Source organism: Salvia miltiorrhiza, chromosome 7 (genome assembly GCF_028751815.1).
Source record: "Salvia miltiorrhiza cultivar Shanhuang (shh) chromosome 7, IMPLAD_Smil_shh, whole genome shotgun sequence".
Taxonomy (NCBI): domain Eukaryota; kingdom Viridiplantae; phylum Streptophyta; class Magnoliopsida; order Lamiales; family Lamiaceae; genus Salvia; species Salvia miltiorrhiza.
In genome coordinates, this window is record NC_080393.1 from 4668739 (window position 1) to 4789264 (window position 120526).

Below are 120526 nucleotides of genomic sequence, written 5' to 3' on the forward strand. Positions count from 1 at the left end.
TAGAAAACTTCCCTGAATATCGGCATTGCAAAGCTGAATCTTCGTGAGAGGCGTTGAAGAGGTTTGTGGCCTTGGGTAGAGTAAATAAGGCGGCGCTGGGTAGGGCAGCGAAGTGAGTGACTTCGCTGGTCAGGACAGAGGAGAGGGTGGCTTCTCTGGACAGAGCAGCGAAGTGAGCGGCTTTGCTGAAACACGAAAACCTCCAGAAACCTGACAGAGAAACAAAAGCCCCAAACAAAACAAAGAAACAAAAAGAAACAAAACAAAACACAACGAAACTAAAAGGAAGGAAAACAAAACAAAGAAAAATAGTTGGGTTACCTCCCAACAAGTGCTTAATTTAACGTCTAGAGCTCGACGATACCTCAAAAACTCATGGAGGTCGGAAACAACATTCTAACCATCGGAAGGCTTTTCTACTCTTGGGTGCCCTCTCCACCAAAACACTTCTCTTGGCTCGGACATCCTCCACCAGCATTGCCCCCTTCTCATTCTTATTCCGAAAAATTCGGAATTTCACTTTCTTCTTCTTGGGGGTATGGGTTTTCAAAGACCCCCCATCATGCTCCAAAAACAAACACATCTCAAAAGTCAGAACTTCTTTTGGTTTTGGAGTTTTTTCCTTGGCTTCATACTTGGGCAGCTCATTTTTCGCAACCTCTTCATCCTCCGAATTTGCTAGAAAACTGTCAGCCAAATTAATCACTTCGTTCTGGGGAACTTCCTTTGGTGGAGGTTTCTTGAAGATCACCGTTTCCCCATAGGCTCCCAATATCATCGTCCCCATTTGCATATCTAGCTTTGCTCCACATGTGGCAAGGAAAGGTCTCCCTAACAGCAAAGGCATCTTTGGATCCTCCGGAATATCCAACACTACAAAGTCGACTGGGAAGAAAAAATCACTCACCTTCACAAGCACATCTTCCGCAACTCCTAGAGGTTTAGAGCAAGACTTATCAATCAGTTGAATTGTCTTGTCGGTTGGCTTCAAATCCCCCAGCTGCAACTTCCTATATACTTTAAGAGGCATGACATTTATGCTTGCTCCGGTGTCACACAGCACTTTCTCAAACAATGACTTCCCAATCTTCACAGGAATATTGAAACTGCCCGGATCTTCTCTCTTTGGAGGCAGCTGATACTCCTTCACTGCGAGCACCTCCTCAATTTCATTGAATGCACGCTTCTTTTCCATCACAGCCTTCACAATTTGCACCTCATTTGGCTTGTTTCTCAAGATCTCCACGGAAGGAATATTCACAGCCAACTTCTTAAATGTCTCCAAAAAATTGGAGCTTTGCTCATCTAATCTTGGTTTTGCCAGGTGATTCGGGAAAGGCGCCACATGCTTGTACTCTGGCCTGGGAAATGTGGGATTAGGGATGGGCTCCTTAACTGCAGAAGAACTCGACACCTTAGAAATTGGTGGCGAATCGCATACAATCGTCTCCAAATCATCCTCCTCAAAAATCTCGACACCTTTTTCCTTGCCATTCCGCTGCTCTGGAGGATTCCTCTGCTCTGAGTGATTTCGCTGTTCTGGAACCCGCTTCTCTGGAACCCTCTGCTCTGGATCCCGCTGCTCTTGATTCCTCTGCTCTGGATCCTCAACTAGATTATCAACCACCCGGATGGAATGACATTGCTGATTTTGCTGAGGCTGCTGATGTTGGCTCTTCGGATTGAACTGAGTGTTGCTAGGAAGTTGGCCTGGCTTGTTCTGCGCAGCTGCTTGGTTGGCCATCTGACCAACTTGAGTCTCCAACATCTGCACCTGCTTAGACAATGCTGAAAAATTTTACTCCATGTTGGAAATTTTGGTCCCCATGTTTGCCGAGTTTGCCTCCATCCCGGTCACCTTCACCAACACTTGCTTCATCATCTCCTCTAGTGAATCCTTCTTCGGCTCATTGATGACTCCTCCATTAGACACAGAAAACCCAGGTGGAGGCTGCACAGCATTGTTGGGATTTGAATAGGAAAAATTTGGATGATTCCTATTATTGGGATGATACGGTGGATTTCCACCCTGATGTCCCTGATAGTTTGGTCTATTGAATTGGTACTGCTGCTGGACAAAATTAGCATCTTCAAACTGTGTTACATCGGATAAAATCGGCTGCTGAGGAATTTTAGCTAGCAATGCTTTTCTCTCCAACTCATACTGCTTTTGAAGAGCTTCATATTTCTCTTTAAAATTATTTCTCTCCTCATTCACAGCTGCAATTCTTCTCGTGGAACTTCTGTCATTCGGCCATTGATAACTGTTGGAGGCCATCTCTTCTATCACACGATATGCCTCCTTTGTGTTTCTATGGAGAAGACATCCACCTGCAGTGGCATCCACCATACTTTTTGTCAGACCAGTCAAACCATTATAAAAGTGAATGATTTGCTGATCCTCCGTGAAACCATGTTGTGGACAGTTCCTGAGCAGCTCACGAAATCTTTCCCAGGCATCATGAATGATCTCATCTCCTAGCTGGGAAAAGTGAGAAATCTCCGCAATGATTTTCTGAGCTTTAGAGTCAGGAAAGTATTTTGCTAGGAAAGCTCTACACAAATCCTCCCATCCAGTAATAGCACCTCTGTCCAGACTCTTGAACCACTCCTTCGCTCTGTCCCTGAGAGAGAATCCAAACATCTTCATTCTGATGGCATCAGGTGGCACTCCATTCTGCTTAATAGTGTCGCAGATATCTAGGAACTGGGTAATGTGAGCATGCGGATTTTCAGAAGCCGCTCCACTAAACTGCTCAGCTTGCACCATGTTTATCAATCCCGGCTTCAGCTCGAATGTGTTGGCTTGCACAGTTGGTCCCCATTTGCCTCCTTGAAATTGATCAACTCGAGGCTGATACATGTGATTCAGTGGTGGCTCTGGTGGAGGAGCCCGGTTGCGCTCTCTTTCTTCATCTAGTTGCCTCTGAAGGTTTGTCACGACTTCCACAAGAGTTTGAAGGTCCATGTTATTCTCTGCCATTGCTAGCTTTTTCTTTTCGCGGTTGTCTCTTTTGTATTGCTTTTCGATTTCCAAGTTCAAAGGCACTAGATGTTCCTTTCCTTTGGATCTCGTGATCATACACGCCTGAGACAACAAACAAAAACAGAAATTTTAAAAACTAAAAATAAAATAAAATTAAAACTTATAACGCCTGAAATAATGCTTAAGTCTAATCAGAAATATTAAAGTAAATTCTAAATAATCCCCGGCAACGGCGCCAAAAAGTTGATCACTAAATTATTAGCAACAAATTACCGCAACTAACACGGTGTAATTGTAGCACAAATTAAGTAACCGAGTATCGTATCCACAGGGACTATTATGACGAATCACTCTAAGTAATCCTAATTAAACTCTAGTAATATTCAGGCAAACGAAAGAATGAAGGTTTAATTAACTTAAACTAAAACGCAATTAACAATAATTAAAAGATCGTAGGAAAAATCAAATATGAAAGACAACTGATCCTAGGGTAGTAAATTCATTAATTAAATCTACGCAATAAATCTATTAACCCTATGTACCAGTTTAATCCAGTTATGATGAGAGATCACTTAAGTAATCAATTACTCTCGCTAGAGCAGCAACGATCGTAGATTAGTAAATTCTCTATCTCCGTTAGGTCTCAAGAAAATATACTAACTCCCAATAGCTCCTAAGAATAGCTCCCTATGATCCACCTATCTCCGCTAGGTCTCAAGGTTAAAATCATATCATACATTCCTGAATCCGCTAAACAGTTATCTCCGCTAGGTCTCAAACCGAATAGCTAAACATGCAAACTATTGATCAGATAATTCACAAGAATTAAGTACCAGGAATTATGAATCATAAACTGGAAGGCACAAAAGTATTAACAAATAAATCACATAAATTCAATCAACTATTTACAAACCCTAGAATCAGTTAAAGGAAACTAGCCAGACATGCTAAAGTAAAACATAAACATAAATAAATAGAATGCAATTATAAAAACTGAATTGTATAAAAACTAAAATAAAAACTGAAGTAGCGACTTGAATCTTCAATCTTGATCCAAGCCTTGAAAACTAGAAAGCAATAAAATTCTAAAGCTAAAAACTAAAGTATGAATACTAAGGTTTTCGGGTGTCTGCCGTCTGATGATGTCCTTTAGGTCAAAAGAGGACCTATTTATAAGCTTCAAACTTCCTTCGGATCACCATGGAAAGTTGCCATGCAAAGTATACTTCTAATGGAAATAGAATTCCAAAGGTAATAGAATCGTGTGAAATAAGGCAACTCTCCAGCTGGACGCTCGCTCCGTAAAATCTCCTACTCTTGCCGAATTCGCGGCTCTCGCCAGAGGATAGAGTGATATCTCTGGTACTTCATCAGCGGAATGGGTCGCCAGCGGAACGGATGATCTCTCTGGAATTGAGGACTTGACTTCTCTGGCAGCGGGGGAAGCGACTCCTCTGACTTCGCCAGAGAAATGGTCTCGCCTCTGGCATTGATATTTCTGGCCTCGCGACTCCTCTGGCTAGAGACTCCTCTGGCGAGTTGATTTCTCTGACGAGACTTCTCTGCATTCCGCGGATTTCTCTGGACTGGCTTTTGACTTCGCTGATCTGGGCTTTGACTTCTCTGGTCTTCCAGAGGAATGATGATTTCGCTGCTCTGCAGACCAAAACACCTAAAAATCGCGAAAATCATCCAAAATTGCATTCTTTCATCTGGTAAGCCTAAATCTCCTGCAAAGCATAGAATACACCATAAAACGCACCAAATTCCAGAAGATTATCCTAAAACACGCACATACAAACCCCTAAAAATAGTGTAAATTAAGCATAAATCAGTTCTCCTTAATGATCTTTGGATCCTCGATCCAGCAACCCCCAACATCAAGCCCTGCAATTTCATTCTTCTTTCTTCTCCCAACAATTGCTTTGTGATAAAAACTAGTATTCAGATCGCCCTCCTTGACCCATTTGACTTTTGCCTTTTGTTGGAGAAGACTACATTTTTCTTTGGATTTAAGGAAAATCTTTGCTCGTAATTCATTTCTCCTGATTGTCTCACTCTCCTCAAGACCAAAGGTGTCATCAAAAATGTCCAGCTCCTGAAGTTCATCCTTAAGATCTGTCAAGCCGTGCTCAATGTTGCCATAAATCCTCATATTCCACTCTTTCAACGCACTCTTCACCAATTTCAATTTCTCTTTGAACACAAAGCAACCCCATCCTTCAATCTTAGCTTCATCCCAAGATTTCCTTACCAACGCGCAAAAATCTGGGTGGGAGAGCCAAGAATTAAGGAACCTAAAAGGTTTGGGTCCCCAGTTCTTGGTTTTTGTAGTCAGGAAGATCGGACAATGGTCCGACACTGATCTCTGAAGCCCCTTTCCGACTGTGTCCGGCCATTCCTGCATCCATTTCTCGTTGACCATAAATCTGTCTAGTTTGCTCTTGCATCCTCCACCAGGTTGATACCACGTAAACTTTCTTCCCTGTGTTCTGATTTCCAGCAGATTACTTTGCCTAATAAAAGCGTCAAAAGACCTTGCATCTGCTTGATTAAAGACAACACCTTTCCCCCGAATCACGCACTGCGTTGAAGTCGCCAAGAAAACACAGGCACGAGTCTTTGTTTTGAAGAGCAATAAGCTGTAATGTATCCCACAAAGATTCCTTTTCGGTGGTTCCCATGGGCGCATACACATTAACAAAACAACAATGCAGGTCTCCTTGTAGCCAAATCCCATTAACAATAACAGCCCCCGTCACGTTCCATTTACTAGTTGCCACAAACTTATCCTTGTTCCAGACCGATAGTATTCCACCCGATCTGCCTTCTGACTCCCTCACAGCCCAATCAAAATTACTCATCCCCCACCACTTATCACACATTGGGGAACAGAAAATTTCCATTTTGGTTTCCTGAACAAAACAAAAATCTAAAGCATTTTTCCTAACCAATTCTCCGATATCACTCTGTTTAATGGAACTCCCCAAGCCTCTAATGTTGTAAGATAAAATATTCATTAATAACCTGTTTCAATATCACCCACGACCTTCGGATCTCCTGCCTTCGCTCTTTGCTCCTTTAATTGCTCGATCATGAACGCGTCTTGGTGATTGCTCGATAAACCCAACTTCTTGGCAAAGAGCCATGTTCTTGTATCTTCATCTCTGTCCGACTTCTCCCAATCCGCCTCAGTAGATCGCGAACCGCTTCCATTCTTGCCCATCTCACCCTCTGATTCAATATCAGCAATGAAATTGCCCCAAACTTGATGCTGATTTTCGGTGGCTTTTGATTTATGAATTTTCTTCCTCGAAACTCCTCCTCGTCTGTTCGCCGTTCCTTTCTTATAAACAACCCCCGCAGTGAGAGAATCTGATACCCTCGAGGGATCGCACTCCTCCCCCTCAAGTTCATTTTGAAATTCCTTCTCTTTCTCGTTTCTACTCCCTTCGCTGATCTCTCTACCTCTACTCTCTGGCTCATTTGAAGGTGATTCATCAGTCCCTTTGGAGGAAACCATCTGGACTTGGCTTCCTTTATCTGTGCCAGAGTAATGTGGGAACGGGCCATTAGTTTCCACAACCTTCCTCTCAAGTTCTGAGACGCCGTTTTTTTGAGTAACCGAATCATTTCCTTCACCGTCCTCTGTTTCCGACTCGACGATGGAAGCCTTCGCCGGAGACTGTGAGATATCTAGTAAAGAACATTCTGAGTCAGCATCTTCGTCCAAAGACCACTCCTCCTCCTCCGGGGAAACGAAATTATCGGGCATTTCTTCCACCCGGATTTGGAACGAAGCACCGTCGATTTTACATTTCATGATGTTTCCAATAGAGTTGAACCCAGTAGACATCTGTATATAAGCCACGTCCAGCCTCTCTTTCGTTCTTGTTTTTTCTTCAATTTTCAGAAGCAACCCGAACCTCGCGCTTGCCGTACTGAAGAAACGGGAATTCCAAACATGTAGCGGGACTCCGGTCCATTTAGTCCAGACAACTCTTTGATAGTTGATATCCACAGATTTCCAAGGCCTCCACCACTGCAACCAGAAGTCTCTCCATTCGTTGAGCTTATTGAGATTTTCCTCGGTCGTCTGCTCGTTGCTGCTTTGGATTAGGACCATGTTGCCACCGAGGGAGTTCAACTTAAAACAACCTGCGCATTCACTATTTATTTCCTCTCGAACTTCCTCCCAGAGAAACTCAGATTTAATGTAACCTGTAAAAGCCCCATTAAGCCAAACCAGGTCTTCTTCCGTCGTCTGGAACTGTAAGGTTTCGTCATCAAGTTCTTTACCATCTTTAGCACCTGTAAGAGCTTCCTTAAACGATACACCTGCGTGTCTGTTATACACCTTCATGGTGCATTGCTGGATCTGTTTCAACTTTTTTTCTTTGACGCTATTCTGCTCATTCCTTCTCTTCTCATCATCCATTTCGAATTTAGGCTTATAAACTCTAACCTTATAACTGCCAATCCAAAGTTTGTTCAGGTCCTCCAGTAAAGTCTCAGACCTCTCCACCTTTTCAAATCGAACAAAGCCGAACGGTCTTCCCCAAAGATCTCTCTTCCTTGGGCAGTATACATCCACCGTCTTCGCAACCGTCTCGAACTTACGTCTTAGAAAATCAATGATGCAATCCTCTGGGATGTTGTTAAAGAAAAAGGTTGTAGTGCCTTCACGTTCATTCGAACTCCAATCTCTCCTTCCATTCAAACTGCTCCGGTTCCAGCTTCTTGCTGGTTTTCTCTCGACATGTTTGGGACCAATCCCTCTTCTTCTCACCTCTCTCCACTCTCTCTAGGCTCCATTGTAGAGTTTATCACCGTTTTTAGGAAGTAATCAACTACAACGAGCAATACATCAATCAAACAAAAACAAACTGTAAGGTAAGCTCTGTCCTTAACTTTGCTAATTTCAATTCAAATCTACTCCATTCGTTTCAACATGGCACCTTCAATTCATTTCATTTATTATACAATACGTTCACCCCCAAGAACAACCCATCTGCTTGAAAACTTTCAAGGTAATTTGCTATCTCAATTGCTCAATTCAATTCGCATCCATATCAACTGAACATCACCCGAGATAAGGAAGTAGAACTTAGCTTTAAAAGAGGAAGGACTGACTGCCCGTTCGGTTGGGACAAAGCGACGTGACAGCAGCGACGATTGGTCGTGGGTGAGCGGCACGGCGCGGTGGGCGTGGCCGGCAGGTGCTTCTGGGCGGCGGATCTGTGGGCGAGGGCGGTCCGGCAGAGACCTCAGGGCTGCGGATCTGCTGGCTGCTGCTGTGAAGGCTCAATAAGCGCACTGCTGCTGGACTGATGAAGCTGTAGAATCCGTCTGTTGCAGACTTGCAACGCTGCTGACGGAGGAGGCGGATCTGTGCGGCCCGGGCGTCTGCGATGAGACCGACGACGACTGGTCGCGGGTGAGCGGCACAGCGCGATGGGGCGTGGCCGGCAATGGCTTCTATGCGGTGGATCTGTGGGCGACGGCGGGCCGGCAAAGACCTCTGGGCGGCGGATCTGCTGGCTGCGATTATGCCATACTTCCTAATGACAATAGCTTTATTTTTCTAACAACTGTATTTTGGATTCAGTCGGTTTTTGTTTCTTGTTCATGCATTTATTGCTTTGGGGGGGGGGTGTTGTATTTATACGAAGCTGAAGATGAGAAAATGATTGAATGATTTGGGTGAAGATCGTTTGCTGATAATGAAGCTGTAGAATCCGTCTGCTGCAGACTTGCAACGCTGCTGACGGAGGAGGCGGATCTGTGCGGCCCGGGCGTCTGCGATGAGACCGACGACGACTGGTCGCGGGTGAGCGGCACAACGCGATGGGGCGTGGCCGGCAATGGCTTCTATGCGGTGAAAAACGACGCACTAAAGTTTGAATGATTTGTTGTAAAAAATACTAAACTACTATGTGCAATATGTGTTGATTTAGCGATAGATGATTAATGCTTAAGATATGTGTAATTTGTGTAATTTTTAAAATTTCTACGCCTATATAGAATTAAATGTGTCAGAAATTTTAAATTTGACGGAATTTCAAAAGATTTAAAATTTATGTATTGAATGATAAAAAAAGTAGTATTAATTAAAAATCAAAATTTGAATCTACTTCGTATATTTACCAACAACTAACCTATATTAAAAAATAAAATAAAAAACTAACCTAAATTAAAATATATTCTTGAGAGGACATCCAAAAACCATTATATTTCAAAGTTAAGAAACACGGATTATTGTGCTTATGCATGTGTTATAAGACAATAATTAAGAGATGCTCGTAAATCTAATGGATCACTATGAGAACTTATAAGTTATGTGTGTTTAAACAAATTTTTAAAGTACGTATATGCATTTCTGTTAATTCGTAACTTTCATAAAGTTCGTGACAAGAAACTAAAGATTCAAAGATTTAAGCTTGATATACACTGATTCCACTTATGACTTTATATAACTTTCCTCATGAGATGGAGAAACACTACTTTTTATTTGTCTTTATCTTTTCAAATATATTATATCGATATAAAACTTTTTAAATATTAAATTCATCTTAATTGTCATCATGCCTTATTTGGGTGTTTTCATTTTCAATAATTTAAGATAGTTGCTAAGATCCTTCAAAAAAAAAAACGATATTTGCTATGATGGCAGCGGGCCTTTTTTTCCACGCATGCGGGCCTCTTTTGTGGCCACATTATGGTAGTGGTTGTCAGCCCATTTTTGGGATCCATAATTGTAGTCGTGTTAGATGTTTACCTCTCTTTTTCCTTTTCTTATCTCGAAAGAAGGAAGATGATGGATTGAACCTAGATATTTCTATTGATACAGCTAGGGGTGAGCATCGGTCGGTTCGGCCCACTGACCGACCGATCGATCCGAAAAAATTTCAGTCGATCGATTGATACAATAAATACGAACCGGCCAAAAACTGATCGGCCAATATTCAGTTTTCGCCCGACCGAACCGAACCGGCCGAATTTGTGCAGGTGGAAGTTGAGGATGTGGCGTGGCTGTTGGCGCCGCTGCTGTGCAGCCTGTGCTGCTGCGGGATTTGGAGTCTTGGAGTGGATGGCTGCTACGACCGGTTGAGTCGCCGGGTGGTGGTTGTCCGAACGGAGAGGAGAATGAAAGATATTATGGACTAGATTAGGATATATTTGATATATTCTAATACTAAGTAAGACAGTTCAAGTGTGAATTCCTTAGTCGTAATTGTTGACTCAAGTGTGAATTCCTTAGTCGTAATTGTTGACTAAGGAAGACAAGACAATTTAGAATTGTCTTCTTCGCTTATAAATAAGGGAGCTTGGTCTTACGAATGAAAATATACGAAAACATTAGAAGCTTTTGCTTGTGAAACACCTAGAGAGTACTATGGTTTCAATCGGAGATTTCCTAGCTGTCGAAGATTGAAACATGCACTGGGAATTGTTCCTGCATCGAATCGACATACACGTGGATACCTCTAGTGGTGGATTCAATTCGCAGGAATCGAGATGCACGTTTACTACACAACGAGTAAGTTAATTTTATTGTTGTGTACGTTTGTAATCTCTACACATGAATCAATTGTAAATCTAGATCTAATCCTTAACTGTTATTTCCGCTGCGTATCATTGGATGATGTCAAGGATATTCAACAGTGGTATCAGAGCCCGGGGCTCGATTTACAATTGTGATTGTGTTCTAATTGTTTATGGGTTAAGAATATGTGATTTTAGAAATTTGAAACTGGAAATTGAAATCGCAAGTTTTGGAAATTTGGGATTAAGGAATTTCGAAACCATTTTCTGAAATTGGGATATCTTTGCTGGGCCATTCGCCGGATCCAAGCCGACCACCTTGATGAACGAGGTGGCGACGGTGGCTCGGGGGCTCGCCGGTGAGCAGCGCCCGACCACCTGCCGCTGGTTGCGTCGTGGCTTAGAGCCGACGTCCGCTGCACTCTTTAACAGACCCGCCAACTCGGTCTTGGAGCCCGGCGATGGTGGAGGTCTTGCGTGCTGGAGGCGGCGGATCCGGGGCTGTGAACGGCGACGAGGAGCTTCGAGCTCCTGCCGGAATGGCCGAGAAAAGGTGAGGACGCAAGAGGCGTCGCACCGGTGGTGGTCTCGCGCGGCGGACCTGCGCGCTCGCGGCGAGAGCGCTGCTTCTTCCTCCGCTGAAGACGCCTCTCTCCGACGCAGCTTCGACCCGCGACCGGCGTGGACGCGCGACGTCTGATGGCGTCGTTGCTTCGCGCGCGGTGGCGTCGGGCTGACAGGCGAAAGGCGGCAGGCCGGCAGCGGGGCTCCGGGCGTGGCTGACGGGATTTGGAGGGAGGCGGCAGCTGCTGCACTTCTTCTTCAAACCCTTGCTACAGAACCGGGTATGGGCACTGGGCTGGGCGGCTGGGCCTAGTTCACTTGCTGGGCCGCGAGTCCTTGGGCCTTGGAGGCTGGGCTTATGATTTTTTTTAATGTAAAGGCCCCTTTTGTGGGCTGAAACTATTTAAAAAAAAAAATCTGTTATTAATTTAGAATTAATAATATTAATCCCAATTTCAGAATTAAGTTTATTAATTAGATTAATAAATCTTGATTACTATTATTTTAGAAATAATAATAATCATTGTGTGTTTATATTAATTTGGAATTAATATAAATTAATTAGGTTAATGAATTTTATTTAGTATTATTATTTTGAAATAATAATATTGAATGTATATTTATATTAATTTGGAATTGATATAAATTGACTAATTCATTAATTTGATTTATAAATCATGAATTATTATTATTTTTGAAATAATAATAATTGATGAGTTTTTATATTAATTTTGAATTAATATATGAAATTATTATTTTTGAAATAATAATGTTGTATTAATTTGGAATTAATACAAATTGATTAACCCATATTTTAATTGGAGAATAAAATTTTAATTGGATTAAGGAATTTTATTCGTAGAGATTCTATGTTGTTTTGTGATAAGCATGCTATTTGATTTTATGCTTATTTTAACTATAGTAGTTAGAGACCGCTTTTATGCTTGGGTAGGCGGCACCCAGTATATGTAGTCCGCGTTACTATGTATGGGTAGGCGGCACCCAATACGTGTGGTCCGCATTTCGTATGCCTGGGTAGGCGGCACCCAGTAATTGTGTTGCTATTTAATATTGGATATTAAATATAAGCAATTAGTATCACATGTTAAATCCCCATTAAATATAAGTCTTTGTGAAAGCACAAAACGCGTCGTCCATCATAATTGTCTGAGCAACCCATCCTTTTCGATCAAGAGTATTTACATAAAATTGTATGCTCTAATCTACAAGGCCAAGGCTCATTCATAGGTTGGCACCGTGTGATGGGGTTGACTTACTTAAATCATTTTGGAACGCAAAGCGACCAAGAATAATTTAAGGACGCAGATTAATTGGATTAATCAACCAAGAATTGCAAAATTGTTGTTGCAATTGGCTTAGAGGCCTACTAAGTGATATTATTGTAGTCATCAGCAAAGCAGAGGCTGCATAATATTGACTTGGATCTTGGACCACTAAGATTTATATTGATTATAAATCCGTATTTTATGTTGGGGGCATAAGATATGTTAAAATTAGTGGGAGCTAATCAAAACAAAATGCCTTGTTTGATTAGTAAAATAAATGTGACTTTTTGATTTGATTCCTTTTACTGCTTTCTTTTATCTCTGTTTTATCTGCAACTGTTTTGTTATGTTTGTTGGATACGGTAAATTGACTAGGTCAAACTTTCTGGATTGACCGCGTAATTTGCGTTTGGTGCTAAGGCTAGACAGGATTGATTATGTCTTGGAGAAATCAATCCACATCATCCTTAATGTGACTTTAGAAACTTTCAAAATGTTTGACATTGAAAGTTATAAGAAACATATGGATGATGTAACTTCTGCTAAATGTGTCATGTTTGTGTCAATGAGTTTAGAACTACATAAACAACATGATCACATGTTACGATTGAGATGTTGATGCACCTGAAGAGTGTTAATGCTTTAGAAGCTAAGACCATAAAGTATGAGATACTCATGGATCTCTTCAGGATTAATCTACATGGAGTAGACAAGGTCTCTATGGATGTCTTGAAAAAGATTGAGTTAATTGAGAGGATGGCCACGATTGGAACGAGACTATTCGATATTTGTCTCAATCAACTTAATCTTGCAGTAATGATCTGTCTCATTTGTGAACTTCATAGTGAATTCAAAATGAACAATAGGACAGTGACACTGCCATGAGTTTCATGACATGTTAAGAACGATTTTGAATCGTCTTCCACTAAGGACAAATAAGTTCTTATGATTAATGATTCTGCCAATTCTAACCCAAAAAGGAAAGAAAAGGTAAAAGAAGGATCTAAGAACTAAATTTTGCATCCTAAGGTGGAAACCAAAAGAAGCAGAAGTTACCCAAAGATAAAATACTTTTTGTCAAGAAAATGACACTGGAATGGATACTGCTTGATGTTCAAAACATTGGATGTTTTGATAGCAGAATTTGGTATATTTTTCATTGAGGTGAACATGTAACAACTCATACTCCTGGGTATTAGATACGAGTTATAGTTCACACATTTTTAAAATGTGTGTTGTCTAACTAAAAACAGGAGAGTGGGACCAAGGAAATTTGACTTACGCATTTGTTTTGAGCAATAGTTGCTGCTAAATGCATAATGTCTTATGGATTTGATCTATCTCTGGGTTTGTGGACATGTTAGATTGTTATTTTGTTCTTGGAATTACGAGGAATATAATTTACATTCTCGTGTTAGACATTGAAGTTTTTCTATCCATTTTACTTATAGAATTTATTCTACTTTGCTTAATGGAGATGAAAATATTTCACTTGAGAATACTTTATATTTGCTCAATGCGAACAAAATATCCTCAGTGTGTAAAATAAACCATCACAAGCAATGCGAATAGTCCGACTTAACTTTGGCATGTAGGCTTGATCACTTAATGAGAAATGATTAACAAGATCGAGAAAGTTAGACTATCTCACACTTTTGACTTAAAGTCTTAAAGTGCTTGTGAAATCACATCTCAAGGTTAAAATGACCAGCGAGCCACTTTCTAGGAAAAGAATACAAGCTAAAGAAGTACTTGAGTTGATTCACATAGTGATATGTGGACCATTTCTAACTCAAGCACAAAGTGGATATTCGTACTTCACAACTTTCACAGACGATTTCTTAAGGTATAGAAATGTGTATCTTATGAAACACAAATCAGAAACTTTGAGAAATCTATGGAGTTTAAGTTAGAAGTCAAGAAACAACTTGGAGAAGTATTTAATCTCTAAGATTAGATCGAGAAAGAAATACTTAAGCCATGTGTTCGTCGATTGCTTGAAGTCATATGGAATCCATCCACAATGGACTCCTCTAGGGATACCTTATCTGAGTTGGGTATCCGAAAGGAGAAATCGAACATCATTAGATATGATTCGATCCATAATGAGCTTCTCAAAACTTTCAGTGTATCTTTGGGACCATGCCTTGTTTATTATTGCTTATATTCTGAACCAAGTTCCACTTGAATTAGTTGAGTAAATATCATATGATTGTGGTATTGAAGTTTTACACATGTGTGAACCTTGGGTTACACTACATATGTAGAGAAAATGCTCACTGATTAGTTGGAATCAAAAGTGAGAAGTGTTACTTTGTGAGATATCCGAAGAAAACACGAGAATACTACTATTTTCTTTGAAAATATAAGTTCTCAGTTTTAGGATTGCGATGTTTCTTGAAAAGACTTGGTCTATAGAGAACAAGATCGTTATGACTTAGATCTTGACAAGATTTGAGAGCCACAAAGTCAACATTGAGGAAGAAAACTTGTTAGATGGTCTAAACAAGGATTTAGTGGGAGCTGTTCATGATCTTATTGGTACTGATGCACTACTTAGAGCGTCAGACACATCCAATAAGAGCAGTATTGAAGATTATGCAGAAATGCAAGATTCTTCAATATGGGGGGAGATGTGACATTGGATGTCGAAGATTCTTCATCATGATATAACATACCAACTTCCTCAAGTTCAGAATCACGAAGAGCCTGCACAAATGCAAAACTCAGCGTTGTACATAAGTTCTAAAGAACGTAAACCAACTAAAGAATGTATCTATTGATCTAGGATCAAGATGATAAAGAATTTGGAATTGGTGATGAACTTAGAACCTATGCGAAACTATGATAGTCATAGGTTCCATGATGGTCATATATTCTTAGAAGTGGCAAAAGCCATAAAATCTAAAATGGATTGGTTAGACCTTAACTGAGTCATCATCTGGGGTAATATCCATTTGATGCTAATGACAATGTGCAAACCTGCAAGGCGAGGTTAGTGGCAAAAGGTTATATAATCACTGTGAGAGCATTGATTATGATGAAATCTTTTCACTAATTGCTAAAGTCAAGTCCATTGAGATTTTGCTTGTTGATATGAACTAAAACAAGCTTCTAGAATATGGAACAAATGTTTTGACAAAGAAATCAAATCGTTTGATTTTGGTCAAAAGCAAATAAAGTATTGTGTTTATAGGAAACACAAGAATGAGAACACAATTTTCATCATCATTTATGTATGACATATTGAAAATGAAAATTATTGTACTCATGATGCAATCCATGAAAGACTAGTTGTAAATTTCCTTCATGGTGAAGGATTTGAGTAAAGCCTATTATATCCTTGGGATCAAGATCTATTGAGTTTGAGCTAATAGATTGTTAGGCTATCAAAATCCACTTACATAGGCAAGATGTTAAGGCGATACTCCATGAATAAGTTCGAAAGGACATCTACCGATGGAATATAGCATCTATTTGTAAAGAAAGGATTGTCCTTCTAATGACAATGAGATTTAACGCACAAAGGATGATCCTAACGCTAGGGCAATAGGATGGTCATGAATGTCATGATTTTCACTACACAAGGTGTAGTCTGTGTGCTTAACATCATTGACAGATTTTAAGAGATATTAGAAACAAAAGATTATGTTAGATCAAGTTCCCACATAAGAGGACATAGCTAATCCTTTTGACCAGTTGTTATGCATTATGAATCATAACAAGCACTTTGAGTGTTTGGGCATTGAATATCTTTGAGACTGGCTTTAGTCAGTGGGAGTAAAAAGTAATATGTCTAGAAATAATCTGTGTTGAGACTTATTACTTGATCACATTTATGACATTTGATGTCACTAATGGCATTATGCATTTATTTGATTGAATACTTTGATTATTTGTTTTCATTCAATTAAATGTTTCCATGAGTTTATATTGTTGCTAATTTAGTGGGAGGTTAGCAATAGAGTATAACTCTTAAAGAGCCCCAACTAAGGATCATCAAGATTGGGATATTGATGATATGTTATAAGTTGGCATGCGATCTGTATCACATTCTTAGAGAATATAGTTGTTCCCACGACTATGAGATATTAGATACTCGTGATAGATGCATGGATACTTTAGAGAGTATTGGCATACCCAACCAATATATCATTTGTTTTGGTGTCTATGATTATTGGTGTGTGGAGTTTGTGACAGTCCTTTGACTTGAGGGCAATGCTTATCTTACTTATTGAATGGTATACTTTGACCAAGTACAATGCTTGCACTCCAACCGAAGGGGTAGATACGGCTTGTGTTGGGTATATCGGGATATAAGAGAAGGTGGTAGTTGTGCCAAGATAGGATTCATTCCTCGATTTACATTTCGAGAAGAACACTCAGTTTCTCTATATTACTTGACCGTTAAGTCACTGGCCAGTGCAATTGATATGTTCGAACTTTAAAAGTTGAACATGATCGATGGAGGTCATTTAATAAAGATGAGATAAATTGATAGAGCTATTAGAAAGACACAATGGCAAATTCTAGGCTCTATCGAGTGGTTCGTGAATGAAAGGATGTTACTATATCTTCGCATAAAGGTTTTGTTTACAGAATCCACGTAAACGTTCTTCATATATCGAGTTCGCTACACAACGCAGTCTAGGAGTTTTGTGTAGACTTTAATTTGATTATCGTCGATAATGGAGGCCTAAAGGGTCACACTTTATGTGTATTGTTGATTCGCTTAAGAGTGCAAAGTTAGTGCTTGGTGTTTAATCTAATGCTAGTCCAAGTGGGAGATTGAAAGATATTATGGACTAGATTAGGATATATTTGATATATTCTAATACTAAGTAAGACAGTTCAAGTGTGAATTCCTTAGTCGTAATTGTTGACTCAAGTGTGAATTCCTTAGTCGTAATTGTTGACTAAGGAAGACAAGACAATTTAGAATTGTCTTCTTCGCTTATAAATAAGGGAGCTTGGTCTTACGAATGAAAATATACGAAAACATTAGAAGCTTTTGCTTGTGAAACACCTAGAGAGTACTATGGTTTCAATCGGAGATTTCCTAGCTGTCGAAGATTGAAACATGCACTGGGAATTGTTCCTGCATCGAATCGACATACACGTGGATACCTCTAGTGGTGGATTCAATTCGCAGGAATCGAGATGCACGTTTACTACACAACGAGTAAGTTAATTTTATTGTTGTGTACGTTTGTAATCTCTACACATGAATCAATTGTAAATCTAGATCTAATCCTTGACTGTTATTTCCGCTGCGTATCATTGGATGATGTCAAGGATATCCAACAGAGAATTGAGGGGAGAAGGCGAAAGAGAGTTGGAGAGTGGAGAGCGGTGCAGGACTTGGTCAGATGGCTTGCGGGCTACGGGATTTGGACGGCGGTCCGGCGGGTGGCTTGCGAACGGCGGACAACGGGATTTGGATGGCGAAAGAGAGTGAGACGAGTTGGAGAGACTGGAGAGGAGAGCGACGCTCAGGAGCAGGAGAGTTAGGGGGGATTTGAAAATTAGGGTTAGCAGTTAGGGGGGGAATATTATTAAATTAATTATATATTCGGTCGGTTCGGTTTTCGACCGACCAAAATCGGAAAAATCAAACCGGCCGATCAAACCGAATTTTTCTACAAAAATGGGCCGAACCGACCGAAAGCTATGAAAAAACCGACCGAAAACCGATCGGTTCGGCCATTTTTCGATCGATTTTTTCGGCCAATTCGGTTTTTGCTCACCCCTAGATACAGCAGGGGCATTTAATTCGATAAATGAGATAGATAAAATTAATATGATTAAAGGATGATTTAATAATTTATTAAAGAATTATTAGAGTGTGAGTCGAATTATTTATTGTGAATCGAATCAAATAAATTAAATACTTAATTAAATTAAATTATTTTTATCAATCATATTTTATTTCAAATCAAATGACTCGTAAAATATTCATCGCTTAAATTATCCTGAAAATAAACACTTTTTTCAGTGTTTGAAAAAATAACATTAAGTGAACGCAACAGTGATACTTTTTACACCGAGGAGAGGTGGCGGTGCAATTGTGTTTGAGTGTTTTAGGAATGCGCCAGAGGTCAATCGTGTCTATGTTTGAGTGTTTTAGGGAGCAGAAATTACTCCCTCTGTCCCAGAAGAATGTGTACTCTTTTTTATTTTATAACGTCCACAAGAGTGTACATTTTTCTTTTTTAGACTCTTTCTTTTACTAATAAAAATGATCTATTTCTTCCACTAACAACACGTTCACCTAATATTTATTAAAACTCGTGCCACCAACAATTATACACGCTCTTATGGGACGGAGGAAGTATTATTTAGGGATTTACCAATTTAGGAATTAGAATAAATAATCTAATTAAGATTTAGAAATTATTTGGTTTTAAAAAAAGATTTAGAAATTATTTAGATTTTAAATCATTGGTAAATATTAAATTAAATTAATAAAGAGTATTTTAATATGAGTTATTTTTGCCACGACCACGTATTGAGTTGAGTAGGATCCACGTCAGATTGTGCCTCGCCGTAAAAATTCGTTGTGTGCATAATAAAAGAAAAGTACAAAGATTATATATTTATAGGCAGATTTTAAAATGAAGTGTAAAATTAAAAAATAGAAAATATTCGAGAATTTACCTGCCGAAACCCCTTTTACATATATTTTCCAATCATCTATTAAAGTCAATGCCCTCTAAACTACATCATATTTTTAGTGAATAAAGAGTGTAGTAATTAATAAATTGATAATTTCACAAAAAAAAATAAAATTAAAGCTATTTCTAACACTAGATGCAACAATTTTTCTGATGCAGCGAGTGGTCTTCAAATGTCCTCTTCAAAGGTGCTCACAATACTCTTCTCTTTTCTCCGGAAAAGCAGAAATTTTCAATAACAAAATCAACGATTGAAAAAAACGAAGAAATAGCCAAAAAAAAAAACCTATACGCTATCCTTTATTTCTTGTGGCGGCGCATCAATACCGCCACCGCCATGGGCGACAAAACACTCAATCGACGGCGACAGCAACCCGAACCTGCCGCCGCCGATGAAAAGTTCGAATCTTGGGCCCAGCTAGCGTGGGCCCACTTGGAAGACGTACGGAATTCGCCTTCACCGCCGCTAATCCAGTGCATCACAAACTTCGTCTCCATGGATTTGGTCGCCAACGTCCTGCTCTCCGCCGGCGCGTCGCCGGCGATGATACACTGCGTCGAAGAGATCCCTGACTTCACGCCCAAGGTCCACGCGCTCTACATCAACGTCGGAACCCTCACGCCGGCCTGGCTGCCGGCGATGAAGATGGCCGCGGCCGTCGCCAATGAGGCCAAACGGCCGTGGGTGCTGGACCCGGTGGCCGCCGGAGCTTCCGGTTTCCGGTTAAGGGCGTGTTTGGACCTGCTGACGCTGAGGCCGAGTGTTGTTAGGGGCAATGGGTCTGAGATTTTGGCGCTTTTTAAGGGCTCTGTTGATGCAAATTCTAAGGTAATATAACAGTATGACTTTGAAAAACACAAACTTTATTTCTTCTAGTATGTTTTTATACTACATTTGTGTAATTCACGTGAACAAGATTGATCTTAAATTGTGATAATGTTTGTTGCATTTCGTCTTCTTGATCACTGCTCCACATTTTTTGATTAATTTGATCTTTTATGAGATCTTTGTTTATGTAACATTGGTAAGTTTTGGTTTAGCTATACTTCTATGCCTGTGATCATTAATAAGTAATTTAAAGGATTTTTGTGCAAAAAAAGAAACAATGGTTTTGAATCTTTTGATCATTCATACTATGGTTTTGCATGTGAGCTTTTTAAATATACAAACTTCCAATTGTTCTGTTTCTTTATGCAATTGTCAATTGACTCTTAAATTATAATACTGAAATGGATGCTCTAAATTCTACATAGCTCAAATTTCAGATGTGCTAAACAATATAATTGGATATCTACGTTACTTCAGCTTGTCATGATGACGTTAATTTATCACTTTAGCTAGTCACGATAATATTAATTCGCTCAAAATTGACAACTATATGAAAAATCAAACAATTAAAAGTTTCTATATTTGGAAGCAGAGTTTTTAGTTCATGTATCTAGGCGCAACTTTCCCTTTATTCAAATCCGACTCTTAGCACTGCAGAATTTGTTTTTCCATGCTGTAAGATTAGTGCCTCAAGCCTTAGTTTTTTGGGACTAAAATTCCATCAATCAATCAGAAAATCTGCAGTATATACATTGTGGAAAAAGTTTATAAATAAATTGCAGATATCTTCACAAAGCCTCTTAAGTAATCAGCTCTTCATCATGACTATAATTTCTAGAAATCTTTCCAACTTTTTTCATCATAATCTGCAGGGGGTGGACAGCACACACGAATCAATGGACGCCGTAGATGCAGCGAGGTCCCTGGCTCGAGCCTGTGGGTGCGTAGTAGCGGTGTCTGGGGCCGTGGACATAGTCACGGATGGAGAGCGCGTCGTCGGAGCTAGAAACGGGGTTCCTATGCTGCAGAAGATCACAGCAACGGGATGCGCGGTGACGGCCCTCATTGCTGCATTCGTAGCAGTGAATCCATCACAGCCGTTTGAAGCCACCGCTGCTGCATTGTCCGTGTTTGGCGTCGCTGGCGAAGTGGGCACAGGCTCGGCTGGAGGGCCGGGCTCGTTGCGGGTGCACTTGATCGACGCGCTTCACGGCCTGGATCGAGCTGTTGTTCTTCAAAGAGTGAACATCGGCGACGTTTCATGATCGGTATCTTAGGAAGGAAAGCTCATAAAATGAGGCATTGTATATTATTGATGTTATAATAAAGCCTCTACGTTTTACGTCCCCAAAGCGACACCAAACGGTGCGAACACCTGTTTGCGAACAATGAGTTCTACGGTTTTAATTAAATATTAAAAGATCGTTTAAGCTTTTCTTGAGAGTATGGCTTGGGTTACTTATCTTAAAAAAGCAAGTGCATCTTACATTCTTTAATCGATAAATATATTTCGGCTAATCTATCCCACTAGCTATAACAAGTTACATAATTTTGAAGTATTTTGGACAAATCTTTTTTGAATATAACATACCACAAATTCTTTATTTATTATTATTATTATTATTATTATTATTATTATTATTACTTTTTCAATTTATTCACAATTTTATTATACGTGTCCCCATCTCAAATCCTTATTTTTTATTTAAAAATTGATTTCTTTGTCCACTCACAAACATTTATTAAAACATGTATCAAACTCTTTTGTGCACTATTTTAGAACAGATAAATTGAAGTAATATATTTGTACTAGAAGACAAGAGAGAAGAATGTACCCTTATCAATTGTTATTTAATTTTTGTTATCTTTTCTTTTATGCATATTCATTATTTTGCAATAAGTATAGTATATTATTTGATAGTTAAAAATTTTCGCTAGTAACATGAGGCTTGATAATTATTATATGTGTCACAAAAATTAATATTTGTTATATGGTATAAATTATAACTAGGAGTCACTAATAGTTACATTTTCAAATGTCACTAATTTTTATAACACAAATATTAGATATCTAGCCTTATATCACGGGTAGAAACTTTTATTATGGCCATAATTTAGGGAAGAAGGATTTCTGAAAGGTGGATCGCTCCGGTGTAAATCGGAACAAGAGTGGCTCGAAATGTTTTCCTTTGTCAACAGGATTATGTTACAGATGTGGTTGTGCTTTTGTTTTTTTTGTAGCTTTCTCAGGAAATGGAAGCTATGGAAATAGATCATGTCATGAAAGTGATTAAGCTGTGTAGATGGCATGAAACGTGGTGTAATTAATGTTATTTTAATTGGTAATCTATTATTTAAAAAAAATTATTAATTCATTATTTTTATTAGACAATTTATTTATAAGCCTTCTCAATAGTTATAGATATAAAGTATTCTTTGTAGATTTGAGTGACAAATAAATGTATATCAAAATAGATTTATGTTTTATAAATATAATAATAAATATATACTTTGACATGGATAAAATAGGCAATCCACAAGTTGTGCCTTAGACTACCTCAGGCTCTTTTTCTATTAGTATAGATAGAAAAATAAAGAAATGAGAAACAATATACTATATATTTGCATGTGTGTATATATAAAGTTCCAACATACACATATATATAGCTACATTACATTGTGTATCAAAATTCATACTCCCAACATATTTATCTACACTTGCTCTGTAGTCTCCTCTTCATGGTTCATTACTTTGGTTTGCTTCAACGTTGGAAATATCAGCTTCCACACTGCCCATTTTCCACAATTTTTCATCCATCATCATTCATCACAAACAAAATAGAGAGAGAAAGAGAGAGGGAGAGAGCACATACTGTATATTGTGGCTGCAAACCACTCGTTCACAATCTTCACCCATGTACTAGCCCACCCCACATCAATACTCCATCTGTATTTTCTTACACAATTGTGTTAGGAAACACATCAACACACACACACACACATATGTATAGGGAATGATTCAAATAAAACTTTTTTATTGTGAGAATTGCAAGACCTATGCACTGAATGTACAAGGTAACTGCACTGAACTCTACACTCAACGAATATCGCAAATTACTTGTAAGTTTAGTGCAGAGTTCTCACTATATGAAGGTTTTTATTTAAGCCACGCCCATATATATAAACCAAATACAGAAAGAAACTAACTAGTCCACTTACTTTCTTGTCAAGCTCCCCAAATTCCAACTTATGAATAGCATTGCAAAATACATCGCCCCCAACGAGAACACGAGGTGGAAGAATCCATACCCGTATGGAAGATCATCTTCTTCCTGATGAGCTTCATCCTTACGGAACTGCATCATCACAGGAGACGACGTGCCTGTTAGTATCTCATTGGCCATTTTTATCAACTCATGGCCTCAGCTTTGGCACTTTTTTTTCTTCTTTTTGCGTATTTAATAGGTTAGGACAATTTTTCAAAGTTCGGGCTATAAGTTGATTATACCTGGAATGATTCTGAGTCGATCCCCGTTGAAAATGTGGCAATCACAATTGCACATAGAGCAATGACAAATCCCTGTAAGAAACAGCACAAGGCAAACAGAGAAATTATAAGCAAATTAGAGTGAAATGATCTTCTCGTTCAAATTGATTTACACGAAACGAAGTAGAAATGCAACTAGGATGAATCAGATTAGTGTGTTAGATCTTACAACTATTGTAGGCCAACCAATATGTCCACTTTCTTCCTGATGGCTGCATTTCTCAGTGCCAGGCTCACTGCATCCGAACGTGACAAATGGAGATCGATGATTCTGTTGTTTCTCAAAGCATATTTTTCACGAAAAATGAGAGATGTGAGATTTATCTTACCTTCTTATAGCAGTCCAGCAGAGGAAAACAATGTAAGAAGCCATAATCCCTGAAGACAGCAAGCCTCTGTTCACCTGTCTTAACCATGACAACGAGTCGTATATCACTACATATTTCGTCTAAATATGTAGTAACAAATGTATGCATTGTTGGTTAAATGATAAATGTGTTGCGCGTGAAAAATATTTTTAGTGCAAAGTCGTACCTTAGAATGCAACGATATGACCATCATCACTATGAGCAGAACTCCGGTCCATGTGATGAAGAATATGTTGAGAGTGCACGACATCTTTGAGGCGTAGAGCACGTACATCACAGCGATCCCACAGACAGACGCGATGTAGAATACTGTTGACATGAATAGCCCAATGGAACAGCTGCTGCAGACAGTAAGGAAAATTGTATTTGCATTAGATCCAATTTTGGTATGTTCAGAGATACCAAAAAAGCATAAGTATAGCTATAATATCATTGTCTTTTCTTGAATAATCATAGCCTTGGATATTTATGCAGAAATTCGACGTAGTTTCTCAGAGGATTTTCTTGCTCCGTTCTTCGACAGATAAGATGAAATATATCAGAATGTAGTTAGGTTTAAGGAAGGTATATGTTGTACCTAGATTTCTTTTTGTCGTCGGACATCCAATAGTTGTTCCACCAGGTGATAAATTCAATCACACTAATGAGCTGGAGAATTAAAAAAATCCTGCAACATGTGAGTTACATCAAATATTGATGCATATTAATATAACAGAATGCAGAATCTAAATCAGATTTGATAGATATATAAATATGATGAATGATTTTCTCAGAAACAAGACATTGGTTTGGATTCAATATTTTGGTAAAAGGTTTTACAGAATACAAATAAGTAATCTTCAAGATCTCAATGTTCTATATTCTATATTGATAAAATGAGAGGAAGATTACCCTGCACCAACACGAGCGAGTTCACCTGCAAAACATAGCCAACCCAAGCTTCTTAAATAAAAGAAATATGAAAAAACTATTTCAACTCTGCTCTCTCTCACAATGTTACATACCGTATAGTTGAATATAGTCCGAGGGAATGAAGAAGGGAATCACGAAGGAGATAAGCAGCATAACGGACTTCAAACCCCACCATCCGGAGTGCCATGCTGCTCGTACTTGATACAATTTGCTGGTGTTACATGTCGTCAGAAACATTAGGAAGAAGAATATCTAGATTCATATATGTCAAGGAAGATCATTCCTTACATCCGATGTTTAGATGCCTTTCATAATAAAAAAACAAAATCTTCTTCGATCATTAAGTAGAAATGTTGTAGTCCTAAAAATGATCAAGTATAGAGAATTTAGAGATGTCAAAGAAATTGACGAGGAGCGTGTAAGGATACGAAGCATCCTAAACTGACACGAAGCACTCCCATTGTATGGTAACATTCTCTTTCCTGCGCCCCGCATGCTCTTGAGTCTACAATACGAATATTTAGAAAATAACTCAATAATTAATCAATATGCAGAGCTCAGATATATATAGATATATAAGATCAATATATTTCAAGAGTGAAAAGTTAGTGGGAATTCAATAGGCCATATACAACTCCATCCCATTATTTCAAATTGGAAACTAATAGCTAAATGTTTGGAAATCCAGTATGCTTGTATAAATTTCTTCAATTCCAGCTCATATTCAATAATCAGATACAAGAAGTAAAGCAAAGTAAGTTTTCAACATATTCAAAAGACAAGTAATCTCAATCAATCTGATGCTTTCATTAAACCAATATTGCTCAAACAGACTTCCTATTCCACATCAATGTAAACTCGAAAGTACTAATTATCTTAGCATTCACCCAAAAGCCTCTGCCACGAAAGCAGAACAACGAGTGCAACAGAGAGGCAACGAAACACACAGCACAAACAAGAGGAAAAACATCCATTTGAGCAAATGTTGCATACTTTCTCTCCTGCACAATGTGAAAACGAAAGCAAATGCAAAACTTACAAGGCAGCATAGGCAAAATCCTTTCACCATAATCCCTGAAGAGCCAAGCTATAATATTCGTCAATAGAAACACGACACCGTAAGCATAACGAGCCCTCAAAGACTTCTTCTTCCGGGCAGAGCACTTAACATCCTTCTGCCCTGCACCGGGCAGTTCTTGGCCACGGGAGCCTCCATTCTCCCTCGATGAGGTCCCTGTCGTTGCAGGCTCGACACTCCGGCCATTCTCATTCATCCTAATCGAGGAAAACTAATCGCTCCTGCTAAACATGATATGGAACACTACTGATCAGCTGAGTTCCACATCTTACTATAATCTAAGTAAAACACTTTTCACTAAATTTCAAGCCATTATATTGATCATTCATTCATTCTTCTTAAATATGTTACAAATAATGGTGGAATTTTGCCACTAGCAAGATTCCTTCTTATAGCCAACCAATCATCCAGCAAGAAAAGTATATATCTGTGAAATGTACGTTATTCTCAAGCAAGGAATAAGTTGATTCAAGTAAATCTTTTCCTCTCAATTAAAATATTACAATTAATATTAAATTAAAGAATTAATTAATAAAATACAGTAAACTTGCAGGCTTTGAAGGAGTAATCAAGAATTAAACCCTTTTCAAGACTTCCAAGATTTAGCAATGTGCAATAACTTGTGCGTAAAAATAATAGTTAAATTACTCAATACATTTTCAAAAAAGACGAATTTCTGTTGGCCTAAGATTTGAAAATGTCAGCATCCGACATTCTTGAAAAGAAAGAAAATCGTAAATTTTTGTGAAACAATAAAAATAAACCAAACCCAAATAAGAAAATCTAATTCAAGAAGCAGAGCAACACAAAATGTGGTAGGAAATTAATCATGCATAATAGAAACTCTATAAATTCTTGAAATGAAACGAACCCTTTTTCTTTCCCTCTCACTCTTGGTGATGGAGAGACAAGCTTCTTCAAACTTCCCTTCTCTCTCTGTAGGAGAGAGAATTCACACACACACAGTCACTTCATCAAGAAAAGGCTATAAATAAGCTGCTAGAAACTCACTTTTTTGTTCTTTAGCAAGAGAAAAAGAGAGAGGGGGAAAAAACTAAGCCCCAGAAAAATGAATCATATTAACAACCCACTTTTGTCACATGCATAATAAGCTTTTTCGATTTGTTTATTTATAATTTGCGAATTAATAATGCAGACTTCAAAAGTCAGCAGCAACGAGTGTGTATGCGGCAGTAGCACTTTGGAGTTAGTGCCTCTTCTTGCATATGTCTATTCGCTCTGATTCTTTGTTTGTCGCTCGGGAATTTCTTCCCATCCACTCACAAACAGACCTAGGATTTTTAAAATCAAGGAACCAAATTATTTTTTCTATTCAAAAATAAATTTAAACGAATGAAATTACATTTTGTATAATCTAAATGTAAGTAATTAAAAAAAAATCACGAAGAATATCTGATCGTGCTCGAAACTTGGCTCTGTCCCTGCATTCACCTTTATTATAAAAGGAACATCAAAATGTTGGATACACTGTGTTACCGTACAACCGGGTTGACCCGTATCCATAATAATATTATTTATATGGCGTTAGCTCGTGAACATATTCGTCAAGTGATTCAGCTTGAAAAATATAAATTATTAGTATATACAACTTATATTTATCCACTAAATTAATAATAATTGTATTAAATCTCTAATTAATTTTATTTGTCATAAAAAATAATTAATGTATTTATTATTTTAAATAAAATAATTTATTTTTAAAAAAATAATCAATATTTTGAATAAATATAAATTTAAAGCTCGTATAGGCTCGATTAGGCTCGTGAGCCGCTCGCGAGCCTCAAAGTATTCGGTAAGTAAAGTTCGGGATTTGATTTGATACTAAACAACCAAACTTGAGCACACCACTATTCGGTTCGACTCGGTTCGATTACACCCCTAATATTAAGGTGTTAAAGACAATATTCCATAGTTATTAAGTGGGTATAATTCGAGCTTTATCCATTATTTTTAGGTAATTTTTTAGATATTGTAATTAACATTTATATCTATATCTATCTAAAGAAAAAAGGTGTGGTTTTATAAAATTTGGCTTATTTGTTTCACTCCATCCGTCCTCGAAAAATGAGGCACTTTCTCTTTTAGTACATAAGTTCACATCTTTTTCTTATCTCTTTATTTATATTTTTTATTTACAAAAAAAAACACATTTAATTCAATCTCAATTACTCATTTAATACAATAATAAAATCTTTTATTCACTACATCAAAATTACCACTCATTTTATTAAAATCTGTGCTAAAAAATGTGCCTTATTCTTCGTGAACAGATGGAGTATATGTATTGTGCATTAGTGGTATATGACACAACATGTATAACAAATATAAATTATCCATTAAAACTTAAGTTGGTTTTATAAATATTAATTGAGTTTGCCTAATTTACAATATTGTGTGCCTGATAATTAAATATTCATAAATAATCTACTTTGAATTTATCCGGAAAGACTATTATGAGATTAATTTTACTCGATCCGTATGAATTATTTCTTCTTCATCTCTTGACGACGATGAAATGAATTATCCAATACTTGAGATCTTCTATCTTAACTTTTGGTGTTCTATTTGTGTAGAACTTTTATTTTTATTTTATTTAAAAAAAAAGTTTCACTTTTTTTCAATTCAAATTTCTTGTGTTATAGTCAATTTTGTAAAAAATAATAATGGTTTTTTTAGTTAATAATTATTTATTAGGCTTGATGAGAGGCCAACACATTTTATTTTGCCTTTCAACATCCTCTTAAGTTCACAAGGCCAACACATTTTATTTTGCCTTCCTCAACATGCCTCTTAAGTTCACGAAAGGCTTTATTTGGGAATACATTTGAGGAAAAAATATGTAAATTTTGAATTTACAGTAATAAAAAAATTATATAAAATAGTGTAGAAGATAACTTTCTTTTATAATATCTACTACTAAAAAAAAAAAAAAAAAGCGGCCTTCAAATTTTCATGAAATTTCCTTTACATGAAAAGCTTCCTACTGATTAAATCCCCATATATATTTTCATTTTCCAATTATTCCCCATTTTACTTGAAAAACTCGAAAAAATTTTGTCAGATGCGCTATCCATAGCAACTTTAAATTAATAAAATTTACAAATTATATCTATTTCTTTTAATTAGCATATGCTTTTCTTGAAATTCTTCAGCACGTAATATTAACGATTGTAAATATTAAATACATGTGATTTGGCAGCTCACGAACTATCACTTTTATATATTATCTTTTCTTTTTCTTTTTCTTCTTTTATTACTTTTTTGTTCTTGATCTTGTACAAATTGTTTGTGGAGAATGATCGAAGCTGAAAGTGATTCAGAGCTCAAGGGTGAAGCACGCTGTTGATTTGTGGAGTATTTGGCTTGTCACCTAGCTACTGCTTCAAGAATTTATTTATATTAGTAATAATTAAGCAAATTAATTAATTACTGGTGGCTGATAATATAAGGTGCAAAAAAAGAATATGAACTTGGAGACAGATACAAATATAAAGGCTAATGCTCTTTCAAACTAATTAATCTTTGATTCGTTTTGGTGCATGTATACATCACGTAAACACATGCATGATCAAAAGAAAAATAGGTGATTTGATTGGGATTCAATAAAAAAAATTATCATAAGCAAAACTTAGTATTGAAATCTCACTATTGACACCGCCTTCGAAGAAAACAAGATAATGACAATAGGGAATTAATTAAGGTAGTTATTGGATGCCATTGTAATTTCAGCCAAATTAATGTCATTAATTATTGCTAGTTGAAGTGAGAAATTAATGTCATTGTAACTAGCTGAACTTGTATAATCATTTAATATAGTGATCATTTAAGTTGTGTAGATATTGTAGACGTCCACATCAACATTAATTTAGGATCAATTGACAATAGTATAAAAAATAGAATAATTATCCTTGAAAAAAAATATGAAAGCCTGTATTTCAAATACTCCCTCCGTCCACGAAAGAACTTCATATCTTTCTTTTTTGGATTGTCCACAAAAGAACTCCCCTATTTTTGGACTATACCCCACCACTTATAATAACTCTTACTTTCACTTTTTCACAACTCTCAATGTTAATTATACTCCCTCCGTCCACTAAGTGTTGGCCTAGTTAGTTGAGTGGAGAAAGGGACCCACAATTTATTAAAGTCAATGCAATTAGGCCACAATTTATTAAAGGGACCCCTAATTTTGATTAAAATATGAATATAAACTTACCAAAAATAGATAGGATATAATTGATGGACGGACCAAAAAGACAAGTAGACCAACAATTAGTGGACGGAGGGAGTAATACTTTTTCACCACTCCCAATACACTCAATAACTTTTTCTCCACTTTTAATACACTCAATAATATTTTTCTTAAAACGCGTGTCACTCCCTCTTAGGAAGTTCTCTTGTGGACGGAGGGAGTAATTAAGATTCTCGTATCAGCGCGAGGGGAAACTTATATTAATATAATATTCTTTAATTTGTGTAAAAATAATATTTTGTCTTTGTGAGTCTCAAATTGTGCCTGGTTGCTAATAATGAAGAGAACCTCCTCCTTTTTCTTGCAATGAGATGCCACTTAAAAAAATAGAGATCATAGGCATGTAGAAATTCAATGATTTTATTTTATTTTTTCCTTTTTAATATAATAAATTCAATGATCATCTACTTTAACTTTTCAAACTACAAATGATAATTACCACATAAAAGTTAGCATTTTCCCGACATTTCCCCACATAAAGTGTGTGTACCTAGCTCAAATTATTCATATGTTCATTAAAAACTAATCTTAGTACGTAGTAAAATATTTAATCCAATTTTACTATATATTATCAATAAACAATTGATAATGACCTTTGGCATGAAAAAAAAAAAAGGAAAAAAGAAAAGATGCAACGTCTTGTTATATATGACAAGAAATGTTATAATGTTGTGTCTGAGTCTGAGTGTAATATATTGAATATGATCGCACACCGTCTGACAAATCAAGATCATTTAGAAAGTTCAATACAAAAAGATAACGATATAAAATTGAGTTGATATGACAATATATTTTCAATTATGTAAATTTAAATTGACACTTGCATCAACTTTTCAACTAGAATTGTCATAAGTAGTCCGACTCAGATAGGTAAATCTCCGAAATATTGGATCAACTCAGCTTGACCTGAAAATTTTATGTATATATAAAGGTATTTTTCACTACAAAAAAAGTTTTCACTAGTGACATGAAGTTTGTAGCTATTACATGTGTCATAAAAATTAGTACTCCCTCCGTCCCACTAAAAGTGGCCACATTTTCATTTTGGTTTGTCCCACTAAAAGTGGCCACTTTCCTAAAATGAAAATATTTAGTATTTAATTAAGTCTAATTAATCAATTTAATTAAATTTCTAATTAAACTTAAACCCTCATTAACTTAACAAACACACACACAAAACACACACATTCATCTTCTCTCTCTCTACTTCAACGTGGCACAGCAAACTCCCCCCCCCCACACAGCCCCTCCCCCGCCCTTCTCTCTTCTTCTCCGGCGAGAAGCGGACGACACCAACGCCGGCGTCGGTCGCCGCCCCCGACCTCCCTCTCCCTGGCCTCTGCTCTCTCTCCCTCGCCCGTCGGTCGCCGCCCCCGACCTCCCTCTCCCTGGCCTCTGCTCTCCCCCCTCTGCTCTCCCTCTCGCCACCGTCGCTTCTCGCCCTTCCGGCCGACGCCGCTTCTCGCCCCTTTGGCCGCCGCTGCCTCTCGCCCCTTTGGCCAATGCCGCTTCTCGCCCCTTTCTTCTCACCGTGCGATTTTGGGGGCTAGGGCTGCGATCGAAGTCAATTGCAGAAATTCCAGGCACGGCGCCGCCGCCTCCTTCGGTACACCGGCAATTCTTGCCACGACCCTTTCGAGTTTCCGCCCTATTGAGGCCTGGGTCCGCGATTTGGGGGTGGGTGAAGGAGTATCAATTGGTTTGTCTCTTTCATTGTTTGGTATTTGGCTGAAAATCGAAGCCTGGTTCTGGTGATGAAGGTGATGCGATGATGCGAAGTATGGTTTGGTTTTTGGTTGAAAATCGAAGCTTTTTTTTTGTTTTTGATTGAAAATCGAAGCCTTCTTTCAGTTTTTGGCTGAAAATCGAAGCCTGGTTTTGATGGGCACCAAAGCTCGACTGCTGTTGGTTCACCTGTGAAGGTGAGGGGTGACCGGCGACGGCGTCGTTGCAAAGTTGGTGGGGATTAAAATTTGAATTAAGTATGACAGAAAAGTCAAATTGTAGGGGCTACACTAAATAAACACTAACTATACATTTCTTAATCTCCGTGCCGAAAAGAATGTGGCCGGAAATAATGGGACGGAGGGAGTAGTATAATTTGATAGTGTAGCTAATCACTATCTTACAAATATTATTCAACTATACATTTTAAGTTCATCTCTCTTCAATTTTCTCACTCTACAAAAATTTTATCTCTCTAGCTAACATATAATTATCCAAACACTTTAACAACATATAAACTTTTGAGGAACTATATATATCTTATAAGCTTTTGAAATTAATATATCGTAAATTACTGGATTTTATAAGTTCTTTAAAATAAATTTAGGCAAACGCCCTCTACCAGACCCTATTTTAACCTTTGGCTCGATTGACTCGATGAGAGCTAGCCATGTTTATTCAAATCAATCCTTTTTTTTTTGAGGTTAATTGCTTATAATTCGATTTTGTATAGAAATTTCATAATATATAGCGTATTAATTCCTTAATTATTGACTCAGTCTGATTTTGCTACCAATTAGGGCTTCGATAATTTTTTTGATAACATAGCCAATTGAATAATTGAAATTATTCGTAAGAAACGACATCGCTTCCGCCAATTGATTGTCGCGTGCAAACGATTATGTCACGTTAATTATTCGGCTACCTGTGTCAAATAGTAAATTTGATCGAATTTCTGATTGATAGCAAAATAAAATTAAATTAACAATTTAATAATTACCACTTCATACTTTAAAACTTGTATGTAAAATCATAATTAAAAAAAAAAGTTAATAATTTATGAGTAATTAACCCCCTTTTTTTAGAATAACCCCCTTTTTTTGTAGTAATAATATAAGTGTGTCTGTGAAGCAACGCAGACAAGGAAAAGCAAGACAAAATCGGTTAGGTTGGGGCCCTTTGACTTTGAGTAGGTGACACTGTTACCTTAAACAAATTGTCTCAACATTTTTTAATACATAAATTTTTGGTCGTTTTGATATTAGGAATTTCATTTACTGACCGTTACAGGAGTGTGAGGTGCACGAGGCTACGCTCCTGCTTCTCAATTAATTTGTTTTTGTTAGAAAAACCTCACTTATTTTTAATAATCATAAATAAATTATTATAGCTTGAATTTTATTTTTATGATAACTTTCAAATTTATGTAGCCTCCTGCTTCTCAATTAATTTGTTTTTGTTAGAAAAACCTCACTTATTTTTAATAATCATAAATAAATTATTATAGCTTGAATTTTATTTTTATGATAACTTTCAAATTTATCTCCCTTGTTTAATTAATAGTCTGCTTTTGTAACGTTGAAAGTTAATTAATTTAGCATTGAATGATTAAATATGAATGAAGTTTGTGTATCTATTGAAAAGAATAACACTCTGGGTATCTATTGAAAAGAATGACAATGTTATCAAATCAGCTTCTGATTCAATTGATCGAAAATTTTGACTTAAATGAACTATAGATATACGTATAAGTTGTATTATAATATTTGTCTTCGGACTAAAAAGTTATCATGAGGTCAAAATTCGAGCTAAAATTTAACAATTATCCTAAAAAAGAGGTTCAGATGAAATTAAACAATTTCGGTGCAAGGAGCTCAATTTAGAAAGTATTACTAATTTTTTTTCTATTGACTATGAATCTATCACTGAGGTAAATCTCTTCGTAGTTTAGTGCTCGTTTGGTTCAAGTAGAGAAATGGAAAGGGAATGAAATCAGATAAAGGAGTGCAATGGTAACAATAATCATTACTTTTATTGAGTGTTTGGTTTAACAATGGAAATGAATCATTAGTAAGGGATTCACTTTCTTTTGTTTCCCCTCTATTTTGAGGGGTAACAAATTGGGTGATTGAGTTACCCTCAAGTAAGGGTAATGATTATCTCATTACCCAAACCAAACAATAAGTAATGGATTCAATTACTTGATTCCCTTTCCAACCTCTAAAAACACTCAACCAAACGTGGTCTTAATCGGCAAGAGCGGTGATAAATTAGGGATTTCCCTTTTCATTAGGGGCTATTACAAACGATACTAATGAAGATTAATTAACTAACAATTAAGGCTCATTGCCTCCCGGCCCACAATATGCTATGTGTTGTTCTCGGCCAATTTGTTGAATCAATAATTTATCACAAATACTCATGTACAAACGGTTACACCGTGCAATTAGTTTTCAGTATGACACTACTTTATTCGGAAAATGACACTTAAATATTTCCAAATGACATTACTTCAACATACAAATGACACTTGAAAATCTTCAAGTGTCATTTGTATGTTGAAATAATGTCATTCTGAAACCAGTTGCACGGTGCAATCAGTTGCACGGGAGAGTGCCTCATAATTTGTCTATGTAACTTAAAATTATAGTAACGAAGGATCTTAGTGAATAGATGAAAATACTTTTTCAAAAGATGTTTTCATGTCATGAAAATATGTGCAATTAGGAAAAAAGATTAAAGTTGTTAGGAAAAAGTAAGTCCGGATTAATGATTTGATTGCATGTGGTCCGAGTAAGTGTAGAAGGCTTCACGCTTTGTTTTTAACCTTTTCTTGACCAAATAGTTGGGGCTTTTATTATATGCTAATAATATATTTAAATTTTTTACCCTTTCTCTTTCTCCTATCACTCTTTGTCTTCACACTACTTTCCTTGTTATGATTTAGATCTTGTCCATCCTTATAATTGATGTCGGGTAAATTATAGCTATAATGGATGGTGCATTTCACCATTTATATAACAAATGTTTGCTATTGTGCACAACTTCATCATGTCTATTTTCTTTTTGTCCTCGAGCCATTTTTGCAATGATGTAATTTAATTGATAAAAAGTAAAATACTTCATATATATCTCTCGAAATATATTGGACATCTATCTTCGCATTAATATATTATATATAGAACTATCAAATTATTGGATCAAATTGAAAAAAATCAATTACATCTAAAACATGGCTAAACCTGACCTAAAATTGAATTTTTCGACCAATCAAGGGATGATCGTCAGGCTCAGAGCCAACGGGACAAATAGAAAATTCGGTCTGAGCTCGAATTATGTTAGGTTTAAAATTGTGGTGTATAGCGAGGATTTCTAATAAAAACTAAAGTTATTATGAAAAATGAGAACCAAATTTCATAAATACATAGTAACATAATTCTTGTTGCATTTTACAACAGTTGTATTTGCATTCTTATATCTCATCTTCATACAGTATTATATATGTACGATTACAACAACTTACTTTTTATATAATATTGAAAGATGATAAATGTAAAAATGCAAATACACAGTTGTTATAAAATGCAACAAAAATTATGTTATTGTGCATTTATAAAATTTGGTTCTCATTTTTCTCAATAACTTTGATTTTTGTGTTAACTGAACCCTTTGTGTTTATATATATATAAGTGAATGGAGGTGCACCGACTAGATTGCATTTGATTAAGAATAACCTAATAAGTTGTTAGGTTTTATCTAAAATTGGGTTTTGGTATGTATCTTGTGAAAGTAAATTTATGCGATATAAAGTTCTAGGGGAATCGAAATGGATTTGGTGAGAGTTGGCAAGAATTCTTGTAACTTTGTAAGGCAGCTAATCATATCATGGACTGCTTCTCCAAAAAATCATATCATAGACACCACATTATCACATGCATTCTACTTGCTTCTTTTGTGCTTTTGCACTCCCATCAACAATTATATTAGTCCACGATATTGGGTTTATGCTCAATTATTTCAACTCCAAATTGTCCATAATGGATAACATATATCGAGTACTTAATTTTATCTTTATTATTAGATTTTTTTTAATTTATTTTAAGTATGAATCAAGTAAGTTAGCTCAAATTATAAAAATTATCAAGGCATTTCAAAGTTTCAATTTATCTAATTAATAAACTACTTTCATCAATTTAAGTCAATCATCCATAATAAATGTCCCCTTAAAAAAATACTTGGAATGATGAAATGACGCCTTTTCAAAAATATTAGAACCATTGTTTCTAAAAAAAAAACATATTAGACCTTTCAATTATTCCAAAAGGACTGCTGAATTGTCATGTTTTTTTTTTGTTTGGAGGACATATATATTAGTTAAAATCTTGAAAGTTTGAAGGTTTAAATATTTCTTTTAAAATATAGAAAAGGAACTACACCCTTATTAGTCATCTACAATAAAAGTTGTTATTTCAAATATCATTAAGTAGGGGTGTTACTAAGCAAAAAGCTTGTACATTTTTTTCAATTGAAGAATGGAGGATTGAGATTCATACTTAACAAGATAGGACATTCTTAGCAAAGAAATAAAGCTATAAATAATATTTGGAAAGAAAAATAAAATAAAATGAACTAGTCGTTTGGGTTATAAGATATTTCCGAGATATGTGAATTGCGATATTGGGCCTCAAACTCTGCAGCCCACTGCTTAAAAAAAACACCATTGAGCTTTGTACCGTACGAATATGAATATCTAAACAATATTACAATTATTACAATCACAGCTTATTTATTTGGAGTATTTTTTTTATTATTATTATTTGGAGCCACTAAACAGTCATCAGTCAATCACAGGGAGTTAACCGTTTATCCGTCCGGGGTAGTTATGTCTTTTCACTTTTCACGCAATTGTATATATGAGGGCTCATATTCCTTTCCGTCTGGCGGGAAGATTCGTTAGGGCTCTACAAGATTTCTTCAATTTTCTCTGAAATTGCGCCAAATTTCTCACTCATGCAATGTCTATCAGCGAGGAATTCCAAGCTAGTAAGTCTAGTTTCGTCTCTAGATTATTGAATTTCTGTTTTGTCGTGTCGGAACCCTAGTTCGTCAGAGTGACCTAATTTCATTGAAATTGTCATTTGAATCAACTGCGTTTGATTTGTTTGGAGACAGAAACCTGTTAATCTGGAGGCCTTTCTCCTTTTTAAAACGTTTCTTTTCAATTAAATGGGGGAGCTGAAGTCTTACAGTTTTCATCTGTTTCTTAGCCATTCTTTTTTTATGTGAGAAGTGAAGTTGTGACCTTTTACTGCTGTAACTAGTTTTATGAGAAGAATTTACTTTCCCTTGTATTGGATTATGCTGATGCTTCTTCTTTGTTGTTTTGTTTTTGAATAGATATTGAAGCCTTACCCAATATATTACAAAGGAAATATGCGCTGTTAAGAGATTTGGATAAGAGCTTACAAGGTAATGTGTCACTAGAAAAATTATCCATGTTGTTTGTTCGTCATTTGTGTTTCTTGAAGATTGTCTCTGTCGACACAGGGTAAACTGTTTAAGTCAGTGTCGTATAAAGTGAAACGTTTAGCTCCTACAAGTCTAAATTGTATCATCTAAACTTTAGGAATGTTGAAGGTTTATAATGTTTCACCACAATCCTCTTTTACTGCATGCTTGATTCCCATATTGAAAGCCTTTTCAACCTGCCTGCTAGATTTTGGTGGAGATATGAACTGGGTTCTTTTCTTCTCAGCATTTCTGGATTTTCAAATTTGTGTGCTTGTTGTCAGAAAAACATCCATCGAAAAACATGTTGATAATCTATATCTATCAATTCATGGTAATCATGCTTTCTTGTCTCAATCATTTCATGTATCTCACTTTAACAAACAGAAATCCAGAAGCAAAACGAACAGCGCTGTGAGCAAGAAATAGATGATATGAAGCGTGGTATAAAATCCGGTACCATCACTCCCAATTCTTCCCTTCTCAAATTTACAGATGATGCTGTAGATGAGCAAAAACATGCCATAAGGATTGCCGATGAGAAAGTAGCATTGGCGACTCAGGCTTATGATTTGGTACTTATCAAACACTGCCTAATTTGTGTTGTGATTTGGTGTGATACTTGCTTTGTTTTTGAATTTTTATACCAATATCCTTATCTTTTCCCTGATTGTAGCTAATCACACTTTAATCTTCTGTCCAGGAATATACTTATTACTAAATTTCCTGGATGTGTTTCTGCATTATCTCTTTTTATTATTTTGAGTTTAAGAATGGGGACATATGCATAGATAAACAGGGCTGCTAAGAATTTCTAGTTTTTTTAGTTTTAGCAGATGTTCCTGGCCTTTGGTTTCAAACATTCTGTATAAACATGCTTTCTCTAGTGCAAAGTTGTAAGTTGATCCCTTTTTTCACAATAATCTAGTACTTACTCAAAGGGTTGCAACTAATAGACTAGGGTGTCAAAAACAAGGATGAACTGGATATGGAGAACATCATAAATCCATGATATAGTGGTAAAATAGAATTTGCCGAACACAAATGGGATAGCTTGGCTTGCATGTAGTGTAAAGCTTTTCTGGCTTAAACCATGCATATAACAAAGTTGACTTAACGATTTATTTTTCCTTTGGAAAAGGTAGACACTCACATTCAACAGCTTGATCAATATTTGAAGAAATTTGATGAGGATCTTCGGCGTGGTATTTATCTAGTTGCTCTAATATCACTCTTTATCTGAATGTGGCTCAGTTGCAGAGTGCCCATCTGCCACTGTGTACAATGATTTTATATCATGTTTCTCACAGTTTCTGTATCTTTTGGTCTGAAATAGCTGAAAGGGAGGCCATGGCTGCAACTCCTCCAGCTCATGATAACAATGTCAAAGCTGGAAGGTCCGGTGAAACTAGCAATAGAGGGCGGAAGAAGTAAATCCTTACTCTGGACCCTTCTAGTTTCAAATATTTTCTTTGAAATAGAATTCTTGTGCAATTGTCTAGAACTTTGCATGATTGTTTATGTTTCAGATTAACAACCTGATTCATTGCCCTCGTAAATGGTACTTTTACCTGAAGAGCTGGGGTTGTGTTGAAAAATATATCTTGTGCGAGTTGTAAATTTAAAACCTAAATCATCTCCAACTCCCGCCCAGAAGAGCAAATGGAGAAACTGTGAGCTGGCAATGAGGCAGTATGTGATAGTCCTTATTGGCTTGTGTGTTTTAGAATTTAGGTTCGAACTCAGTTTTCAAAAATATCTTAGATTCTCTTCACATGTCAGCAGCAGAAATGTATGAAATTACACTAATCAGCAGGTATTGATTGTGATGACAACAGCATTGTGTACCGGATATGGTTATTTCTCTTCCTTGAAGACCAGTCTATCTGTTGATTGAAAGAACTCTAGTTCTCTTATGGAAATATCTGAGCCTTATGAATGCAAGTAGATGAGCTTTGCATTGAGTAAATATAATCTTTCTGTGCAGGACACGCCTTGCAACAGCAAATGCAGCTGCCTCCTCAGCCTCTGCAACTGGTGCAACAACTGCAGCAAATACAAGCATGGAATTAGATCTGCCTGTTGATCCGAACGAGCCCACGTATTGTTTCTGCAACCAAGTGAGCTATGGCGAAATGGTTGCATGTGACAATCCCGATGTAAGTAAACAACCCCCTCCCTCCCGGCTTCTTTTCCCTCGGTTATCCCACCTTTTGACTCTGAGATGACAAAATTTGCTGCTTTGTTATGCAGTGCAAGATAGAATGGTTCCATTATGGCTGTGTTGGCCTTAAAGAACAGCCAAAAGGCAAATGGTATTGTTCAGATTGTGTTGGGAGCCAAAGGCGTAGGAAAACGAGATAACGCACTCTGAACTGCTCTGCCAACTAATGTTTCCTATGTTACTGAAACTCTCACATTTCTAACTTTTTCTACAAGGTCACGACTGGATTTGTGGAGTAATGAATGCAACTTTGCGACAGAAATGTAAAGGGTTGGATATTGCCTCCTCTTGATATCTTGTTGTCACAAGTTCATGCTATATAGGCACCCATTGACAACTTAATCTCTTTCTGTGTGTTTAAATGAAACTCTGATATTATATTTCTAAGGGAAGAGTTGAGTTGTGCAGCTGTATAACTTGTTGATCAATAAACAATGAGAATGGTGGAAATATCAAGATTAGGTCTATTCATATCACTTTTACACCAAGTTTAATGTTTGGTTGGATTTTATTATCTTTGTTAGATTAGATGTTTCTCAATTAAGAGAAACTAGTGAGCGAGGATAATGCAATAACGCACCCAAACATTATGGTATTTCTCCTGTTTGTAATGATGAAAGAATCATGGTACAAATCCCAATTCCCAATTTCCTCATCCCCATCTCAAAAGTTTATTATATTTTTTAAGTTCATTTTTATGTTATAAATGGATAGGTTCTATACTTATGTTCAATATCTGGCATTACTGTTTGTATTAACAAACTAGTAATTTTATTGTGTTTTCGAGACAAACAGCCTATGTAATTAAAATTAACCATTTTAAAAGAAACATAGGATGAAAATTGCGTTCGAAAAATTTGTTCTTCATTATCTATTCCAGCGGATACCAGAAAGATTAAAGGCCGACTTCTCATCTGCAAATAAATAAACTTAAAACAATTAAATTCAAATCTCTCTATAACCTCATTAGCCAAAATCAAATGGGTTGCAAGATCTATAACTACAATGCCACAAGAATAGCAGTCACTATAAAAGTCATAAATAATTTCTTGAGAGTGAAAAATGTGAATGATAAAAGTGGCGGAGAGATAAATAATTACTGGACCAATCCCAAAACCATTACACAGAGTCTAACCCTAACAAGCCAACTCGCCCTATCATTACATCCCGCTTCAAAATAACACAAACTCTCTTTTATTTTTTTTCCTTCTATTTCAACAATTTGTCAGCAATCAGTCACCTCAGTAGTCCATGCCTCCCATTCCTCCCATGCCGCCGCCGCCCATAGGTGGTCCGGCCTTCTCTTCCGTCGGTTGCTCCACCACAATTGCCTCCGTCGTCGTCATCAGTGAAGACACACTGCAAACACACAAAACTCCATCAGCTTCAGCTTCATGAGTGAGAGAGAGAGAGAGAGAGACACACACACGCAGAGACAGAGAGAGAGAGAGAGAGATGCTTACCTAGCAGCATCAACAAGGGCAGTTCTAATGACCTTCAATGGGTCGATGATTCCAGCTTTAACCATATCCACATATTCACCTGTTTGCCACACAATTTATACATACATACATTTTTAGGCTTCAAAGCAGAAAACAGCATATAATCTAATCTATCTTGAAAAGAACCGTATATACCTTTAGCTGCATCATATCCAAGGTCAGGATTTTCTGATTCCAACAATTTGCCAACCACAACGGCACCCTCCACACCAGCATTTGCTGCAATAGTGAAAACTGGCGTCTGCATTTACAAAAGTAGTACATCAGCTCAAGCAGGCACAAGAGGCCGAGATATCCGGCGCTCATTGCTATGTGTAATTAACATAATGGAGCATATATTTATCAAAATCAAACCTTCAAAGCATTTTGAATAATTTGGACACCAATTTTCTGATCGAAGTTGGCTGTTGGCAGCTTCTCCAGTTCTTTGGCGGCGTAGAGGAGAGCAACACCTCCACCTACAATATAAGAACTATCTCAGCATCTCTTTCCTTGATGATTCGGCCAGAAATTGCAAAAACAACATGAACCAGAAAACATACCGGGCACAATCCCTTCCTCAACAGCTGCTTTTGTGGCATTGAGAGCATCAGTCACTCTATCTTTCTTCTCACCAACTTCTGCTTCGCTCGCTCCTCCAATCTGAAAGAGAAAGGGATTTAAGATTAATCATATTCATCCCACTTACCAAAACTTTTATGACACTGTAGGCAAAGGCAACCTTTAGCACAGCTACACCACCAGATAGCTTGGCAAGCCTTTCTTGCAACTTCTCCTTGTCGTAATCAGAAGTGCTCAATTCAACTGCTGACCTGATCTGCATAATGGAATATATAACCGCACAAACACAGGTAAAAGAAAAGTTTATCGAAAAATAATGATAAAAAGTTGAGAATAGCTCAAGAGCAGTGCCAACAGAATAACACAAACCTGCTCACATCTCTCTTCAATGGATTTCTTCTCACCAGATCCATCAAGTATAACAGTATCATCCTTAGATATGGTGACCTGGGAAAGAGAAAAACATGATCAGCTAAACTTGATAAATGCAAGCGCATTAAGATGACTAGAAATCAAGCAAAGCAGAACTAACCTTCTTGCACGATCCCAGCATATCCAGCTCCACATCATCCAAATTCATTCCAAGCTCCTCTGTAATGACCTGTGCCACATGAATTTAATTTAATTACAAAATTGCAACACTGAAAAATATAGATTAAAAGAACATTACAGCACGAGACATACTTGGCCCCCAGTTAAAACAGCAAGATCCTGCAAGCCTGATTTCCTGTTTTCACCGAACCCAGGAGCTTTGATGGCACAGACCTTGATTCCAGCTCTAAGCTTGTTAAGGATAAGAGTGGCAAGTGCATCGCTTTCAACATCCTCTGCAACTATCAGAAGAGGCCTTTGCCTCTGCACAGATATGACAATACAGATTCATCAGCTCAACAATAACATAGGGCCTTTACCAACTTTAAAGTTTAGGGTTAAATAAGAAACCAACCTTCAAGGCCAATTCAAGGACTTTAACTATGGCATTTATGCTAGAGATTTTCTTCTCGTGGATAAGGATTAGAGGGTCATCCAATTCCTATCAATAGGAAGAGTCAAGTGATAAATAATTTAAGTAGACGGGTAAATAAATTCCCTCCAGCTAGCAGGCAATTATTTCCGAAAAACCTCTTTTGGGTATTATAACACTTACACATTTCTGAGTCTTCTGATTTGTGATGAAGTATGGGGAGATATAGCCTCGGTCCAGCTTCATGCCCTCAACTACTTCCAACTCATTGAACAATGTCTTCCCATCCTACAACACCAACAAGCAACCACATCTATTCAATAAGTATTGCTATACATCGATACAAAAACAATAAGCACAGAGAAAGCAGCCCATACTTGAAAGGCAAAAAAGCTATATGGTTGCTAACAAGAATTATCTCTATAATATTATTTGTCTCTTTCATCAAGGAAACCATAAATGATCAGAAAGCATGCAAGGTCAACTTGATGGTCACAACTTCTATGAACAAATAAATGATTTCCTGCAGAGTGCTAATCTCTTAGTTTCAATTCATTCTACTAACCACAAATTATTAAATTAATCAAGAATAGTCGATAATAGAGCACGTACTTGAATTGTGATCACACCCTCCTTTCCAACTTTTTCCATAGCCTTTGCGATCAGCTCACCAATCTCCCTTTCTCCATTAGCAGAAATAGTTCCAACCTACAAAACGTGCAATGGAACTATAAGGCTTGCAAGCAAAAGAGCAGAAATTGTGCACAAATATACCACTATTCAATTTCTTCACATTCCATCACTGATGGCACCGGTCTGCTGTATAAAAAACTCATTATCAATACTAGTCAAGGAAAAAAATAGCAAACAACAGAAACCTGAGCAATCTCCTCTGATGTGCTAATCATCCTTGCCCTGCTTTTCAAGTTTGTAACCACAGCATCAACAGCCATGCTGATGCCGCGTCTTAGATCCATGGCGTTCATGCCAGCTGCCACCGACTTGCACCCTTCGGCGAATATTGCACGGGTAAGGACAGTAGCACAAGTTGTACCTGAAAAACACAACTGTTAGGACGTTCCATTTAAACAATGCAAAACCAAAAAAGAAGAAGAAGACCAATGTCATGAGCTTACCATCACCAGCAACATCATTAGTAGCATTTGCCACCTGCTTAACAAGGCTTGCACCAATATTCTTAACTTTGTCCTTAAATTCAATGCTCTTCGCGACAGTGACACCATCCTTTGTCACTTTGGGGGCACCCCAACTTTGCTCAATCACTACATTACGCCCCTACACCAAACAACCCGACATTGAGCTTCTCAAGAACTGAATCAATAAAACCAAACTAGAAAATTGCACCAGAAATAAATAACAAAATAAAGCCAACAAATTTAAACGAAAACATTGCTATAGCTAGCAATAAACTACACATCACACGATCTGCAGCCACTTACAATTAGAAATGACTTAAAAGGAGACAAATGAAATTGCAATAAAAGGCATACCTTAGGACCCATGGTGACTTTAACAGCATCAGCAAGCTCTTCAACACCCTTAAGCATCAAAGCCCTAGCCTCAACTCCAAATCTAATATCTTTAGCAGCATAATTTCTACTCCATCCCAATCTACCACCAATCTGCACAGGACCCACAGAAATAAATCAATTATACAGCCCGACGTAAATAACCCCAACTCAAAATCAGATTGAATTTTATTTTATTTTTAGAAAAACATCTTGTTACCTGTTGGCTGCTGTTCCTCGCAACCCTGCACAATTAAAACAATAACCAAAAGATGAGTTATAACAATCAAACCACATGGCAACAGAAACATTAATGCAGTTATGGTTCATGATTGATTCATTTTTACCTGGCTTTGGAGGCGAGATTTGCTGCAAATCGATACATATTTTGACGCAGTGAGTAGCGCAACAAAGCAAACAAATTGAATTGTTGAGTTGAGAGGGTTTACTGCGTGTAGAGAGAGAGAGTTGAGAGAGCTGGTGCGTATTGTGTGTGCTTTAAATGAAAACTGAGAAGAGTCTAGAAGATATAGGAAGGTTGCATCTTCTAGGGTTTATGCGACGGCTCCCTCTCACTTAAAGGGTTTAAGCTTCTTCCTTCATGTATCTACCTTTTTTTTTTCTTTACTATTATTGCTTTTGCTTGTGTATTTTATTGTATTCTTTTTAACGTTTCTGCCCTTTCTTTGTTTTATTTAAATTTAGGTCAATATATGAATGTAAATATTTTTAGAAATAGCTTGAAATTCATAAAAGCCAAATGGCATAATTTAACTTGTAATTAATTATTATTATTATTTACTACACCAACGTAATTTTAAATAAAATTGTATACATATGACAGTTATTAGCCTTGGTGCTGATTTTGTGGCCGCTGAAATCATAGAGATCGCTATCATAATCCTGCCGCATAAACAAAAACTACAGATATCTTATTGGTATTTCAAATCTATCTATTTTCAATGAAATATTGCAATAATTTGTATTTTAATGGGTATGTTTATGTTTATTGTCTTGTGTAACAAGAAATCAAATATAATCTTGCTAAAACTTCTTCAATCATAATTATGTAAATTTTACCATTAGACTATCTTTACTTCCAACCCAAACGACCCATTGTACAAATAAGACAAAAGACTTGATAAAAATAAATAATAAAATAATTTATTAGTCTCGTCTATATTATTGATCTTTTGTGTAGATTTAAGATTTGAATTAGCTCTAAGTTGATGTGATTTTATTATTATTATTATTTACTACACCAACGTAATTTAAAAAAAAAAATGTATACATATGACAGTCATTAGCCTTGGTGCTGATTTTGTGGCCGCTGAAATCATAGAGATCGCTATCATAATCCTGCCGCATAAACAAAAACTACAGATATCTTATTGGTATTTCAAATCTATCTATTTTCAATTAAATATTGCAATAATTTGTATTTTAATGGGTATGTTTATGTTTATTGTCTTGTGTAACAAGAAATCAAATATAACCTTGCTAAAACTTCTTCAATCGTAATTATGTAAATTTTACCATTAGACTATCTTTACTTCCAACCCAAACGACCCATTGTACAAATAAGACAAAAGACTTGATAAAAATAAATAATAAAATAATTTATTAGTCTCGTCTATATTATTGATCTTTTGTGTAGATTTAAGATTTGAATTAGCTCTAAGTTGATGTGATTTTTTTATATAAATTATATAAGTAAATAAAGAAATTTAAAAATCGCGTGACGGAAGACTCGAACCCAGAACCTTATCCAGATGCATTTGGTTTGACACTTGTTAAGAATATTTGCTCACTTTGTTCCTTTTATTTCTTAACTGCTGCCCAAAAACGAGTGATGGTACGCTTCAAAGAGTTGAAAAGGGTGACAGCCTCATTCATAGCTCATTTCCTTGACTTCCTATTCTTCAAGTTTTGAAACAGATATTGAACAATGTGATTTCTTTCTATAGTTGGTGATTTCTTTTGAAATAGATTTTTACTCACTATATTGGTGATTTCTTTTGTGTTGAACTTTTTCTTTTGTGTTGAACTCTTTCTTTTGAAAAAGTTGTGTCAACTTTTTATATATATATATATAAATTACATAAGTAAATAAAGAAATTTAAAGACCGCGCAACGGAAGACTCGAACTTGAGACCTTATCTAGGTGCATTTGCTTTAGCACTTGTTAAGAATATTTGCTCACTTTGTTCCTTTTGTTTTTTAACTGTAGCCCAAAGACGAGTGACGGTACGCTTCGAAGAGTTGAAAATGATGACAGCCTCATTTATAGCTCATTTCTTTGGCTTCCCATTCTTGAAGTTTTGAATTAGATATTGAACAATGCGATTTTTTTCTAGAGTTGGTGATTTTTTATCACTGTGATTTTTTATCACTGTGCTGGTGATTTCTTTTGAAACAGATTTTTACTCACTATGTTGGTGATTTCTTTTGTGTTGAACTTTTTCTTTTGAAAAAGTTGTGTGAACTTTTTTTTATATATAAATGACATAAGTAAATAAAAAAATTTAAAGACCGCACAACGGAAGACTCGAACCTAAGACCTTATCTAGGTGCACTAGTTGTGCCCCCGCGCTATGCGCGGAATCATACATATTATTTCTTAAAGCACTCTCTCGTCTAACCGGTTGCACCGTGCAACTGATTTCTGAATGACACTATTTCAACATAGAAATGTCACTTGGAGATCTTCAAGTGTCATTTGTATGTTGAAGTAGTGTCATTCGAAAATGGTCAAATATCATTTTTCGAATGAAGTAGTGTCATTTTGAAAATCAGTTGTACGGTGCAACCGATTACACATGAGTATTTGTATTATTTCTTCCAATCATACATATTATTTCTTATGTTTTAATAATTTTTTTTTTGAAAAATGAAAAATTATCACATAACAAACATCCTTACTCAACTTATCATTCATATTAAATGTTATTATGGCCCAACAAATAATTATCTTTCTTTTCACTTAAAAAAATATTTTTATTTTCTCTACAACTTTTTCGACAAAAATACCTTCAAAAAAACATATTTTCTCACTCATATTTTACTATAAACTATTAGTTTCTTAGCATCCGTGCTCAATCTTTGTGACCTATAATTTGTATTTAGTCACATTTACAATATATCTTTTATGATAATTTAATTTTCATGAAAAATAATTATATTTTTTGAGGAATAATTATAAATCTTATATAGAGAATAATAAATTTGGTTGCATACGTACAAATTTCAATGAAAAACCATTATTGGACTTTTTCATTCTATATTTATGTCGTGTGTGTTATTGGAAAAGGTATATAAATATTCTTTATGCACACATATTTTTTTATTATAAGAAAAAAATCATATTATATAGTTGATTTCATATTTGTTAATCATATAACAAAAATATGACACATTACTGATAATTTATCCCTCAAAACCTAATTACTTTTAAAATAAAACATTTGTACGATTATTTAGGTTAAAAGAAAATGAATTAAGAGTATTAACTTATAACTAATTTCTACAATGTCTTTTGTTCAAAAGTAACTTATCATTTGCATTGGAAATACGAAGAAATTTGCATTGGAGACGTGAAAAGATAGATATTTATTGGAAATAGGAAGAGCACCTAAAAAATTGAACAACTTTCTTAAAAAATATATTAATAAAAAATAGGCATACATTTTGGCGGGAAAATTTAGATCCACAACTTTCCTTTAGTATAGTATATAGATATAGATTTGGTTTAGCACTTGTTAAGAATATTTGCTCACTTTGTTCCTTTTGTTTTTTAAATGTAGCCCAAAGACGAGTGACGGTACACTTCGAAGAGTTGAAAATGATGACAGCCTCATTCATAGCTTATTTCTTTGGCTTCCTATTCTTCAAGTTTTGAAACAAATATTAAACTATGCGATTTTTTCCTAGAGTTGGTGATCTTTGATCACCATGCTGGTGATTTCTTTTGAAACATATTTTTGCTCTCTATGTTGGTGATTTCTTTTGTGTTAAAGTGTTGTTTAAAATGTAGAGTTCACCAAAATAGACTTATTTTTCTTTTTTGCAGATATCCCAAAATATAGGTCGATTTTAATAAAAGGTGGTGCATTTTTAAATTATTTACAAATATATCTCTACTTAATTCTTTGATTAATTCTAGAATTAATGTATTGTCAAATACTCCTTCTGTCCCAACTTTTAGTATCCAACTTTCCTTTTGTAGTCTTTCCACATTTTAGTATCAATTTCTATTTTTAGTAAAAGTAGGTGGGACCCTTGCTCCACTTTAATTATTTTAACACTCACATAAAAAGTGAGACTCCTATTCCACTCACAACACACTCAACCACTTTATTAAAATTTGTGCCACTCTCAAATAGATACTAAAAGTTGTGATGAATGGAGTAATAAATATGGGCATATTAGGAAGTTACTTGTATATTTTTTTTTTCAGTGATTTTTTTAATCCTTGTACATAATTCAATCAACCTATATAACTGGGACGAATGAAGTATTTTGAAAAAATTATGAGTTGTATAATATATATCAAAGAGTAGAAGTTCTAAAAAAACTTCTTTGCTAATATGCATAAAAAAAGTTTTAGAATTTTTTTTTCTTAGTAGAAACCTAAAATAAAAATAAATGGATATTTTGATGGACATTTTAAATAGCTATAGATGATCGTTGATAAAAAAAAAACATGTTAACTGAGATATTGGTCATTGATTTGACTCACATACAACTATAAGAAGTCACATTTATTTCAATAATTATAGTATTAGTGAGATCTATCTTATATAAGTTAAAAAAATTATGAATGTTATCTTTTAAGTTATGAAAATATTACTAATTTTATTATAGTTGTATAAAATTAAAAAAAAAATATTAAACTTTAAAAAGTATGGATTACTTGTACTTTTAAATAATTTAGTTAAATAACTATTACGTGGAGTGATTGGGCGTATTTATACGCATTTATTTGGAAGATTTTGGTATGATTTATGTGCTGAATTTGTGTTAAATATCATCTTTTGGAATGAATTATAGTCTTATGTGAATTTTGATGGTATTTGATAGGTTTTGAAGAAAAGACTTGGTTTTGAGAAGAGTTTTGAAATATTAAGCTACGAAGAATGAAGACTTCCCAAAACATCTACTGAGCAGGTCAAGCTGAAATTGGAGCCGAGTTTAAATTTGAGAGAAATTGGGCTGCACTTTTTGTGGGCTATGCAGCGCCACTTTTTGTTTAAGTTAATTAGTTTTGGTTAGTTAATTTTGATTTATTATTTTGTGGGCTATGCAGCGCCACTTTTTGTTTAAGTTAATTAGTTTTGGTTAGTTAATTTTGATTTATTATTTTGTGGGCTATGCAGCGCCACTTTTTGTTTAAGTTAATTAGTTTTGGTTAGTTAATTTGCTAGTGGGCCCATGCGCCACTTTTCTCTTATTTCTTTAGTTAATTAGATTAGGTGTTTTGGATTAAAAGGCTTTCACGCCACTTTAGTTAGTAGGAGATTAGGTTAGTTTTATTTATTTCCTTAGTTATATATATTAGAAGTCAGACGAATTTTGGGGATTACAACAGATCAGCCGCAATTTTAAGAAACACATTCCAGACGACAATTTTTGGAGCAATTAATCAAGTTTTTTTCGGTTCTTCATTCTTTGCAATTATTTATTTAATTTATTTGTTTTATTTGATTATATTTTTTAGCTAAATTCGTTTATTTCGGCATCGATTAGGGAAGCACTAACGAAAATTGTTCTGTGATATCTAATTGTTCTTATACATTATTTTATGCTTGCATCTGCGATCCTCCATGTTTAATGATATTAATTGTTTTAATCCATTAGATAGTTGCAAATATTTATTGGGTTAGAATTAATTATATAGCCAATTGAACCGGCCATCCGTAATTGTGGTTTAGGTTTGATTAGTGGTAAATTGACACATCAGGGTTAAGGGAAAAGCAGTCTTAATTCAATAATCCTGCGTAAGAGTTTATTGGTTTTGAATCGGGTTTCTCTAGATATTAATGTTGTCGGCTCATTAAACCTATAGAGCGTCTCTTACGGTTGTCAGTCGATTAGGGTAGTAATTAGTGAAGCGTCTTCCTAATTACCGAATAATTAAGGAGAAATAAGATCACGTCAGAAGCGTCTTCGGTGGTTATAACTGGTTTGCTTGCATGAATTAAAGTTATATTTGCATCAATGATCATAATAATTAAGCTAGGGTGGACTTAATTGATTGGTGGAATTCTTTATTAATTGTTGGAGTTTTCTATTTATTTATTTAGGATTAGAACCTTTGCAATTCTTTTGGATTTTATTTATTTATTTCTATTTTAGTATTTTCATATTTTCCCCATAAATTTCGTTTTTGTTGAGTTTCTTTGCAGGTTGGCTTTTAGGAGAATTCTCGCCGATCCCTTGGGAGACGATCTTGCTTACTGCTGCTGTCTGCGCAGTGTGGACATACCGGCTGACTGCCGGATATTTTTGGTGTAAAACGACGCACCATGGAGCAAAACTAGTTTATACTGAAACATTAATAAAAGATCAAATCACATGTCATCATCTCCTCCTCTAAATCTCTCTCCCTCCAATACCAATATGTCCAGCGACATAGTTCGCCGTCGACCAAACAGAAAATCAGCCGAGGCATTTCACCATCGATGAAATAAAAAATTATCCGGAGAATTTAACCGCCGACGAAACTGGAAGCTGGCGTGGAAGACTTTGAGGAACACACTGGTTGAACTCAAAGGGAAACCGATTGGCGCTTGTGAAGATGATATCGGGTAAATTTGTATTAAGAATGTTAGGTTTCGTACTGAATTTTTGAAAGTAATCTGCAATTGTACTTGTTTTGTACGTCTTTCATCGGCCTTGGAAATTTTTTTGTTACTAATTCATTGTAGAAGAATCTTAAAGATTTTAGGGGTTGGTCAAAGGATTGTGAAAATGATTAATATTATCCTGTATATAAAAAATGCCAATGCATGCGAACCACAATCTTCCAATATTTTGTAGCAAATATTTTCCGCACGCCCGTGTGCAAGGCTGAATGAGAGGGAGAGAAGAGAGAAGTGTGTGTGTGCGTGGCACATGCTGTAGAGTGTAGGTATTTAGGGTTTGGGTCTGTGGAGTGTTAGGTCGAGTTTGGACTTGGGTTTGAGAAGATAGATGGGTTAGAGTTTTAAGATTTGCATTGGGTTATTTATATGTCTGTGAACCGGCAATTCGGCCCGAAGATTAACCGCCAGTTCTTGGATCGATGGATAATTGAAACATAACCAACCCACTTTTTGGACAATTTTGGTTTCGGAATCACGGTTCTGAGCCAGACTCGGTGATCGACGGCCGGTCTAGGGTCAGAATGTTTCAGTTAATTTGAACAACTCTAGATTTTGAAACGGTGAAATTTGAGAACACTACGTATGATGAAGTTATTTTTTTAGGATGTGTTCTCTTTGATTAATAAATTTATCATGAGAAAAAAAAATGAATACAAATATTTTTTCCTTTAAAATGTGTTTTTTCCCTCAATTTCTACGAAAGAGAATTTCACTATTTCACATTCCTTATTTTCACTCCAAGAAGAGATAATATTATTCTATTTTTGGTGTGATAAAAATATATATCCTTGAGGTGAAAAAGATGAATGAGAAATGGTGAAATTCTCATTTATAAAAAATAAAAGAAAATAAAGACGAAATTTAAAGGGATAATATTTTGTTATCCCTTTTTTATCATGATAAATTCATCAAACAAGAAGAATACACTCTTATTATATAATGATAATATAAGATTTCTTTAATTAATCCACTATTGAAGTTGAAAATGTCAAATTTGAATAAAATCACACACGATTAATCCCCATACGCTAGAAAGCGCTGTCTACATAGCGGTTTGAATTAAAAACCGTAGGAACTGGATACAGTAGAGGAATATAGGCACAGTCCTCTCTTTACCCCATTTTTTATCTGCAATCAAATTTCGCAGCTCTCTGAAATCTGGGTGGAATTACTGCAAAAATCCCTGACACAAAAAATTAGAGAAAATGACGGAGGCGGTGATCAGGAACAAGGCCGGGATGGCCAGCGTCAAGGACATGCCCGTTTTGCAGGACGGTCCGCCGCCTGGCGGCTTCGCCCCGGTCCGGTTCGCGCGGAGGATCCCTAACTCTGGGCCGAGCGCCATGGCGATTTTCCTCACTACCTTCGGAGTCTTCTCCTGGGGCATGTATCAGGTCGGAAAAGGCAACAAGATCCGCAGGTAAAAGTTTCCGTATTTTTTTGTTTTTGATAAATCGAATGACTTTGATATGCGAGCGGAAATGCTAGATTTTGATTGCTGTTATTATTATTTTTTTTTTGTCATTCGTCGTCAAGATTGTTTAGGAGTACTATCATATTTGTTGGAATTTGTGTCTAGGGATTATTAGCGTTGTCTGATGATTTGTGTGTTCCGTTTGGTATTCAATTGGGGTAATTGTGAAATTTTAGTGCATTTTTTTTAATAATTTGTGTAATATTTTTGGTGACTGGTGGACCATTTCTGAGAGTAGTTTTTTTGTTTAATGTGATGGAGAGTGTAATGTTTATAATTATAAGGATATGCGGCCTTTGCTGTATCTAAACCATATATACCAGTCACTCGTTTCAGTATAAAGAAAGTTAGAAACCATTTATGAATTGTATGAACATGTATATCATTTGCCCTACTAATGTCTGTTATTTTGGTCTGCAAAGATTGGATTATGATAAAGTGATTTATTTGTGCATCGTATGATGCCGTCGGCACCATGTGTCATGTGCTATGGAGCCGTTGTTTTATTGACATAGTTGTTAGCTTAGGATTTGTCAAGTCATTCTAGTATCATTAAGAGCTAAGTTATGTCTCATTCTTCTCAACATATATCGCTGATGATCAGCTGGAATGACTGATATTCAGAGGGACAAATATTCAACTTTGGAAGAACTTCAGTGCTCTGCTTCAGTCTATGAGAAAATTAGTTGTCTAGGTTTATAAAACAACTGCCCTTGTACTTTTAATTTTATGCATAATAAATCCATAGGTATTGGATGCTTATAAGCTTCCCCTTTGCACTTGCTACCAAATGTCCTACATGTATCTGTAGCTGTATAACCTTATCATGTGATGCTAAGCACATATTAGCTTCCTCTCTTTCACCATACACCCTTGGCATTCTCTACAGATATGTTTATGCAGATTCAACCTTTTGAAGGCACTTTTAGTGACAGAATCTTTTATATCCAAAGCACATATTCCAAAAATCAATAATCACAATTCATGGTCTTTTACGTTGACAAGAGAATGTAATGTGACATGTCAGAAATTGTTATTCTTTTCTAGAAGATTTTTGCCTTTTGGTGGTGGTGTTGCTCAACAGGAGTTGTTGAGAGCAATCACTCACCTATGAATGGCACCTAAACATATGAAAGATAACCAATTCTCTTGCATGTAAACATGTAATGTATCTTTTGATTCATTTTAAAGCTCTGCGCCCCTCCCCCCTTGCGGTTTGAATTCTATTTACATGTGGTTTGTCTATGTCATTTCGAGTTTCATACTTGAGCATGGCAGCCTCACATTTTTGTTTCTTCCTGAAAATTGATTTTGCCCATCGGCCCCATCCTAAATCAGCAATCTAGAGCTTTAAAAAGGAGCTCCCATATTATGATAAGTCGAGGCTCTCTTTACAAGGAAGTAAAAATGTATTCATAACTGTATAAGTGGATCTTATAACTCTCCCATCTTTCCTAAAACCCTGAACTCTCCTATCTCTCAGAAGGTATTAGTTCTAGAAAATCACTGTCGATTTGATCTATCGTGTCTTATCGATGTGAGCCTGACGAGTAAGGCTGAGTCTACTAGCAGTATTATTCTTTTGAAGATGCTAGTCTGATACTTTTTTTTGAAAAAATAATGTTTTAATTTGAGTCCATAGCCTGTCCCCTTCCCGAACCAAAAATATATGGAGGTGAAGAAGCGTTTCAACATACGATTTGATCAGGTTTTGTAGTGATTAAGTTTGTAGGGAAGACTAGAATAATTGACAATGGCTGAGTATTCTATGGTCTTTTCACAGCTACAGTATTATCAATAACTATTCTGTATGATTATTTGATTCTTCAAATACAAGGATAAATTATATTTTAATATTACAAACTAGTTCATTTAATTTGGTTGAATGCTGGAATCCTAAAAACTGATCAGCAAGTTTCTTACTGAATAGGGCTATAAAAGAAGAAAAGTATGCTGCCCGAAGGGCAATTTTACCTATACTTCAAGCTGAAGAGGATGAAAGGTGATTTCTTCAGTTTGCTTCGGCCATTGTTGTTGTACTGTTCCTAACTTTGTTAGCCCGTAAGTTTCTAATTACACATTGTCCATTCCCTTCAGGTTTGTCAAAGAATGGAAGAAGTATCTCGATGAAGAGGCAAGAATCATGAAAGACGTTCCAGGCTGGAAAGTGGGCGAAAGCGTTTACCACTCCGGAAAATGGATGCCTCCAGCGAGTGGAGAGCTACGTCCCGACATCTGGTAATTTTGTAGTTGTCTGGTTGCAATTCTGGCTGATGGGGTTCGGCAAAAAACATTTTGCTTATCAAGCATGCTTCACAACTATGCTTGCTTCATTTTGTTGAATAAAGATGATGCTGAAAAGTATGTTCCCATTGCGTCTATACCTGTTTCGTAGTACTTGTTGTCAACATGAAACATTCCGTCGCGTTCTGATGTTGAAATGGTTCGTTCAACTCTTCCATTTTCATCAAACTTATAAAGCATGACAGAAAAATATTGAGAATCACACTTTTTTTAGTTACTATTGAGAATCTCTTTGAGCATGAGATAATGCATACCTGCAGCACAAAATAGGTGTTGGGACGAAATATTTGATGTATAACTAACATCGACTTGAAACATAAGATTGGAATACATTTGGTTTTGCTGATGAAAAAATTCGAAGAAAGATTGTTTAAATTTTTTGACAACAAAGTATACCATCTTCGGAGTCCAAGCAAGTTATCCCAAATCCCAAAATTGATAAGTGTAATTTGAAATCTGTATAAAAGATTATGATTGTTATTCATGCTCAACCTTTTTGTTACTCCAAGTTGGATCTTGTAATGCGTAATTTTACAGCAAATTCTATTGTCTTTATGGGGAATTGCTATATTTCGAGGACAATAAATATACCAAAATTTAGTTATGGATATTGGTAATTATTTTTTATATATCTAAAATCACACAATTCTCGTGAATTTCCGAAAACAAAATTCGTTGTCATTGTCCTCGACAGATGAAAATAATCTGGAGATGCAATATAAGATGTACAAATAATTATGCAATTTGTGGATCCGACTTGCTATTATCTTTAGGGATAATAGGCTGTAAATTTCAAGACTCTAGTTAAATTCTGTTTCTGCACACCATAAAAATATTCTGTTTATAAATAACTATACTTGACTTTGATTTTGCTTTCTAAAGTTTTAGGGTTTTTTAATGGGGAAATTCTCTCAGGATTAATTTCAAATTTTAACACGTTAAGCACATCCCACGTATGCAAAATTATGTCATGTAAGCAGCATTGAGATTTGGGGGGTGAATCGACATTTGTCATAAAATTAGAATCAATCAAAAGTAATACTGCCAATTTGTAGGCATAATCTTTTTGTGGTGTGCAAAATTAGAATATGGCCGAAGCTTGATAACTCAGATACTGTCATTGCATTATTTTTTATCCAATTATTTATTATACCAGCAAAACTACATCAACTTGCATTATTCTTTACAATAAGGTAACTCCTAACAAATCCCAAAACAATAAGTTAAAAAGAAATACATAAACCTTAACTACTAAACACCAACTTAGGTTGGTGGCCAAGTGTGTGTTTTGACATAATTCTTATTATCACAGCTGAAATAAATCCCTTCAGCTCTAACTGACCAGAAACATGTGGAGGTCTCCTCACACTGATAGCTTATATTATCAGTATCAAATGCATTAAACCTCTTCCGCAAATCTCCCCACTGCAAATGGCAGAAAAACAGAGTTGATCTGAAGAAATTAACCCTAAATTTCCAACTCCAATCATCGCCATTATCCAAGAAATGCTCTCCCAGATCATCATCTGCAGATTTGCAGCTGACGAGCAGCTCATCTGTGCTGTTCACGATGTTGTTGATCATGTGAACTTCGTAGCTTTGGAATATCCCAATGCCGCTAGCTCTTGATGACCCCAAAAACGCGATGTAGATCGCGATTATTAGGGCGAGAGAGTGCTTGAAATGGCTCATTTTTGTGAGAGAGAGATGCAGAATGAGTTTTGTGTGCGTGTGTGTTGTTAGTTTGCAGGTGAGAAGAGGTTTATATAGGTGAGACTTTCATTGGGGTTCTGTGATTTATATGGAAGTATACTTATTTTTTTGTTTTATTTTGTCAATTGGAAGTTACGAGTTTGAATGCATGAGGATTATTTGTTTCTAGTTTGGTTTGCATGAGTTTTAATGCAGATAAATGCTTTGATTCTTGATTATGGTCTCAGACATGTCTCAAAAAAGAATGTTTTTGGCTTTTAATCTTTCTTCGTGATGATAATCTCCTCATTATTTTTTCTCTGTTTAGATGATGAGTTTTTGTTGGGAAAATTGTCAAATACATTCCAAATGTTTTCTCTTAGGATGAAGTAATTCGTTGAAATTAAAAGTTTAAGTGCACATAAATTCTTTTTTTTTTGGTCAAGTGCAATTAATGGATTCTTAATTAATACAGTAATTGCTGACAATAAGTCAATAACATACATGTCATTCCCTACCACTTCGACGGATTTGTGCCAATTTTTCTTAAATTTAGTTAAAGAAAATTATGTCTACGAACTTTTATACTACAATTTTAGTTTTGTATATGAATTAAAACAAATTATTTCCAAATATTCAAATTTTAAATTGTTTTAATTTTTTACATGATTGTCAATTGCATCCAAATTAATGTTCAGACGAAAATTGACAATCGCGTGAAAAATCAAAACAATTAAAAATTTATATATTTGAAGATAATTTTTTTAATTCATGTACAAAATTAAAATTATATGAGAATTCGTGTTTTTAGACGGCAATTATCCCATTTATTTTGCAAGGTCTCCAATTTCTAGCCTCCATTTCCATCAAATTTGAATAACACCTCATTCTAAAAATTGAAATGCTTTATTGAAAATATTCTAAAAGCTGGAAATATTATTGGCATCAGAAGAAATTTGCTTTAAACATTTATTATAAGTTTCCTTGCATGAAATATACACAAAAAAACATATTCGAACGAAATTACCTTATTTCCCTTACACATATTGTCTTTACTTATACTTTCACGGTTTTAATAAATTTAAAAAATAAATATATATCACCACTCAAATTTCTTCCACCATGTGAAATTATCCGAGCTAAAATAGAAACCAGCTTCTGTTACAAACCAATAACAATTTCCAGAACCAATACAATCCAAGCTCTCATCTATAGCACTAAATGCATCAAAATGTTTCAATTTTTTCCCTTGTCTTATATTACAATAGAAAAGAGTAGATCCATCAATATTAACCTTAAAACTCCATGAATATTCTTCCCCAAATTTGAGGTTATGTTTTCCAAGATCATCTTGTTTGGAACGACAATGGAGCAACAACGACTTCGAATGGTTATAGAAGCCATTCATTACATGAACGTGGTATTTCTGACCAAATACCCATGATTTTCCGATCTCTGCACGAACATAATACGAACACGATGCCAAAATTATCGCGATGGTGGTGACTAAAATGGGGCTTCTAGTGATTTTATTCATGTTGGAATATTTTTAGAGAGTTTAATTTTGTGTTTATTTGGAAGAAATGTGGTAATGTGTGATTTATATTGTGTGAACCTTTTCCCTTGAAATTTGATTTGGAATTTGGCATTTATATGCATCCTTATACAGGATTTAACTATGGCATGATGTGTATAAATTATCCTTGCACATTTCATGCAGATCTATCTGGGACTAGTGAATTCTACGTCTTACTTTATTTTTCTCAAATAAATAATGCTACTATTTAATTAATACATAAACTTTCAACTTTTTGAAATTCAGCTCGAATTAAAAATTTGACAACATGCATTTAATTAATCATATGTGGATGATGAAATTTGTTTACGTGGAAGCCGGAATATTTTCTCCTTTTCTTTTTTGTCATAGTCAGTTCATAAGAAAAAAAATCATGTAACAAAATTATGATACCCATATAGGATTACATGTATGTTCGAAATTATAATTCATGTTGAATTATAAAAAAATCAAAGTTTATGTATATACTGACCAGAAAAATAACATTGATTAAGAATTAAAAATTGAATATATTTCGTATATTTACATGCAATTAATTCAATAAATAAATAAGAAGATGGTTATATTAGAATTTGATAGTACTCCAAGTTAACATTTCTAACCAATTCAAGTTTATACATAAGAAACAAACATTAGCATCAATAATCTACCTATAAACAACTTTTTTTTTTCAATATTTAAAACTAATGAAGACTCTTTTAAGTTGCTGAAAAAATGTGATTCGAACTATTAAGTGAAACAAGAAGATAAATATAAAATTTCAAAAAGAAGATAAATATAAATTATATGTAATATTTTAAAATTAGAGGCTAATGTCTGGCAGTATAAAACGTGGCTGTCGCTCTTCGATTGCAAATGCTGCTCAACTCGGTTCCAAATTCCAATCTCAATGCGCGGACGTCCACAAATTTTATTCATATTCTTTTCTTTTATTTTCCGATTCCATATTTTTATAATAGTCGAATCGAATACTTTTTTATTCTTCAATAATTTTATCTCAAAGTGCATTCTAAATTAATATTTTGAAGTACAAATAAAGACGTAAGTGTGGATATTAGGAAAATTATTATAAATTGAGACGATATGCAGATTAATTTATATAATTAAGTGAAATATTAGTTGACTGTTTTAATAATAATATTTGTACAATAGTGGTAGTAGTGATGATACTAATAATATTAGTAGTTTAATGATTATACAATGTATTAAATATATACTATATGAAACCTAGTACTACCCAAATTTTATATGCTAAAAAGTTACGAATTGTCCAAATGAGTGATAGAAACTTTCACTTTTATTATTTAATATTCTATTCTTGGTTAAACTCCAATTTTGATCGATGATTCTGGATATGTAGATGTGTGGGACCATCTAGATAAGAAGCACTATATCATTTATTCTGTTATCCATTTAAACATATAAGTTTGTTATCTATTTCAATTATGAAAAAAAACACGGTTACAGCATTTTTTTGGCAATATTTTGTATTGCTCGAGCAGAGATATAGCTACATAGGATATCAAATCATTTAAAATTTTAAGTTTCTAATTCAGGTTGGGGCCATGGATTCTACTTCAATATCATTCCATTATTTAGTTTTGTTTTTGTCCTGATATATACATATATAACAAGCTTTTATCGTTAAACTTTTTTTTAATTAAAATTTGGAGTTTACAATGTATATCAAGTTAAATCAAGTAAAATATGACAAAATGAATGGCAATTGATAACTTAAATTACTCACTGGACTCCAGACAATCAAGTTATTATCAGTGAACTTTTAGACGCATGCCAAATTCCAAAAAAATAAAAGGTATCTTTTGATAAAAACAAAAATTTGAATATAATTCTTGAATTTTTAGACAATTAATCCTAAATAAAAGCATGTCCCACAAATCTGAAATATACACGATTGAGAGGAAAAGAGAACAAAAGGAATGGATAAAGGATGAGTGGCAACAAAATTGTCTCGTTATTGATAATGATGGCAATTGAGGTAAATAAGGTGGGCTAGAGACTTTGGACTAAAGATAATAGAGTTATAGTAGAGGTTACTATGAGTCGACAAGTGCCTCCCACAAACCACAAACTTTGCCGCAATCGGGTGTCCAACACAAAACCAACTTTGGCTTCAAATGAATTTCATGTTTGTGGTCCTCCTTTTAAATTTCTCCATAAACGCACCTCCATATACTGTGTCTCTCTTTGTTATTATCAGTGAACTTTTAGACGCATGTCAAATTTCAAAAAAGTAAAAGGTATTTTTTGATCAAAATTATAAATATGATTAAAACAAAAATTTGAATATAAATTTTATATTTATAGACAATTAATCCTAAATAAAAGCATGTCCCACAAATCTGAAATATATCATTTTTCTTTTTCATATACACACACGTACCTTCTTATCGAACACTTTATATGTAGCCAATAACTACAATTTTACAAAAACATATATTTATCATCCCAAGTTAAAATATACTCTATCTAGGGTTCATAAAAAAAATATACTCTATCCACCTTCTAAATAACCCTAGAAAATAAAATTAATCGTTATATAAGTATATATCATATTACACCGAATATAGCTTCTATGAGTGGCAGCCTTGCTGTTGCTGCCACCACCGAAAGAAAAAAGTAATAAAAAAAATAGTAGTAACAATTAAAAGATGGTGAAAAGGCTGCGACTTCACTCGACTGACTTTCTAAATCAGTAAAACCCCTTTCTTCCTCAATCATCGACATATATAACCATTTCCAATTCCACCACTCTCAAAATAGCAACTCTACCTAAAATAGCAGATCCCAGAAATCCACATTCAACAATCCACACGCACACACAAATATTCCCTCTTGATTTAGCTACATGCATATTTACACACACACACAAGTAGCTAGAGTTCTTCAGTTTGAAGAAAAGCCGCCGGAGATGGAGATGGAGATGGAGCCGGAGGAGGCGCTGCCGCGTCTGCCATCGGCGTCGGGGATGCTCCTGTAACAGTAGAGGTGGTTGCGGAGCTCCCAGCTCCAGTCGGGGTTGCGCTCCACCATCATCTTCGGCCACCGGTTGATCCTCACGTAGTGCTCGCGGACCTTGCCGTCCGCGAGGACGCCGGTCACGATCGTGTAGGACGACTCGTGGCCGCCCCACACCTTGTCCTCGGGGTCCGCCGTGATGCTGCCGTCTGGGTGGAAGTACCGCCGCATTGGGGCGCCGCCCCCGCTTCGCCAGGAGGGGTCCAGGTCCCGCCAGTACTCCGGCGCCAACTGCCGATAAAGAGACAAGTTATTCTCCGGTGAGAAAGGTACTCAGGTATATATGTAACTGCTGCAACTGTTTTTTCCTTTTGCTTTTTGCATAGGGGTGTGATTTTTTTTTTTTTTTTTAAAGAAGAATATATTCTGTTTTTTTTTTTCTGGGAATTAGGAGATATAAGCATTTGTGTTTATGCGTAAACCAGAAACACTGATCTATTGAAAACAGAGGAGAAAGACCAAAAAAGAATGATAAGTATATAGCAAGAAAAAGTAAGATCAGCTCAACTTGGAACAAGAATGGAGACCGACTCTATTTTCTATAAAATATGAAGCTAGCAGCATTTGGATTGACTCTATTCATCTTGGTTGCATTCTATATTTGGAAAGACCTTGGCTTTTTCTGATGAATTGATGAGAACCATAACATCAAATTTCATAACAATAGTAGAAGTCCAGCATAGATGGAAGGAAAAAGAAGACATTTTTTGAGGGTATGTGAGGAAAATAAGAGCATTAAGGTAGGTCTTTCAAGTTTGCAGAACCCAATTTTATACTCCCTCCGTCCACCAGAAGTATGACACTTTTGGTGAGCACAAGTTTTAATAAAATTTGTGGCGATTTTTATGCAGTGGAGAAAGGATCTCATCATTTTTTGAAAGGATTGATTGAGATTGTATTAAGGGTGATTTTGTTTTTGTAAATAAGAGATATTTGAAAGGATGAAAGATAAGGAAAAAATATGGGCCCATGTTCTAAAATGGAAAGTGTCATACTTTTCGTGGACGGAGGGCATTTACTATTGAAGATTAGCCTTAAGGGGGTGTATTGGTTTGTGATTCTGTTGAATTTTTTTGGACTTTAAAAAGTCCATGGATTTTCGTGGATTTAGGAAATCCATAGACTCTATGCAGAGTTTGGCTGACTTTTTTTTTATTGATTTTCATCGACTTCATAGGAATTAGGAAGGCAGCAACCCAGCACCGACTAGAGCCTAGCTACCGCTGGAACCGGAGCAACCCAGCGCCGGCCAGTGCCCAGCGACCGCTGGAACCGAAGCTGGAGCCGAGCAACCTTTACTCGGACGTAATTCTGATTCGCTTAGCTGGAGCCGAGCAACCTTTACTCGAATGTAATTCTGATTTCCTTCTATTCGTATATGTTTCCCCTTTTTCTGCTGTTAGCATTTTGGTGTGATGTGAAGGAATGTTTCATATTCAGATTAACATGTGGTTGTTATAGTTGTTGAAGTTTGTTCTGGGTGATGAAATTTAGTGAGGATGGGTATTTGATTTTGAGCACCTGATCTGTATTGGGATGAGTAGAAGGATGAATATTGAGATCGTAAATATTTTTGCTCTAGTAAAATGCTGATTTGCATTGAATAAGTAAATTTGATTGTTGATGACAGAAAACCTCGTGTCAATGTTGGAACCATTGGGCATGTTGACCATGGAAAGAGAGAAATCACAATCTTTGTATTTTTGAGTAAGGTGCACCAGCGCTCGTTGGAGAATCCATCAAAATCTCATGTGATGAGGTGAGATTTCTCTCTTTGTATTTTTGAAGGAGAATACATTAAAATTCATAGACTTTTGGATACCTAAGAATTTTTTAAGACTTTTTAAAATCCATATTGAATACCTCTACAACTAATACACCCCCTAAGGGGGCTTTTACTTCTGAGGAATAACGTGGATAGATGAAAATAGTATTCCCTCCGTCCCATAACAAGTGTCCATTTTTCTTTCGGCACGAGAATTTATGTGGATATGGTTAAAGAGTAAAAGAAGTTATAGAGCCCACTTTTATTTCGTGAGTAGGTGGAGATAATTAAAAGGTCAAAAAATGATGGAACCCACTTTCCTTTTTTAGAAAGTAAACACTAGTTATGGGACAACCCAAAAGGGAAAAGTAGACATTTGTTATGGGATGGAGGGAATATAAATTAATCCATTGTTCACTAAGATAGGTTGAAAGTTTGGAATATTCCAAGGCTCTTGATAATTTATATCATTTAAGCTAATTTTACTTTATATCCCAATGATAGGATTGGAGAAATCCTAGTAATGAGGATAATATTCTTCAATCACATATCTTATAGATTATGAAAAGTAAATGCCCCATAAATAGATAAATATAGTATAGTCTAATCCTTTGTTTACTAAGATATATTGAAACTTTGGAATATCTTAATTTCCCTAAATTTGATGTAACTTTGCTTGATTCATATCCCATTGAAAGGTTAGGATTGGAGAAATCGTAGTGATACTCACCCATGTATCTTATCAATCATGAAAAGTAAGTCTCATAGGCTCATCCTTTGTTTACTTTAATGGTTGCCCTTGACGATTTCTACAATTTGAGCTAACTTTGCTCGATTCGTATCCCATTGGAAAGATAAGATTGGTGAAATCCTAATATTGAAGATAAAAAATACTTAATTGTGTATATTATCAATCATTACAAGTAAATGCCCCCGTACTATTACACCTTGAGGTTTTGAGTATATGATTTATGACAAGACATTGCATAATTGGAATAGAAATGAGTATAAGTAAAGAAAGTGAGCATATTTTGTTTCAGAATTTACTAAGATGTAAAGGGACAGCTAGCTCGAGGCGAACGAGTGGAACCCTTATTCTTAGATTCAGTTATCAAACAAAATTAGGAGAATGGTTTGGCCAAAACTGGGCTGAGAAAAGGATTCCTCACAAACCATCAAACTTTGTTAAGTATGATACATAGCATTTTAGATTTACAAAAGGATGATAGTTTAGTATAGCATCATCAGCCCCACTCACAAATTTCAACTCTTTTTTTTTTTTTTTTTTTCTCAGTCTGAAGCAACTTCCAAAGAACTGAACCCTCACCTAGGTAACAAATTCACCTTTTATGAACAACAAATGCATGTAGGGGGTGTGACAGAAATAATCCTATGTGTGCTATCTAATGTTCCTCATATAGCCACAAATTCATCTCCCTGGTTAATCATTTGGCCTCAATACTGATTGACATGACCATTTGGATCTGGGAAAATGGAAATAGATCAGATCCGGTGTAAGAGGCTTCAGTGATATATCGAGGTTGTCTACTAAAAATGCTTCAGTAGTGTGCTATATAGGCTATTCCTTATGATTAAGGTACACAATAGATCATAACAGTTGCTAATATAGGTTTTGGCCATAAGAATGCACAAGGATGTATTCCTAATAACTGTAGACCGTGAGATACGTCAATACCTAGGAATCATATGATCAGCAGTTGACTTCTTATCAGAGCTAGACAGAGATACTTCAAGAGTTCAAATCAAGAAAATTGACAACATACCTCTGTAAAGCGGAATTCCCAAACATGGTCACAAAGGTCATCCCTAGTGATTCGAGTCTGACATTAGCAAATTGCCAGTTAGAAAGTATAACAGGCATCACCTTCAGATTAGTTTGAGTTATCACATAGTTCATGCATTCAAATTCAGATCCGTGATTTCTCCGATATGATATTATAAGCGCACAAAGCTCTTCCCAGGTGCGTTTGGCTCTCCGAGAGAGATAAGGAGAGGAAGAAGTGAGACTCACTCGTTTACCGTCTCTGATTGAGAGCAAGGTAGCCACTATCTTTGGAAGTCCTTCAGCCATTGATACGCGCGGTATATGTGCCTTATCCAACCATAACTCTTGACACTGAAAAGAAAGGCACCACTGCGTAAATAATTTAAATTAACAATTGAGGATGGCATTAGTGTGTTTTCATAGAAAAAAACATCAAAAAGAAGCCTGGCTGAGAAGTGACAAAAGTAATAACTTCGAACACATCAGGAGTTCGTTACAGCTAGAGCATGATAATCAACTCATGTCATACAGGATATTCTTTCGAAGGAATTGGAATTGTTTTATACATTATTTTCCATCTTTTTTCCATTTCAGCTCACTAATATATACCACCACCCTAAGTAGGAAAATCAGTAGAAATACGAATCCCAATCAATTAGAAAGACAGACATATTTATTAAGAGATCGCAGTGGAAAAGAGGAAACACATAACAACAAATCATCATAATACAAATCCCAGTCCATGAGTGAGACAGTGGTAAAGGAGGAAACATATAACAAAAAATCAACACAATACAAATCCGAGTCAATGGAGAGGACAAATTTATTTCAATTAGACATCACAGTGGAAAAAGAGAAAACATATAACAAATCAGCAGTAATAAATTGAAACACAAAATACCAGTTATATCATTCTTCTGAAGATCCATTTTAAGTTTATCATTCCATTTTATTTCTTTCTTCTCCATTTATGATAATTCGGTCCAACTTTTTCTTTCTCAAGCATTCCAGGGTTTCCTGTCTTATGCTTACCTCTGTTTATGGTGATCCTATTCCAAACATGTTATTAGACTTTGTGATATGAAAAAAATGAATAGTTGCACAATTACCAGAAATCAATGCTATAAGCATAGAACTAACAAAATAGACAGGCAAAAAAGGAACAAAAATTCAACATAAAAAGATAATAGTAACTACAGTTTAAAAAAATGACTTGGATTCTACAGCCTTTTCCAACATGCTTGAGGTGCCCCCCAGAATGTTTGGCACCAAACACTGTAGTAAATGCATTGAGACACTGTAGACAACGTATCACAAGTGAGACATAATAGATGGTGGAACAAGAAATGGCTGAGCTGGTATATGCAGTAGTGACACTCCGGACAATGTATCACGTGTGAGCCATCATAGATGGTGACAGAGTGCTACAGGAAGTGACCGTTTTGAACCACCCCCAGTAGTGAAGCTTTTCAGCCAGAGGTGTACAGATTCCTCAACCCCTCTCTCCCCCACCACATGTGTCAGCTGTGATATCAATGGAGCTCTCCCTCATCAATAGGAACCTTATGATAATCTAATAACTACACAGATCTTGCAAATACTAATATTGTAATTGATTTCACCATGTCCTGGGTAGTTCCGAACTACATATATAGCCTCATGGTATTAACAGGCAATGTCAGTATTTTACCTTATCTACCATGTATTCTAGATATGTATCAATAGAACTAATTTATTGATTTTGTATGAATATCTACATACAATTTACTACTGTATTGAGTTGCATGCTATTCGAACTAATATTCTGCACAGGGGATAGGAAATATGTGGTACTGAACTCAGCTCTCTCTGTATCTCATCTTTGGAATAGATGCTGTAACATATATCAAACTATAAAGTTAAGAAGACAGAGAAGAGGCCAGTTCCTCTTGCTTTTCATTTGACTGCTGGAGAATCATTTTTGCATATCTAGGGTTCATGCTCCATAACTTATCTGGTTTCACCAACTGCTAGAAATGCATTTATTGGGAAGCAGTATATTTAATTTAATCAAGATGAAGGTGGAGAACCAAAGCAACCATCAGCAAGGCCATTTTACCTGAAAATATTTATTCTTTGGAGTCACTGATAATTTGACCTAATTTTTTTTTCACTTCCTCAGGCACTGTGATGTTTTTTCTTTTTTCACAATAATTTCAGGATTTATGTCTCTCTTATAACACCAACAAAAAAACATAGTGATCACGAAAGTAAATAATAAATCAGGAATACCAAAAAATAACCATATGATCATATTAAAATTTGGATAGAGAAATAAAAATTATTATTATTATTATTTTAGAAAACACTGAGCATCTTACACCTACATATTTGTCTATTATTTATGATGATGTATCACTAACCAGCTAAAATAACCAGAATAACACAGATGGCCTACTGTATCTATTTACTTTTACATTTGCACCTAAAGGCATTTGAACTGGTAAATGATATATACTCTCATCTTAGATTTACAACTTTTTAGGCAAAATTAATTACTTTCATGTTTTATTTCTCAAATTTTTGTACCAGAACTTCAGGGGATTAAACTAAAAACAGATTTCTATGATCCTCAAAGTGGGTTTACATGCTATAATGTGGATAATGCATGATAACGTAATTCCAACCATTTCTCTATTACTTATAATATGTAGGATCAACATCTTTGATGTGTCAGAAACAATACAAGAGAAATATGAAATTAATTATAGTTTGTCTTTATGTACAAGAATCTTTCTTGCCATTGCACAAAATGAACTATGAAGAGTTATTTAATTTGGCATTATCTTAAATTAGGGGGTGTGTGCATTGGATGATAACTTAGACAAATAGAAACTACATACGCTAATCCACCAAATATTTTGCTGGATTGAACAATTTTGAGCTCGTTCGATCGTATAAACCTTCAAAAACTCTATCATATACATTATTAATCCAATTTATCATCCAAAGCAAAAGCCCCTTGATGATATATTTTATTTTGTCCCCTATTCTCAGAAACACTATTTAGTGCAAGCATTTAGGCTATATTCATATATGTTAAGTGTATAAGTTGCAAGCATATATTTTGATTTATACTTGCTCACTAAAAGTAAAACTAATTCATTCATTTGTTGCCCAGGTAACTATCAACATTCTCTAATTATTGATGTCAACTAAATTGTGAATATTTTGAAGAAGCCAAACATTAGTTTTATTCAAGCTTATACTATGATATATCACATATACAATGGTTATATCTTCCAAATCCTATAATTTCAGTGCTCTTTAATGTTTAGGTTTAGATTTTATTATAGTTTAATATTTATATTTCCTAATTTTAGCAATAAAATCATTATTTAAGTCTACCTGAAGAATAAGATAATCTCATGATAGTTATGGTTCGAGATATATGTGATGAATCTTTCATTGACTTAAGGAAATAGGAAGCACCGTAACAAAGTTACAAAGTAGTGAGATGTTCCAAATGGATTAACATTTCCAAACTTCCCTATTTGGTATTGATTTTATGAATTTCAAATATAATAGCACAATCTTCATAATGGAGGACATTGTTATGATTTGTGATTCTAAATTAAAGTAAAACCCCTTAACTAATATTAGAACATTTATAAATTATTCTACCTGTTTTATTTTTAAAATATCTCATTATGACCCATCTTGCCAAATTCCACTTCACGAAGCTTAGCAAAAACTAATTAAAAACCTCAAAGAACTATTTGTTTATCAGAACTACGTATATACCCCCTAACCATTTTTTTGCGAACTTAATAAATTCAAATTTGTATTTCACCTCAATGTGCTTAAGAAATTGAGCATTCACAATATCATTATTATATCCTTATGCATGGTCACTTTCCATCACATTGTATTTTAGGATACAAAATTTATGAATATAGTTCAATATGAATAAGTAAAACAAAATAGTAACTGCACTAAAAATTGTAGATGCTAGAGTACTTCACTTAACATTATTTGAGAATCGGTTGTATAATCTTCATGCAAACATGAAATAGCAAAGAGTAAACATGAGTGAAAGGACTACCCAAAAAAATCAAAAGTGCTTGTGAAAAAATGCAATAGGACTAAACTTATCTTTTTAAAGTTTACAAGAAAACAATCTAATCCAATTTAACATCTCATTCTTCACAAAGGGTCTACTTCTTATTTTATTACTACAATTTACATTTAAAAGGTATGATGCATAAAAATATGTAAAAAAATATATATATAAAATCCTAAGCTTCTTAACCAACCCCTTTTTCATAACTTCTACTTTGATACATCAAGGAATGCCCTTCATATCTCATAAATATGCCAAGACTTTCTTAAACTCCAACTAAACAATTATACACTAATTAACTTATGTGATTGTATACAACTTATACTTGTATTGTCTAATACACCTTTTATTATTATTATCATTATTATTATTATTATTATGTGTGGAATAAAATTAAATAGATTTCTTCCTAAATTATTAAACAAACATTTTGTAGCCTTCAGGTAGGCCAACCTCAAGGAGGTGTTACTAACCTTTGTGAATTTGTCACAAAAAATGTTGCATAGTAAGCCTTCAACCATCCCCTTTATTGTTAGATCTAGCTCCCTTGATGGGAGTCATATTCCCTCCAAACCCTAGATAGCATATTTTAGTTAATTGTTTAGATAGATAAGAGGAGTGAGAAAAGCATATTTTTAGCATGACATTACTTTCATAATATTAGTTGGCAACACTAATTGAAAGAAAAACCTTTTGGCATATTCTCTTTTAGTTAAAAACAATAAAGCCTTCTTTACCAAATACTACAAGAGAACAACTATACATGTGTAGCCTATAGACTTTTAGGGCACGCCTAAAACTCTACTTGCACCATTGCTTATTGTTAAATTGACCAAAATAATAAACTTCACTAAGTAACTCGAATAATGATTAGCACTTTGTTGTGTCCGTTTATTGGCAATAGCCAAAGTAAAATTTAATACCTATAGATTAAATTTCAATATAACATCAGTTTATTTAGCTCTACTTCGCAATAGCCAATTAATTTTTCAATACCCATAGATTAGACATCCAACATGATATTTGTTTATTTAGCTCTAATCGGGGAAGCAAATTCAGTGTTTACCTTATCTATTAAACATAAAAATATACCAAAAATATCAAGTAAAGTCCTAAATGAAAGGCCTAATATACCCATCTAGGTTAATGGCAATTAGAGCTATAGATTTATCAAGCATGGCTCATAAAATGTAAATAGGACCAGAACAGCAAGCATTCATGGGCCCGACAGACTTGGGCGAGCCCAATGTTTCATAGCATGGGCTGCGAACAGCCGGAACAAAACCACCTACGAGCAGACCTATACCTCCAAAACATTTTCTCGATATATTTTTTGTGTTGGACCATGCCGGCGCGCCCATATGACACCTTGAACTACTTTTTAGAATAATTAATTTAGATTGTTTGCCACTATGTAACACAATTCAACCTAAATTATGTACTAACAAAAAATAATTGACAAAATGAAAAAAGTAACAAAACAAATTAATGCCAACAAAATGGCAAATTAAACCAATATGATTTTATATATATGTTTATTCTCCTCTATCGTTAGACCTTGAGCCAAAGCATGGGTTCTAAGAATCTTCTAACTTGTCAAAACAAAGCATGTTATATTTCACTAATTGATCCATCTTCAATAAATTTGATAGTACTCAATTCTCATTCATAAGCCCTCTTATTGAATCATAATCACATGCATGTCATAGTATAGAAGGGATTTAGTAGCTACTAAAACCCATAAAGTAAGACTAAAAGCAGACACATTGCATTTAAAAGCTTGCCTATGAAACTGATTACTAGATCTTATAAAAACTCCAAATCCAATCACTTCCAAATCATTGCATCCATCATATTTATTCATAATTTATTGAATTAGCTATATAAAGATTTTATACAGCTTGTACGCACTAATATATCATGGGAAAACAACTATAGTTTCTTCTTAATTATAGGTCTTAGATATATTTTTACATAAAACAATTTACTATACTCAAACTTGGGCACTCCTATTGTTAAGGCTCTATATAATGCACCTTGTCATTCATGGCCTATTTTTCAACTCAATCCAAGGTTCACTTTAACAAGTTGATTTCTTAGAAAAAAGGTCACACCACCATTGGCACTATTTAGATTGACTTTTTTTTTTTTGTTAAAGCTCTCTTTCAAGCAAAAAGAGTCGCCCACATAAAAACTCAATACATCTACGACAGTCTCTAATATATTCTCAAAGAAGATGGTACGTAGACTTGCATGTTGACATTTTCCATCAATACTAATACAACTTTAACGTATGGAATATCATTATTAACAAATATAAATTCTCCAAGTATGTGGTCATACAACTCTTTGCTATCCATGATTGTTTAACCTAAAGAAAATTTTATTTACTTTACCATCGCACGCATTATACAAAAATGATATATATCTAACTTCGGCATCCCAATCGTATTTAACTTTTATAAATATCAATAAAAAATATGCACCTCCTTACAGAAACGAAGTGGCAACATTGTTTAGACAAATCTTTTTTTTTATCTAGGTAACATATTCTCATACAATGAGGCTACCTCAAGCATTTTAATTCTTGATAAAACATTATCAAGATCATTACAAATAAGATATTGATATATTGTTATGATATCAAGTATCTAACATCAATAATAAAATTCCCTCTAAGCAAAACAAAATTTTGGTTGTATTTACACTTCCTACTTAAATTTCAACTTGTTTTATAATTTATTCTTTTTATTTTGTTGCTATACGTAATTTCTAAGTGCATTCATAACATCATGAACTTAGTTGCATAAAACATGACAAAATTCCATATTCAACTCAAGCTATTTATAAGTGCCACCAATAACTTTATATGATCTCTTCTTAGAAAACAAAATTCATCAATCCGTACAAGTAGATGGTTCTTTACTCGGTACAACTAAATTATCTAGTGTGCAAACATATATAGATTAGCTTAGTTCCTTTGACTTGAAGTTACATACTTATTCTTCAACGTCTATCTCTATATATCATGGATACTGCATTTTTTTAATCAAATTCATCGAGTTCAACTCCAAGTCATGATATGTTTCATGTTGTAAATTCTACTAGGTCACATTCATGTTTTCGGGATTGATGTTATATGCTATATTGGAGTAACTACCCACCCCAATTTTGATCAACACATAGGACAAATGTTCCATTATTTCTTTGTTATGACTTTACGAATAATCATTAATTTAGTATGCGTGTACTAATTGTAAAATTTTTACTAATCAGTTGTAACATATATAGATAAGTTCACTTTCTAGCACAGGTCAAAGCCAACCACAACTTATTCTAATTGGTATAATTCTATGAGTTCCACAAACGAATGCATTAAATTCCACATCACTTTTGTAAGTCACCCAGCTTAAATTATTACAATCTAACCTTCAAACAACAACAAAGCTATAGACAAACCAAAGCTAAAAGTTGGCACTATGCACTAAATCTTAAAGCCCACATCAAATACAGTAAATGTCCAACACGGTCTCTTGGTAATTGATAATGATTTGGAAACTTGAAGTTCTCCAAATTTATTAATTGGAAAAATGAAAGAGAAATGGAAAAAGCTCTACCAAGAGCTCTTAAAGGAAGAAAACAAATATGACATGCGTCGACTTAGAAAGCGAAAAGAGATTAAAATAGAGTATTTACATGAGCTATCTTCAAACTGATAATATACATTCTAATAAAATTTAATTAATAATTAATGGATGAAAAAGATTTAGTCCAACGAAGGTCTTAGCAAAAAACAAATTGACAAAAGGGACATATAGAATTCAAAGTTTAAATCTATCTATAGAAACAAGGGACAAACTTGAATATACAATTACAAGTTTAAATCCATCTATAGAAACAAGGGAAAAAATTGAGGATTCAGATGAACGATTTGGATGAGGTGCAAAGGATGCTAAGGTTGATTGTATAAGGTACCGAGGATGCTAAGGTACGTAGCAAATTCAGTTAGTCGTCCCATGGTTTATCCACTACAATAGCAAGAAGAAATAAGATGGAGGCAACAACACCACAATTGCTCCAATTCAACTTCAATTTCACTATGAATCTTGTTGTTTTCATGCTTCAAAGCCTTCAATTCCTCATGACTTACACGACGACAACAATGGATAAAGATAAGAAGAGATTACAACCACACAAGTGATGCTTAGTGGAGATGATGAGCTTACGATTGAGAGGAAAAGAGAACAAAAGGAATGGATAAAGGATGAGCGACAACAAAATTGTTTCGTTATTGATAATGATGGCAATTGAGGTAAATAAGGTGGGTTAGAGACTTTGGACTAAAGAGAATAGAGTTATAGTAGAGGTTACTATGAGTCGACAAGTGCCTCCCACAAACTTTGCCGCAATCGGGTGTCCAACACAAAACCAACTTTGGCTTCAAATGAATTTCATGTTTATGGTCCTCCTTTTAAATTTCTCCATAAACGCACCTCCACATACTGTGTCTCTCTTTGCTTACCTGACGGCAACAAAGCACAATAACAAGATTAGGCTTGGATGACATCTCAACGACATAAAAGGTTCGAGCTAGAACGAGAAAACTACGAAAGAGTGGGTGACAAAAGAAAGATGGAATTAGAATTATTCTATCATCGTTTACTAATGCCGACAAATACCGAGAAAGGGGTGAGCATGATCATGTAGACGAAGGCCAAATATAAGAGTGGTGAAAAAGGTTGTTGATGAAAAAACACCTGCCAAAGTCTATACCATAGTTACTCCAATTCAAGTTGCCATGAATCCTACCTTAGTGGCTCCCCCCTTTGAACCCTTTATAAGAACCTCCTCAATTTCCTCCCATCAATCTTAAATAGAGCACAATAATGACCATGAATAAGCTATTGGGCAACCATGCAATTATCACCTACATGCCTCAATTCCTTATTGCACAACAACATCAAATGTGGTTATGAGCTCCCATTATAAGACAACCCTCTATCACTCAATTTTCATTTTTAGTCAACAATAGCAATAACAACTATGACCATGGGGAATTCAAAATTGTTGCTTGCCCCCTAATTAATATTTTCACACAATCGGTTGCCCCTTAATTAATCTTTCCACACAACAAACAACTACAAGGGCTACACAAGCCATTTTCAAAAGCTTTAAGGGTTCTAGTAAACAAAAGATAGTTTATGCATCATGTTGGACCTAATGCGAACCTATGCCCTTCCGATTAATATCATGACACCTATATCTAATGCTATAGAATTCTATCCATGTCAACATATTAAAATGTGATACAATCCCAATTTAGAGTGACCATGTCCATAAGAAATGTGAACCAAACATTGAATTCTAGTAATTGTATGGTGTAGTTAAAAATATATTTTTACTTAACCATTAAACTCATTAAGACGTTCAATTAGTCAAAATAAACTTATTTACTTCCATTGTATTACTTATCATGGTCACGCCAAATTAATACTAGATCATGATCATCTCATTCATTTGAAAGATTGAGATTTACATTCTCTTGTATGTATGATCATTATTGACAATTTTATTTACCTACTAATTTTCTTTCGCACTCTGGAAAGGTGTTATAAAATAATAAAAAAATTGTAACCTAAACGTTAGCACTTCCTAAATTAGCTTGAATGAGATTACGCCTTTTAACAAAATACAAATTATATACTAATCACCCAACTTAACAGGTAACAACATCCAAAAAATCGTAGTAATATATACCAATCAACATGCTAACATTTTTGGAGTCCTTTAGGATAGCTTTCAATATCATTATAAGATTACTTCTACTTCGATAGAACAAAACCAAAAATATAATACAAGGCTAAGTCCAAATTGTTAGAAGAGCCCCATAGAACATTTTTGTCCCTATGAATGTTGAGAGTAAGAAATGTATTTGTAATAATATCACAAATTTAAGGCATTTAGTGATACAAATATGATATGAAATTCAATGTTGTAGAAGAGATATATATACGACAAAAAAGAAGAAATGATGCTTACCTAAGTTGTAGACATAGCTCATCACACTTGTGATTACTATTAAAAGGAAAAGTCACAAACTATGATAACTCAAAGCGATCAAGCAATATTACTAATATTTAGCTAGAGAATCGCCAAAAATTTTGTCCATCGGGTGCGTTTTATGCTCTATATGACTTCTTAAGTCATCAAAAACCATTGGGCTTATTTTATTACATGTTGCATATAAATTACTTGTGTACTATTTGGTTTTCGACAAGTTCTTGTTTTGAAAGCTAATTTGGTTTCTTTTAAGTGTCCTATAGAAAATCTTTTACCATATAGTTTATTTGGGGGAATGATGAAACGATGTACAATGTTTTGTTTTATGTTTAATTGTTAATTAGTTTTGGATTGTAAGATCCACCAAATTTCAATAGTTTTCTAAAATTTATCTGTGTTTGCAGTTTGAAGCTCAACCCCAATAGATTCCTGAATTAACTTCAGTTTGGTTTAAATTTTCTTATCCTTTTAAATCATGTAATCCATATTCACTAAACTTCACATTTGAAAACAAGTTTACAATTTCCTATGTTGTATACATTTCCTATGCAACATTACTTGTCACAATTTTCATTAGCATCCACCTTAAGCAGCAGACACATATCAATTTCATACGATTTTACAGCTCATTCTTTAATTGACCTTTTCAATTTATTCACCCCAGTGAAAACAAGTACATAAAACTAGGAACTACATAGTCAAATAAATAAATTCGTCGAAATACAAATTTAAGTATTCAACTGTATTTGTGGATGAATTTATCAACATAGGTTAATAGTCCATGTGACTTCGTCGAAGCACATAAAACTAGGAACTACATATGTCAATGCGAAAAAGGATGATCCATCTATTGCATAGTCAAAACGTATTGGAGTTACTATGGTAAGATGACTAGCCAAAGGATGATACTGCGAAGTGTTAGTCAATGGATTCAATTGCCAGAAAAGGTGGCTCATTTATAACAAATATTTCTGGTGGTTCTAAGATCGGCTCACAAAGAAAAATGAATTAATTGTTATCCTCCTTGCAGTATTAGACTAACTTTTTTACTTAGAATGAGTTCAATAATAACAAAGTGCAGCCCACATTTCAAACTTTTGACAAGTCGAGTTGAAGAAATTGTATATAAAGCAGAGTGGTTTTTACTATCCCTCGAACAATGTCCTCTACAACATCCTTTATAGGACAGACTAATAAAATTGTGTTTCTGGGTTCCGTTTGGAGGCCTTAAGCATGAGTGGTACCAGACACTGACCATAGTGATCGTAATGAGCTTCTACTAGCTGAATAGTTATCATCGATTTCTAAAACCAATAAATATATAAGTAATGTGTGTGGTATGGACAAGATGCAGTGACCCCCACACAGCAGTTACCAAATAACTGATAACTGAAGAAGGATTCATGTGAACATCATTCTAAGCAGCAAATGGATCCAGGAAGATGCATACATGTGTCGAACTCTTCCTCCAATGGGCGTAAGATATTTTTATGCATTTTCTGAAAAAGGCTATGGTGAGGATAATCTAATTCTAACTATTAACCGATACAGCTATCAGGAAAAAAGAAAAGAAAAAAGAAACAGAGCATCAATTGGACACAAATTTTATCTGTTTTCCTGACTTGTAAGTAGCAAAAGTCAGTGGAAATATTCTGTAAATTTATATTCAGGATGTACATGCAGGAAACATGGCCATCTCATCATATAAACTAGTAACCAAAAAGATGACAATAAAAAACTAAACAAACTTCCACAAAACTGTGCTGAAAATAAATGCACGATCCTAGGTTCTTATATAGACTAAACACCTAGGGAATTAGGAACACAGATGGGTTCACAGATAAAACTTTATTGTTTTAAAAATAGAGGCTTTTTTTCATGACAAAATGCAGAGCTTAAGTAAACTCTAGACATAAAGCCACAATGGTGTTTTAAGTATAAAGACAAACAAGGCTTAAAATTTTAGCTGGAATGCATACTAGGAACAGATACTGAAAATGAACTGACAAATGCTTAGGACACATTCAAGCCAAAGGTTGACTAACACCAACTATCTACGGTTGCTGCAGTGTGCCTTACTTGAAATAAATGAACCTCTGAGAAGTATCCAGCCAACATTCACCTTCACTGCTCTAGAGACAACCTTAAAGATTCAAGCCTAATGATTGTATCTTCTCGTTATGTGTACTAAAGTAATGCTGGACTATGTCGGGACGAAGTTGGAGATTCTAATCCTTGTGCAACAAAAACCTCTATAGAGGTCCAGTTGAAGCAAGACAGCAAACCAACTCAACTGACTAGCTAGCAAGACCTTTGGATGGACGTTCATTTGGGTGTTTCTCTTTCTGTTCCATTGTAAACCAATAGTTACTGACAGGAAAGCTAACATGTCTAGCTTACAAATTTTGGAAGTAAATGATCTCTTTAATCACGAGGCATTATCATTGTTGCATCAACCAGTTATATGCCTTCATCAACATTTCCTTCTGGGTCATCTTTATGTTATATAAGCAATTTAGTTCTCCGTTAGTGAAACAGTTCACCTTTACCTAATACTCCCTCAGTCCCTTAAAATTATGCATTTATTTCTTTTTTGGTACGCCCCTCAAATATATGCACTTTCTATTTTTGGACACTACCCCACACATAATTTGGACAATTTTACACTTATAACTTACGCTTATTACCCATAATCAACTTAATAATACCCTAAATGTGAAACCTTTTCTCCACTATCAATACACTCAACTCTGTCATAAAGCATCTGTCCTCGTGAAGACCAAATCCGTACACATGGGCACAATCTAAATACTTGAAAGCCTATTCCCTCCACACCTACTATTTGTACTAGCCAAAAACACATCAACAATTCATACTAGTACACAATATTAACTCTAGCTCTAAGAATGGGTTGAGACTTACCGCTTGTGAAACCATAACACGCCTCTATCTCTGCAGTACATCGGACACTAGCCTTCTTCTCCTGACAAATCAAGTACTTAACCAATTAAAACTCTATAAACCCCGCATTTATTCAATATATATTAACTAAAAACATAGGGAGACTCCTTGCTGACAAAAGTGAGCAACAATTCCAATCCAACTTGCAATTAAAAGAGGATTGTAACGGCATATTCAGAACATTGCCCTCCTTAGGTGAACTGTTTGCCGTTATCAATGTTCTCAAGGATCAAGCTGAATGCTACATTCAGGAGGCAATCCAAAAGTCACTCTTATAGTTTTGGCTCTACTAATCCATAGTCATTCTTTATCTCGGGCTTCCGGCTGAATATACTAAAAATTTACTGATCTCTAGCAGCATTAATGATGTACTAACATCACTACCCATATTGACATTGCAAGGTCATGTTTCTCGACCTTGAACTCTTCAGTCAGAATACAACAACATATCCTACAAGAATTGCTAAACTGCAAGCTTACTTACTTTTCTCTGAAACATGTTTCATAACCATGTAAACATGTCCGAAGAAATTGGCACCATAACATGATGCTGAAAGGTGTCATTTTCTTAAATTGATAACACCAATGTAAAATATTGATGCAAAAGAAAAATATGCAAGAAATATGTATTAGAAGACGATAAAATGTTCCTGCACCTTCCTTGCAAGTCAAACCACAAACAAGACAAGTTGTCTCATCTAATAAATTGACTACTTCCAATAAACATAAAATTCAAAAAAAAAAAAAAATCACTGTGATCACTAATTTACAAAGAATTCTTTTAACTGCCAGTTTCCCCTTTTGCGTACAGAGCATCAAAGAAGAACAGCCTCTGTTATTAAGTGAAGAATCTGGATCATTAATGAGCTCAAGGAAACAGATGTTTCTTTATTACCATCTTTTCTCCAGTTTGCATTGGCAGTCAGTCCCCCATGGCTGGCAATACCCGATTTCCAAGATGGTAGATTTCCACGACTCATAGAAGCAGATAAAGATTTCAGACTCGATCTAAATATGAGAAAGAAATCCTGAAAGAGGTGCATACATAGGAATTGTAACATATGTACAGAGAAAAGTTATATATGCTCATAGTGCAGGAATCAAATTAAAAAAGCAGAACACAGATAATTCTCATGTCTGCATGCATGGTTAGCTATGTTTAATTCTGCAATGCAAAAGTTAAGAATAAATTATTCAGACCAACACCTTTCTTTGAAACTCCTGCTCTGCAATTTGACAATATGGAGCAGGATTAAGAATCAACACACAATGGTCTGTCATATGGGCCTTTGATGAAAACCCTTATAATGCATTCAAAGACTTCCCACCTCGCACTATATTGCAACCAAAAGCAAACATAGAGAACAGGAAAATGGAGCCCTATGAGCTTCCTTTTCCCCTTACAATATGTGAGAGACACAAGCTTAGGATAATAAGTAATCAAAGTAATCAACTCCACACACACAACCTATAACAGTTTACATTCGAAATCTAAAAGTGTTTCCTTACCAAACGTCTTTGCCACCCTATTGTTGGGTCCAGAGTCAGTTTGTAGATTAGCACACAGCACTTGTATATTAGGTTTCCCATGTCTATACTGCTTTGCTGAAGTTCAATAGTAGCATAATAGATGGTGTTTCTATTCGGATCATTTCAAGCTTATTATTTGACCATCTTTTGCCGCCATTTTAGTGATACCTTTGTATTAGTGAATGAAATATTAGTCTTATATTACAGAAATAACTAACAGTCACCGAATACCCCATCTGGATAGTGTTTCAAACTATCACATTAATAGTTGCACTCCTTTTATCTAGACCATTTTCGTTTTACATTTCTTAAAATGCTGAATTTTTGCTTTAAAAGGATTCTGCATTCTACATAGGAGTTGTGCATATGCAATCAAATAAAGAGCAATTGTATAATGAAAAGAATCCAAGTTTCCAGCTCCTAATCAATCGCATATTCCACTTTTTTTCCTTGTTGATATCTCAACTTTTAAACAGGAAGAAAGAGAACTCAGAGATAGAATATGCATAAAAAAGCTAAATGAAACAGAGTAATCAAGCTTCACAGTTTATGGAGATGTATAAGCAGTAAAAGAGGAATAGCATAACTGTACAGACATAAGAACAGATTTTGTTTGATTAACCAGGACAATCCCAACATAACAGGTTCCCTCAAGCTCCCACTCAGTTAAAAGCAACACACAATTACAATATCTTTAACGAATTTCTCCATCTCAGCTCAAATGGTTTAACGAACCCAAGAAAGCCTTGAGGCAACAACTTGAAGATTTTACTTATGATTGCTCTATTATGCCAAATGCATATCTGTTATGAAAACTAATGATGGTATCTGACAGAAATTTCTATGATAATTGAGGTCCCAAGTGAATCTTTTAAGTCATATACATTGTTATAGACAGTTTCTCCAGTAATCTCAATTTTTTCTTTTGAGCTATTAAATTAAAGCAACAGGGTAAAGTGAAGATGGTATTAAGGTATGTGAATGAATTAGTCACTGTGATACCAGATAAAGAAGTTCAAAGTATCTTAAGAATCATTCTAGCACTGTAGTCACAAGGCATGACCTGGCTTCATTTCAATCATCACTCTAAGTTCACGTAATTAGCTAATAAATTACCCCCTAACAAGCTCCAAGGTAACGCAATATCCATATGGATACAATTATTCAACTAATAGTTTTCCAAGAAAAAGCATAAAATTCAAACTATTAATGTCCATCAAAGTTCGAGCAGCGACAATAGTGATTCGTAGTATCAAATCGAACACTAACCAAAACCCTCATTCTTCCTTAAACCACATTCAACAATGCACTCAAGAAGAACAGTCCTCTCCAAATACACTCAAATTGCATAGATTACACCTATCAACTTGAATTCAAGCAAAAAGATCAAGAACAAAACCCAAAAACACACAAACAAACTGTCAAACTCCACACCTCAACCGCAACCAAATAAGGCAACACGCAATCCATAATTAAAAAAAAACGCACAACACACCAAGCTTGGAAAAGAAAAAAAAAAGGAACAAAGCTAATAACCTTTGGAGCCCAAATTCTGTCGGAGGAAGCAACGGCCTGCCACCCACGAGAAACCAGACGAGCTTCCGCCAAACTGCGCACGTCGAGCTTGCTCAGAATTATCGTCATGATTTCCGAACCGAACACCAGCAAGGGGTCCTCCGCCGCCAACTGAAGCTCCTCCCCGCCCGAATCATCGGCCTTGGCCTTCCGCTTACCTTGCTTGCCCGATTCTTCACCCCCGGACTCCGACATAACCGATTGAGAAGACGGAAAACGAAAGAGAGCACTAACTTTTTCCAATGCCCCAATCAGGTGAACGAATTGTGCAGAGAGAAAGGGAGCATGGAACATCAACTCATTCAACTGGGAAGAGGGGGAAGAGATATAGAGAGAGAGAGGGAGAGAGACGTGGGAACTATGAAATGGGCGAAACGTAGTGAGGCAAAAATCAGTTGTCGACGTCGATGCAAATGGGAGGTGGTGACGTGTCCGAACCCACGCCCCGCAAGGGTTTATGGCCGCAGAGGATCACATTTGAAAAGGGGAGAAATTACGATATTACTGGGTTTTAGAGAGAGAAAGGAGGCTAACCTGACATGGGGTTTTATCTCATGCAGCCTCACCGAGCCCCACGTGTTGGACTCGATTCATCGCTTCCATTTCTAAATTCTAATTGTAGTCAACTTTTTAAAATTGTAGTCAACTTTTAAAATTCACTCATATCATTTGCTTTAATAAAAAGCCAAAATTGGAACTGATATTATATGTCAGATATTTTATGTTCAACAAATTATATGTTGGATATTTTATGCTCAACAAATATCGAGGAAACGACAAAATATGCATATTAATCAAGTAAATACGCACTAATGTCATTTGCATGCTTTTTCGAACTCAATCTTCAAATTTTCTTCCGTCATCTCAATCTTATGGTTCATTTTGTCATAGCGCATACATAATGAATTGTTTTGGGGAAAAAAATTACTAAACAAAAAATATTTTTTATTTTTTTGACATCCATTCTTGACAACTTTATTTGTAAACAACTCATTCTGTCCCACCAAGTTAACCTTTTATTTCTTTTGAAAATATTTCAAATGTAATTAATTTTCTTAATTAAAATAGTATTAATTTTTTCTCTCACTAAAATGACTTTACTCATTATTATAAAAATTATATATAAACAGATAAATACATATAAATTACATTTTTCATCTGCGTAAAATGTTAAAAGGGAAAGTTGTTAGAGAGAGGGTATTAAATTCACAATAGTTTGGATGTCGGTTTTAAAATACTTAGAAACCAAAATAACAAAGGCTACTTAAAAGTAAAACCCACGGTTTGAGGCAAGTAGAAAGCAACAAAATATGTCAAAATTATAATATCACGTGTGATAGGTGATGTTGTCAGTATGTGGTCGTCTCTACTAAAAAATAAAATGAAGATAAATGAATAAAAAGAAGAAGGAGAAGCTGCAACATTGCGGCTCCCAAAACCGGCAAATATGATTTTCTTATGCGAAGACTAAATATAGAAAGTGCATGCCAAAATAGTAAGAAATCATTATTGATTTATTGTACAAAACGTACCCTTTGTCTAATAGTGTCTCGAATTTAGGCATTTCCATATTTCATTTCATTTATTTTCCCTTTCAAGAGGGTAAACGAAACAAGCTTGTCCTAAATCATGCATGATACAAAATTTGATATGGCATAGAGTTAAAATAGTTTTTTTTTTGTAAATGTATGCCGACGTCTAAATCATGCATACTTCTCGTTCACCAAGAGTGTAATACAAAGGGGCATATTTTTTAATAAATGGTTATCAGATGGATATAAAGTGGATAAATGAACTCATCAATTTTAATTTGTTAGACAATTAATAAATGGCTTGTTAGATATATTTTTTTTATATAAATATTAAGTGGAAATTGGGTTAAAATTAAAAGAGCGTGTGTACTAAAATGAAAACAACACATTTATTATGAACGAATCAAAATGATAAAAATATCACACTTCTCGTAAATAGAGTATGAGCATAAATTATTAAAATTTGGAGGTTGATAGCCTACTACCATATGTGTAAGTTGTTAATCTTTGGAGTCAACTTGCCACATATCCTAATCTCCTTATTGATTTTGAGATTTCTTTGAGCATATTTTTTTCTTGTTCTTGTAAGTAAATTTATTTAGTTGATCAAGTGTGTATTGAACTATTGAAGATGTTTTAAATCTTTGAAGGCCTGTTTTTTTGGCACAAGTTATGTCATAGAAAATTAATACAGTATATACTATGATTTTAGAAATTATCATTCTTGGGTGTTAATTGAATTTTTATTAAATAAAGTAATAAGAATTTTAAAAACAATTAAATTAGTGCAACTTTTGAGATTCTTATTTTCTAAATTTGTTTTTATATATATATATATATATATATATATATATATATAGAGGAGAGATCAAATGAAAACATTAACTTATGTGTTAACTAGGAACCAATATGAGCCCTTCATTTAAAAAAATCTATGGCCAAGATTAATTGATACTAATAATTAATGTTTAAGACTAAATAACTAATTAAATGTCTACGCCTTTTTTTGTGGAATCTTTCAATTAACCACACGTCCCTTATTTAGTGGGATCATTTAGATCATAATATTAGTTTTATAAATACTAATAATTGTGTAAATTATTTTAATACTTATCTATTTCTCTCTCTCTCTCATTTATTTCATAGTTACGGTTAATACTCTCTCTCTATTATTTCTATTGTTTCATAGTTACAGTTAGTGTTAATTAGCACTGAATTGTGCCGAAATTAGCAATTACAAATTGAGTAATTAGCATTTAGTTTAAAAGTAATTATTCATTTCTCCATCTGACCGACGAAAACATAAATAACTACTGTATAAGAAAAAAAATATATATTCTTGCATCCAAAGCATTTAACGTTTCAATAATTAGCAAAAAAGTTCCAAAGCAAAAATAAAAAGAAATTATAAAAATCCACCGTAAAAATAAATAAAAAATTAATGGTTCTTAATTTTCATGCTTTTGGCAATGTCAACTTAAAACTCATTACTTTCATTTTATCCAAAAACCGAGCTCTAAGTATATAACGCATGTAGTATATATAACATATTATTATATTAAATTCACATAAATACAACATTAGAATTTTACTATATAATTTAGAAATGTTAATGATTATTGATTAAAATCTAGAGAATTGGAAAGTATTTAGCACTGAATTGTGACATAATTAACAATTAGAATTCAAGTAATTAGCATTTAGTTTAACAGTAATTATTCGTTTCTCCAAAGTTTGGAGTGACATAATTAACAATTAGAATTCTAGTAATTAGCATTTAGTTTAAAAGTATTTATTCGTTTCTCCAAAGTTTGGAGGTTACTCGATGGAAACAACACTAACTATTATATTAAAAAATATTCGACGAAAAAATCCAACATAAAAAACATGATACAAAATCAACCAGTATAAGCACAAATGAATATTTAAGCAATAAGATATAATAAAATAAGCATCTACGATTTAATATAAAAGCATAATACGCAAGCAGCCACTTCCAATGCAATAAGCAAATCTTGATCAATATATAAGCATACTAATGAAAAAATATTCGACGAAAAACACAAATGAAAAATCCGCATTTAAAAGAGCCCTGGAAAAACCCATTATAACCGAGCATTTATCTTATGAAAGAAAAAACATCTTACAAGTAATCAATAAACAATAGCACATTTAGATATATAATTTAAGAATCCTACTTTTGTTGCTTCTTAAAGTATTTTTGTATATGGAATGTATTTGATACACCAAATGAAATGCTTAATTATTCTGTACGAGATAAAATTAGAGGGATTTGATTGTATTTTATTGAATATTAAATTTAAATTGTGTAGGGATAGTATATCAAATCGCATGGTAACTTTGCAAGATTTGATTTGCTAAAATCAAATCTCTATCGCTATGATTAGTAGATTACTTTTTATTCCGATTTTTAGCAATTAAATAAGGCATGCATAATTCATTAAAACTAGTACTTAATCTGCACCGTCCAATTAATGTAAATCAAGGATCTAAAATGGTTCCTAGTTAACATATAGAGGTTAGTTTCTATTATAACCCCTCCCTATATATATATATATATATATATATATTCTTATTTTTATGGTTATTCCCCGTTTTATTTTATTTATTTCAAACTAGGGTAACGAATGATGTAATTGAAAGGGAGTGGATGGAATGACCGTTAAATCTTGTAATACATGTGCCTAACTTTAGTTGGATTATTACATAGAGTTGACTAATGTACCAAACTTTTAGTAATAATTTCTTTAGAATGAACCAAGTACATCACATTTTTTTTGAAGAAAAGTACATCACAATTATTAAACCCACGAAATTCAAACAAATCTAAAAAACTTAAACTTGATAAATTATTATATTTAATTCAATATTCAATTTTAAAAGGCCTTTTGAATAGGAGTGTCAATTTAGTCTGAAACTCATAGATTAGTCTAATTAAACTGACAATTTGAAATGGTTATAATTGAAAATTTTCAACCCGATAAAATTATAGTCTGAATAATCTATAATCAAATAGCCCAACACCTGATAGGATTGATTTATAAATAATTTGAATCCTATAGAGCTTAACCGAAAAAACATTAATATGTTTACCTGAGTATATTATATTATGATAAGAGTTTTTTTTTTCCTAAAGATTTGTGAAATGAATTTTGATTCAATCGTCTGTATGTAATCCAAAACAATAATCCAATCAATTGAGCAAAAAGTAATATTCTTTATGTAATCAAAAACTTCAAAAATCAAGCAAAAAAGTAATCCAAAACTTAAAAAATCAATCAATTTACCGCTACTGCCACCGCCGCCTCGACTCTCTTCATCGTCGTCGTTGTCATTGCATATCCTCATCTCTCTTATCTCTCTTGCCTGAATGCCCTAAATCCTCACCTCAATCCCCCTAGATTCTCCTAACCTTTCACCATTGTCGCTGTGTGAGAGCAAGCTTCGCCCGACCGCCACCATCTCACATCCCACAGTGTCATCGGCCTCCGTGTCTCTCTCAACGCATTCGCCACCTTCTTTGCGCCTCCGCCACCTTCTCAGTACCGTCTCCCTCACGCCGCCCCCCGCTCGATCCCCTCAATGTATCAGGAAATCGCTGACGCTCCAGACCTTCTTTTCACCAGAGATATAAGAGAGAGTGAAAAAAATTATGTGTTTGCTTACAATACGAGAGAGAGAGAGGCACACTTAGTCATTTTTTTTTTAAAAATATGGGTGCAATTAGTTTTGCAAATTTAAAACTTAATTTCCCTTATTATTTTCTAAAATAGAAATGACTCACTTTTGTTGGGACGCCCTAAAAAAGAATACGCATCACTTTCGGTGGGACGGATGGAGTAATTAAGTTAGTGAGTGGAGAAAAAGAGCCCAAAAGTTATTACTAAAAATAAATTAGGACATCTTTTTGTGGAAAGACCAAAATGACAAATTATGACATCTTTTCGTGGACGAAGGAAATATATTAAAATACTCTCTCCGTCCATGAAAGAACTTTCTACGAGGGAAGAAAATGTTATTGAGTGTATTGAGAATAGTGAAAATGTGTTTTAATTAATATTGAGATTGATGAAAATGTGAAAAATTAGGGTAAATGAGATATTTATAAGTGGTGGGTATAGTCCAAAAATAGGTAGGAAGTTCTTTTGTGGAAGTCCCAAAAAAGAATAGTAAGAAGTTATTTCGTAGATAGAGGTAGTATTTTTTCATGAATTAAATTTGATGATATTTAGGGGGGGGGGAGAGAAAGAGAAAAATAGTAAAAAGTTGGTGAAAAAGTAGAGAAAAATGGAGGGAACAATTGAAGGGAAAAACTTCCTTTTTATACGTCGACAGAAAAATGGAGGGAGCAGTTGGAGGGAAAAACTCCCTTTTTATATGTCAACAGAAAAATGGAAGGAAAAAAGTGATTTTATTTTTTGAATTAAGTCATTATTAATGGGATAGACGAAAAAAGAAACTGAGTCATTATTAATGGGACAAATGGAGTAATTAAACTTTTTTTCATAAAGTTTCAAGCTCGACTTGCCCGATGGGCTAATTTGAAACCCAAACATTTAGGGTTCGAGTTGAACATTTTAAATCCAATTATTTTTAATTCGATTAATCACACCTGAATAATTCGGCAATCTAATATAACTAATCTAAAATTCGATGGGTTGGTCCCAATCTGATTGACATCCCTATTTTTTACAACAAAGTCGGTGGAGTTTTTTTTTACTGAAAAGTATCACAAATTCAAAATCTTTACTAGTCAAGCCCATCGTAGGATCAGTTTGACCTTCTAAGAGGGAGTGCCATGAATTTTAAGAAAAATATTGTTGAATGTATTGAGAGTAGAGAAAAGATTGTTGAGTGCATTGGGATGATGAAAAGATGTTCAAATTAGTATTGAAAGTGATGAAAATATAAAAATTAAAGATAATGAGATATTTGTAAGTGGTCGGGTATAGTCCAACATACGCGCGCACAGACACATTTACTCTTTGTTTGGTGGACTAAAATCTAAAATATCATAACCAAATTGATAGTGAAATCCAAACTTATAAATACACATTGACAATAATCCGATCCTTAGAAAAAGAGTTAAAATTTTGACTTTAGAAGTCCCATATCACCTTATCCGTAGAACAGGTTTTTCTCGACCAACGTCTCCTCCTGATAGAAGGTTCTCGGCAATGGTGTCCACCACCGGAGGGTATACTGCGTGTGGATAAAGATGTTGCTTTTCAGGAAGAAGGTCAAAGAATTGGTATGGGTTTTGTTGCTCGTGATTCTACCGGCTGCACCAAGCTGGTGGGGTGTCGAACTGTAGGCTCCATAGCTACTGTGTTGAAGGGAGAATTACATGCTCTTTTGAATGCAGTGGGCAATAGTCTTGAACACGATACCGGTCCGGTGGTGATGTACACCGACTCTCTTTTTGCTGTCCATGTTCTCTCGGATAAGAATCATGGTTTGGACTCTCTCTGTGATGATCTTTGGGATGCTTTTAATCACGCTAGAAAATATGTGGCAGTTGATTTTCTTCACATGCGCCGTGAGGCAAATCGAGTAGCTCATGAGTTGGCTCGTCGTTCTTTTATCTTTTCTGATGTAATGCTCTGGAAGGTCGATTTTCCGGATTGACTTTTAGAGATTGTTTTTTCCGATTGGTCGTAATATATTTACTCTTCTTTGGAAGAAAAAGAAAAAATCCTTCGACTTGATTAATCTAAAATTAGAAATAATTACGCCAACGAAACAAAATTGAAAGATATTAAAAATGAAAGAAATTGATAATAATTCCACCTCAAATATTTACGTACAAATGTCTCCTCCAAATAATAGTAGCTGCGTCACACCTCACAACTGTTCATCGACACTTACACCTCACCAAAATCGTGTCGTTCAAAAGAGCGACTTATTGCTTAACTGCGACGATGTCGTTTCAAGATTTTGTTTTCCAATAACGGAAATCTTTTGGCGAAAGGGGGACATTTAAACCAAATTTAATTTACTGAAAAATAAAAATAGAGAGAGAAAACCTTGGCGCAGGAAATCTCTCCTACTTCTCCCTTTCTCTCTCCGATCAGATCGGAATTCTCTCTTCCTTATTTTTGCAGAAAGAGAAAGGATTGTTTTTTTGTCGAGTTTAAATCTTTTTGATTTTCTATTTTGCATTGTATGAATTATTGGGTTGTCTATTGTGCGGTGATTCTTGTATACAGAGATACGGAATCTGTGGGTGTATCTGGGCGGAAATTAGTGGTGTGATCTGGTTATTTGAGGAGAGTTATAGAGGTTTTTGTAACGGGAATTTGATGAGAAGGTGAGAATTTGGGGCTAAGAATTATTGGATGGCGTCGGCGCAGGTATTGAAGAAGCAAGAGCATTTGGAAGCTGGAAAGAAGAAGGTACTTTCGTTTTCTCTGTTTCGAATTTCATTTTTTCCATGAGGTCTTGCTACTGAATTTATGTAGCTTGTCGGCCGGCATTGGTTGAGACCATTTTGTTAGCTTGGATGTTGTTTCATGATTTCACTTGAAAGAATTACTTTGAATGAATTTGAATTTTTTCTTCTGTTTATTTCTATTCACGTTTTAGTCCTATTTGGAGATATTTTCAATTAGTAGATTATTCTTCTGCTTAATTGCCATTTAGTTTATGTGGCACTTAGCTTCAAAAGTTCAGAGGCAAGCTTTGGCTCTTTGTGTTGTATCCAGTTTGATATGTATTCAGTTGTTAATTGTTCAGTTTTATATGGCATGTTTAGATATGTTAATTATCTTCCTATATTGGTAACTTTAAAATTGCAGCTAGAGGAGTTTCGTCGAAAGAGAGCTGCAAAGAAAGCTACCTCTACTAATGTTACAAATGAAAAACAACCTTCAGAAACGGACAATGTACGCATCACCCATTCTAATGGGGTAGATACTTCTGATGCACTTACCGAAGGTCGTCTGGAAATGTCAAATGATGTTCCAAAGATTGCTGACAAGGAATATGATATTCCTAGGCAAAATGATTTCATTTCTTCTAGTGATAAGAATGTGACTTCCTCTCATTCAGACAGAAACAATGACATAAATGCATCTGTCCTCCCGCATTCTTACTCAAATAATGAAGAGTACAGAGATGATGCTGCTTCCATCCATTTGGAAGAATATCAAAGTGCTCAAGATAAATTTCAGAGCAGGAAGGATGGATATGGTACATCAGTTGACATTGCTTCTGTGGTTGGGAAAAATAATCTTTTGGGCCCCAAAGTATCATCTTCTGCCGAGGAAAACCACACTTCCAGTTATTTTACTTCCGATGGATTAGATAAGCACCCATCAAATGACATTCATCGCCCAGAAAAGGATGTCTCACTTGTTAATTCCACTACCTCATCTATTTCTACTGCCAATTTTATGCCGAAAAATTTCGTCAGCTCTCTTGGTAATAGCAGACATGAGGATTTCAAACTGACCACGTCATCTTACCTAGGTAAAACTAGTTCACTGGAACACACTCCTTTTTTTGCCCTTATATCTTTTCTCCTATATCTTCTGAAATTTTCTGATAAGGTATTTTGTTTTGGTTCTGTATTTCATCTTGTGGTCTTCCTGCGGGATGGTAGAGTCTCAGCGTTCTTCCTCAAATATAAACGACTCGGCATTTGGACTTAAAGAGAAGTTCTCTGTGTTTTCTGGCATGGGAGAGAAGAAATTTGGTAGTGCTTTTAATCATTTGGAGAGTACAAACCATTCTTCTTCATGGACATCTGATGAGAAATATTCTGATTACAACTCTGAGGCACTGAGCTCATCGAATCGTGGACCCCCATCTCCACCCGCATCTGGGAGGAGATCACGCCCATCTTTTCTCGATACCATTCAGATCTCTAAAGGCCCTTCATCATCTCCTACTCTCTTTGGCACAGAAAAAGATGATATATCAAGTTCCAAGGTTTACCCAGTGGATGGTTTGGGATCATCAGCTCCTCAGAGATTCACCAACACTCCAGTTACATCTGGGGATGGGGTTGGCTTATTTAATATCACCGAAAACAAACATGACTTCTTTTCCCAGAAGCAGAATGAAGATTTTGCTGCTTTAGAACAGGTTCATCTACTGCTTGTTTTCTTTTGCACATTTTCTCTTTTTTGGTTGATTGAATTGTCTTTAATTTATTTTTATTTTATTATTATTTTTTATTTTTTTATTTGGGGGGGGGGGGTGGAGGGGTGAGAGATAACGTGATCATTTGTGTTCCTGAATTAGAACTGAAAAACTCTTGGTCTGTTAGCATCTATTACCTGAATTTATTATATATCTTATTTGCATGGAATGTGTTTTCTTGTACTTGAAATTCGTTGGATTCAACTGCTGTGGCCGGCCTGTTTGCTTCATTTGTAGGATATTTTACATTTTGGCAGCTCTAAGGACATTTTCTAATTTTTTTAGTTTGTTTTTAATATCTAAAGGTTTAAGGCAGATGATATCATACCACATACTAGGTGAATGGTTATAAGATGTTCCGAAGTGGTCTTGCTCTTAATCATTAGATTTAAGCTTATAAACATGTACTTTTTGAACTTGATCTCTCAAAATTTACTATTAATTTTGGGGTCAGTGTGGCATGCTGAATAAGTGCTTCATATTGAAGATGAATGTTAATAAGCATATGGGCCTATTGGGATAAAAAGAGAAAAGTTGACGGTGAACAAGAAATTAAATTTTTCAAATTTTTGCAAGTCAATCTACTTATACTTATCTGTAATGAATTATTTCAGTATTACCGAACATCGATCTCCTGTTAATATCTTGTGGATTTGGATTACAGTTTGCATTTGAGAAACATGGAAGGAAAATTTCTATTGCATTTCTGTGTTGCTTGCTCTTTCTGGTTTTTTATAATGAGAGAACTTACTTTTAACGCATTCTTTTGGTCCTTAAAGAAGTAATTATATATTCTTCTCATTGCAGCATATCGAAGATTTAACGCAAGAAAAATTCTCGTTGCAACGTGCTCTTGAAGCTTCACGGGCATTAGCAGAATCTTTGGCTTCTGAAAATTCTGCTTTAACAGATAACTATAATCAACAGGTCTGGACCTGCTATTCTCAGCATATGTTGCAGTTTTAGTTGCTTTGCTAATCTTCATTCCTGGCTGGTTCTCCACGTGATTGGATCCGGTTACACCTGTATTATATACCAGCTACTCTGTTTCTTCAATTAAAGCTATTGCTCTACTATGTGATTTGTTTGGTTTGGGTGCCATTATGTGTGTGTGTGGCTAACCCCAAATGTCCTAACAAAGCTTCACGATACATTAGCAGAGTTTTGGGTTTTGAAATTTCAATTTTATCAGATAGCTTTAATTAATAGTTGTGGACCTGCCATTCTCGGCTCAGGTTGCAGTTTTACTTGCTTTGCTAATTTGCATTCATGTCTGGTCCTCCACGTGATTGGATATGATTATACCTGTATTGTAAATCAGTTTCTTTATTTCTCCAATTGAAGCTACTGCTCGCACAATGTGATTTTGTTTCTTTTGGGTGCCTTTGTGTGTGTGTGGCTTAACTTCGATTGCACAAATTTCTTAACAAGGTTTGTATCATATGGCACCTCAAGTGAAGTGGTTTGAAACTTTTCCTAAACTAGCGATTTTGTATTGTGCAGACATTGTTTGGGGACAGATTATTGATAAGAAACACTAGATTAAAAACTATGCATCTCTGTGTGTGTGCGCGCGTGCAGATTTGTATTCACACTATTCTAAACTAAAACAAGCATTCACTCTTGTGAGGATCTTGTTCCTGTAACATTTTTTGATATATTAAACACTATAACATATTTATTTTGACACAAGCTTATGAGGGATCTTGTGGGAATCGTGTATGAAGGCTGATCTTTTTCTTCTGATGAGCAACGATTAACATTTTACTACCGCTTATTTGCTTACTTTCCTTGTATTAGTGACAGACCAGAGTACTTTGTGTATGAATCTGATTAAGTCATAAATGACCTTAACTATCAGGGTCTCATAGTTTTTTTCCCTTTCTTTTTGTGTATTGCCTTTTCTCTTGGTCATTTTTGCCCGTGGGGGAGGTGGGGTTGGCCAATCAATGAGAATCCCAGAAAAATTATGTTGAGTGGCAAACATTGTAGTGATTTTAAGGTCTATGAAGCAGATTACTGAGACCAGGAGCTGATGGATTATGTTGTTGCCGTCTCACTCATCTAATTTTATCAATTTTGAGATCCTGCATTCAGTTTTTTTCCTTTTCTTTTTATTGAATAATGTCTCTTCTTGCATTGTTTCCTTTTTATTCAGGGAACAGTCGTCAACCAGCTTAAGTCTGACCTTGGAAGTTTGCAGGAAGAAATCAAAGCCCAACTGGTTAGTGTTAATCAAGGAGGCTGTCAATATCATTGATTAAATTGTGTTTGGTCTGTTACTTTTCTTGCTCACTTAGTGTCCTTTTACTGTTTTAGTCTTTTATGTTTGTCTCAACACCTGCATTCTGAGAGTAGTCCTTTTGATGATTTCTTTAATGGCTATTTAATGTGCTGTGATCGTGTCTTAACTTTTATTTCATATTAACTTAATTCCTAAACCTTTAATATCTTTTGGACTTATTAGTATCTTAGAATATTCTCCAGCAGGCTGTATTTAGTAGTTTCTAGTTCGAATTTCATAGTCTTTCCTGCTCCTCCGAGAATCATACCTCAACAACAAATGTTGAATATCTTTAGGCGGAACTTGAGGCTGTAAAAATAGAATATTCTAATACCCTGCTGGAATGCAATGCCGCTGATGAACGAGCAAAACTATTGGCTTCTGAAGTTATTGCACTGGAAGAAAAGGTAAATCATTTCTCAGCTATATATCATTAATGACAGTCTCGATTGCGAGAAAAATGTACATACGATGTGTTTATATGGATGTATCCTCATTCAATCACTTTATCTTGTGTTTTGTTCTGTGTGTCATTGTATACTTAAAACATATAGACACTAAGGAACTTTCATTTGACTATGCTAGATTTGATTAAAGTGTCCAACAAAATCACATTTATAAGGCCCATAATATAAACATGGCCTGGTTTAAACCATGTTATTTTTAAGGGCATCCTGCCAAAGAGGTGGGATTAGTAATCAAGTTATCTAGATTCACACAATCAGCATAATGCTGTTGATATTAATATATTAATTAACTATTTTGCCAAATGAAAATAGAAATAGGAATTATCATAATAGTAACCTGATCAGTAATGGAGCAGAGCTAAAGACTTACGTAATTATCGAAATATGTATTGGTCGTGTCAAAATTCTTTTAAATGTCATCATTATCTGATCTCTCTCTCTCTCTCTCTCTCCATATGCCCGGAAAATTTGGTTAACTCTTTGGGCAGATAATTGAAATGCCTTATGTAGTAGTATAAATTATGTCTTTTTCTTGTCTGTCTTTGCATTCCTCTTTCATTCCTTTTTGTAGTTTGTAGCTTTTATCTTATCCTTATCCTTGATCTATTTCTTTTTTGTAATTTTGTATTGCATTGTGTATATGTAGGCATTGCGGTTGAGGTCTAATGAGTTAAAACTAGAGAGGGAGTTGGAGAACACCCATGCTGAGATGTATTCTCATAGGTTTGAAGCTCTCCCCTTTTTATTATCTTTCCTTAGATTGGTTTTCCTGAAATTATTTTGGTTGACGGTTTTTACCCAGTTTTCAACCGTTGAACCTGTCTAATAGCCTGTCCTCAGATAAGCTCACATAATAAGTGTGAAAAATATTAAGTGGAAGACATGGTTTAGGTTGAATTGTCTATGTTATCAAATAATCTATTGCCTTCACATATGAATTCCATAGGAAGAAAATGTCAAGCATTGAGAAAGACCGTCAAGATCTTCAATCAACTATTGATGCCTTACAAGAAGGTAAATTTTCTATTGTGCTCTATTGAATTTGCTTTATTAGAGAAATGAAGAGAAAGACACTGTGAATTAAGTTAATAACATAACCGTGTCTGTTAATCTTGTCTATATTCATTATTGAGTTGAAAACTCGTGAATTAAGGTTTGGATAATTTTTTCTCTTAATTCTTCTTGAAATATCTGAGGTGAAGTGGTATGCTTTTAGCAGAGGCAAAGTGGTGAACTTTCCAGTGCAATATTCTAGTTCAAGATGAAATGACATTGCTTGTTAGTGATCCTTCTCTCTACAATGTTCATAAAAACTGGACAGATCAACTAGTTAAATGGCAAATTGGTGAAGTGTTGTTTGGTTCCATTCTGAAAGTAGTCTGGGGAAAAACCCATGGGAATTTGATAACTAACCTAGAATCTATGATTGGATGAACTGGTGGTGTTTTTCTTCCTTGGCATGCGTGCCACCAGCAAATTAAACCAATATTGAAAACTGGAATAGTAATTGTGCAGAGTAAATTGAACTTCTAAATGGAGAGGATCTGAAGGTGTTCAGGTCTGAATGCCTAATAATCGAAAGAATTGTTCCTTAATCCAACATCAATCTTGGCTGGCTAGATGACTTTCAAGAGATTTTGTTTCTTTTGCTAATATTACACTGCTACCTAGATGGCAATATGCTAAAAGTGTCATACATGGAGATATTAAAGTCGCCTTTCCTGTCTGATCATGGCCCAACATGTCCATTTGGAGTTTGGTTGAATCAATTTGCTTTGATGGGAAATTTCTGAAACTACTGCTGGAGTTCACTGGAGCAGCATGCAATGTTCAAGTTCACCTAATTAAAAGTACTCAGCCTTAGGCACCTTGGTTGATTACTTTAGAATTTAAAAGTTCATTTCTGCTATCCTGAATGGATTGAATCCACGACTCTCTTTATAACAGTTTTATTTTGATTTTTTGTAAAAGCTGTTACAGTCCATATTATTTTCTGTAATGTTTTTTTTTTCTTCTTCTTCTTCTTTTTATTTATTTATTTTTTATATATATTTTTATATTTTTTATTTTTTTGTAGAGAAAAAGCTGTTACAGTCCAAATTACGAAAAGCTTCGTCAAGTGGTAAATCAAGCGACTTCAACAAGACTTCAACCACTAAAACAGATGTATCAACTTCCACGGAGGATCTTGGTAGGGATTTTACTCCCGTAATGAGAGACTTCTCTTCATATATCTAGTCAGCTTTGATGAGCAACCACTATCATATGATGAAGCTTGCTCTCTTTTTCCTAGGAAAGGCTATTGATGAATATAATACTCCACTTATTAAGAGATAGAAAATCCTATTTATATGGACAGATTATTTGGTTGGGTATACCCCTAGTTTTATTCTTCTATAGATTCCTGTGGTTCTGACTTGTGTTTATGGGGTGCATAACTGATCATACAGATACCAATGCAACCACAGAGTCTGCAAACTTGGGAAGTTCTGGCACTGTCCTGCTTGGGGATGAGGGCCCTAGTTCTCAGTTTTCCCCTGAAAATGCACACCTCAATCTTGAAGGTCTACCTGTGGCGTTTCCTTCTGATCAAATAAGAATGATTCAAAACATCAACACATTAATTGTGGAGGTAAGTTATTTTACGTGGTTGCAAGCTGCTTGTGTGCTCCACTAAGTCTTTCCACGATATGCTGAGCATCGAGGAATTCCTGCATTTATTCTTTTGAGAAGCAAATAAACTACTTTGGATCTTTGATTGCAGTTGACTTTGGAGAAGGATCAGTTGATGCAAGCCTTGTCAGCAGAGTCATCCCAAAGCTCTAAGCTTTTGGTAATTTTGAACTCAGTTGATTTTGCCTTTTATGAATGTCTCATAGTTTAGCTACCACACCACTTTAAATAAAAACCTGTTGGTAACTTCTCTTTTTTGGAACTAATTAATTCGCATATATGGATATGCCTTTTGTGAACCCTGATATAATTATGCTTTTATGGCTTGTGCTGCATATGACATGCAGCATGTGGAATTTGATGTTAAACTCATCTTCTTACAGTTTGGTTAGTGTGAAGCTTTGTACCCTATTTTTCTGGTATGGTTGGTGATCTCTGGTTTCATCATTTCCACTTCTATTCGTCCTTATCAGTTTTCTTTGTAGGAACTGAACAAAGAATTGACCCGAAAGCTTGAAGCTCAGACACAGAGATTAGAGCTTTTAATGGCTCAAAGTATGGCAAATGGTAATAACCAATTGAGACATCAGGATATCCGGACTGTGCCTGAAAGCACAACGTATGCAGATGAAGGAGATGAGGTAATGTGTCATCAATGGTTCAGTGCATTTTCATTCATCTTCTTTTGTTCATTATTCTGGTGATCAGATTATGGAAATTGGTGATATGAAGCATGCTGTTAGAATTAATTATGTTCATTTATTCTGGAAAGTTTTCAATCACAGACTACTCATGTTCTTAACCTTATGTATGTAGGGAGCAAATGACTTTATGCTGAATTAATATTAATCAAGTATTCATACATTTTAAATCCTTTAGCATCTATTCATGTTTGGCTAGGTGGTGGAAAGGGTTTTGGGCTGGATCATGAAGCTCTTCCCTGGTGGGCCATCAAGACGACGGCCAAGCAAGCATCTTTGATTTTGTATTATACTCTTCCTCAGCACAAGCTTTTGTGTGGATCTTCGTTCCCCGCTCCCATTTTTGGTGGCTATGAGGCTGCAGTTTTTGTATACAACGAGTCATCGTACATCCATTCTTTTTCTCAAAAGATGTTATCTTGGAGAGTCTTCCATTCTTTTCCGCGGAAGATGTTATCTTGGAGAGGACTTCGCACAAGATTCAAGGTGTCGTTTCTCTGCCAATTTTGGAATGAAGGTAGTCTAATTTTTTTCCCCCTGGCCAATTAAGTGTTTTTTTTAACACTGTTATTAGAAAAGGGCAAAAAGGAAACTATTTGGACTTTGGGAATGAAAGATGCAATGCAGTTGTATCAGTGTGCGAGTGAGATGAATGATAATAGCTCTGTATTATTTTCTTTTTTTCCCTTTCCTTTCCTTTTCTTTTTTTTTTCTTCTCAGATTTTTGTTTGTGTAATCATCTTGTATACTGAAAAGTTGCACCTAATGAATATGGTAATACAACTTCTCCCTTTTGTCAGTTCATTTTTTTGGTGTCACGATATTGTAATATTCAAACGGAAGATAGGAACTCCCAATTCTCGAGCAATATGATGATCTCTTGGCATGTATAAGTTCTATATCATAGTTTATTTTGTTGATGAATAGTTTTATAGATTTTACAGATATTAACTTCATAGTTTTCTTCAAATGTAATGATCTGGAAGTTTTGGAGTTTCCTTCTAGGTGAATATTGCACGTAATGTTTTGGAGGGTTGAACATTTTACATTTTTACTGTGTGTAACACATTACATATATGAAGCTGACAACATTTATAACTTATTGATTTAGTTAACTTAAATCGTATAGAGAAAAAAAAATAATTTTTATTTATCAAATATGTTAATCGGATTAGATGCAACATACAACCCAAATTCCCCCACCCAGAAAAGGAAAACAAAAGGATAAAATATTATAGTACAATTAAAATCAAACCAGATTTTCTGATATTGATCGAGCAATTACGAAATACCAACAAGAAGTTAAACTTTGAATTTGGTTTTATAGATATACCACACAAATTTAATATAGATAAAATCCAAGGGGAATTTGAGCTCAATAAGTACAAAAAGGTCAAAACAAAGTGTAAACTCTAATCTGAATAAAATAGAAACACTTATCCGATTAAATTGGACTAAATGTGAATTCGGATAAAACGACGACGTCCCAGAACATGTTGCCATGGCGCAAAATCCAAATATAAATGCAAAATCCAAACTCTGTGGCGCAAAATCATCAATCTTGATCACCTCAGATATTATTTTTACCAGTCTGTGTTGCCATGGCTACAGCTATGGCTGCTGGAATTCTCTCCCATAATCCCTTCTCTCTCTCCATTGTTTCACAATCTTCTACAGGTATAGCTCTCTCACTTCACTTCCGCTCCTTTCTGCTTCTTCTCTGCTGGTTTGAGTCGTTTTGACATGAACCTCCAAATATGCAGAAGGTACAACCTCCAAGTCTGCCAAGCTGAGAGACGACTGGAGGCAAAAATCTAGACCCATCCCCCCTGGTGGGACCTACCCCGCCAAGGATCATTGCAGGTTATTTATTCATTACTCTTTAATTCTTTTGATAATCTGCTGATAAAGAAGAGTGTTCATTTTATGTTTAATCTGAAAACTCTTGCCATAGGTGAGATCAGAAGAAGGATTTTTTTTAATGGTAGTTTCTTGTTGGTTTCTATTGGAGCAGCCGCTGCGGGTTGTGCGATACATACTACATTGCCCATGTGAAGAATGCTTGTGCTTTTCTCGGAGATGGCATGTCAAAAATTGAAGTAAGTTTGGTTTTTGTTCTCATTGTTATCCTTTTTTTTGACAATTTAGGGAGTGTTTTCTTTTGAGGATTAGCACATATAGATAACACTAGTATAGGCTAATCCATTGTTTACTAAGATGGATTGCAACTTTGGGATGGCCCAAGGTCCTTGATAATTTCTATGATTTGAGCTAATTTTGCTTGATTCGTATCCCATTGAAAGGGTGGTATTGGAGAAATCCTAGTTACGAGGATAAAAATACTCAATCATGTATCTTCACAATCAAGAAAAGTAAATGCCCCCTTAGGGTCCTCGATACATCTTGGGATGAGATGGAGCCTCTGTTTTCATCTATTGATTAAGTAGTTTGGAGTTAAAATCATTATTGCTACTATCTATCAGATGTAATTAACATTTTTTGTGCTGTGGTGAAAAATTAATAATAGGGGTTTCAAAATGTTTGTTGAAGAATAGCTGATAGTATGATTCATTTCTTTGTTGACCATACATCAGACCACTTAAGCCTATAAGGGCGCTGGATTGGCAGGACTAAAATTTAAATCTTGATAGGTTCGGAGAGTGAGGAAATTTGTTTGATGTGACTTGCGAGCAAAATATTGTCTAATAACGTACTAGTCCATTCTATATGTGTTGTGGTTGATCTTATTTACCATCTTAGGTTCTCGAACCAATTGTCCATGGCCGAGGCAGGGAAATTGATTCTCTGGATGAGACTTATATGGGTGTTTATGAGGATCTACTATATGCTCGCAAAACACAGCCGGTAGAGGGTAAGGCTCCTACATCGATTTACGTTATGTTATACTTGCAATACTCAACAAGTACTTCATTTGATCTAGTTCAGGTATAATGTTTAACATTGCCTATCTTATATGGTTCTGAATTAAGTTTACCATTTATGTTCACGAATGAGAATTATAGAAATTGAAGAATATCGTTTAATCATTCTTTATAAATGCTTGCACCAACTGTAGTTTGAATAATATCCATCTCATGTGACTGTGTGAGGCTCTAGGGTAATATACTTCTGTTAAAATATTTTGTTGTGGCCCATATCCTACATAACTCTGCTTCAATAGGGGCTCAGTGGACAGGCATAGTGACCACAATTGCTATGGAAATGCTTAGAACTGGCATGGTTGAAGCCGTTGTATGTGTGCAGAGGTACTGGACTATGTAATCATCTTATCGATTGCCTAGAATAGATATTTATCATCATTATGATGTATGGTTTTTCTTTGCAACTCTTCTTTGTACAATTACAGTGACCCAGAAGATAGGTTCACTCCCAGACCTATATTGGCAAGGTTTGTTTCATTACTTTCCAGATCAGTTTGATAGATTTCTACTGCTATGTCTGGAATGTAATCAAACAAATCTACTTACATCAGGACTCCGGAGGAAGTGCTTGCTGCCAAAGGTGTTAAACCGACACTATCTCCCAATCTTGATACTCTTGCATTAGTTGAGGTTCGTCCTTCTTATCTTTCCCCATTATCAGTTAATCTATTTGATATGTCATTTATAAGTGCACTGACTTTAGCTAAACCCGAGCATTTCACTTATAACTGCCATTGTGTGCCTCCTGCTGCTGGCAAGTGGAGCTTGTTAAGGATTATTTATGCAATAAGTAAACTGTCAGTTTCCTTCTCAGGCTGCTGGTGTAAAACGTCTACTTTTCTGTGGTGTTGGCTGCCAAGTGCAAGGTATCATCATCGTCATCATATAATCCTATAATTCCTTTCTTAATTGCTTCATTGTGACTCAGACTATCTTTAATGCAGCATAATTTCTTGAAGTGCAGCGTTAAGATCAGTGGAGCATCATCTGAATCTGGAAAAGCTTTATGTTCTAGGAACTAATTGCGGTAACTAAATGCCTGTCATTTTGGCCAATTCTTATTGAAGTTGCGGAGTTGGTATTAAATTCAATTTGGAGTGTTGTGTATTATCCAAAACACCATGCAACCTGCTGAAATCTAATATATAGAAGTATTACTATACTGTGAAAATCTGTAACTTGCACCATATGTTCTTCAAGGTTCTACATGAATTGAGTGTCTCATAACTGTATTATTTTAACCGTAGTTATTGTTGGTCTCTAAGTTGGACATATTGAAACATTAAATATCTGTTGTTGCTGTTCTAAATTATTGATAGCAGGTGCAGTAATTGATAGAATGTAATTTTCTTTGTTTTGTTGCTGAAGTTGCTTAAATTAACATCCTGTTTAAAATAGTTCATTTTTTTTTATGTAGTGGATAATGGAACACGAGAAGGCTTAGATAAATTTCTGAAGGCTGCTAGCACTGAACCAGAAACTGTACTTCATTACGAATTTATGCAAGATTACAAGGTTTGGCTCCTTCGTCAATATTTCCTAAAAAAAAAGATCTAGAACTATGTGATTTTTGGTGTTTTATATGTTTCCTGTGATGTATGAACACGCTCACAAGTTGTCAATATCAAAGACATTGCCACTGACCCTTGTAATATATTGTAAATAATGATTATTACAAAGTCTCTATTTATTGTGTTTTGATACTGAAAGTAATTTTAGTCAGACTTTAGTCAAATATATATCTCAGTTTATCAGCAGTTGAATTCCTTTTTATGCCAAGTCACGTGTAAGTTGAATAGAACAAGTAGTTTATTCAGTAAGCCACAAGCTAGATTTTGACTAATAGCACTAAACAAATGTGATACAGTAGTTTACCATGAGTAACTCATCAAATACATTCGCCAGGATTCATATATCAATTGTTAAGCGAGTTGGTGTCCCTTTTGGGTTGGAATTGGCTCTTTTATATTTTATTTTTCTTGTATTGTCCAATAGGTCCACTTGAAGCATTTAGATGGTCATATTGAAGAGGTAACCTAGTTTCATCATCTTTTATGGCTTTAGTTCTTGATAGTTAGTTCTTGATTCAACATGTTCTTACTAAGCAGGTCCCCTATTTCTCTCTCCCAGCCAACGAGTTAACAGATGTGATTGCCCCTTCTTGCTACAGGTAGTTCCTTATTCTCTTGGTATCATTTATCATCATTTTCTAAGAATTTATCGGTGAAAAACATTGTCTCTTGGATCACATAGTACATTTCTAAAACATTGTCAGAGAAAATACAGGAATATTATGTTAGAAGTGTATAGTGTTCATTCAACTATGTGTATCTTCAAGGAGGAAGATATTTGTTTATCCTTTGGAATGCCTGGTTTTATATATTTTCAGTTATATACTTAACTGAAAACAATTATGCTTGATGGCATTATCCGCCATTTCTATGTCATTTTGTGCCTTTTGAATACATACATTCATTCATTCAACTATGTGTGTAGTGTTAACTACACTTTGCTGATGCATATGTTTTTTCACTGCAGTTGTTTTGACTACACAAATGCTTTGGCGGTGAGTCTTGTGTTACCCTACTTTATCGAGAAGTCCATGATAGTTTGGTGGCATTTATGTCAACAGTAAATAAATCTTATCTATATGCACTTCTAATTCTCTCTTGAACCAGATAGTCTTATATTCCATCTCCTCTCAAATACAGATGCCTATGTACACATACCTATACTCATGTCATTCGTTTTTGTGTAGTTTGCCAGCATTGTCTTGTATTTGGAGTCTTTGCTGCATCTAATACTTGGTTTCAACCTTTCTATTTTCGGCGATTAACCTTTTTGTTGTGGTTTTATAATTCATATTTCTTTGAGTTTTGAACTTGCAGTATTTTTGACATTTGTATAGAAACATGGCATTTTTCTCTAGCTCACTCTTCCAGCTAATTAACACTTATGGAAATTCAATTGGTGCGTAGCACAAAACTCAACACACGTGTGCAGCCAAAGTTGTAAAGTCTACAATTAAGTGCTCTTAAGTTAGTACGCTATATTGTTCCACGCTCATTATCAGTAGAAGAAAATCATAACTCCTTTTAACTTTAAGAATGTGTCGTTTCTCATTGTTCTAAATCTAAACTATTCCAGGATATGGTAGTAGGTTACATGGGCGTACCGAAATATGCTGGAGTTAGCATGACTCAACATCCACAATATGTTACTATTAGGTGATATATGAAACCACCTTTTTCTTAGTCATGCATGCAGTAGTTGCTTATAGGTTTTTGTTTGCTCAAATGGTAGAAACGAACGTGGAAAGGAGATGCTAAATCTGGTGAAAGATCTTCTGGAAATCACCCCCACAATTAGTTCGGTAATAGACATCTTTCAGCATTCTCTGTGTATTTCTGCAGTCTGTGTAAGATTCTGACAAGTTGGACTGTTTCTTTCAGGGTAACAGACGTCCATTCGTAGTTGAAACTGTAAAAGCTGATGACAATGCTAAATTAGGTATGCAATGGCATTCTTTTCATAATTTAGAGCTCATCGATTAAGAGCTTATTTTTCTCCCTAGGCAAAGGTCCAGCTCAACCTGCTCCAAAGTTTGTTGGTAACCTAATAGCATTCATCTTGAACCTGGTAAAGATCGTTCCATAACGAAATATTTTCAAGTTATGTACAAGGTTTCACATTCTGACCTTGATTTCCATTCCAGGTTGGTCCTAAAGGTCTTGAGTTCGCTCGTTATTCTTTGGATTACCACACCATCAGAAACTACCTTCATGTCAATCGCGCTTGGGGAAAAGAAAGGTATGCCAGAGAAAAAAGTAGCATAGCGATCGATTACTTCATGATTCTTTCGACTTTTTTTGGTGCAGAGCTGAGAAGCACATGCCATCGTATGCAAAGAAACTAGTATCCATGTACAACCAAAACGGGGAGATCGATCAGATGCTATCGAGTAAGTGATGCTCAGAGCAAGATTTGGATGTGAAGTGCATTTCCATACATGTCAAATATATACGTTATTTAGATTGATATGAAGTCATCTCTACTTATAGGTTTGAAAACTGCAAAATTTGTGTTGGAAACTTTATTGGAATGGAAATACTACTGTAGTTTTCTTTTGAAATTATTGAAGCACTATCATGATTTTGGCAACTGGTAGCGATGTATTGTTACTCTTGCTTCCATCGGGATAAACCTGACCCCTTCCCCTATGTTGTACTATTTAAGTCTTGACGACGGGTTGATTTGATAGGGCATATAATTTTATTCATGATAGTGATACGGTTTAAGGTAATCGAGAGGCAATTCATTCATTGAAATTACATACGATAGACGAAAGATTAATCATCTCTATGTGATTAAATCCCAAGTTAGTTGTTTTGCCATCTAGCTCGAGGTCACTATTTTGGGTATTAAGATGTCATTATCGAATAACACATAAATGGAGAATTATGTATACTTTGGCCAGAAAATGATCTTTACCCATTGTAAATCAGGTGGTAATGTCAACCAAATTTTCTTGAATCTTAATGGGTATTTTCTTCAATTTTGGCCTCCCTCAAAACTTAAATATTTCGTCACTGGAGTAATATTGTGAAAGTCTCTCCATCTTCATGCAATTCATGTGAAATTTAATGTTTTACTTTGTATATAGAGACTATTATAGAGTATTGAGCTTGTTATAAGCCAAACCATTGAGGCATGAAAAAAAATATAAAATAGTTTTCAAGTAAAAACCACTGCAAGTATTGAAGAAGGAAGCCAACATAGATTTATGGTAAGGAGAGAAGAGCTTAAATGGCACGTTGTATTGGCAGGCCAAAGTGAACTAGGACATGAAGACAGAGCCAAACCTTGGACAAAAAACACTGATTTCAATGAATGCAAAGTGCATCAAAGGCAAAGCTTCACAACACCAAGGAATGGGCTTTCATCTTGAGGGGACACACACACTTGTTGACCGTCCCACGTGCTTGTCGTGCATAGCATTCTCTAACTACGATTCAAATCCTCTGTTGTCTTCTAGTGTGACATCTCCTATTGCATTCGTGGATGATTGCCATGTGGCAACACTGAGGGTTTATATAAGGAAGTTATATGTCCTTAAATCTATGTATGCAATAGATAACGTCGCACAAATTGGTAATAGAGGATCTTAAACGCTCTACCTTAGGAAACTTCTGATGTGAAACTAGGAGTTAAACTTAGGTATGTGAACCTTTGATGATTGATTCTACTAGCTGATGCAAGTTGGAATCTTTGTTTTCATCAAGTTGGAGTGTTTTGTTCTAGCAAGATTCGTATCTGAGGTGATGAAAGTAGTGCTAGATATATGGCCCCATCCACAGAGAGAGAGAGGGAGAGAGAAAGATTTTGTTGCCTCAATCAGCAGCATGGGAGCCTCATGTGACATGTGAAGATATGCACTACTTAATATTGGTTTCCTATTGGCCTTTTCTTGATTCTCATAATATTCCTAAGTTGAAAAGGTGAAGTGATGATATCTCAGATGGGAAAAGAAGTAAGATAATAAAGAGATGATGAAAGTGATGCTTTACTAATAATTCAAACATTTTGGATCTTCCTTAACATGAATCAATTAGGCAAAGATTTCAATCTCTTTAGTGTTAGCCTGTTAGGAAAAGAATAAATGTTTCTCCATCCATTTTGGGCAGGCAGCTGTGAAATCCACCACTACAGAAATGAAATGTCTTGGCTTTGATATTTCTGTGGATAAAGTTTCCTCACCCATGGCGGCCGTGGACAACGACGTGCAAGGTAGGCCTCGTCTCCGGCCTCAAACTCATCCAAATGCGCGTCTTCAACTCGTTAGATCAAGTTCTTTTAGCAGAAAAATGGGCTCTTTTTATTTCTTTCTTTCTGTAAAAATTGTGGCTTGTATGCATGTGCTAGCTAGGCAAGATGGAGGTTCTGGAAGTTGAATGATGTACTTGTTCCTAAACAAAGCTAGTGAAGAGTCTGCATCACATTGAATACAACATTTGATGCTGTGGAATTATGGATACATGGTCCACCATATTTAAGGGGTCCCCTAATGGACCAATTTCTGGAGATAGTTCCCATCACTTAGTATTGAAATTATTACCATATTGGACCATTTTATTTCCCTTTCAGTACTTGCTATTCAGGTCCCGTCCAACAAAACATCACGCTGGGCTCGAGCCTAAGATCTTTAATCTCACACATTAATCACTTTACCACTAGATCAATACAGGCACAGATCTTCTCTTGATCTCACACGTGGGGGGGGGGGGGGTAAAGACTAAAGAGAGCATACGAAAAAATCTCTTCACATTAAAAAAAAATTAAGAAAGCCTCATCTCGCTTTGTACAAAAAAAATGCTAAAAGGTAAGTTTTTGGCACCCTCATTGAAGAGGGCTTTTTTTTTTCTTTTTTTTTTTCTCTTACATTCTTTTCTTTTAACATTTGCCTAACCAAACTCAATTTATCTATCAATGTGCTGGTAAACTAGATCCCAACACACACAAAAAAAAGTATATGTAAAAAAACTAAAAAAAGAATTGTCATCATATGATTAGTCATAAACTAAGGCTTGCATCTTCTATTGCAGCAGGCGACTCCCACGGCATGCCTCTTCTGCTTCATTTCTTGATTCCAAATCTCACCGATGTCTCCGGCGACTCTGACGGCGTCGGCCGACGCGCCCGAGAGCCCTCTTCTCGTAAAACCAACTGCATAAAGCCCATCTTTGCCCTTCCAACCATTTGGAAATGGTGATCTTGGAAACCCATCCTTTGTAAAGAACTCACTTTCCTACAAAACACACATAAACACTAATATGTCAGAAACAGAGTTTCTGACTGACGTGTATTGATGAAGTGAAACATACGAACACGAACACGAACATGAACACGAACACATAGGATACTTAGACTAGTGGCCAAGATTCACTGAAAAGAGTATCTAACACACACTTGAACAAGAAGAAATTGATTCCTGACCTTTAACCATGTGGGCACATTGCTAGAGTATCCAGTAGCCATGATCACAGAATCAACAGCAAGAACTTCACCATTGACAAGCTCAACTCCTTCCTCCAAAAACCTCTTGATCCCACAAACCACATTGATATCTCCTGACCTAATCCTTGCAAGGGTGCCTATGTCAAGAACAGGGGTCTTCCCCTCTCTGTGCTTCAGCTGCAACGGCCCCGCCGCCGGCCGTTTCAGCCCGTACTTGGCCGTGTCACCAAGAATCAGCCGCGCCGCCGCCACCAGTATCTTGTCGGCCACCCGCAGCGGCAGCCATTTTGTCATCAAACCAGCTAGCTCGAACGTCGATATCCCAAAAACATTCTTCGGCAACACATGTATCTGTACAAGAAAACAAAGTTAGTTCTTACATTCTCAACTGCAAAACTGTGAACACATAATAAATTTTGTGTGACCTTTACAATATAAGGATTGAAAATGATCCTAGTTTATATTTTAAAATGATTTTTTTTTAAAGAATAATGGTTCCTTATTTCTCTTTAATGACTCGAACTCGATGCTAATGGTTGAAGAGGAAGCGTCTTACCAATTAAGTTGTGCTTCCTTGTGATATTCTAAAATGACCTTAATTTTGAAGTTTGTTTTATTTATGACCCCAACTTTAATTTATTTTTTCAATATTCCAAACTTTTCAAATTTGTTTAATTTTTGTCCCACATCACAAAATCCTAGTCAGATATCCGAGAAAGCTGGAATTTTCGATACTGAACAAAATCAAACGAAGTTAAGAATATTTAAAAAACAACTTAAAAGTGGAGGTGAGAAATAAATAAACGTAAAAGTTGAGGGTAGTGAGATATCTGAGAAAATCTACTTACAGAGCTGCGAACAACCATGGATGGAAGAGCTCGATGGTGGCAGAGATCAAGAGACACTTCCATGCCGGAATTCCCACACCCAACGACCAAAACCCTTTTCCCTGCAAAGGGCTCTCCCGATTTGTAGTCGCAAGCATGCACTACATTTCCGGCGAAGCCGCTCAACCCCTCGAACTCCGGCACCACCTTCTCCGCATTCTCGCCGGTGGCCACCACGATCCACCGGCAGAGGTAGTCTGCGGCGGCGGAGCTCCTCACGCGCCACAGCCCGCATGCGGCGTCGTACTTGGCGGACTCGACGGATTCATCAAAAATGGGAGATATGCCGAAGTGTTTGGCGTAGGATTCGAGGTAGTCGATGAACTGCTGCTTGGAGGGATATTCCGGGAAGGTGGCCGGAAAAGGGAAGTAAGGGAGCTGGCAGAAGTGTTTGGGGAGGTGGAGGCTGAGGCGGTCGTAGGTTTTCTTCTGCCACAGAGAGGCAATGCAGTTGGCGCGCTCGAGGATGAGGAAGGGGACGCCTTGCCGCTTGAGGCCGGCCCCGACTGCGAGGCCGGAGGGGCCGGCCCCCACGATGAGGGGGCCGTTCACGAGCACGCAGCGTCGCCCGCCCGTGAACAGCTCCTCCTCTTGGTGATGATCCATGTTTGTCATGGAGAATGTTTGTTCAAAGCAATGTGGTGATGTTGTGTGTGTGTGAGAGATAGAGGGAATGATTTGAATATTGTTTGATGATGAGACAATTAGGAGGAAAAAGAGAGGAGAAAGGTGGGAATAAGTGGAGGGGGGATTGGGATCATTGGAGGAGTACTTGAATGAGGTTTAAATAGGGGAAAGAGGAGGGGAGGGTGGGTGGTCTTTGGGTGATGGGGGCAATTAGGATTTGAGAAAGTATGATTTTTCTGTTTTATTCCACATGATTGGATGTAATGTGTGTTTATGTGAGTGAGAGAGAGAGAGGAGAGAGGGAGAGAGTGGGAGAAATCTCGGCGGATATGAGGGCTTCTATTTCTTATCGTACGTTAATTTTGTGTTTTAGTTTTAGGTATATATTTGGATAAGATAATGGAGTCTAGAAAAGTGCTTCGAACATTAATATCGGATCTAAGAAGCCTTTTGTTTGTTATAATTGCGTTTGTAGTCCTGTATTTTTGGTTCATAGTATGTATTTGTCTTGGGAATATGCTTTTAAAGAGATTTATGGTCTAGAAATAGTTTCTCTTATATCAGAATCTACTGCAATTATGCTGCAATGAAGATAGATTAGAACAACATTGTCGGATCTCAGATCCTCTATTTCTTATCTCATTGTCGCATAAATGCAATAGATTCTGATATAAGAGAAACTAACTATATAAATCATAAATTTCTTTAAAAGCATATTCTGAAGCACTTCTAAGAGTTTGACTTTACTCACTAATCTTATTAATTTATTATCATTTTCATAAGTAATATTTTATCTACTATCCCAACATCATAATAATGGAATATATAGGATCACTAATACATATATACAATCGTAGAATTATTTTTCAAATGGATATATTAAACGTAATTATAACATGCGAGACACATATATAGAGCTTTTATCAATCATTAAAGTTGGTGTGATCGATCGTCAATAAATCCGTCAACAATAATTTGTTATACACAAAATGTGGGACAAAGAGACTAATAATCTCTCAAAATATTTTGCACTCTATATCAATTATCACGAAATAAAATTTCAAAACCAAGCATACATTCTCTACCTTTTTAATTCCTCTAGAGTTTCATTAAGTATAGTTGTTCATATAAATAGCGTGAGTCTGATCACCATACATATAATATATTCAAATGAAATAAATACTACTCCCTCCGTCCCAGCTGAAATGTCTTGTTTCTTTTCGGCACGGAGATTAAGAAATGTGTATAAAGTAGATAAAGTGGGTTGGTGGAAATGATTTAAATATTAAGTATAGAGAGAGAGTGTGTATTGCCAAAAAAGGAAACATGACATTTCAAGTGAGACAATTCAAAAAGGAAAACATGACATTTAAGCTGGGACGGAGGGAGTACAAAACTGAGAAAAACGAGAATCTCGAGATTTGTTTGAGGAGCAAATTAATGTTAAACTATTTAAGTTCATTTCCCCATAATAGATTTAGTGAGAGCACTAACAGCAAGTAACAAACACATCAACAGATCTTCTCCTTTTGTTTTCTTTATCCTTTTTTCCTATTTAGGTAACACAACTTCCCTTGCAGAAATAACCATAAGACTACACTATTTCTTTATCCTTTCTCGTTCTGTGATTTTTTATTGCATGATCCAATCAATATAAAAATACATATATACTCCAAGCTTATCTATTGGATTTGGAACTCACTTATATTTTTGAGTAAATGCAAAATCTCTTGGTTTTGTTGAGCCACGTCATTCGAAAATGTGATGAACTTAAATATATTGCCATTTGAAGGTTACATATTAGTTCCCGAGAGCCGAAATATTTGAAGACCACTTAATTTATTTTTTAATACTACTACATTTTCTAATTTTTAATATTTTCAGTGCATGCGTATTGCAGTAAATTTGTGACAGAATAATGATTTTGGCTTGATTAATGATTTGATAGTCTAGCTAGAGTCGATGTTTAGAAAATAAAAATATTCGTGACTGTGAAGTTTATCTACTATTATATCCTTTTAATGTCAATTTGGAATGTTTTGGGGGTATTACATTGAATTTATTGGTCCTATATAAACTTTAATTAGTCATGTGTGGTACGATTTTCTCATAAATATAATGCCTTTTAATGGTCCTATTGTACGACTTTCTCATAAATTCTATGCATTTTGAATGGGTGCCTCAGATCTTACATAAGCCAATAAGGTGTCATTTCACCACTCATTTATTTAGACCGTTGTGTGTGTGTATATGTGCATATAAATGAATTATCATGCACCCTATTTTTAGTACATTTGTGAATATGCATATGATAATTGAGTCATGATTAGATATGTTATATGTATCAATTGAAATAGAGTATTGATTTATAGGATCCATGTTAATGCATATATTATTTACAATTTATGTAAACGACATCCAATTCTTAAATATTTAGAACAAACGATATTGATTATGCAACACTCCTACACCAATTATGAACCAATTATGATACCAATTCATTCGTCAATCGAAAAAAAAAATCTAAGTAAATTGATACTTTTGGCACTATTAGTGTCAATAATACCATACACAAATAATACTAATGACCATAAGAGAGATTATATGACACTAATATGGTCATAAGTACTATTCATGCAGCACTACATAAGTGAGAGTATATTGCACTAATGACACTAATATGACCATAAGTATCATTTGTGCAGCACCTTAAATGGAGAATAATGTTCAAAATGATCATATAACTGTATTAACCTATATAAAACAAGACAGTGTATCAATACAAGTATATGACACTAATGATACTAATATGGTCACTAGTACCATTCGTGCATGACACTATTGGCAATAATAGTGCCAAGTGTATGTGCCTAACTCACGAACAAACTCGAATCCGATCCACCCTAATTAAGGGCAAAATGGTTTTAAAATATAAAAAATAGTCCGGTTTTATATTTTTTCAATTATTGATTAAATATTATACTCCCTCCGTCCACGAAAGAACTTCATATCTTTCCTTTTTGGGACGTCCACAAAAGAACTTTCTACCTATTTTTGGACTATACTCCACTACTTATAATCCTCTTATTTTTCACTTTTCACAACTCTCAATATTAATTATAAATACCTTTTCACCACTCCCAATACACTCAACTACCTTTTATCCACTCTCAATACACTCAACAATATTTTTTCTTAAAATCCGCGCCACTCCCTCTTAGAAAGTTCTTTCATGAACGGAGAGTTTATTTTCTTATTCAAAATGGCCACGTTAATATATTCTTTCTAAAATACAAGTGAGGAAGTTAATATAAAATTACTCCATTAAACGTGAGAAGCTATAAATGCGGTTTGGGAAGTACGTGAGTGGGTGAGAGGACGGCGCGGTCCTCCCAATTCAAGACTTTGCGCCGTTGGTATTTGGAACAATCTTCTTTGCTCTACTAAACTTATTCCCTCCCCACAAAGAAAATTACAACATGTTATTGTCAAAATTAATTATACATATATATATATATATATATATATAGGGAAATGATCAATGAAGAATGCTAAATATGCAACGAAACAATGAAAGCTGAATAACTCAATACATTTACCGAATAAATCACGTGATCGCATGAATGAAAAATGTATGTGTTTATTCAGTAAATAACTATTCGTGCGATCGTGTGATTTATTCGGTAAATTTTTTGACTTATTCAGAACGAAGTATATTTACTTCTTCATAGATCCCAACATGTTATTGTCAAAATTACAACATGTTATTGTCAAAGAAAATTACAACGAAGTATATATTCACAAAGAAAATTACAACATGTTATTGTCAAAATTATATATATATATATATAGAAAGGTTAAACAGAGAATGCTAAATATTTAGAGAATAGAGAAATCGGAAACAAAAACGAACAGATCTACAAATTTAACGAACAGATCAATGTACCGCATGAACAACAATTTGCCCAGGGTTCGAATCCTGTTGGTGGCGAGATTTTCTTTTTTTTTACTAAATACGTCTGTTCAAATTGTTGTTCATGCGGTACATTGATCTGTTCGTTAAATTTGTAGATCTGTTCGTTTTTGTTTCACGATTTCTCTATTCTCTAAATATTTAACATTCTCTGTTTAACTTGACCCTATATATATATATATATATATATATATATATATATATATATATATATATTGCGATACCATTAAAATGTTATTTTTAGTGAAAAAAGTTAATACTCCATTCGTCCCACGAATCTTGAGTCATTTCCTTATATAGCAAAAAATTCTTTTTTATTTACATTTTCACTTTTTCACCTACCACACTTAACACACTAAATACTAGTATTTTCTTAATTCTCGTGCCGAAAATAATTGGCTCAAGATTCGCAGGACAGAGAGAGTATAAATCTACAAAGATAATTTTTCCTTAAGTGTTTTACTTTAATAATTTTTTTCCCTAATAAATATCTCATTTCAAAATTTGAGAATATTATTATGACATTCTTTTTATTTTATTATTATTTAATATTTTTTTCGAATATGCTAATTAATTGTATATATATACTTATCTTGATAATTAATAAGATTATAAACTTAAATTTTTTTATTTTATTAGTACGTACAATTTGACAGTTGGAGATACTTAATAAAAGTCAAAAGGTGTATATATTAAAAGAAATAATGACAATATTCATAAATTAACAAATACTCTCTCCGTCCACGAAAAAAAGTTCCGTTTGAAGGTGGACACATGTTTTAATAAAGTTGTTAAAATTATTATAAGAAGAATAAATATACAACTTGTAGGGATAGTATTAGTACAAAAAAGTATAATAAATGTACATTATTAGTTTAAAAATATAATAAAAGTACAATTTATAGTTAAATATAGGAGATAAGGTATATTGTGATGGTTCAAAAAGTGAAATGAGCTAGACTTTTTCGTGGATGAAAAAAAGATGGTAAGTAAGATTTTTTTTCATAGACGGAGGGTGTATATAATATTAGCCGGTCAATAATTGGTATACGTGAAATATATAATTTCTTTTGTAGAATTAAAATAAAACAAATTACGTTCACTTGTATGTACATGGCTTGTAAAATTGAGTGATTCTAATAAAAATATGATTGACACATGACAATTGACAACTAGATAATTACAAGAATTAATATTGACTTCATCAGGTCCACATATGGTAGATCTTTCGTTATCATTTTTCATATTTGATGTCGAAATACATATCACGTTAGTCACGTATAGCATTAGCATATCTATGATATAGCGACCTCTTTTTTAAGATAGTTACTACTATTAATTTTTAACAATATAAAAAACTAATCCGATCGAGATGTAATAAATATGGTGAGGGATGTCAATTAATCAGCTCGAAATCTTCGAATAGGCTTGGAATAAAGGAATAAAAAATGAGAATTAGGATAATAATAAAAGCCTCAAACATTCCTATATATACTTCCATAACCATACATTTTTGTAGGGAGTCGCGAAGTTGAGTTTGTCTAAGTGCCAACCCATCTTTAATTTTGTAACTTGTAGCACCACAAAAATATGTATATATATACTACTATTATATATATTTGGCACATGCAAAAAGTTAGTTCGTCTAAAATATTGTTGATGGGCTCCAATAACTTGGTCTAATCACCACTCAAATTTTCTGCTTATATACACGCTTTTATTTAAATGTTTATCGTCACTAGAATATAATACTAATTTAACTAGTTTTAATATCAAATTTCATGCAATCCAGTAAAAAGCAGATCGAATTAAATTAATAAATAAAAATAGAAATATATTAATATTATTTTAGTAAGGGTAAATATCATATTAAACCTCCAACTATACTTATTTTATCAAAAATACTCTAAACTATAAGAAATATGCTCTAAACCCTCAAACTATCAGGTTTATATCAAAAATATCCCATGTCCATTTTCTGGTCACCAAAAATGTGACATGGCTCGTTGAATATTACATTGTAATTTATATTTTATTTTTTTAAAATAACATGTCATAAAACGACATCATTCTGTACTATGTCATTTAAAAAATTTAAATTCACGTTGTATTTTGAACTAAACTGTGACTTTAATTAATTTGGTTTGTAGTGACGTCGTTTTATGCCATATCATTTAAAATAAATAAATTATAAATTACACTGTGGCATCCAGCGAGCCACGTCACATTTTTGGTGATGTCCGAAAAATGAATCCCAACATGGCCCATTAAAATAAGGTTAGAGAGATCTCTTATTTATATAATTAATATCAGGTGAATTTTCCCTTATCAAGTAATAGATGTGGAATCTTCTTGCATATAGGTTATTGTAAAGTAATATCTGTCACAATTCACAAGAATAGAAAGTAATGAACTACATTTTGCCAAATCATATAGATTATTTAAGTAATTCTAAAACAAGAAATCATAATCAAGATTGTGGTAAGCATATTAAGATGGGAATAGGGGGCATGTGCATGGAGAGCTAGGGTTAGTTGAGCTTCTCTTCTTTTGATGCAAGAATATCATCAACTTTGCATTTGTTGTTACATGGAGTTTCTCTTCCAATGGCCTTGGAATGAGAGTACAATCATAATCCTTTTAATTTATTTTATTTATTACTACAAACATCTATATTTACATAATATATGTCCAAGTTGTCCTCGTGTGTGTGTGGAAGTGTGTCAGCACACATAGAGATTTCATTTGAAAAATAGGACTTTAATTAATTTATAAATACTTCTCCTACAACTCAGAATCTCAGATGTTGTGGAAATGTATTTTAACTCGACATAGAGTGCATTAGAAAAATAAAGTAAAGTTTATCTTTTTATGGAGTATTTGTTTTTGAAGTAGTGGGTTAAAGCTAATCATTTGTCGTATTATTCTTGACTACGCATTTGATAAGACATAGTAAAACTTTGCAGCAAACTCCAACTGTATAAGTATGGAATTAACAAATAAATTAAGCAGCTAAAACGGTACATTTTTTTATTATAAATTAATTATATAAGTAAATAAAAAAATTAAAACGATTATTTATTTAGATTAACTAAAGCTCATCGCTAATTCAACTTAGTTTCGTGATCCATGTACATATTCATGTGTGTTCAATTTAATGACTAAGTGAGAATGCGCCAACTAGTGCAATCAACATATTATCGTGAAGATTCTTATTTTTTGTGAGGATGTGATAACATTGTATTGAAATTAATCAAGGTATAAAATTATTGTATTTGACATGAAATTAACTTCACTTAAAAAATAATGAATGCATCATTTGGATTCGAATTTCACAAGGAATGAAATTTATTTTCTAAAGTATAATTAATTATGCGCTAAATGCAATAACTTTCTACGTTCGGTACAGTGTTATTACGTTCTCACAAAAAATAAAAACCTTGAACAAATAAAAACGTTCACCTCCACTCTATATATGTATATATTAATTAGATAAATATTATCAAGCTTGGAAAGCTGGTTAAGCCAGCTTGTTGCTAGGGCTATCTCTCTCTCTCTCTCTATTTTTTATTTAGTTGTTTATTTGAGGGTTGATCCCTAAGCCTTTTTCAAGGATTTGATTTGTACATACCTATATATCTACACACACAAAGTTACCAAACATCTTCCATACCCATGCTCTAATAAAAGTTGGAGTGCACTATAGGATATATGTGGGCTTCGTGGAAGATGTTATCTCTTCATATATATGTATGAAAATTTCATATATCATTTCCTAGTAGTGAATTGTTTCCATGTTTTGCACGATGAAATACTAAATGAACTAAAAATTCTTTTGGTATATATCAACATTTCTAAAAAAGAAAACAAAAAAGAAAAATGCTAACATATATAGACTGCATTTATATCAACATTAATTACTTACAATAAGTGCTCATTTGTAGCATATCATTGCTCAATTTATATATAGTTCATACTTTTTTCTTTTCTCTAGATTAATAAAAGTATAATGTGGATATGTTCTTTCAATTATTTTTATCTTCTAATAATCATGTATTGAAAGTGAAAAAGGTGCTCGGTTCGAATTGGGCTTTGACGTGTGTAATTAATTTGAACTTTTAGATGTACTAGTTACACATTTTAGTTCTCTATAATTTTGTTTTAGTTGGTATGGATAAGAATTGGATTGGTGAAAAAACTTTTCAGTTTAATATATGTGTACTTCATTCAGTATTGAATCCACGAAACTGTTTATTTTAATTTTAGTTAATTTGTAGCTAAATCTTTCATATTTGTTTACTTATAGGCTTTCAATGTAATATGTTGTTTAACTGCTAACATGCACTCCAATACATCTTTATTCTCTTTCCGAGAAAAAGAAAATTAAAAAGAAATAGATGCCTTAATTAATTAACTAAAGTGGTAGTATATATATGATACTTTTTTCTTGGTCAAAGAAGAACTTTTAGAGTTGATCTTAAAAATAAATAATAGTAGAACCACTTGGAAATGATTAGCATAACCAATGATTACTAAGTATAGGACCCATAAGATTCTTTGCCCCATTTGTTCCATATATTTATGGGATTAATGCATTTTTGCTAGCTTAACTTCTTAAAATTCTCCCTCAAAAAAAAAAAAAAAACTTCTTAAAATTCATACCTTAATAGCTAGCTTAAAAAAATCTTGTGTTATAATTTAACAATAACTCTTGCTATATTTGACATTTTAATTAGTATTTTTTTTTTATTATGAGATATCTATGTCCTTATAAATCAAGGCCTATATGTGCCTAAAATTAAAAGGACTCGACTTATAAGTTTTTGTTTGGTTGAGGAAATGAGGAGTACTAAAATTAAATATACTCCTCTATCTTATAATAGAGGAGATATATAGTGAAATCAATATTTAATTTTTTGATTTTTAATCACGAGGTCACCGCTCTACCAAGACAATATATATGACTGGATCACCAATTTCATACAAAATATTTGATATATTAATTAATGAAATTTATAGAATAATCCGTAAAAGTTTATACGAATTAAGTTCATATGACTGATCACGATTCACAATAACGAAATTCAGGTGGTAGTACAAATATTTATACAAATTTCCTACAAAATAAAGAAAATGAAGATTGAAAATGGTTTAATAAATATTGTTCAATATATCATCGTATATGCATAAATACGTTATATACATTTAGTAAATATTAGTTAAATTCATATTTTTAATTATGACTTAACATGCCTCACAAGTTCCGAAAGTTTGAATAATAAGTGATGATATTCCATTCATACTAAATTTGCTAAAAGGAATATCACATGGAGGGCACGGAACTTCAGTAGTTTAAAACTTTTTTAAATCTCCAATTTAAAAAAAATAATAAAAAAATCCCCGATTCATGTTTGATTTAATAGAAAATTATGCTATAGTTTGATATTTAGTTTTGATCAGCCTTGGCATGATCCTCTTTGACTCGATTGAATCATAATCATTATCATTGATTGATAGAGATTTCTTATTGTTTTAAAATTATTAAATTCATTCTGAATAATTATATCTAAGAATATTAAATTCGCTCTGAAAGAATATATAATTTAAATGATCAATCATTTTTTCAACAAATTAATGATTATAATTTTATAAATAATAGTTTGAACTGATATTTATGCTTGCCTTGATTGATTAATCATCAAGTTCTTGCTGATCATCGTATAAACCCAATTTACTAGTATTACAAAAAAGAAAGAGTATCAACTAATTTCTTGAAATCAGATCACAAGCCATCTGGTAAATTATATTACTGTCTAATGCACCATTAACAAATTAAAAAAAAAAAAAACCTTCGAGCGGGTAGTTGCTTTTTGAACAACTTGATTTAGAAGGTGTTGGCTAATTCAAATCCATAATAATACATTCCACCAATTAGATCAAAATAATCAAAATGAATAATATAATATGAATCCCTATACATATATAGATAGACAAACAAGACAAAGTAATTTCAGGAAAATTAAAAACAAAATTAATTAATATCTGAAGAAAAATGATTTTATCCTTACAGAAAACTGTGGAATCTAATTTTCTTAGTCAAAATAGGGTTATAAATTTTTTTAGGATACTTGCATGTGACCTAATCAAGAAAGTGTTAGAAATTTCATTAATTATCAAAAGATGGGTATCCTAATTAAATATTCCATTAATTATATTTACTTTACTATATAATCAAAATTTAATATCTTTAAAGAATCAAATAATTAGTACCTAAAAGTCTCTCATATTTTCCCATATTCGGATTCGATTAATTAGGTCGGTAGCTAAAATGAATGGAGATTAATATTTTAATATATTTTCTTCAAGCACAAAAATAGTCTCTCAACACTAGAAAACAATCAATATCTTTTAGTTTTGGTTTCAATTTAGTGAGTTTTGGTATTAAAGTTGTGGTATATATATATGTGGTTGTTTGCACTAATTTTAAGATCATGTGTTTATTTCTATTTTTATTTTTAACTTCTGCGAACATATACATACGTGCATTTTAGATAATTTGATTTCAGTAAGAATTTCAGGTCTATAAATTTCCAATCATAAAATCACACACCCTGTCACGCTTCACACAAGTTAAGCATGTGGTCTTAAGATTCAACATTTAATAAAGATTATATACATACATGTATATATAATAACTGTAATAACTGAATGTCCTAAAATATATAGGAAAATATTAATTTGTATATAAAATATATATGATGTCTATATTGAGATCCAATAGAGAACATGGGAAATTCATATGATCACATGACAATGGAAAATTCTGGTTTGACCATTGCCCAGGAAGGGAAAATGGCCCCCCTCAAATATATTATATTATATTAAGTGGTAATATACTCCCTCCGTCCCCAAAATAAGTTCCTCTTTGGGGACGGCACGGGTTTTAAGGAAAAGTGGTAAAGTGTATTGATAGTGGAGAAAAATATGTTATAATTAGTATTGAGAGTGGTGAAAAGGTGAAAAAGTGTTATAATTAGTATTGGGAGTGATGAAAAAGTGAAAAGTAAGAATAAATAAAGTATTATTAGTGGTGGGGTAATTGTCCAAAAATGGAAAGAAAGAAAGAGGAACTTATTTGGGGGACGTCCCAAAAAGGAAAAAGAGGAACTTATTTCAGGGACGGAGGGAGTATAAAAGTACCCACATTTCTCAACTTATATTTACACTATACCCACTTTTTGTAGAAGATTCACTCCATATCCATCTTAATATTTTATTATTTTTTTGTACACAAAGTTGATTCCCCAATATCTATGCATGTCATAGTTTTATGTGCATGCACTGACACAGTGATTTCCCTTAACCGAATTTAGGGAGTGAAGAGGTGGGTAGTTCATTTTGGCATTATTATGTCTTAATTTGAATATTTATGAATATCTTGAGTCCATAATTCAAATTTGGAAAATTTGCTGGGTTTGTTTCTACACACAAATTCTTAGAGTGTTAATTATTTTATTTTCCCCCCAAAAAAATACTACTTTGTGTTGAAATTGCGCAATTTCTCGCAAAGGAATTTTAAGGAGTTTTTGCGCAATTAATTTCAAACACTTGTAATGGGATTTAAGAACAAATTGCGCAAATATTATTATCAATTAAATGGTGTTCAGTTTTTAAATTGCGCATAGTCTATGAATTTGCACATACACTATTGAATTTGCACATAGTGTAGAAATTCGTTTATAATTTGAAAATTGTGTAATTTGAGAATTGTGTAATTTGTTTATACGTTTATATATTTTTTTTATCTTTCTGAAAATTGTGTAATTTGAGTAATGATAAAATATTCAATATGCTTAGCAAATTAAAGATCATGAAATTAGCTTTAATTTTATATATAATAGGTATAAAATAGATTAAAGATAAAATAGATATTGAAATTTAAAGTTTCAAACTAAATTATTTGTTTCTCTCTCATCTCTCCATTTTACTTATTTTTCTTAAATTTCATTTGATAATAATAATAATAATAATATGTAACGCTGAATTTATCAATAATTTTTAATTATTTAATAATTATAATTATCATTACACTTTATATAAAATTGTAAATTTATTTTTTTAAATTTAAATTTTTATTGAGTAATTGATGTTGATTATTATATTTTTAATTATTTAATCATTTGATGTTGATTATTATATTTTATTTTTAAAATATACTATTTAGCATTTGCTTATAATTTGCGCATCTCGTACTGTATGAATTTGCGCATACTATAGTGTATGAATTTGCGCATAGTGTATCAATTGTGCATAGTTTATGAATTGCACATAGGTGTTTATAATTTGCGCATAGTGTTTCTAATTTGCGCATAGTAATTGCATAAAGCATAAATTAAGCATAGTAATTGCATTGTTTATCATAGTAATTGTATTGTTTAAATTTGCGCATTGTTTGAAT

At 34.6% G+C, this 120526-nt stretch overlaps 10 protein-coding genes, 1 long non-coding RNA gene and 1 other non-coding gene across 20 annotated transcripts; 7 read left to right on the top strand and 5 right to left on the bottom strand.

The window, feature by feature from the left end:
* Nucleotides 1-2408: 2408 nt before the first annotated feature.
* Nucleotides 2409-2515, top strand: LOC130996304 (small nucleolar RNA R71). Its single transcript, XR_009092489.1, has one exon. It is a non-coding gene; the product is annotated as a small nucleolar RNA R71 (small nucleolar RNA).
* A 16628-nt stretch (nt 2516-19143) lies between these two features.
* Nucleotides 19144-21247, top strand: LOC130991880 (hydroxyethylthiazole kinase). Its single transcript, XM_057916321.1, has 2 exons — nt 19144-19884; nt 20757-21247. Exons 1-2 carry the CDS (start codon nt 19393-19395, stop codon nt 21147-21149), a joined length of 885 nt encoding a protein of 294 aa, XP_057772304.1. The 5' UTR covers nt 19144-19392; the 3' UTR covers nt 21150-21247.
* Nucleotides 21248-22476: 1229 nt separating this feature from the next.
* LOC130991847 (uncharacterized) lies at nt 22477-26893 on the bottom strand. Of its 2 annotated transcripts, none has more exons than XM_057916262.1 (13): nt 26661-26893; nt 25751-26010; nt 25140-25216; nt 24804-24963; nt 24691-24715; nt 24377-24466; nt 23966-24137; nt 23761-23834; nt 23601-23667; nt 23393-23464; nt 23104-23240; nt 22758-22831; nt 22477-22673 (listed from the first exon to the last, which is right to left on the bottom strand). In XM_057916262.1, exons 2-13 carry the CDS (start codon nt 25983-25985, stop codon nt 22597-22599), a joined length of 1260 nt encoding a protein of 419 aa, XP_057772245.1. In that variant the 5' UTR covers nt 25986-26010; nt 26661-26893; the 3' UTR covers nt 22477-22596. The 2 variants fall into 2 exon arrangements, with proteins under 2 accessions (XP_057772245.1, XP_057772244.1); XM_057916261.1 differs by having other exon boundaries at nt 23966-24140; nt 26661-26886.
* Nucleotides 26894-36674: 9781 nt separating this feature from the next.
* LOC130991890 (PHD finger protein ING1) lies at nt 36675-40007 on the top strand. Its single transcript, XM_057916338.1, has 7 exons — nt 36675-36830; nt 37185-37256; nt 37683-37870; nt 38437-38500; nt 38632-38725; nt 39283-39454; nt 39549-40007. Exons 1-7 carry the CDS (start codon nt 36803-36805, stop codon nt 39657-39659), a joined length of 729 nt encoding a protein of 242 aa, XP_057772321.1. The 5' UTR covers nt 36675-36802; the 3' UTR covers nt 39660-40007.
* A 529-nt stretch (nt 40008-40536) lies between these two features.
* LOC130991798 (chaperonin CPN60, mitochondrial) lies at nt 40537-44706 on the bottom strand. The gene is made up of 17 exons (XM_057916202.1): nt 44423-44706; nt 44296-44320; nt 44058-44189; nt 43683-43842; nt 43425-43600; nt 43159-43254; nt 42730-42834; nt 42529-42615; nt 42267-42437; nt 42115-42183; nt 41952-42029; nt 41743-41838; nt 41564-41663; nt 41376-41479; nt 41157-41262; nt 40983-41061; nt 40537-40878 (listed from the first exon to the last, which is right to left on the bottom strand). The coding sequence occupies exons 1-17, from the start codon at nt 44458-44460 to the stop codon at nt 40761-40763; spliced, it is 1740 nt and encodes a 579-aa protein (XP_057772185.1). The 5' UTR covers nt 44461-44706; the 3' UTR covers nt 40537-40760.
* A 7201-nt stretch (nt 44707-51907) lies between these two features.
* LOC130991921 (NADH dehydrogenase [ubiquinone] 1 alpha subcomplex subunit 13-B) lies at nt 51908-54918 on the top strand. The gene is made up of 3 exons (XM_057916375.1): nt 51908-52358; nt 54343-54414; nt 54510-54918. Exons 1-3 carry the CDS (start codon nt 52144-52146, stop codon nt 54652-54654), a joined length of 432 nt encoding a protein of 143 aa, XP_057772358.1. The 5' UTR covers nt 51908-52143; the 3' UTR covers nt 54655-54918.
* A 964-nt stretch (nt 54919-55882) lies between these two features.
* On the bottom strand, nt 55883-56408 carry LOC130993095 (S-protein homolog 29-like). Its single transcript, XM_057917818.1, has 2 exons — nt 56059-56408; nt 55883-55916 (listed from the first exon to the last, which is right to left on the bottom strand). The coding sequence occupies exons 1-2, from the start codon at nt 56406-56408 to the stop codon at nt 55883-55885; spliced, it is 384 nt and encodes a 127-aa protein (XP_057773801.1).
* A 4107-nt stretch (nt 56409-60515) lies between these two features.
* On the bottom strand, nt 60516-81392 carry LOC130991882 (uncharacterized). 5 transcript variants are annotated; one of them, XM_057916328.1, is made up of 5 exons: nt 80764-80851; nt 77659-77719; nt 64821-64925; nt 64573-64629; nt 60516-61254 (listed from the first exon to the last, which is right to left on the bottom strand). In XM_057916328.1, exons 2-5 carry the CDS (start codon nt 77671-77673, stop codon nt 60892-60894), a joined length of 540 nt encoding a protein of 179 aa, XP_057772311.1. In that variant the 5' UTR covers nt 77674-77719; nt 80764-80851; the 3' UTR covers nt 60516-60891. The 5 variants fall into 5 exon arrangements, with proteins under 5 accessions (XP_057772311.1, XP_057772307.1, XP_057772310.1 ...); XM_057916324.1 differs by lacking the exon at nt 77659-77719 and having other exon boundaries at nt 80764-81390; XM_057916327.1 differs by lacking the exons at nt 77659-77719; nt 80764-80851 and adding an exon at nt 69150-69712.
* Nucleotides 61155-66783, top strand: LOC130991957 (uncharacterized). Of its 2 annotated transcripts, none has more exons than XR_009091211.1 (3): nt 61155-61292; nt 62201-62374; nt 62654-66783. It is a non-coding gene; the product is annotated as an uncharacterized LOC130991957 (long non-coding RNA). The 2 variants fall into 2 exon arrangements; XR_009091212.1 differs by having other exon boundaries at nt 61164-61300.
* A 6888-nt stretch (nt 81393-88280) lies between the features above and the next one.
* Nucleotides 88281-97429, top strand: LOC130991785 (protein BLISTER). The gene is made up of 13 exons (XM_057916184.1): nt 88281-88750; nt 89153-89825; nt 89959-90443; nt 91308-91427; nt 92659-92724; nt 93081-93191; nt 93898-93974; nt 94198-94265; nt 95329-95442; nt 95702-95883; nt 96016-96084; nt 96410-96565; nt 96825-97429. Exons 1-13 carry the CDS (start codon nt 88694-88696, stop codon nt 96903-96905), a joined length of 2259 nt encoding a protein of 752 aa, XP_057772167.1. The 5' UTR covers nt 88281-88693; the 3' UTR covers nt 96906-97429.
* Nucleotides 97430-98081: 652 nt separating this feature from the next.
* LOC130991832 (7-hydroxymethyl chlorophyll a reductase, chloroplastic) lies at nt 98082-105645 on the top strand. 3 transcript variants are annotated; one of them, XM_057916242.1, is made up of 20 exons: nt 98082-98302; nt 98389-98488; nt 98640-98724; nt 99386-99497; nt 99807-99891; nt 99993-100034; nt 100119-100197; nt 100382-100433; nt 100532-100594; nt 100985-101082; nt 101563-101598; nt 101676-101737; nt 102106-102133; nt 102715-102794; nt 102871-102940; nt 103020-103077; nt 103142-103206; nt 103283-103377; nt 103446-103528; nt 105252-105645. In XM_057916242.1, the coding sequence occupies exons 1-20, from the start codon at nt 98227-98229 to the stop codon at nt 105296-105298; spliced, it is 1416 nt and encodes a 471-aa protein (XP_057772225.1). In that variant the 5' UTR covers nt 98082-98226; the 3' UTR covers nt 105299-105645. The 3 variants fall into 3 exon arrangements, with proteins under 3 accessions (XP_057772225.1, XP_057772224.1, XP_057772226.1); XM_057916241.1 differs by lacking the exon at nt 105252-105645 and adding an exon at nt 104394-104829; XM_057916243.1 differs by lacking the exon at nt 105252-105645 and having other exon boundaries at nt 103446-103728.
* Nucleotides 105646-105871: 226 nt separating this feature from the next.
* On the bottom strand, nt 105872-108221 carry LOC130991851 (probable indole-3-pyruvate monooxygenase YUCCA3). Its single transcript, XM_057916266.1, has 3 exons — nt 107430-108221; nt 106561-106932; nt 105872-106372 (listed from the first exon to the last, which is right to left on the bottom strand). Exons 1-3 carry the CDS (start codon nt 108081-108083, stop codon nt 106145-106147), a joined length of 1254 nt encoding a protein of 417 aa, XP_057772249.1. The 5' UTR covers nt 108084-108221; the 3' UTR covers nt 105872-106144.
* Nucleotides 108222-120526: the final 12305 nt, after the last annotated feature.

Coding starts and splice junctions, on each gene's coding strand:
- LOC130991798 (XM_057916202.1), bottom strand. CDS start 44,460: ATGTATCGATTTGCAGCAAATCTCGCCTCCAAAGCCAG. Junction 43,843..44,057: donor AAGTCACCATGGGTCCTAAG/GTATGCCTTTTA, acceptor TGTTTGGTGTAG/GGGCGTAATGTAGTGATTGA. Junction 42,184..42,266: donor CTGTTTTAACTGGGGGCCAA/GTATGTCTCGTG, acceptor CATGTGGCACAG/GTCATTACAGAGGAGCTTGG.
- LOC130991921 (XM_057916375.1), top strand. CDS start 52,144: ATGACGGAGGCGGTGATCAGGAACAAGGCCGGGATGGCCAGCGTCAAG. Junction 52,359..54,342: donor AAAGGCAACAAGATCCGCAG/GTAAAAGTTTCC, acceptor CTTACTGAATAG/GGCTATAAAAGAAGAAAAGT. Junction 54,415..54,509: donor CAAGCTGAAGAGGATGAAAG/GTGATTTCTTCA, acceptor CATTCCCTTCAG/GTTTGTCAAAGAATGGAAGA.
- LOC130993095 (XM_057917818.1), bottom strand. CDS start 56,408: ATGAGCCATTTCAAGCACTCTCTCGCCCTAATAATCGCGATCTACATC. Junction 55,917..56,058: donor GAGACCTCCACATGTTTCTG/GTCAGTTAGAGC, acceptor GGGATTTGTTAG/GAGTTACCTTATTGTAAAGA.
- LOC130991847 (XM_057916261.1), bottom strand. CDS start 25,985: ATGAATGAGAATGGCCGGAGTGTCGAGCCTGCAACGACAGGGACCTCA. Junction 23,835..23,965: donor TCATATCGTTGCATTCTAAG/GTACGACTTTGC, acceptor TGGTTAAGACAG/GTGAACAGAGGCTTGCTGTC. Junction 23,241..23,392: donor TCGACTCAGAATCATTCCAG/GTATAATCAACT, acceptor GTGATGATGCAG/TTCCGTAAGGATGAAGCTCA.
- LOC130991832 (XM_057916241.1), top strand. CDS start 98,227: ATGGCTACAGCTATGGCTGCTGGAATTCTCTCCCATAATCCCTTCTCT. Junction 98,725..99,385: donor ATGGCATGTCAAAAATTGAA/GTAAGTTTGGTT, acceptor TTACCATCTTAG/GTTCTCGAACCAATTGTCCA. Junction 102,134..102,714: donor ACTACACAAATGCTTTGGCG/GTGAGTCTTGTG, acceptor AAACTATTCCAG/GATATGGTAGTAGGTTACAT.
- LOC130991785 (XM_057916184.1), top strand. CDS start 88,694: ATGGCGTCGGCGCAGGTATTGAAGAAGCAAGAGCATTTGGAAGCTGGA. Junction 91,428..92,658: donor CAGATAACTATAATCAACAG/GTCTGGACCTGC, acceptor CTTTTTATTCAG/GGAACAGTCGTCAACCAGCT. Junction 95,884..96,015: donor TCAACACATTAATTGTGGAG/GTAAGTTATTTT, acceptor CTTTGATTGCAG/TTGACTTTGGAGAAGGATCA.
- LOC130991880 (XM_057916321.1), top strand. CDS start 19,393: ATGGGCGACAAAACACTCAATCGACGGCGACAGCAACCCGAACCTGCC. Junction 19,885..20,756: donor CTGTTGATGCAAATTCTAAG/GTAATATAACAG, acceptor CATAATCTGCAG/GGGGTGGACAGCACACACGA.
- LOC130991882 (XM_057916324.1), bottom strand. CDS start 81,096: ATGTTCCATGCTCCCTTTCTCTCTGCACAATTCGTTCACCTGATTGGG. Junction 64,630..64,820: donor CAATCAGAGACGGTAAACGA/GTGAGTCTCACT, acceptor TGCTAATGTCAG/ACTCGAATCACTAGGGATGA. Junction 61,255..64,572: donor GGGAATTCCGCTTTACAGAG/GTATGTTGTCAA, acceptor CTTTATCGGCAG/TTGGCGCCGGAGTACTGGCG.
- LOC130991851 (XM_057916266.1), bottom strand. CDS start 108,083: ATGACAAACATGGATCATCACCAAGAGGAGGAGCTGTTCACGGGCGGG. Junction 106,933..107,429: donor CCATGGTTGTTCGCAGCTCT/GTAAGTAGATTT, acceptor TTTCTTGTACAG/ATACATGTGTTGCCGAAGAA. Junction 106,373..106,560: donor ATGTGCCCACATGGTTAAAG/GTCAGGAATCAA, acceptor TGTGTTTTGTAG/GAAAGTGAGTTCTTTACAAA.
- LOC130991890 (XM_057916338.1), top strand. CDS start 36,803: ATGTCTATCAGCGAGGAATTCCAAGCTA. Junction 37,257..37,682: donor TTTGGATAAGAGCTTACAAG/GTAATGTGTCAC, acceptor TTTAACAAACAG/AAATCCAGAAGCAAAACGAA. Junction 39,455..39,548: donor TTGCATGTGACAATCCCGAT/GTAAGTAAACAA, acceptor TTTGTTATGCAG/TGCAAGATAGAATGGTTCCA.